Genomic DNA, 144,179 nt, shown 5'->3' with positions numbered 1-144,179 from the left:
AGTTGGTTCTTAATTTTGTAATTAGTGTGTGTGCTCTGTTGTTTGCTTGTGTGTGGATATGTTTTATGAAACTTTAGCACCAGTCACCTTGTGTGTGTAGCTTTTGATGAAGTGCCTTGATTGGCATGTGGTGATTGGAGAGGCCAACACCAATGCAATTAGTGTGTGCTTATCATTAGTGTGCTTTGGGATTCTAGTTTATGGTAAGTCGGACTTCGGTGGACTTAATGTGTGTAGGAGATGCTTGGTTGATGATGTGATTACTTGGTTGATGATGTGATTAGAGTAAGTGATTAATGACTAATCTCTATTGCATTGGATGAGCATACTCTTGAATCCTCTCATTCTATTCATCTGATGCTCGTGCTTCCATGCCCTAGCCGGGTTGCCGATCCTAGGATTGATAATTTTGTTGGTCTTGGGTTGATTAGGATATGCTACGATTGCCCCCAACATTTGGCACCATTGTCGAGGATCGATAACCTAAGCTATTGAGTATAGGATGTTTAGAATAGAGTAATTTCACTACTAATTCCATCGGTTTTTGAGTATGTGTAACTCAATTTTGGTTTGATTTGATGATGTTTGTGTAAGTTTTTTGAAGCTAATTCTGAGTTATGAATACCCTAAACCCCCAATTTTACCCCAATTTCACTAATTTCATACTAACCCTTGTTAATTTTGCTTCATTTCCATGCTAATTGTACTAATTTCATGCTAATTTTTACTCATTTTTTACTAACTTCGCTAACCTAACCACTAAGATTGAAGTGTAATGTATGTTCAATCCCCTTGTAGGAGGTGGAATCGTCACTCTAATCAAGTTAATTGTGCTAATTTATGCCTAATTTGATGATTTGAGTGTTTGATTTTTGGCCTACAATGGTCAACTTTGGAGCCAATTTGACGGTGCACACACTTGGGTGTGCAATAATGCGTCTTTGCGTGGAGCAAAGGAATAGCTTGGAGTGTGATTACGATGTAAGTGCACTCACTTGCTCATGTCATTCTTGATTGATTAATGTGATTCAATGTGTGCTAATTATTTGCTAAAATTAGGTGTGTAACTCAATTGACCTACACTTTGCACCTAATTTGATTCACTTGGAATGAAATTGATGGTCAAATTTTGACTAATGAACTTTATGTGTGTCAAGATAATGCTTAATTCTCATCAAGAATTCATGTGTGTGCATAAAAATCATTGTGTGTGTAATGCACCAAAGAGGAAAAAAAACTGCCAAAAAATTCAAGTGTGTGCACATAATCTTGAGTTTGTGCATGCATATAAATTGATGGAATTGATGGTATATGAGTATGCAATCATGTAATTGATGTGTATGTTATGCTAATTCAATCAATGAATAAGCTTAATTGCCAAAATTTTGGGCAAAATTGAAGTGTGTGTGCCCACCCAAAACCACTTGATTTTCAATGATTGATGGTCAATTGGGCCACCCAAATGGTTTTTGATTGTGAAATGTGCATGAAAAGTGTGTGCAATCATTAGGTGTAAGCTTAAATGCATTGGCAATTGAACCAATTTGTATTGCTTGATTGTGTCAAAATAGTGTTAATTTTTTAGAAATTGAGTATGCATGCATTCACTTATGCTTGATTGAGTTTGAAATTTGAGCATTACAATGTGAAATTGATGGACTAGTTGCATAAAATCTTGACTTAAATTTGGGGGTGTGTGCCTACTCAATGGCATGTACAATCCAATGGATGAATGAATAATTGGTATTTTTCACCAATTATGATGATTAATTTGGCCATATAGTTGATTGCACTAATATGTGTGCCTACTCAATGGCATTGGATACCAAATTAGGGATGAATAATTGGTAGTATTTATCAATTATAATGATTAAAAGACCTAAAAAGGTGATGTGTATGTAATTGATTGACTTGGGATGATTCAATTGGTACTCAATTCAAGATGATTTATGTGCATTACCTTTGTAATCATTGTGCCAATTTCATTGAAAAAAGTGAAAATTTCAATGATTTTGCATGTTTAAATGCCATAATTTATTGTGTGTCGCCTCACATACCAAAATGACAAGCCAATTTGGTTTGGATGATTAGGGATTTTGAGGAATGAGCAATTCAAAGTTGAAATGATTAATACATGGGGTGAAGTTACAATTGTGAGAAAATCGTGCATTAATCAAGCATATATGCATTTCCCGTTGAATACAAATTGATTCAAATTTGAATTCAAATCCAAAAATGCTTATGCATTCCAATATATTGTAATGTGTGTAAAAGGAGTTATTGTAATGTGGATGCGTGATATGCTAAGTATGTTTTGGAATTACTTTGTATGCACTTCTTGTAATAAGATCGAGTGACCAGAGGAATTCAAACAAGTTCAGTGACGAGGATTTTTGTGACTTATGGTTCCATACACAGAATGCGACTTTGGTAACCATGTGCATGAGACATCACGATTGAGGATTGCTAAAAGTTTATTTAAATCAAAGTTTATCAAGCCAATAAGTACGCACCCACATCGTGCCTTCACCTTCTAGAAGCATGCCATATCATGTTATCTCTCTATGGGACTGAGTCCTTATTGAAAGAAATGGGTTAAAAAAAAGAAAAAGGTTTTTGGCTGCTTCTGATGCACCTTTTTTGGCTACACACACACACACACACAATGCCCATTGCCCACTCGTTTTGCAAGAGCTAGCTCATACTGTCCATAGCCCACGCCAATTATGGAACATTAAAACACACACACACACACACACACACACAATTCCACCTCAGCCGTCGAATCTCGATGGTGCACAACCTGGCTCTGCTGACCCGATATCAGCGGCTCTCTTACTGCGTGCCAGTGCGTGGGCCACTACTAGCTTGAATCACACACACACACACACACACACACACACACACACACACAAACACAGCCACTTGCCTGCCCTCTCCACTGGTTCCAACCACAAACACACACACACACACACACTATCCTTGCTTTGCACGCCTGGATGCTCACCGCCACCACACACACACAAGTCTTTGCATTCACTACCTCAACCTCTACACCGCCTTCACCTCTTGCTTTTACTCTGTGTGTGTGTGTGTGTGTGTGTGTGTGTGTGTGTGTGTGTGTGTGTGTGTGTGTGTGTGAGAGAGAGAGAGAGAGAGAGAGAGAGAGAGAGAGAGAGTTACCTCTGCTCTCTCAATCTGGGCTTCATGATCATCGTCGTCTTCAGCAGCCAAGCAGAGCACCAAGCTCTCTCCTTCCCCTCACAAAGAGTTAACATTGTACAGCAGATTTGTCTGGCAAGTAGTCAGAATCTGGATTGTAGAATCCAACACTCACATGAAATTGTGTGAGCACATTGCAGTTTGCATATGTAGGCTCCTTCACGGGTGCACCTCAAAAGGAATCCTCTCTCTCTCACACACACTCTGTGGCTCCCTCTATCTTGTTGTCCCTGGTCCTACGTCGCAATGGCCTGGCTACAAACCTTTCCCACACACACCATATCTTCTCGATTCTGGGTATCCGAGGACTTGCAGGCCCTGAGCACCTACTTGTTCCATTGCACTGTTGTTTCTTTTGACGACCACATCAATGACCCTAGTTGTGACTGCCATGCTAGCTCCCGTGTCACCCTCTTAGCATTGCGAAGATGCCCAACTGCTCACCCACTTGCAAGCCCCGCTATTTGTGTCATCTTTGCACACACAGGCCATATGTCATCAGCAAGCCTAGACTTAGCATGCTAGCACCACCTGCCTTGTCTGCAATTCTCTCGAGTCCGCCTAAATTGAACATAGAACCTCTTGAGCTCATCCTGAACACACACAAAACTCATCCGGATTTTGCATGCCTCTCTCTCACTCTCTTTTGCCCCGTACGTTGACGGGCTAAACATGCCTTAAGAAAGTAAAAAATATTTTTAAAAATAAAAAAACTGACCTTTGAAATAAAATTAGAACAAGGGATTCCCACCCCAAAAGAAATGACAAGGATATATCATCAAAAATGAAACTCGGCTGAGAAGCAGGGCTCATAACAGTTAAGACATTGCAACAAGCCTGCAAAATGTTTGGATTTGAAATGATAGCCGACAGTGAAAGTTCTGCTTCGTGAAAAAGCTTATCAAATGCTTATTAGTTGAATAATCAAAACCAAGCATAAAAATGACACAAATTTTTACAGTGGATATTCTCTTCCTCCGACTTGCTTTGTATGAAAAATTTGGCTAATGAGAGCATGAGAAATCAAATTTGTGCATTTTCATTGTAATATTTTCTCTTGGAATGCAAGAATTCTGATAGTCATTATCATGCTAGGATGTATTTTTTCTTTTAGCATTGAAAATTGAGCCTAATTTTGAAGGTTAAGTGATAATGCATTGAAAATTGAGCCTGATTTTGAAGGTTAAGTGATAATGCATCTCCAAATTCGGATATCAAAAGCGATATGTCATGATTTGCAAGCATCTCAAATGCGTTATTGCTCTAGTTTTCCATAGATTCCATATGTGTATATGATGTGAGCATCGATTGTGTGCTTTGATTGTGTGATAATTTCTATGCACAAATGATCGTATTTTGCACTAATGGTTGACTTGTGCAAAACATGGTTTAGTGCTTGGCTTGATTGACATTATCATTGCACTAAATGATTTAAAAAAATGTGTGACATGCATGGGGTTTGAGAGCTACATTGGATAACAAAGTTGATGCTTGGTCGGGACTTTATGCTTGAAAATGACATTGCTTGTACATTTTAGTGTTTGAATTGAATGAAAAACCCCTACATAGAACTAAAATTGAGCTTGTTTGATGGCCAAGAGAGAGCATTAAACTTTTGGGATTATGTGATCATGTTTGCTTGTGTCAAATATGATTACATAACACTAACAATTGTGCTTTATTTTGAAGGGATGTGGGCGAAGTGTGCTTTCAATTGATCCAAGAAGGGATCATCATTGAAAAAAATTACAAAACTTGGCTATATAGAGCCACTCCAATTATTTGGATTAAAACTTGTATACATGCTAGCTCATAGCTTGGTCTAAATGCAAATGTTTTCAATTGAGCTAGTGTTTACCCAACTTTTTTTGAGAGCTTTAAAAAATGTAAAATTTGGCTATAGAGAGCCACTTCACTTCATCAAAGTTGCATTATTTCTAGCTCTTTGCTGTTTTAAATTCCATATTTCAAGTGAGCTAATAATTGTTACCATATACATGTGGTAGTGATGTGTGTGAACACACTAAGACCGCTGAGGCATTTTTTTCCTCTTTAGGAGGTTTTTTCCCCGTGCATTGTATATACGCCCATCACTCTAGGGCTATCTATCTTTCCATTGCACACCAAGTAAAATACTCTCTATTGTGTACCTTGAGCTTCCTTTGTCTTCTCCAAGCTATGTGTGTTTCTTTACAACCCTAATTCCAACAATTGGTATTAGAGCAGGTTACATCCTCCCGGGCTTAGTCGCCAGCTGCACCAGCACACGCCTTCTCACTTTCTCCAATAACAATGAGGTTTGGTGATCGTTCTTCGTAGGTCGATAAATATATCGAGATTCATACTCATTTCGGCCTCCGTTTCCACTACAGGCAGGTCGTCACAGGCGATTTCGTCATTTTGTACAAAATTTCTGTCAGTGCCGTTTTCTCCATAACAGGTGCCTTACAATCTTCTACGGTTTGTGCTATATAGCATGTGTTGCTCTTGCTCCGTTCCTCCTATTTTCAGGCAGTTTTCACATCAGGTGCAGCATTTACCATGGCTGACAACAACACAGATGTCTTCAAGATGTTTGCTGCTGAGGACAGGTTGGATGGGGACAATTACCCTATGATATAGGACCACCGGGGCATTTTTTCCCTCTTTATGAGGTTTTTCCCCCCGTACATTGTATATATGCCCATCACTCTAGGGCTATCTATCTTTCCATTGGACACCAAGTAACACACTCTCTATTGTGTGCCTTGAGCTTCCTTCGTCTTCTCCAAGCTTTGTGTGTTTCTCTGCAACCCTAATTCCAACAATAATTAATCAACTTTTGAATCATGCATGTGAGGTTTTAAACATTGTAGACTGTGCTTATGTATAAGCATTTTATCTCTCTCATTGTTGATATGTATGCATAAATATGCTACAAAGAGCATCATGTGCATAACCAAAGGCACTTTTTTCCCTTGGGTTTTCGGGCATGCAAGACCCTAGCTTTAGGTTTACATTAATGTTTTTTGTGTGTTTTTGGATTTCAAATAAATGGCTTTTGTAGCTTGTGTTTACACTTAGCTTCAAAAATCTTGGATTGTAAATAAAAGATTCAAGAAGCTTCTCAAAGTGGATGCTTGCTCAAGGATACTCAAAAGAGCATGAAAAGGTGAAATCCTTCCATGATTTTGCTCTCTTGATTCATCTCTCCATTCTCTATGCTTGGCTTAAGTAATTTTTGCTTCTAAGCTATGGTTCTTTCATGTTCAAAAGCTAGACATACTAAAGTTTCAACACTTGGCTTTGTGAAAATTAACTCATTAAAAATTTGATTTTATGTGTGCTAATCATAGGTAATTGGCCTTGACCTTAGGTTAATGTAGGTTCATTTCTCATTAGTCTTGGACTCTTAGTGATATTCTTAATACTCCATTCATTTTTAACATGACCTACGGTTGTGATTAGGCTTTAGTCCCTTAGTCCAATTGCCATAAACATCTCATGCTGGAAGAAACAAAAACGTGCTAAAAAATGACAATGAAGCAAAAAAGTGTCTAGAAAAAGTAGCAAAAAATGCTACTAGACACATGAAAAGAAAATTTATATGTTATGTTGTGTCTATGTGAGGCCTAGCGCCTTATTGGCACTTGGCAGGCAAGGGGAATCACCTTGGCTCGCTTGGTCAAGGCCCTATATCGATGCTCTAGGCCAATAGGGGTTAGCCGTCACCTTGGTAGGCTAGTAGGCTTTTGGAACACCTTCTTGAGGGTTCAAGGAGCCGAGAGTCATACCTAAACTTGCCTTGGGGTGGTAGCCTTGTGATGTATTTTACTTTTTTCAATGAATGACAAAAACAAAACTTTCATAAGCTTCAAAAAGCTGTGACAATGTACTAATAGATTATAAGCTTTTTTATAGCTCGTAGACATGATAGACTTGAATGATTTATTAAGAATTGGTCACATAGTTTTTAGGCTAGTAGGTTTATGAACTTGCATTAGCCTAGGGTCATAATTGATTGCTTATGTTTCATGCATAAAACTGAAATTTCAAGTGGTTTAATCTTCATGATATTTTGAGTGTTTTTTTGCTTAATGTTGTTTAAGTTTTTACTATGATTCACCAATCTTTTGGAAGCAAAAAATTCACTTTGCATGATTGTTCATTGTACTTCATGTTCTTATCCTTGTTGGCCTTTGATGCTCATTACTTGTTCTTATGTTTTGTAGCTCAATATTTCTTCCATGGACTTGCTTTCTACCATGTCCCAGTGTTTTGCTTCACTAGCACACAAGGACATGCACCAAATTAGGAAGGGGAGAATGTTAGCAGCGGCTAACACAGGCTACACCGATTATGCATCAAGCGGGAGATATGCTATGGATGTGCACAATACTTCCCACTCACTTTGTATAAGGTTTTGGGCTCATTGGGAGTTCCAATGTTGTATATGCTAGCTAGAGGGCTCAAACTTAAACCCATAGTAGAAGGGATTGTGGTGAAAGCCTTTATAAGGAAGACTTTATGCAAGGAGGCTTCATTCTTGAGTATCCACTTTTGAGAGCTCTCTCTCTCTTGAGTGTTCACTCTATGGATGGCCTAGCCTTGAGCTTAATGCCCGTGCTTAAGAGGCTAGTGCTAATCCATTGTAATTAGAGAACGTTCCTTAATCTAATCTCTACTTTCTCATTGGTCTCAATTCTTCTATTCCATTATGTCATGAAGTAGTTTCACCTTTCTCATTATTTTATATATGAGTGTGTGTGATGACTTCTTACTTATTAACCACTCTTATCCTTCTATGAGCATTCAATTTGTGATATTTAATATCAATAATTGTTCTTAGCGTAGGATACTCTCCTAGCCAGTGTAGCGTCTTAGGAAATGCTTCTTAGGAAATGATAGAAAATTTATTTGCAAGTTATTGTGCTTGGCTGCAAGAATTTCAATTTTAATATGCACTTTAAAATTTTCCTTCAATGTGAAGTGCCTCTTCACTCGAGGTGAAGTCACTCTTCACAATAGGAATAAGACACTTGATGGTGGGAAATCCTTGCTTGATTGTGCCCTTTTGAAAGCCTTGGGGCCTGCTCGCGGTAGGCACCCCTTAAATGGGTGGCTACTCGAGGCTTTTAATCATTGGAGTGTAGGCCCGTGGGAATATACCCTTGAAATATCGAGAGCTCTGCATGTGGGAATGCTCCCTAAGATTAAAAGCTTTGTCCCCTTTGGAGGTGCTTCCTTATGGGAGGGAGCCCTAGCTAGGTGTGCGGGTGGCCGGTTGGTGGTCAATCGAGTGGCTACAACAAGCAGTTAATCGACAAAAAATGCTAGATGGGTGCGACCGATCACGAAGAGCCGAGGCAAAAACGAGGGCCGTCCGTCCGGACTTGACAGGGGTCTTCAATATAGTTTATTGCTTGGCTGTGTTCCGACAGTTCATGGAGGATATGGGATCAGCCCCCTCTTTAAAACCACATTTGACTGGAAAATTTTGGTCTGTCCACTATGCTCCAAAGATTTGAGTCCCGAATATAGCCTACCCAATTTGGGATAAGCCAACAAGACTCCAAAGTTTTCTTGTAGAATATCTTGTCAGCCCTGCTTTGGTAGAGATAAGCACCCACACACCTATTTTAAGCAATAAATTTGGGAATGGGGATGAGGGAGCTTCAGAGCTGGGATTGAGGTGTTGGAGAGCTCTTCGGGCAGCTTGTAAGTGTGGCTTTAAGATTATGTAGCCAATGAAAAAAGAAAATTCACTCAATGAAATTAATTGAAGATGCAAAAAGAGAAAAAATCAACCATAATTAACTGCAAGGAGTTCTTAATCAAACTCGACCTAGCTATGGAGGATAGTAGCTCAGTGGAATCTCACCATGAACTTGCCCACACGTAGCTTAGTCGTGAATTGATTAGAAGGTAGAGAAATCTTATGGAAATGCTAATGATAATTAAAGATTGCTAATTATACCTATATGAAAATGCATAAATATGAACCTAGCTAGCATACCCGTGCTCTGATACTACCTGATGGGCATTTGATTGTGCTAGCTAGGGTGGATGAAAGAGAAACATCGTGCACACAAGTGAGTGTGTGTTGGCTCGATTATCACTCAAGAGAATTAGGTTCCAAGATTAATTAACTTGGACTCATAAACACAATCTTGAGTTTTTACTAAGCCATCACAAACTCACCATAAACAAGAGAGAGATGTAATGCAAAATAGACTTGTGTTTGTTCATTCATGAAATGAGCTTTAAGTAGCTCTACAACCTTGCACCACTACATGTGGGATAAATCCACTCTTCTCTCCTTGAATCGCATTCTAGGACAAAGCTCACACTTTACGGAGATGGGGGGACCAAGTTATGACATGCAATATCGACTACCCTACCCTTGAGTTTATGTTTGTAGAGTTGTGCAAGTAACCATTCTACAAACATCTGTCAACCGAAAATCTATGAATGTTGCTTGAGGTGCAAGTGGTATGCTTTGGTGAAGCATGTAGAAAAATGGGACATCATGATACTCATGACTACTTCTTTAGAGCACAAGCACATAATAAAGACCCTAGGAGAAAGCCTAAACTACACCATGCCCAAGGATGGGGTGACCCATTAGTAGGAGGAAGGACTTCTTCTTTTGCTTCGCTTTGCTTTTGTCACTGATGAGTATGTTGTGTGCCACCCTCTACATGTCATGATAAAGGGTTTGCCCCATGTCAAGTGTCAAAGCTTTTCTCTCTAAGTGTTGGGTAGTATACTCATTGGCTAGCTAGACCTTGGGATTTGTGGAACCGCTCAAAATAAGCCAAATGGATTTGTTGCTTATGGAGCTATATTGGCAAAGCAATTTTATAAAACCTTAATGTTTCCATGTTGGCTTCTTGGTGGCATGTTTAAAGATTATTCCTTGATAATCCTACTCGTATGTGAGGTGAGTAAAAATTGGTTGCCTAGTCCTAGATGTAGAGTATGGCTTATCAGGTATGTGGAGAGGTGGATAACTTTATCAGGTCTTGGAGATTTGTGATCACTATCCACTCTTGGTCATTGAAGTTGCTAAAGGTTACTAATGAACTTTGGTAATCAGGACCCCAAGGGTCAAGCTTGAAGTAATCTTGAAGCCCAAATAACTGCCAGATGCGGCATTTTCTTATGCTTCATCATTTCCAAGTCAAAGTGTTGGGCACTTGAGTGATGAATTTTTTTTTCTTGGGGTGTCCTAAAGCATCATCTTACGATGATGGCAAAATGGCAATCCAATTCGTCTTCATCTATCTAGCACTTGGGAGTGCAAACCATATTGTAGGCTATGTAGGGGTCCACATTAGATGGTTTGTCCCCTTAAGAAGCTGGAGATTCTCCCTTGGATTTTTTGTAGGGAGGCACATTGGTAGGTTGCCTTCTTAATCCTCCACGGATACTCCACCACTTGTTCCTCTTTGTGAGCTTACCATCTTGAGCCTATGTCAATGTTAAGGGGTTGCCACGAGTCCATAGGCTTAGTGCTAGTATGTTGGAAAAAAATTTCCAGAGTTTTGGTAGAATAACCAACTCTAGGAAACTTTATGGAGAGTATGATCGCTCTCTCCAAGCAACTGTGACACAAAACTAAAGCCTAAAGCAACCACGCACCCAAAAACCATCTTAGCTGAGGGTGATACATTTTAGCAATCATCTCGTATTCATACCCATAGGGGAACAAGTTTTTTTACCTCACCTTGATCCTCTTAAATGAGAATACCGTCGGGATCCTCCATGTAGAAATGGTGGGCTCAAGAGTGAGCATCAAGCGATGGAATGCAACCTCTAGCTTCTCCACTTTGTTTACTAAGAAATTTTTGACCTAGTTTGACCCCATTAATGAGTCTCTTAAACCCTAATCTAGCTTATACCCAGATCAGCTATTAAAAAAAAAATTGCCCTTGGATCATTCTTTTGCACGCATGTCATTTTTCCCCCTCTAGACAGTACTGCACTTTTGCACCCTACCAAAGGGTAAAATGCTCCTGCTGAGTCTATTGGTGTGGTTAGAAATTCCAAAGTTGGCCTCTAGCACTCCCTACATGCTCATATCATTTTTTGCCACTTGGCTAAAGTTTGCCCCCAAAAATTACCTTTCTTTTAGACACCCTGGATGCAATTTCTGACTTCAATTGGACTCTAAAAGTATCCTCTATTGCTCAAATTATTATTTTTTTAATCTTTTGGCCATTTTTGGATTTAAACTATTTTTCCAAGTGTCTAGGGGCATGTTGGTGTGTCTAGTTTGGGTTTTGCCTCCTTCTTTTGGCCAAAAATTCCTCAGTTCATTTTGTGTATCTTGAACCTATTGCTGACTTTGAAGCTTCCTTTGTAAGCTATTGGCCTTAAGTTTCTTGTTGGTTTTCTTAGAATTTGATTTGGAATTTTCTAGCCCAATTTGTCTCTTCTTTTTCCCTTGCTCTTATTGTTGCATATCACCTTTACGATCACAATATTCTTTTGTCCTTGCGTGCATTCTAGATTTTATGGAACTAGAGTCATACATAGAAGTAGTAGCTATTAAAATACATGCGCGATTTATGGGACAACTTACCTTATTGTGAACTCTTATGCTATCCCAATATAATGGAGGTGACTTTGACTTTTGGTTAGTTGGAATGATTACGGAAGTAAGAATTGTAAAGCTTAGGCATGTTTCAAGCTAGTAAAGTGGGCTCCCATGGAAGAAATTGCCTTATACTTGTGAGTGGAATTTTATGGTGGCCCTCGTGACTTTGGAACCCATTGACATTTGCTAGATTGTATGGTGTTTTACGTAGAGATCATTTACAAGAGGTGGGACCAATCTAACCCCCCATTGTCTACTTGATGTGATTGACTTGTTGGCGATGCGGTTTGGCTTGGCAAGCTTGTTTTGTGGCCTCCTCTTATGCTTTTGGTTTCATCAGTGTCTCCCATTCTATCGTGTTTTTCTTAAATGAAATTGCCTTAAAATATCATCAGTGACCAATTCAAGATATTTGTTGGTTCTAGAGCCATAATGGATGCTTTCATGGGAGTACCATTGAGGGTTGAAAGCAGACCACCGCCCCTCCATTTGTGATATCACTTAGACTAAATGGTCCTAGACCCCTTGCAATTAGTTTCCTCTTGTTTTTCTTGAGGGTGTATAGAGGTACAAGGTCTCCCTTTTAAAACTCATGTGATCATAGGGTTTGATCATACTAGACTTTGCACCTATGCTTTTCTACCTACATGGAATGAACTTCTTCCATTTGAGTTTCATTGAGTTTTTCAATCTCTACAAGTCTATTGCAGAACAAATGTTTGGTCCATTCCAAGGCAACTCCTATTCTCAAGGTGGGAAGCGAAATTTTGTTGAAAACATATTAAGTTCTTAAACCATGTCAAAAGGGGTTGTACAAATCGATGTTTTGAAGGTTGTACCATAAGCCCACAATAATCTTAATAGCTCCTTGCCCACATTTTTCTATCACCCTCATCCGTTTTTGTAACTGATGTGCATAAATGCTTGCTAGTGCTTTTGGCTTGTCTATTACATTGGGGAATATAGGGAGCTAAGTGGTTATGAGTGACCAAAAGTACTTTTCATACCTTTATTATCTCATTCAAGAAATGCAAGCCTTGGTCTCTATAGTTCCTATCGGAAGGCCAAATCTTACAACGATGTTTTGATGGAGGAATTTTGCATGTGATTATTAGTTTTGGTACTAGGCATGGCTTACACCATAACTTGGATTGAAGGATAATCTTCAATGCTACTTTGACCAAAAAAAAAAAAAACCATTTTCCTATTTTTCCAGGGGCTTATTGCAAATCTTCCAAGTATTCTCTCTAAGGGACATGTAATTGCGAGTGGGTATCTAGGTCTAAATGATATAGTTGGTCTCCTATTGCATAGTACCTTTTTGACTTTATGATCATTTTTAGCCTTAATCTGGTTCATGTTGATGTTTTGTCCATTGTGTATTTATAGACATGCATACTATTGACCATTGGGTCAACACGACATAACTCAACAAAGCCTTCTTCTTTGAAAGTTATGGAATGCTGAGGATTATGGTTATAGACATCATTTGTAATAAGTAGGTAGTCCAATTGTTGCAGAAGCCGGGGTGCAATGGCACTTCCAGATTGTAAATACCAAGTCATTTGACCCCTCAAACTCTATTTTTGGTTAACCTAAGGTAGCCTTATTATATAAGGTACTTAGGTCACTTTTGTAAATACACTTAATCATAATCAAAGTTTAGCACTATCGTCTACTGTGTGTGAGAGAGAAAGAGAGTAAGCGTGAGCTTCATCCTCACACTATGCCCGGCTCACTCATTGCATTGGAGATCCGATTGCACCATTGTTGTAGGCTCGGTAAGAGTTGCGCAACAATGCCAAGCATTCCTTGCGGAACGGAGCAAACACGCTCGTGCATCTACAAGCTATTTGTGGCTGTAAGTATATGAAATGATGTATGTTTTCTGCTTGCAAGTAGTCATTAGAATCGTGGCGACATAAGTACGCATAAGTACTCATAGATTTCAGATTAAAGCACTTCAAAATTTTGGATCTGTCTTCATACGCAATTTTTTGTAGACGGGTCTAGAGTGAGGATTTTGTGTGTAGAGGCTTAGGGACATGTGTATCCTAGTGAGGGGACGATGTTCCTTAAGTTTTGTATGACTCTGGCATGGTTTAGTGAGTTTCCTTTTCCGTTTGTGTGTATGTGGGTTGGATGGTGTAGTTGAGAGCAGTGAGACCCTTGATTGTGGTTTAGTTAGCCTTCCAAAGTGTTGTATGTGTGTTAACCCTCACGGCTCACGGACACCCCATCACCTACGACGGACGTGTATTATGTATTTGGTAGATTCAGGTACCGGGCTTGTCGGATCAATAGGAAAAGGGTAAGAGTGATCGCCGATGAGAGGCGCACTCTAACTGGGACATTCAAGGGATTAGTTGGCTATGCATGGGCGCCCAAGTGTGAATGGGGTGAGCTCATATAAAAGCCAACTAAACCTAAAATTCATTCATTCTCTCATTTGTGCAATAGAAGAGTGCTCTTGCTCCATCTCCATCTCCATCTCCATCTCCATCTCCATCTTCTTCTTCTTCACCTCCTTGTGTGTGTGTGTGTGTGTGTGTGTGTGTGTGTGTGTGTGTGTGTGTGAGAGAGAGAGAGAGTGCGATCGAGCATTGCGGCGGCACGACGGCGGTGAAGCGGTTGAGCACGACGTAGCGGCGTCTCCTTCTTCTTCGCGGCGAGGAATCCTCCACGGCAGGAGCATAGAGCGGTGAGTGACACACCATTGCCCTCTTTTGAGCTTACTAGTTAAGCTAGTTGTGTGCTTGGAGCCGTCTGTGGCTCGCACACAGTGTTAGGCAAGGCCCTTGCTTCGACAGTGCGGCAAGGAGTGCACATTTTTGGCACCGCTGCCAGAGAATCGCCCCGCACTAAGCCCAAGAGGCACTTTGTGCTTCTCCTAGGAGTTGTTTGTAGTAGGAAAGAAGAGGAAGAGGAAGTGGAATGAGTTATTTTTCTGCAAGTTGTTAATTTATGTATTGTTTGCAAGTTCTGTGATTTCTGCATAATGTTGTGTTTTCTATTTGCACACAGTCTTTGCACAGTTAGTAGTCGTTAGCTTGTTCGCAGTGAATGAATAAGTAGGTAGACAGTCAGCAATTTCTGTTTGCGCACAGTTTGTACAGAGTTTTCTGTCAAGGTTTGCCTGCACACAGTCTTTGCACAGTAAGGTAGTGAGAGAGGGAAGTAGGTGGACAGTTAGTAGAGTGGTTAACAGATTAGTTAGTGGTTAGCGGCACTGTTAGTAAGCAGATAAGGTAGTGAGCTGTCTATGAGCTATTGATAGAGAGGTTAGGTAGGTGTTGACAGTGTGTGTGGCCAAGAAAGGGTCACCTAATCCGCGCGCGATCGTCGCCTCAAAAAAAAAAAAAACCGAAAATATTTAAGCGTGAGTGACTGGGAAGCTACACTAAAATTTTGATCGGGATCGGGATCGGGATCATTTCTCCAAGCCCAAGCCTCAATCCTCAGTCTTATGATATATACTAGACTCACTCTTATATATATACCCTACCCCCTCAAGAGGGAATGAGAGCATGTGGGGCAAGTCCTCCACTCTCCTCCCTTCTCTTCCCACTTGCACCCTTAGACTTTCTAATTTGGGCTTAGTTCCCTACTAGAAATTGACGGTTTTAGGGATTCCGAGGGCATAAAGTGACCAAACGGAGGGCTGTAAAGCACAACGTCCCTCTAACCGAGACGCTCGTTTTGAGCTATCATACATTCTATTCTATAGCTGGGTCAGAAAAAAAGGACCAAAAAATCAAAAAATAAATAAATAAGAAAAGACTTGGGTTGCAAAACACCCAAAATTACTAGGTGAGCAACCTTCACGGGCACTCACTGACACTTCTAGGGGATCCAAGTCATATGAACCTACGCTCTGGACGAGTGTTAGAGCACGAGCATATTGGTAGTGCCTCCATTTACGCGGGCACCCATTATTCCTCCACCCTAGGTTCTGGACCTTAGGCCGGGACTCAAGGTAGCGCGACCCAAGATCCTCATATCGCGTCTAGTGATTCTTCCTCTGACTACGAAGTCATGGAGGGGTATCCTACACTAAACCCTGATAGTTCAAGTCAAGACATGCATGCCATGGGCCCACGGCCCGGGTCCAGCGTGTTTAGCCGCTTAAAAGAGACCCTTAGTAGAGCTACTCGCTCCGAACATGCGGTTAATGAAATAAATGAAGGGAGTGGGGAGGTAAATTCGTCATTCATGCCTAAAATAGACCCTATGCTTCTTGAGAGTGTGCATGTGAATGTTCCATCCACTGCACCTCCTGATCCTTTAGGACTATCTCCCTCTGAGGTTTTACTACCCGATGGTAGGAGTCTTGCCAAAGTATAAGAGATCGAACGCTATATAGAAGCAACAAGGGAGAGGGAAATTGAGAACCTACGAAGGCTAGAACAAAGTCGAGCCCTGAAAGCAAAGGCTCCTATGACAACAATCATGCCAGCCGAGCAACCGAGTGCTCCCAAGGTGGCACTCACGGAGGGGCAAGCAATGGGGAGCAATAATGCTTCCACTTCGAGGGAAACCTCCAGCACGCCAGGCCTAGATGGGATATTCCTAAACGAAAATTGGGAGTATGACCTACAAGCAGAAGCTTTAACTGATTGGTACACAGGACACACCTATCATGTGGGTTGGTTAGATGTTCTACAATCCACATCGGGTGCTACTAGCATAAATGAGCAACAACAAAAAGTCTGTGATGTCCTCCATATGATTGTCGAGTTAGAAAGACAGAACACAGGGATCAACGTGCCTTCAACACGCCTAATGAGATTCTTGGATACGGGAAAGGCCAACCAACCAACCCTATCACAAATGGAGACTCCCTCAGTGAGCCCCATTGATCCTCCATATGTTGTTTTGCCTGGAGCCTCAGTACAATCTGAGCCCACAAGTGGCAGATTTACCTTCCCAGATCTAGCTCATCTTTCTCTTAATGACACTACGGCTACCATGCATATCCCAGTGGTGAGCATGACAAGAATTACACCATGGAGTTCATTTGTTAATACTGCGCCGATGCCTAGTAGCACAATGCCCCCAACTATACCTACATGTATGTATCAATCATGTGCACCTGTCGTACCTCAGCCCTCAGATTTGATAGAGACCACGGAGACCAAAACTGTTACTACAAAGGAAAAAGCGAGTGAGGAGGATCACGAGAGGGAATTACAACGAACACCAAAAGAGTATTCAAAGTTAAACCACCCAGTTGCGAACCCCCAAGATAAGCCACGAGAGACAAAAAATGACGATTGCAAGAGAAAGATTGGAACCTATCCAAACCGAACAGTGAAAATTGAACGAGTCCAACAACTGAGGGGTTTGGTGGAAGAAACTCAATGAACATTAGAACCTGAACCCAAACATATCCAGATGTCGGACACATTGTTTCCCACACAAGTTCAACCTCACAAGAACTACACGCCGTTAGCTATACCCAGTATCATTCGGGAAGAGAGTGAGGGTAGGACATCTGAAAGTGGACACACACCTTTCCTACTAGAGAGAATGTTTGGTGAGGGAATGCCCGACCCCCTTGAGGAAGTGGAGATTCCATCTTCACCATTCTCTTGTCAGGGTCCTACGTCCCACAAGATGCCATTAAATGTTGCCAAATTGATGGATTTCATGTCTTCACAAGTTAGAACCACCATCATGTCCAAACTATATAAAGACCCTGAGCTAGTCTCAGCTCTTCGAGCCTTCCTCAATGGAGAATTACAGGCCGGATTACCACAGTTTGCACATATGAACAAACCTGACTCGGTAATGAATGATGAGGAACATTTAGCACCACCATCTGACCTAGCGGGACATGAATTTGTAATTGAAGTACCCGTTAACAAGTTGGGGCAATACTTTGAAGGTGATGAATCTAATGCTACTCTACCAATCACTACTAAAGGATTAACTGTAAAGGGGGTCCTTGACGGTGGTGCGGGAGTCAGCATGGTGACAAAGAGTTGTTGGGAGTCTATGGGGAGACCTCACCTTGAAGCCACAAGCGTAGTGGTAAAACTGGCTAATGGATCTATTGTTACGCCTATTGGAATGCTAAAGGATCTCAGGATCAAGGTCTTGGGACACAAGGTAAGGCAGACTTTCATTGTTATGGATTTTTCCAAGCATCCTATGTCATTTGAGATGATCTTAGGGCGTCCATTCATGAGGGAAGCAAAAATGGTGCATGACTGGTCCAAAAACCACGTCTACTTACAGTTCCAAGACTCTGTCATTCGAGTTGATCTTTTAAGTGGTCGAACACATCCTCTAGGAAATAAATTCATCATTGATAATCGATCAAACACAACAATTCACTCAGCTCCATTACAGTATTGTTACACATGTAACGAAGACACGGATATTGGGGAGAACTCTCCTTATATGGATATCCTACCTGGAATGGTTGAGTCAGACAATGTCACTTGGGTACACCTAGTGTCAACTATAGATACATGGGGAGCTAGAGGAACAACCTAGGTAACACCAGATGGGGAAGAGATACCACACATTGCACCAGTAAACATGTTAGGTGTAGCGCATGTAACATCCGATGATAAGAAAGAGGCACACCTATCTGAGAGTGAAACCGATGATTCCTCAAAGGCTTCAGGCCAATACACATCAGAAACGGAATCTCGGGGAGAAATGGATTCGGAACCTGAGGAAACATCGAGTGAGCCAAGTATAGAAACTGAACACTCAAGGCCTAGTACGACCATCTATTGTAATTTATATGAGAGTGAAGAAGATACAAGCGAAGACCTATCAGGCGAGTCGAGTTCAAACATTTACCAAAATCAAAACCTTAACAAGAAACAAAGGTCATATAAGAGACGACGATATCGAGCAAATGTGAGAGCTAGGATAAACAAGGAAAGATCTACTGCAGAATGGCTTAGCTATCTAGGGGCATGTGATGCTCATCAAAAGCTAGTAGACAATTGGGGTGAACATCTCCAGAGTGTCATATGGTGCAGCCCGCGACCCATTGACCTCGCTCAATTGGAGGTTACAGAGCCGAAATTGAGTCGAACTATAAGAAGACGTCAGAACCGAGAGTTAGCTCAACAACAAAAGGAGGCAAAACTAAAAGAAAGGTCTCTGTCAGGACAAGAGCCTGCTGACTTACATACGACTCCTGAACATTTTAAATCTTATACCACGGGGGAGCGAAAGGTTGTGTATGCCAAAGCCCAACGAATACCTACCAATGGAAGCAGTGGAGTCTATGATGGTCCAGCGATAGTTAAAGAGATAGAATTAGCAGAACCAGGTGAGGAGTCTAAACCAGTCTTTATTGCTCAAGACCTTACCGAAATTGAAGAGGCTGTACTTAAGGAGCTCCTCAAGGAATACAAGGATATCTTTGCTTGGACATATCATGACATGAAGGGCGTTCCACCTTCTGTGGTGCAACATACAATTCCCATAATCAACACTGCTAAACCCATCCAGCAATGACCCTATCCAATGAATCCTAAGTACGCCAAAATTGTACAAGAGAAGATTGAAAAACTTATCCAATGTGGATTCATATACCCTATTGAGCACTCAGAATGGGTTTCTCCAATAGTCATTGTGCCAAAAAAGAATGGGAAACTAAGAGTGTGCGTGGACCTCAAGAAAGTTAATGCAGCCACTAGGAGAGATCATTATCCCTTGCCATATTCAGAACATGTGCTTGAAAGAGTTCGGGCAAGGAAGCTTATAGCTTTTTAGATGGGTACTCTGGTTACAATCAAATCACAATTGCATTAGAGGACCAAGCTAAAACTGCTTTTATCACAGAGTTTGGAGTGTTTGCATTTCGTGTTATGGCTTTTGTCTTAACAAATGCCCCTGCTACATTCCAGCGATTAATAAACACTGCATTTAAAGAATTTCGAAGGGAGTTTTGTGAAGCTTTCCTAGACGACCTTTGTGTTTATTCTTCTTGGGAGAAGCATTTGTTATATCTACGAAAAATATTTGAAAGGTGCAGATTTTATCGCATCTCATTGAACCCTTTCAAATGCCAATTTTAGGTTAAGCATGGAGTCATTCTAGGGCATATAGTGTCCAAGAACGGGATATCCACAGATGAGAGTAAGATTAAAGCCATTGCCCATTCGCCACCACCTACGAACTATAAAGGAGTTCAGAGATTTATGGGCCATGTTGGTCATTATCGAAGGTTTATTTTAAACTTTGCCGAGATAGCGCGTCCATTGTACAAGCTTCTTATCGAGTTTCACAGGACGGACGAATGTCATCAATCTTATGAGTTATTAAAGAAGGCCCTAACAAGTGCTCCAATCCTGCGAACACCCGATTGGAATGTACCTTTTCATGTGCATATTGATGCATCAAATTTTGCTATTGGGTGTGTTCTAACTCAACCAGGAGAACATAAATTGGACTATCCTATTAGCTTTGCAAGTCGCCAATTAAATGATACCGAGATGAACTACACTACTACAGAGCGCGAAGGTCTAGCTATGATTTACGCAGTAAAGAAATTTCGCTATTACCTTCTTGCTACCAAGTTTGTGTTTTATGTGGATCATCAAGCATTGCTATATTTGGTAAACAAGCCGTGTTCCACAGGTCGAATTACACGATGGTTGTTAATTCTTCTTGAGTTTGACTTCACCGTTGTTGTGAGGCCTTAGAGAAAACATGTCATGGCGGATCATTTATCTCGTATCCCTAATGGCGAAGCTCCTACGGGGGTTGATGATGAATTGCCTGATACTCCTTTGTTCATTGTTGAGACAATGCCTGAATGGAGTGAAAAGATTGTTAACTTCTTAGTTAATGGTTTTCCACCCAAAGAGCTGCGAAAGATATAGCTCGAAAATTAATCAAGGAATGCGAACCCTATTGCTTACTGGCTGGAACTCTCTATAAGAGAGGAAAAGATGATGTTCTTAGACGCTGTGCCCGCAAGGATGAGTATTTATATATTCTACACGAGGCACACATGGGCGTAGCTGGTGGTCACTTTTCAGGAAAGTTGACTGCCCGAAAGATCTTACAGTCAGGCTATTGGTGGCCCACTTTGTTTAAAGATGCATCACTTTTTGCAAAGGGATGTGATGAATGCCAACGCTTCAAGAAGCCACAAAGAAGTGATAGGATGCCTCTACATCCCATCAAGGTAACCCAACCATTTGAAAAGTGGGGCTTAGACTTTGTAGGACCGATTAGTCCGGCTGCACGTAACACGCAATCACGATATATCATTGTGGCTACCGACTATGTAACCAAATGGGCTGAAGCAAAAGCAACACGAAAGGCGGATGCAAAAACAACAGCTAAGTTCCTCTTTGAGAACATTATCACACGTTTTGGATGCCCCTTTGAACTTGTGAGTGACAATGGAACTCATTTTATAAATGAAGTAATAAAAGAACTCACATCAAACTTCATGATATCTCACCACAAGTCTACACCCTATTATCCCCAAGCAAATGGCCAAGCTGAGAGTACCAACAAAACTCTCATCTCCATTTTGACAAAGACAGTTGAGGCTCATCGCACTGATTGGGACCTAAAGCTTACATCAGCTTTATGGGCTTATCGTATTGCATATAAAGTTGCTATTAATTGCACACCGTTTAAAATGGTGTATGGCCAAGAAGCAGTTATGCCATGGGAGTTTGTCATTCCTAGTCTTCGAGTAGCTTCTCAAGAAGGTTGGGATGGTAACCCCTTAGTGGAGCGATTATATATCCTGGAAAGGCTAGATGAAGAAAGGCAATTAGCTGTGCGAAATGCTCTAGTGGAGAAGGATAGGAGAAAGAAGTGGTTTGATAGCCATTTAAAGGATAAAGACATCAAGGTTGGTGATAAAGTTCTTATGTACGGGGTACGTAATGAAAAGAAAAAATTGAAATACGCTGGTAAGGGACCATATCGAGTGTGTGAAATTACCCCGCAAGGTACCATTCGTGTGGAGACTCTAGATGGAGTTGAAACCATTGGATTCCTTAATGGGAGTAAATTCAAAAGATATTATGATCCTCTAAGCCAGGAAGAGTTGCAAGCCATCCATCAAAAGAAGGCTGCCAAGGAACAAGCAGAGCTTAGAAAAATCCAAGCAAGAGTTGAGGCTCGAGAACGACAACAACGTCTTAGAGGCCAACGAGAGGCTAATCTGGGAATCACGCAAGCATTTTTCGAGGACACAGATGACGACTCATTAGAATCTGAGCCACCCCTACGATACCCAATTGAGCTAAATAGCCCCTATGGGAAAGTACTATACAATGCCTTATTAGATACGGGAGCTAAACACAATTTGTTTTCCTATGGAGTTTGGTGTCAATTAGGGAAACCAACCCTATCCCCGAGTACGATGCAAGTCAAGGACATTAATAAAAAGAAAACTGCTATTCTTGGAGTCCTTTAGACCCCTGTTGTCTATGACAATGGAAGCATAGTGCAGAGGTTTCTAGTCATGCCCGCGGGAGCTATGGAAGGCAACGTAAACCAGGGACGCACGTGGATGTTGGCAACCAAATGCACAATTGATTGGGATATTGGTAGTGTCACGACGCGACCACCGACTCTTACCCCTATCATTCAAGCAAAGTCACCTACGTTGCAAACTCTAGCAAAGTTGAAGGATAGCCAACATTCACAAGCCAAGGTGGTTAACTCGTCTTTGCCGGCTACCCATGAACCTAGCACTTCAACACTTGTAGTTGCAGCAAGTAGTAATATTGCAAGTACTCAACCTGCACGACCTAAGAGTACATATCAATGGGTCCCCAAGGCCTTACTTCCAACTACCTCAACCCTCCCATCCATTTCAAGAAAAAATTTCCCTGGAGAACCAAGAGCGCGCTCTAGGAGATTCAAGACCAAATCACGATGGATTCCAAAACGACTATTAGAAGCCCAAGGCTACTATGATGGAAATGAGCAAATTTGGGTACCTAAACGTAAAATGTGTCCTTCCCTATCGACAACAAACCCATATGAGTCAAACAGTGTAACGCTAAAGCCAATGGCAGACCGTGGGAAGGGAAAGATCACAGAATGCTACACACCTAATCCAGAGCTAGTTTGGGCTCCAAGGCAAAACCAATTTATTCCACCTAGCTCAGGAAGGGGGGAGTTCCATGAAGCTTCTAGCTCCTCATGTAATTCATCCATAGAGGTAAAAGCTTCTACACAGCCTCCATCTATAGTAGTGGACCTCCATGAAGCTACAAAAGAATCCACACCTCCGAGTGTTCAAGAATCACCTGATGAACCACTTCAAGTTCGATCCTGGGAGAGTACCTTACCACCCTTGCAACTTGACGAGGCACCTAGGGTAATAGAAAACTACTGGCAAAAATCCTCACCTATTACCAACTGGAACAATTGGTTTCAAAGGGTGACGAGCTCATTTCAAATGGTATGATCTACCCAAGGGAGGGGGGAGTGTTTGTTGACATCCATTATTCACTTGCTTCCCTCTCAACCTTTCTCCCTAACCTCTTAATCTCCAATCTTAGGAAATGTATATATAAAGCCTTATACTCACAAAAACAAGATAAAAAAGTAAAAGAGCAAGAGCCATAACACAAAATCATAAAAACAAATTATGCACAAGAACACGACCCTTGTAATATTTGCACTCTAACCATCATCTATTTGCGTGTACAGATATGGCTAGTACGCTAGAGTCATCCACTCCTGCCTTGGGTGAGAGGTACCCTCGTTACTTTTCACAAATATTTCACATGGTCTTTCCAGTGCTTGCATGTGAATGGGATTTGATAGGTACGCTAGCATGTGAGAGGAATTTTGAGGAGTTAGAATGGCTGATACGTCTCTTGACCACGTCTGATCCATACTTAGTAGAGAGCGTTTCTCCCATTGCACAAGCCTACCCTTTTGACCAAGATGACTATAGGCGTCTAGTGACCTTCTTAGTAAACATGGGCACCTATGATGAAGAAGAAAATTTACAGGACTACACGGATGGCACATATGGTCTCATGGATGATGACTTTGTTTATCTCGACGACGAGGATAGGGGTTTAGCCTTAGGGTTTCCCCCCAACCTCTACAATATCCTATTCCCTTGACTCTCTAGGGGGAGTGCAACTAATTAGGTTAGGGTTCCTTATGTTTTTTGTTGTGTTCAATAAGTGTTGGTACCTTTTCCCACTAATGTGCCTCCTGGAGGTATTCCTTTTGTTTCCTAGTGTGTACAGGAGCGTGTTGCTATTGATAGGATTTGGACCTTCATGGAACCTTTCTCTCGTTCACACTTCAGATCAAGCACCACCATCAACACAAACAGGTGTTTCTTGTCCATTAGCATTGTCCCTTATCTTTTTTGCATCTATGATTGTCTGCTTTGATTGTGATTGGTAGCATAATATCCAACACATTTTCTTAGTATCAAACATTTAATTCAATGTCTTTTTTGTCATAATCCCTTGTCTAAGTTTAAACATCAAGCAAGTCCGACTAAGCTAGTGACCAAGTTAGGTGTTAGAGATCTTCTCTTAATACCATGGGGAATGCCTTCCTAATAATTAATGGTTACTTAGGTTCTTAATCCGATTTAGGCAGCATTGTGTGAAATGTACTAGGGCTTTCTAGTGGGCTTGACCCTATTGACCTTTAGCTTAAGTATTATAAAGGGAGTTTACTAGTGTGATGAGCCTGGGGAGGTGTATCAGTGTTATATGACCCCCCAAAGTTACAAAATTAAAATGATGAAAATGAACAAACAAAAAATCAAAGTGCCACATTGTAAAATCTTAAGCTGGAAGAGAAATCTCAGCTTGATTGGGTACTTCACTCACATGTATCGCCTATGGTACTAGAGCCCTAGAGGTTCCCAGTATGGGCGCTTTTTCTTGAAAAGCAAAAAACCCAAGGCATACAAAATAAGCACACACATCAAAATTGAATCACTGTGAAAAGAATTTGGGGGGTCAAAGAAAAAGTAATCAGTCAGGCGATGATTTCATGAGAAATTCCTTTTATGATAGCTTAACTACAAGGTCTTCTAGATATAGCCTCTAGTTAGCGTCGAACATGAATACTTGGCTCTCGCGATTAAACAACTTAATTGACCACAGAAAATTAAGAAGCTTACCCATGGTATTAATATTCGATCTCTAGTGCCTTTCGACCGTCAAATTAGCGACCCCAGACTTGTTTAATTTTTTACCTTTACATTTGTTTATGCATTTGATTACATTGTAATTTAATGTTCATTGCTGACAAATTGTTTGAAATTCTTTTACCAATCAATTTGTCTACCTAAAACTGCATATGCTTTTTAATCACTTATGAGAATGCAATTACTGTGCCAATGTTGTTTGATTTTGCAGTGACTGAAGAAGGCTAAGGACATTCACCTCAAATGCTCTTCCACCTCGACGAACGAGCTTCAACTCAATAGCTTCCGAGGACGGAATCTACATCAGGAAGGGGGCATGTTAACCCTCACGGCTCACGGACACCCCATCACCTACGATGGACATGTATTATGTATTTGGTAGAGTCAGGTACCGAGCTTGTCGGACCAATAGGAAAAGGGTAAGAGTGATCGCCGATGAGAGGCGCACTCTAACTGGGACATTCAAGGGATTAGTTGGCTAAGCAATTGCGCCCAAGTGTGAATGGGGTGAGCTCATATAAAAGCCAACTAAACCTAAAATTCATTCATTCTCTCATTTGTGCAATAGAAGAGTGCTCTTGCTCCATCTCCATCTCCATCTCCATCTTCTTCTTCTTCACCTCCTTATGTGTGTGTGTATGTGAGAGAGAGAGTGCGATCGAGCATTGTGGCGGCACGACGGCGGTGAAGCGGTTGAGCGCGACGTAGCGGCGTCTCCTTCTTCTTCGCGGCGAGGAATCCTCCACGGCAAGAGAATAGAGCGGTGAGTGACACACCATTGCCCTCTTTTGAGCTTACTAGTTAAGCTAGTTGTGTGCTTGGAGCCGTTTGTGGCTCGCACACAGTGTTAGGCAAGGCCCTTGCTTCGACATTGCGGCAAGGAGCGCACAATGTGTGGGATGGTCTCAACCTGACAAGCTAAAGAGATTGCCTCCGTGTGCCTATCGTGTCATCTGTGTCCTTGATTGGCATTATGTTGATCTAGGTTGTGTTGCATGCACTTTATGGGTCTTGTGATTCGCTCCCGCAACATTGGCGTTGATGCCGAGGCTACAAGGACTTAGGTAGGTATTCCTACTAACACTTGTGTGATGGTTGCTTGCTTTAGTTTTGGCTAAAGAAAGAATTTTTCTCAAGTGGATCCGGAAGAGGTTATTCTGAGATCAAGTGGATAGCCATGAAGCGTGTGCCTTGCCGAGGGTCTGCGACTAGGTAGATTTAGTTAGGATTTGTATATTAGAGTAGTTGTTGGTGGTCAAGTGATTTGTGAGGTGATAAAAGCGTTTGCTAGTCCGTGTGTGGCATTGAAGCGTTTTTCTACTCATAAATGCAAAACCCCATATGATGTATAGGAGTAGCTTTAGGTAAGTAATCTGATTTTGATCTAGAGCTATTCATCATTGATTTATTTTCTCACGTGCTTGTTTGCATTCAGAATCTCTGAAAAGTCTGCTTTTGAGGAAAAAAGGCAATAAACAGCTTTATGTTGACATTTTTGCATGGCTGATTGGTGTTGAGTATATAAGATGGCACGTGCAAGAGTTCTGTGCGCAAAAACTGTAATTCTGTAAACTTGGACATCATACCATATAATGTCTCAAGGGGCATCTGGAGACCAAATTTGAAAAATCTAACTGCACCAGAGTGTTCAAAAGGGGGGTTTTACCCAAAGTACACATTGAGACTAGAGTTTTGACCAACTCTGAATACCCAAAAGGCAAAAGACGGAGTGTCAGAAACGAAACATAGAAAAACTTGTGATTTTGAGCACATTTTTGCATGAAAATTGGTAGAACTGCTTGAAAGCTAGTGCTAGAGACTTGAGGATGCTTGTGAATGAATTCTGTCCAAAAATTCGTTAGCAGACATCATACGCATATGATATATGAAGGGTGATTTTGGTAGCAAATTTGAACTTTTGACATTTTACCCATCTTCTGCATGTTGTGTTAAGCACACCCACCAAATTTAATGTCATTTGGACAAATAGATTGGGAGGTAAGGGGGAATTTTACTGTTTCAGGGGATTTCCTTGTCAAAAAGTGGTGATTTTGAGCAATTTTGACATCCAAAATTCGTTGTGATCACATATTCTTGTTGTATGTGTCAATGAGCACCTAGGAGGTAAGGGGGAATTTTACTATTTCAGGGGATTTCCTTGTCAAAAAGTGGTGATTTTGAGCAATTTTGACATCCAAAATTTGTTGTGATCACATATTCTTGTTGTATGCGTCAATGAGCACCTAGGATAGAAACAGAAGTCCATTCTGACCACTTGGACATTATACGTGTATGATGTCTTAGAGACCAGATTTGAGGTCAAAAGTTACAATTGAATGCACCCTTGTGATCTACAACATTTAGGAAGCATATGGGCCAAATTCCATCCAAGTTGAAGCATTTTTGGCCTTTCAAAGACCATAAGATGCATCTAGGCAAGCGAATGCTTGAATTGACCATAACTTGCACAAGAAGTGGTCAAATTCAATTCTGAAACTTGTTGTGAGTTGCCAGTGTAGTGAGGAACCTCTAGAGTGAATTTCACTTCATTCTGACTAGTTAGACGTCATATGTGTATGATGTCTAAAGGGCACTTTTAGAGACCAAAATTGAGATCTGAGCATACCAAGGTGTTAAGCACCACAAGACAAGCTCACAAATCAAATTTTGTCAAAATTTGAGCACATAGACATTATACGCATATAATGTCTCATGACAAGATCTAAAGTCAAATTTCAATTTTGACCACATAAGAGGCTTGGAAATGATGTTTTAAGCTTGTTTGCAAAATTTTATGTCATTCTGAGCCAAAAGACTTTATATGCGTATAATGTCTTAGTGGTTAGATCAGGAACAAAACAAACATTTGGGCATACCTCAGTGTCCTAGAGCATAAAAGAAGTCCCTAGCCAAAATTTCATTGCATTTGGAGCTCATTTGAGCTTGTAAATGCCAGAAGATAGATCTAGACAGATTCATGCTTGTATTGATCATAGCTTGCCCAAAAAATGACCAAATTGAATTCTAAAAGTTGTTGAGAGTTGCTTGAGTGATAAGGAATCATTGGGATAAAAGTCACCTCATTCTACCACAAAAGACATCATACGCGTATAATGTCTCAAGTGTCAAAATAAAGGTCAGAATCACAAATTGAGACTTGCATTGGGTAGAAGACATCAAGGGGAGTCTACAATTTATGTTTGGAGCAAATCTGAGTCAGGAGACACTATACACGTATAAAGTCTCTAGCCATAGGTTGAGTTAGAAGAAAACTGTTTTGGCCATAACTTGAGCTTTCGATATTGGAATGAATTTTTTTTATAATCAAAACTAAGCTCCATAGTAGCTCTATGACTTTCTGTGTAAACCTTCAACAGCAATCAAAGATCCCTATGAGGTCATTCATTGTTGGTCAGTGCTCAAAAAAACGTCGTTTAAGGCCTCAAAATTCATCCAGAAGTTAGGGATGTCTAAAATCGACAATTTGAGAGAATTGTGAGAAAACGATCGTGGTTTTGGACATAGTTTTGACTTTTCCCTAACCAGAGCACTTGAACGCTTTGGAATAAGCCTTCTTACATCAAGCTAGAGCAGTTAAGCCGAGTGATCATGTTCTCTTTAGAGTCAAACTCAGCTTATACAAGCTTCAAAATCCTAGCAATAGCAGAGCATACACCACAATGGATCTTCCAAACTTGCAATTGATAAAGACCAAGCTTGTTGAAAGAGTTTGGATAACAGGTCATGAGAGTGAAGGATTGTATAGATACATTGATGGCAGTGAGGTCAACCTATATAGGTGCTCAGAGCCATACCCAGAAGAGCTGACAGATTACAAACTCCTATATTTCAATACATACAGAGTCAATTGTCACTGGTTATCTATAGTTGCTGACAAGTATGGTTGAGAATATAGAGCTGTAGAAAGCACAAATCCATGGACTGCATTAGACATAGGTGTATATTTGGTCAATGAAGGACCACAGATACCTCCACCAAACACGAGGATTCCTACGAGAATTCCAAGAAGGGAGCCACCTGGATTCCCTTCTAAAAGCGATAATAAGGGATGAAGTGATCACAGAGATGGCATACATGCATTCTCCAGGAACAATCTCCGAGAGAACGACTAATCCTTTGAAGAAGAACCAAGGCATAGTAGAATGTTTGAAGCGAGAGAAGGATTGGGAGAGTCTATGGTTAGGACTTGTAGAAAATCGACGAGTTAGACCGTCCCAAGTCCAAAAATGGGTAAATAGGAAATACTCCGGAGATAAAGATTCGAGAGATCATGTAGCGGCTTTCAAAAGAGTTATTAGAGCAGAGGGAGTTTTAGATTTTGCAACACAATTTGCGGGATTTGGATCGACTCTTGAAGATGACGCGGCTACATGGTTCGACTCAGTGGAAAGATTTGATTTTGAGACTCTCGACAAGCTGTTTGAGGAATTCATCGAAGAATTCTCATAGAAAGGCATAGCTCACAATAGTGTCTCACAAATCCACAAATTCAAACAGAAACATGGTGAATCAGTACGCAAAGCGGCATTACGACTTAAGAGATAGATCAAGTTCTATTTGAGAGCTGAACTACCTACTCAAGCACGGTCTATGATGATCTTTATCTAGGGAATGAGACATGCGGGTCTTCAAAAGGATTTGCATATGATAAGGAGCTTGACACTAAATGAGTTGATCAAAGAAGCTCTTTATCTGGTGGTAACTGTAAGGAATATAAAGAAAACGAATGTAAGAGTCAAGAGGATGACACATCCTCTCAACTCAGTGATTCACAGATGAGTGAGTCCATTGAAAAACTAGCAGCACTTATCGATCAAGAAAATTTTATCGACAAAATGGTCAAGAGGTTAGCTCCTCTTGTAAATTTTGATCTGAGGGAGCTTAAGTGGTGCAAAATTGAGAGAAAATGGACAAACCATACGAGAGAAGAGTGTTACTATGGCATGGAATATGCTATGGAGAGGTATGTACAACCTATTTCAGTAGTACCTACTTCACCTAATACGCTATGGAGAATGTGTCAGGTCCAGTAGGAGTTTCAAGGCCACAACATGTCTTAGAAAAACAACTTACACTTCCAAGTGCTAGAATGCATGTAGAAATGAGATGCATGTCGATGATGAAAGCATATGATAAACAAGCGCTAGTACCAACTACAATGTATTATAGCAACCAAAATGGGTATTTCCCTTTGAAGCGACAAAAGATGAGAGAAACACATGGAGTGATGAGACCAATACAACCTCCGCCTGCTCCGTGTCGACCTAAAGAAATAAGGTACGAGATGGATGAAAGGACATTGCAGTTCATTGTGAATAGAGTCTACCTAGGTCAGAGCCTCAACTAGATTGTCACAAAAGCCGTGGCAACCACTTGGTGAAACAATGTCATCAGACGAAGATCACGCAAGTAAATGCCTATTGTCTTGACTGTACTGTCATTCACTTCATCCCCAATTGTCCAAAAAATCCAAACTGTATCATAATGATCACAACAAATATCTCAGGAATTGTTCAGCTACCCAGTAGCTTAGAAAATAAAAACGTCATACCAGTTCAAGTAGTTATGAGTGCGCAAGCTTAAAAGGAAGCAGAGGAGAATCTAGAGACAAAGAAAATGGAAACTGATGCGAGTCCAGAGACGGGTGAGCCAAAGACCAATGTACTTAGTCAAAAAACCAAGAGCAAACGGAATAGTTGGAAAGCTAGAAAGGCTAGGATGAAAGCATGGAGGGAACGAGAGCATAAATTCTTGGCTGAGGAGCTTACCCAAGCTAAAGAGAAGATAAGACAACATGGGAAAATGGTTGCACCTTCTCTTACGCAGATGTCTCAACCTCTAAAAGAACCATCAACGAAAAGTGAGCCAAAAAGTGCTAGTTTAGGAGGATCGGTATTGGTAGAAAAGGTTAATAATCCATTAGATGCCCTCCTAAAAGCCTATGAAACACGGCTCAAAAACAACCAAACCCAAGAACAAAGGTGGATGACATTTCCATATGTGAAACTAGAAAATAATAGGTTTGAAATGTGCAAGAAAATGATTCAAACAGCCCAAGCTTTACTAGAACCACAAGTTGAAAAACCGGAGGGTGTGATCCCTGTCCCACCTACACCAGTAATCCCACCAAACAAGGAACAAAAGAGCTAGATTCCAGTCATGAGCACAGACCAAAGCTCAAGGACCCCGCATTAGAGCCAAAGATAGTGTTGAATACCACGGATCACCCTTCCGAGAGATTTCACATAGCTATACCTGACAGGTATAAAAAGAAATAGATGGTCTCGACGAAATGTGGAAACAAGTCAAAGAGGCAAATGAAGAAGGTGAGATGAGTAAACCAGACGGGTGATGGAAGAGGAGTGTCTCTTCCACTAATAGCGGAGTTTGAGGTTGGATATCAAATGAATCTAGAAGTAGAATCATACTGAGGAGACAAAGGATCTGTACAGTCTATGGACAGTCAATCACTTTTGCTAAGAACATTACCATCCTATATGGGAGAGTACAAGGCCAAGTCAGATGTTATTGCAGTCCCATCACAAAGACTATCTTCCAACAAGGTCATTGATGCAAAAGGGTTGATAGATATTTTGTCGACACCAGTCACTTGTACAATAACGGTAGCCGAGTTGCTCAAAATACGACCAAACATGTGGGCTACTGTGGGAAAATGCCTAGAGAAATTTGGTGTAAAAAAACCAATGACTCAAATCGAGGAAGGGATCAAAGAGCTTGAAATGCCTCAGCTAAACACTAGGCTTTTGCCTCTGGGAGAAGATGGGAACACCACTCTTCCCGTGGAATTCCAAGGTGTAAAAACCATGGCAATCCTTGAGAGTGGAGATGGTGTTGCCATCAAAAGAGGTATGGAGTAAATGGAGAAGACTAGTAATGAGGACTACTGGGATGAAACTGCATCTTGCAAACAAACACATGGAAAGGCCCATACGACCGCTAGAAAAATCAATTGTTACTTCTTGTGGAATTGAATATGAGCAAACCTTTGCTATTGTTGAGTTTGGCAAGAAGAACAACTATGACATCATCCTAGGAAGACCATTCATACGACAACTAAAAATGGTCCAAGACTAGGGTTATAACTATATCTACCTGAGACATATGAAAACCATGACCATGATAAATTTGAAGGACCATAGTTACAGAGATGTGACGAGAACACCTATGGAGGAGTTTGATTCCGCTATTGTAGCAGGATCAAAACTTCCAGCATGGTTGGGTAAGCCTAAAGTATTGTGGATGTGTGGAGCTTCACAATGCGGAAGTTTAAAGCGAGAGGAAGGCATCCTAGAAAGTGAAATTGAAGATACATATTACATCCCAGAACCCTTTCCTGAGGAAGCTTTAGAGCGACTTGAATGGGAACACATCTGGGCTACTTTGGATATGTGGGCTATTCAAGACGATCCAACAACGAAGTTTTGGGATGAAAATGGCTATGATGTCGTTCCTTACTTTGTGATCCAGGAAAATGAAGACAAAGAAGAAGATGAGTTCTATAACTCTGTGGAACACTTGAAGCTTCAAGAAGATACCGACAACGGATATCCAGACGACCTAATAGGTGACAAGAATGAAACTTTAACTAATGCACGATTTCATGATTGTCCAGATCAAAGACCCAAGAAACAATGTCACCGCTACAAAAATAAAGTGCATCAAAAGTGGATTCCAAAATCCTCGGTGGAAATGCAACTGCAACAAGCATCCTCATACGTGGCTCATATACATGAAGAAAAAACTCAACCAAGAAGAACACAGCCATGTCAACGAGCTAACAATGCGCTAATCAAGTGGATACCAAAGTTATTCCAGAAACAACAATTCAAGAGCAAACAGAGAGCAACTTTCCATAACAAGCTAAACCACAAACGGAAAGTGCTAGAATGCAACCTTGCAGAGGATAGCAACGACAATGATGATTCTTATGACATTCCCTACAAGAAACTCAGGTCATCGTTGAACAATGAAGGCCAAAAGCAAAGAACAACGAGTCAAAGCCAAAAATCTTGACAAATCTGGATACCAAAGAGCCAGATTGGCCAAAAGCAAGTATGGATCAAGAAGATGAAGATACCTTTTGAAAAATCACAAGATCCAAGACCAAAAGAAAAACAGTCAAAGTATGCAAGAACGGCTAAACAAATCCTAAAGTCGCAAGCTTTTGTAAATCGGATTTGGTTTCCAAAGAAGTTGACTCAAGCACAAAGAGGTCAGGAGTTCATTTGGATTCCAAAATGATTAAATTGTCAACTCCCAAAGTCTGAATCTCATCCTCAACCAAGCGTACAAGGGTTGCAACAAAAACCGTTGAAGACTCACACAAAGACAAGGTGGATCCCAAAAAAGTCTCTTCAAACACAAACAAAGCAGGGACAAGTATGGGTTCCCAAACGAGCAGCATCAACAAAACAACTAGTAATCACAAAGAAGTGGGTCCCAAAGGAAACCAATAAAACTATTGTTACTGTACTGCCGCTTGAATTCTTTCAATTCCTCGTTACAGTACAGCTAGAAGAGAACCCACTATTGCAGAACAATGCCAAATACACAAACTAACCACAAGGCTAAAATGGATTCCAAAGAAGCATCAAACATATAAGTAAGCCTTCAAAAAAAAAACTCTACAACCTTCAACCAGGCAAACGACACATGAGCTTCAAAGAACATCGTATTGCTTAGAATAGGAAGCCTCGCCAGCAAATGCCAATAAGCAAATTGCTTATACCCACATCTTGCACAACATGAATTTTTCCATGCATTGATTGTGTATGCATAATAAAGCTACATTACAAGGCCTGCATAGGCACATTTTTTTATTTCCCAAGCACAACACATACCCTTGGTGATACCCTGTCATGAAGGAGGACTCCAAATAAGAGGAGGGGAGGCGTTTGTGGATTGTATTGAATTTGTGCGTTTGATTGTGATAATTTTTTGACAAAATTTAGAGTATATGCCCTCATAGTAACATTACAAGAGGAGTACGGGGATAAAAGCCATATATGAGCCCCTAGGGACATGTGTACAATGTACATAGCATTTAGAATTCTATTCAATGATTTTGCTTTTTGTTGAGTTTAATATTGGTTTTATTTAGTCATTGTTGAGATTTTCTTGAGAAAACATAAAAAAACCCATAATCCATAATCCAGATGAAGAATAGACTGAAGAGATGTCAAGCAATACAAAGAGAAGAAGGTCCAAGAAAATGATGACACTTCATGGAGCATGTCTCAAAAGTCATATGCACAATGGGTAATGTCAGAGGGAAGAAAAGAACGCTGATCATGCTTCAACTATAATAGAATGGTCATAAAACTCTGGGCCAGACAACAAGGACAAAGAAAGTTGGTGATGCGACTAAACAAAAGCACCCATCAAGAGTAAAGTTTCCTACCAAACACTACATGCGACTATAAGGCCGTATACAAGAAGTAGATCTTTATACTATAAATCTTCTATCTTGAGTGTGACTTAATGAATCCTAACAAACAAAAGGGACTAATAGTACTGATAAGAACATAAGGTGCCAGAGATGCCCATCAGTCATTTCCAAGACTGAAATCCAAAAAGTGACCTTAGAAAGCAAAAAACAAGTCCAAATCAAGCCAAACTTTGTCTGGAGGCTATGAATAGAGGCTACAAGCTACGATTAAAAAAATAAATTTTAAAAAATCTAACCCCTAGCCAAAGCTACAATTTTTTAAAATTTGAAGCCATGATAGCCATCTACATACCCTGTACATTATGTATATGATTTTTGGGGACAAATGAACAATGATAGCTCATAAATGGGCATCTATCATGAATGATGTCAGATGAAGCCCTTTTGATGCAAGTTACTAACTTGGGGAATTAACTGGGGTTTGTCGGGCTTTAATCAAGTCATGTATCAAGTAGAAGTAGTATAATGATTTACACAGTGCACAAAAGATAACAGTGGAAAATGCAACTTTGATCACCTCGATGCAAGAACAAAGGAGTCACCAACGAAGAAGAGAACACACAAGTGGTAGACAAACCAACCTTCACAGGGTTACATAACTTGTCCTTGATGAGGTGGATCAAATGCTAGACATGGATTTTGAACCTCAAGTAAAAGAAAAATTATCTCCCAGATTCAACCTGGAAGACAAAATTGCATTGGCTCAAAGAAGTTGAAGGTTTAGCCATACAATTTCTACAGAATCCTTACAAAGTTGTCACAAGACTCGAAAGCCAATCTTTCAATTCTACAAATTATAGAAGTTGTTTATGAGAATGAGAAATATTCAAAATTAGCAGATTTACTAGACCGTTTCATGGATGTGAAGGACATGACGTTCGTCATCAATTATGATTTTTCTAGAGTTGGATCCACTCTTCCACTCGCAGCAACGTTGCCAAAAGGTATTATATAGGTAATTGTAAGTATAATCAATAGATTCAAAGTGAATTGGCAAAAAAGCTTTACCCAGCTTCCACCAAGCCACGAGGTAATCTTAAGTTAAACCGAACTTAAGTCAATGGTTATTACCAGAAAAAACTTACCAGTGTGTTATTATGAGGGCCTTACATTCCGGCTAGGGTAGTCGAAACCTCCAAAAAATTAGGCCAGGCTTAGGTGTGAGCCAGGCTAGCACATTCTTGTGCTTATCATAAGAAGACAAGGACGAAGTTTCCACTCAGACATACATTTTTATGTGTGTGTGTGTGTGTGTGTGTGTGTGTGTGTGTGTGTGTGAGAGAGAGAGAGAGAGAGAGAGAGAGAGAGAGAGTTTTCAAGCATAAATATGAAACCAAGATGTAACATTCAAATAGAAGTGCATGCATTTGCATGGGACCTTAAATTTATGTGATGAGCGGCCTCCTTGGTTACCCTTTTTATTTTACGATACATTTTGGCCCTAGCCATTCCATCTTTGTTCAACATCTTTTGTTGAGTTTGGATGTGATAGTCAATGCTCCATGTACACTCTTGTTTGAGAGTGACGTTGTTAGCACTGAGCACTCTATACCCGCTTTATGATTGCTTGAATTTGGATGGACTGGTTGGAGACTTGTACATTAGAGAAACAATGTTGTGGCAAGTGAACAACGAAATGTAGCCGTAGCAAGCAAGCAAATACATGTGGTAGGAGGCTGTTTTATGCTTTGAAGTAGCTCCATTTTTTCTTTCAATTTTGTATAGTCTATGCAAGATTCTACACAACCAAAATAGTGGGCTCCTCTGGCACGTCCTCCTTTGACATTGACATGAGGATGGAAAATTCATTTTCTTGCTGCTACTACTTTCTACGGATAACATTTGAATAAGAGGGGTCGATGGAATTCTAGCTTCATGGGCCACATGCTTAGGACATTAATTTTTCCCAATCCCTAGGTATAAAAGTTATTTTATCCATTTTGTAAAGGGTCTATTTTTAAGAGAAGCAGCGTGCTATAACAAAAATCTCATGATTTCTCATGTCTAAAGCATGTGTTTTGAATTTTGTTGCATATTGGTAGTCTCCTCTCCTTTCTCTTTAGTTTGATTGCTTACATTGCACGATCCATGGCAATCTATGATAGCTCCCTTGCAAGCTTTATCCTCTATTTAAGTGATAAAGGTGAATTATTTTGCATTAATTCTGATGGGAGAAGGCTTAGAGAGGTAGTGGTAAGCTATTAGAGGCCATTCATACTAGTTTTTAGCACCTTGGAAATGAAAAGTTACGATGTTTTGCACGCTCGGAATGATGTTCTAATAGCTCAAGTAGATGCTTTGTGGCTAGTATACCCTCTTTCTCTTTTGTTTCATTGCATTCCATTCTTCTTTTCACATTGACATGCCCTATTTTTCCAGTAGGCTACATAGTGGTCCTAATTTGCTAATTAATCTATTAGCTCACTAATTAGTGCAAATAGGTCATTGCGTCGTGCTTAACATAGTCTTCATGCCCCAACCGGGTCAACTTTTTGTGTAACGACACTTGTATGTTAGTGCTGAGATAGCTATGTTGCATCACTTGTTGTGGTGATGTACTAATAGTCTTCATGGGTCATTGTGGTTACTATAGGAGAGTTATTTATATGTATTCTCAAATAGCCCAACCACTATATCAGCTATTGGTGTCATATGAGTGGGATCTTGAGTGCAGTGTTTTGTTCAATAAACTCAATAAGGCGCTAGTTAGTGCACCCATTTTGTAGGCATTGGAATGGCACAAGATCTTTCATGTCCATATTGATGCAAGTGCCTATGTAATAGGATGTATTTTAGCTAAGACAAGGTAGGGAAATATGAATTTCCCACTTGCCTATGCGATTTAGCAATTGAACCAAGCTGAGAAAAATTAAACAACCACCAAGAGAAAAGGCGTGCCAATTATATATTGGGTCAAGAAATGTAGAAATAACTTTTTGCCAGTAAGTTTTTCTTTTTTGTGAAGCATCAAGCTCTTCTCCATGTGGTTAACAAACCATGCAAACACTGGCAGATCAGAAGAAAATGCAAGCTGATTAGTGATGCAATGAAGAGTTTGCGCATGGATGGGGTGCAAACGCTGGTAGATCAGGAGAAAATGCGAGCTGGTCAGTGATGCAATGAAGAGCTTGTGCATGGATGGGAAGATGATTCATTGGATTACCTAAACAACCCTATTTAAAGGTGATGTTTTACCCTCACTTAGTAGGCCTATGTATTTTCACTTTGGAGTTTGTGTTGTGTTGCATGTGTACTATTAGTGGCTATACTCTGTGTGGGATACACTATGGCCAAGGGGAAGGATAAGCAAAAAACATTGGAGGTTCATTCTATCGCTTCGTCTCAAGTGGAGTTCTTTTGCCTGGTGTAGAAATATTGAAGTTGATACTTTTTACATGATAAGTGATGACATGGTTGTTTTCTATGCATGTAAGTGGCTGTGAGATTGTGGCATGAATATGCCTGAAATGTTTGGTGCCTACTCTTTTTCAAAAATGGTTGTTCATGATAGGGAGTTCTCAGTTGCTCGTAAACACCTGGGGGGGTGGAGCCTCAGTTGGCCGAATGTATCTTGTCGGGATTTTGTTGGTTGCCAGGGGATATTTGATATCATTCATCTTTCAGGTCGGTTATGCGAAGGAATTCCTTTTCTTCATGTACATAGCTAATCTATTTGACTGGCCCTATTTTCTTGATTATTTTCCTTACTGGTGGTTGCCTTGGTCTGGTATGCTGTTGTAGGCCTGTATTTGGCTCCCACTTTGGCTGGTATGTGCTAACCTATTTCCTGATAACTATAACTCCCGTTTGCTCTGGCTGGGAATGAACTTAGATTTGTGGAAGGTCTCACTTGACTTAACTAAAGTTGAACTTTTCGTCAATGTGTTGCTGAAGGTTTGTTGATCTTGTATACCCTGATTACCATGGGTTGAGATGCCTGCTAGTTTTTGCATACATGGTTCATCTGTAACTACATTTGTCTGACACTGAGTGGTTGTAGGCTACGACAAACAATGCTTTGGTATATTGTTTGATATCAATTTTACGAAAGCCTAATGTAATTCGGCTAACTGGTGGTATTTTGGATCAGTGGAGAGGTATGGCTGATGTGATATGGTCTATTTGGTTACCTACACTTAGCAGGATTTAGTAGGATAATTTAATTTCCTAGTATAACTTCCTTTTGGAAAAAAAATTACAGAGTTTCAGCCAATTGTGCTAGCTTTGGTGAGGATTTGGCTGATCCAGTTGAGCTGGCGTTGGTGAGTACTTGGCTGATGATGCTTTCTGGATACTGTACCTTATAGGACTAGTTTATGCATGATACTTTTTAGAAATGCAGTATATTTTCAACTAGAGTAATGTGGCTAATGCCTGTGCAGTCTCCTCCTAGAGTAATACTCCCAAATGCCGCCTTCTTACTACGTTATTTGCTTGTGATTGTTGCACAGTTAATGGGTCAGTATACATGGACTTGTTCTGGTGTATTTTAAAAGATACAGAGTGGTTGCTTAGTCTCCTTACTCTATTAATTACAAGTGGTGAGAGGGATCCGTATCAAAGAATGTACATTAGCAACTTGAGGGATCATATCAAAGAATGTACATTAGCAACTTGAGTGAGTGATATGTATGTAAAAGCACGTTATTTGATGGATCCGTATGTCAGGTCTGGTACACAACGTTCTCCACTGATTGTATCCTACTCTAGCATATATGATGAATGCACATATCATTTATTTGTTGGAATCATGAATTCCTTCAACTTTTGTTGGAATGCGGCATAATCTTGCTGGAGTTGTTCACAAGAAATTAATAAATGCACAACCATTTAGAATTTTTCGAGAACAGGTTGTGTCGATGCGGTTTACAATACTACTATTGCTCTATACTAAATTTCTATTATTACCAGGAAGTACCAAGGTATAAGCTGACTGCACGGATGAGTAATGTTGTTGATCCTATCAAGAGGGCGGCAAAGCTTAAAGCAGCAAGGACTGACTATGTGGCTAAGAATATGGCAATTAATTAGTAGGAAAAGAACCTATCTAAAAAGAGCCTGCAAGAATAAGGAGATTAATTATAAAGACCTTTAGCAAAGGAATACGTATCGCGATGATCCTAGGCCATTTTCATGTAACTAATCAACAATAAGCTATTGAGTTTTTGTTAATACTGGTTAAAATGTCTACCAATTTCTTATGTAATTTGTCTTTTAATGATAGTTTACTTTCACCAAAAAGTTGTATCTTTGTGACATGGATAACAACTAGGATGCCCATGCATCTCCTGCATACAAAGCCAATGCTAACTGAATGTTGTGTTGTTTCTATGGGAGTAAGTGAGGGCTAATTTCTTTGGTTCAGCTTTTTGGTTACTATACTTATTGGCAGCAAGTTCAAGGTTTGGGAAGGAATTTCTACCTTTTAGGATGGTGACTTGTACCAACATGATATTATTCATTTGTACAAAATTTGCTATCTGTGTATTTTGTACAAAAAACCTTGTTTTTATCTGGGTTCCTTGGTCTTTGAACATGTAAATGTTTGTTCGTGGGTAATATATGTAGATAACAAAAACACACTCAATTGCACCTAGAACCAGTCTTACAACTGGCCAGGACCAGGATCCTAGAATTGCGCTAGGTCAGGTTTGCTTTGTTGGAGCAGTTAGAGTAAATATGAGCTAAACGGGGCTAGCTCCACACGATCCTTATGATAGTTTTTTGACCGGTTGAAGGATGAGGCGACTACCGAAGTACTGCACTGTTACACTGCTACCTTTCTTGGTTTTTTCAGTATGCTTTCCTCGCCTAGGGAAAATCTTAGATTCGGCCTCTCATAAATTATCCTGTCTAGAATTTTAATTTTTGAGACGTATCTGACTATACCTCTTTCAGGTTGTTTCCTTGTATTAGGGTCTGGATTTACCAATGGAGCCGCTTTCAAGGGCATTCGTTTTGGTGCTAAGATGCATACAAGATGTTGAGGCATCATCTCTTATTGTGGCCTCCTCTAATAACCCTAATACCTCCATGATTCACACAGTTTCCTTTTACAAATGCGCCAAAACTTTAGCTATTTTGGTTAAGAATAGCAAGGAAGGTATCTCGATTGTTACCGACATTATCGCTAATATCTTGACTATCTCAAAAGCTCATAACGAAAACTTGGCTAAGTTCTCTTTGGATAGTGGTAAACTTGCTAATCTCCTCAAGAAGCAACGTGGTCTCAACCCGAGCTTTGTCACGGCCCTGATTGTTCCAATTCTCCCTCCTACCAACATTCTATTTTGTAGAGATGTTGTTACCTGCTGAAGCCGTTAAAGAGTTTCAAAAAGATTTATGTTCCCTTAGTGAGACTTCGCTCTTGGAATTGGTACCTAAGGTGTCTATAATATTTTCCTTTCTACCTATATGACAGGTGGAGGTTGAATCTTTAAGGGTGGAACATAAGCTTTGGTTACTGCCTAATAAAGGTTTTCTGGCACCCATCTCAATAGAGACATGGGTATTTTTGGCAAATCTATCAGTGGCTACAATGGAGGATTCTTGGCTAAAAATACTTAAAGGAGTGCAATGTTTGGACAAGGGTGAGCTGATTAAAGCCCCGTTCAACATGAAATTTCTAGATTCTATGAAATGTGGTTCTATTGCAGGTCTTTATGTGAGAACCAAAGGTCTCATGGAATTCAGTAAAAACAATGCTGATTACTATGCTGAATCGGTTTGGAATATTTACAAACCATTCCTCAAGTGTGCTTGTAGATTTCTTGACCCTAAAGCTTCTTGCAAGTCAAGCATTATCAAGCTCCTCCTTGCTAGGTTGTTCAAACCTTTAGATTGCTTCATGTAAACATCCTCTTCTAGATCCCCGTGAAGAAAATCTATCTTCACATCCATTTGGACAAGTTCCATATCCTCAATGGCTACTAGGTCAAGCATTGTGCACATTGTAGTCATCTTGACCAAGGGCGATAAGATTTCATCAAAATCACCTCCCTTTTGCTACTTGAATCCCTTAGAAACCAAGCTAGCTTTGTACTTAAGCTTGGGATCATCATAAGTAAACTTCTTCTTGTAAACCCATTTGCAAGGTAAACCCATTTGCAAGGTAAGGCTTGCTTGCCTTCTGGAAATTCAGCCAAATCCCATGTCTCATTGTTGACAATTAAGTAGTACTTAGATTGCATGGCTTGCTCCCACTTGACCTTGTCATCCATTTGCATGGTTTCTTCGTAACAAGATGGTTCATTGCAGTCATCAGCATGACATAATCCAACCCTAGCTAAAACCGCTTAGGTGGATGTGAGGATCTAGTAGATTGTCTCAAAGCTTGACTATTGCTCTCTATCTTGCCATGTGGAGCGCTGCTAGTGGAAGGTACATCATTATTCATCATTATTCTTCTAAGTTTTCATGAATTCTGAGGGAATTTCCTCAAATGTAGCTTTTCTATACTCAACCTCTTTGACAGATTTCTTGTGCATCTTTGATTCATCGAAGATAACATGTGAACCGCAAATTACTTTGCAAGATTTTGGGTGTTAGAGATGATATCCCATCTCTCGATATGAACCATAGCCTAGGAAAATGTGCTCGTGTGACTTTGTGTCTAGCTTTTTTCGAAGCTCTTTGGGCACATGTGCATATCCCTCACATCCAAAGACACACAAATGATCCCAATGTAGTTCTTTTTAAGACCACAATTCCTCTAAAATCTGGTAATTCAATGGTCTACTAGGTGAGTGATTGATGATATGTACTACTACCAATACTACCTCTTTCCAAAAACGTTGTCAAATTTTTCGTAGAAAGCATGTCTATGACTCACTCTCAAATTGTACGATTCATCCTTTCTGCAACTCCATTCTAATTAAGGTGTAGTAAGCTACCTCTTAATACCTCTCTTTCTACCAAAATTCTCAAACCCTTGTTGACGTATTCTCCACCATTATCAATCCTCAAGCTTTTAATCTTCTTGCCAAAGTGATTTTGTAACGCTTCTAATAATTTCTAGAAAGTAGACGATTTGATCCTTATGCCACAAAGGATAAACCCACACCTCTCTTAAGAAATATTCTTTGAAAGTCACAAAATAGCTAGCTCTCTTTAGAGACTTGATTGGCATAGGACCACAAACGTCGCTATGGACAAGCTCTAGTGGCTGCAAATGCTTCCTATTCAATGGCAATGAGGTGGTCCTAGTTTGTTTACCATAGATGCAACGCTCACACATAGAAAATTTGAAATAATTTAACATAGTCAAGTAACCAAATCGAGCTAGTGTTTTCATCCCCTTTTGGCTCATATGGCCTAGTCGGCTATGCCTCAGTAGACGATAACTCAACTATGGATGTACAATCCTCTTTTACACACAAAACAAACATAGAGTAAAGCGTTCCATGATTTAGACCCTTGAGAATCACAAGCTTTTCCTTCCTAATTGACCATAGACCATTCCCAAAGGTGGTCATGTAACCCAAGTCGTCAAGATTATTAGTAGTCTCTTTGCTAAATTAGGAACGTGTCTTACATTCTTGACTATGAATTCTATGCCATTATGCATGACTAGCTTGATGTCTCCAACATCATGTATCTCGAGCTCATAGGCATCACTGAGCTTCACTTTGCCAAGGGCTTGGAGTCTCTCTCTTCTACTAGTAAAATACTAAAAAATACAAAGTATCCCATTTCTTCAATCACAAGATTGCAACCTTATCTACCATGTCGATGACAAGGATTATGTATCATCTTCCATTCATTTAGGAGTGTTCACAATTTTCGGACTCATGCTTTTTGCTATGTTTCCAGACTTGAATATATCAAAAAAATGTACAAAGGTTCCAACCTTGAGTTCCTTTGTAAGATCTGTGTATACCTTTTGAAGGTTTGAGATGTTGTTACGGAACCCTCAAGGAAGCTTTCCAAGTGAAAGGGAACATTGAAGGCTTCCCAACATTGGAAAACTTTGATAGCCGTTTCACTTGGCAAACTAGGGCCATCCTTTGTAAGATTTGTGTATACCTTTTGAAGGTATAAAATGTCATTACTGAACCCTTCAAGGAAGCTCCCCAAGTGAAAGGGAACCCCCCCCCCCCCCCCCCCCCCCCCCCCCCCCCCCCCGCCCCCAAAGGCACATGTAGTGCTTGAGGGCAATTGTATTATTTTTGAGTTAATATAATTTCTCTCAACTCAAAATTGTGAGCATGGCCAAAACAAAGAAGGAAAAAAATTTGATAAATGATTCACCTAGTAAACTATCCATTAATCTATCATTACCTACCCTTTCAACCTCCTCAATGTCCACCTCTTCTAGAATATCCTCCTTAGTTATCCCCTTATGTTAAGTACATACTATAAAAGGATATGTTTTTTCATTGATCATCCAACATGGTTCACTTTTTAGACTATTTTTGTATACACACAAGGCCATCTGTTAACACATAAATAGAGAGAGGAGAAATGGTTCGACCATGCTATTTGGTTTGCTCTCAACAATTTGGAATCTATATTCCCAAAGAAGCCTACCTCCTTTCTTACTCTATCTGCTCTTACTTAGGTGGACAAGCCAAGGAGTCGGTGTTGGCACAAATTGCCTTCATACAATTCCGTACCTTTATAGTAGACATGCTCAAAGAGCTCGGGGCTAATGAACCTGGAATGCTCCTTACCACTTATGGTTCTTACGAATAGATTAAAAAGATTCTGGGTCTTCTAAAGCCTAACTTTGAAGATGATGCTCCCCTTCACAAAAAAGACCCGACACACTTTTAAATCCTAATCCTAACTCCTCGTTGGCTTCCAGTTTTGGAAGAGGCAAATTTAGAAGCTTTACAAGAGGAAGGGGTCGTGGGTTACCTATTAAACATCTTTTGAAAATGTGACTTTGCAGGTAGTTGTCAATGAGATCGGGAAGCGTTTTTTACCAAGCAAGACAGGGGATTGTAGTGGAATTTTCATTCAAAGTCATTTCTTTAATAGAAATTTGGATTTTTTTTCACCTAGATTGATTTTTGTTGAATGCTTTGATTTAGTGTATGGAAATCACTCTGCGATTCAGAATGTTGTGTTTGGATGGAAATATTCTGATCCTATTAAAGGTTTCATGTACTCGAATGAATTTTGAGACATGAACCTAATTTGGGGTGAAAATGTGAATTTTATCTCATACTGCAAGGAATTTGGAAAACTGGGATCACATGTTTGTACGACAAACCTAAATATCATAAAGGAATCTTCTCTTTGAGGTTTGCTTGGATGTGTCTGAATCACATACCTATGGAGCCTTTAAATCCTCGAATGGCACTGTCTGCACTACTAGATTGTCTGACTGACTTGGCCTTAAAGCTCCAATTGGAGCAACCGATCGTGCCGAATCTTGCTGAAAAGCTTAAGACAATCTTTTTTTTCAAAAGGTTAGTCTTTTGCCAATTGAATGGTTCAACTTGGAAACAACTTGGGTCACTCCAAAAATTATGCAAGACTGCCATGATCTGACTCGTGATTGGTTTATAGTCGGCCTCGATAAGGCTGCCAACACTGTCTCTGTTATCTGAAAGAAGCTTGCATATGAAGCTTCCCAGGTAAGACTGAATGGTAATGAATTTGAAAAAGCGAGTGAATCACTAGCGGATGCTGCTTTGGCTTTATTAAAGGATCTGAACAATATGGGATACGAAGAAACGTCAAGTAAGCTTTCCATTTTGTTCCCTACTTTTAAAAAACACAAATAAAAGTTTCGTTGGATTTCAGAGGCATTGAACAAAATTTTTACTTGTGTTACAAAAGATGTTATTTCTTGCCTTAATCTAGTCATGACAGAGGTTTGCAATCTTTGTGCTAAACGAAGAGCAGACCTTAAAAGATTCAGTGATATTGATTGTTGTACATTTTGGATAGCTAAGAATTCATCGGAGGTTTTTATCAACCTACCTACGATAATCTATTGCATCTTCATTGCTAATATTACACAATGTTATGAAAACATTCCTCTCTTAGGTAATGACGACCTTCTGGGAGTGCTCCATGAGCTTATCAAACTGGCTTTTGTGAACAAAAGGACACAAGTTAGGACCACACTTTTGTAATAAAAATTGAAACATTGTTACAACAACTATCACACACGTCCGCTCTTTCTCAGAAAAGTAAGTACCGTGCAAGCAAGCAAAATTGGAGGCCACATTTTTGTAGATCGTTGCAGTGGCACTGCCGGAGGCCAACAAATGAAGCTCTTGGCCCTTCATGGTAAATTAATCGTCGCCGGCATCGTTCAAAATACGTTTCGAATGATTTTTTATTTCCAACGAGAACATTGTTCCCACGACGCTTATCTGAGCAGGGGTGATGGCTTCTTCAGATCCGCGGCTACCCTCAGCAGCCAGGCCATATGTACCCCCTCTTCTCAACCCTCAGGACCTTCCACCTGACTACTCCTCATTCCTGGCCATCCTGTTCGGTATTGCTGGCGTCATGCTACGGGTATTATTTTTTTGTTTTTTCTGAGAGAGAGAGAGAGAGAGAGAGAGAGAGAGAGAGAGAGATGGATGCTATATTACCGTCATCTAAGGCCAAAATGACCTCTGAGACCAATGAGTTACATCATGGTGACTCTGAGACAAGGTCTGATAAAAAGAAAGACACTAACTAAACAGAAACACTACTAGAGCTGTAGAGGGTGGGTATCAAGAGCCTGAGGGGTACAAATGCAAAAGGTGGGTAGATCTCATGATCGTTTGATATTCCAGGGCTTTACAGTTCATCGATAGGCTTAGTTTGCTTTTAGTATTAATGTGCAACTGTATTTTCACTTGCCCATTTTTATATGGTTCTGCTCAAAACAGCATGGCCTTTCTTTGCTATAATGTACTTTTTTGTTGCAATTTCTCCTGTGGACCTATCATGTGCAGACACTCACATCCAAGTTCCATGTCTCCCTTTGGTTGTGTAACATGTTGTGGCTTGCTGATCAGTGACTAGTTTCACAAGTGTTTATGAAATATCAACATTATAACCTCCACCAGTTCTTGATTGGCCCATTGAGGTAGAAAACTACTTGAGAAAATGAACTTGCTACTCTAAACACAAGGAAAGCATCAACACCATAATCTCCATCATTTTTGCATTGGCCCATTATGCCAGAAAATTACTTCAAGAAACGAAACAACTTTACCACTTGAGCAACCGCGGATTGAGACCATTGCGTGTGGAAGAGAGATGGCCCTATTCTAGTTGTGCTCCAACCTTTTCTCACAGCTTGAGGCATTTATTTATTTCTTTGGAACAATTTTTCGCCCACACTATGAGTGGGAAAGGCTTCTTGTTCTATGTTGTGTGTGTCCCCAAATTGGCCTCAATGCCACTATTTTATAGGCACTTAAAGAATCTTGACAAACAAGGCTCTAAAAGCATCCTCACGGAAAACAATTTTGTGCTCAAAGTCTTGTAGTGCTACAAAAATGTAGCACTAGGAAAGGAAAGTGAAAGGGAAGCTGGTCTGCTGAAACTTGCTGAAACTTGGTGATTATCGGGCACTTGATGCCAAGTGGATGGAGGAGGAGGACTTAACAGATTCTTCTAAAATACTAGAGCTTTACCTTGATTTAGCACTGACTATCCCGGAAATTACGGATGAATCAACATGTCACAAGACGGGCACCATGTGCCAATAGAAAAGAACAGATTGAACAGACTTTTAGCACTTCAATAACAACTGAACTGAGAGAGAGAGAGAGAGAGAGAGAGAGAGAGAGAGAGAGAGAGAGAGAGAGAGAGAGAGAGAGAGAGAGAGATGACACGCGACACGGAGCGGCGAAATTCCACCCCAGAGAGAACCTTGGTGCCCCTTTCGATATTTCTTTATATTGCATCAACACATTATAAGCCGATACTCCAGACTCTGCGCCTTCTCCAGGAAGCATGCTAGAGAATGAGCCCATGGCCTCATATTTAAAGGCCCTAGACCCCAAAAGCAGTTTACATGAAAAGCCTTCAAACTCAAAAGCTTCTGGTCCAAAAGCAATGCCAAAAAGCTGTCAGCGTAAATCACGGAATTCCATACAACTGCCACGTCAGCACTGTCAGCAAAATTGGAGTTTTTTCATACAACTGCCACGTCATCAGTTTCTGTGCAAGTGAGGGTCCAGCTTTATTTTTAATTCCTTAATGTCTCTTGAGTCCCATCGAACGGGGTCCCCTAAGTTGGTAGGACTTCTTCTTCTGTTGTTGCTTGTTCTTCTTAGGGTTTAGGCCCCTCGGTCGTGATCTGAAGGTTGACTCTGCTCTTCACTAACTTGACACATCAGCAGTTTGTGACACAACATGTTGAATCTAGATGTGATTCCTAAATGGTTGCAATGATCATGATTCTCATCTAAGATCTCGACGGGGATAATGATGTGAATGTGATGTGAATGTTTAGTCTGTCTTCTTGTAAGTGTTGGATGTGTGTAGTCTAGTACGTCGGTGCTTAAGTCAATGTCTACTTAACTAGTTTTTGTCCTATGTTCGATTTGTAGGCGTAATCGAGAGCGATGACAATTCTTACAAGAGGGGGGTATGCCACAAGTTTGTGACGTGGCATTTTTCAACTTAAAAGATTGGCGGAGTGGACACAGAGGGGTTAGGGTTAAAAAACCTAACCCCATCAACTCGCAGATAATAGGTGCGGGGGGGCCTAACTTTAAAAATAAACCAAAACTCTAACTTGCGTGGATCGAAAGCTTGCATTGGATTTTCGTAAATTGTGCTGTGACTTACGGGCAGCCACGTAGTAGTTCGTACAGCCCAACTTGGGGAGCTTTTGGCGCAAGGCTTTATTAGTGTACGTAGGCCTCACTCTTTGGCAGACCTGCTTGGGAGCAATTGTAGAAAGAGAGGGGACCCTCGGGACATTGTACCTTTGTGAAGCAATAATAAAGAAATACTAGAAGGGCAGCCAGTCTTTGGGGCCAATACATTTGAAAGCGGAATTTCGCCGCTTCTGTCGACTCTCCCCCCCCCCCCTTATTCAAGTTCAATTAAATTGTTTGCAGGTTTCTCACGTGTGTTGTTGTAGTTCTTTGGCTTGGAGTGTCCAAGTCTATTACACTATCGATTATTTTGAAGGAAATTGCAACCATAACATCACATGACGGTAAACAATCTATGTACATCTCATATATAGATCAGAAATCGCACTAATCCAAATACCTCTTTCTTGCCTGGTTGTGCTACTACCTAGTTCTTTGTTGCTTGCTTAGACAAAGTTCTTTGACAGAGAGAGAGAGAGAGAGAGAGAGAGAGAGAGAGAGAGAGAGAGAGAGAGAGAGAGAGAGAGAGGTCATATTTGGGAGAGAAGAAGATGACACCATAATGGGGTCTCACGCAACCCTCTCAAGGGCCTCCCACTTTGTCACGAGAGTGGTATTTGCTTATGAATTGCTCAAACGATGTGTACAAGATACGTGCCAAGGTTCTCATGCATCGATGACGGTACCTTTCTTGTAGATCCAATGGATTGGCTACTTAGCTGCGGTTGTCCACTCTCTTTTTGACTCCAATCTACTCCTTGATGCCACACCAAGTCACTCCTACGGTTGTAGGCACCTCTTGGGCTGATGCTAGATTAATTCTTCTGGCTATGTTTTAACTTTTCCTTGGCTGAAAACAGATATCTATGAGACTGATCTGATTTGGTGGCTTCTTCTGCAACAATCTGTCATCCCAAAGTGGGCTGAATTTCTGCTGATCTGAGGGCTGATTGGCTGCTGGAAAATTGCAAGGGTTACTGGCTGATCTGGGACTTCTACCACGACAAACTTGCTGCTGTGGGGTCACCCAAGAATGAGGATGCATTGTTGATTGCAGATCTGGGTCGGTGTGGCTGAAATGTGCAAAAACGGTGGGCTGAAAGAGGCTGCAAAAATACTGTTTTTGAGGGGGATTTGACACCTCTTTTGCTGCTAGAGGTTCGGTTGCAACAGATGTGTCCGGATTGCCTCCAAGATACCAAATACGCTGGCCTTCTTTTTTGCTAAAAATCCTCTCCAAAAATGCTGAAGAAAGTAGAGAGATGGCATCAAAGTTTTCTTGCTATTCTTCTTCTGCCACTTCTCACTTCACTTATGTTTACCTCTCAAGGGTCCTGATGTAGTTTCTTAAGTGGAGGCAAGGCAATCATCTTAATTTTTTTGTCAAAGTCATAAAATAATTAAGTGATTTATAAGTGACTTTTGGACTTCTCTAGTGCTAAATGGCCTGTATGGTGGATCCAATGGGAAAAGTATCTCACACACTCTCACACAGTAGGCTTACAATCCGAGACGATATGAAGCCACGAATGCACGTCTAGTAGCTTAGAATCCACTACCGATTTCCTAACTGCTACTCATACAACTATTTGTGCAAAGAGGGTTATTGCTATAGGCTTGGACACTCTAATAAGCGAGAAATCAATAGCAAGACGCAAACAAAAATTGCAAGACCACTGAACTTAGAGAGAGATTATTGCTCTTCACAAAGTACAACTCCGGAGGGTCCAACTCTCTCCGAGACTCTACGTCCAGATCCTCTCTGAGAGTGGCCTTCTGGTCAGTTATAAACTTGCCAAGGGCCCAAAAGCAGAGCCCCACAAGCATCTATCAAAAAGCTCTAACTCCCAAAAGCATCTGCTCTCAAAAGCTCGTGCGAAAAGCTGCCAAAACAAACCAGCGTAAATCGCGGAAATCCGTACAGCTTGTCACGTCATCAATCAACACAATTTATGGAAATCAGCCCCAGATGTCAAGCTTTTGATATTTTAGGTTCCAGGCCCCTTGGCTGGTGCTCCATAAGTTGGTTTTAATTTCTAACCCCTTAGGCCCCTCGGCCCATTTTTTGGGTTTAGTTTCTTTTGTCCTCTTAGGCAGTTCATTCTCTTTTCAGTTGGACACACCACATCATTACTTTGTGACATTTCCCCCTCTTGAAAGAATTGTAATCGCCCTCGATTACACCTGCAAAACAACCAAAGGACAAAAACTATCTTCGGTAGACACTGACTCTATGTACCCATGCACTGGACTCCACAAATTGAGCACTTCTAGAAAGACATCAATCATTGATCAATCACATTTCTTTCGAGGGTCTCAGATACAAATTATGATCATTGTAACCATTTAGCAATCACATCTAGATCGTGCTGTTCTTTACACGGATGTCTTGATCTACTAAATCTTGTTACTATCAAATTCATATCCTTTCTTTTCACATTTCAAGCAAACCATGCCAATGACCATCCCTACAAGACAGCACATCCACATAGCATGCAATTCACAAAATCACACACTTGGTTCACACTGAACATTGTGTTTCAATCATTCAATCTAGCCATACATCCCTTCGAGAACTCTTAATGCACCTAGATCACTGTGCATCCATTCATCCTTCTGGAACTCTTGATGCACTCACAACAGTATCGAGCCATCTCATCTAGATCGAAATCTCGATGCACTAGAATCTCATTCAGTTCTTATTCACTTAGCCATCACATCTAGATCTCACTGATCTCTAACAGATGTCTAGATGCACTAAGTTGAAATTAATCATCAGACAAAATACAGACAATATACTAAAGACATTTCATCTTTCTCTACATGTCTCTAACAATTCACACATGAAAGAGCACGTCTTTAGTTCAATCAAGGAAATTTTTAATTCTATGTACATATGCTCATAAAGTCATTCCGCAAAATATTGTTGGCCTGTCAGTATCCCTAAAATCTTAGTGACTTTATTCTATCTAGGCAATCTATGACAAAGGAGTGGAGTGGCTCCCCTCTTGCGCAGTCTGCACCGCATAAGATTCAACCTATTGGCTCTATTCAATCTAGGCAATCTATGACAAAGGAGTGGAGTGGCTCCCCTCTTGTGTAGTCCGCACCGCACAAGATTCAACCTGCTGACTCATTGATAATTTTTGGCATTGACATTGCTAACAATACAAAAGCTTCAAGGTACAACACAAAACTGAAGAGAATTTGTGACGTTCTCCTCCCCCATCCACTTTGCATCGAGAGCCGAAAAGCGTTCTTGACCAAAAAGTGCCCTTGACCAAATTATTTGGTGGACCTAGCTTACCTTTGTGTTCTTCTCTTGTGCCATGTGACTTGTTGGTAACCCATCTGGCCTCCCTTGTCTATTGGCACCTTGATTTGAATGGTCGGAATTCTCGGATGAGCCGTCAACTGACTCCCTTGCTTCGTCGAAACCCTCGGATGCACTTTCAACTGATTCCCTTACTTCTTTGGAATTCTGTGATGAACTTTCATCCGGTTCTTTTGGTTCTCTCTCTGCCCTTGAAGACTCTTGCCTAGTTGAGGTGGACACTGGCTTGTCCGTAGGATAGGTCAATGAGCCGGCATGCATACCAAAACCTTGCTTGGCATGTCCCATAAGTCTCTGAATGGAGTCAGACTTCTGTTGCAGACAATACTATTGAATCTCTTTTGGCAATCTACGACAAAACTGCTCAATCTGGTCCTTCAAAGTGACCCTCCAAAACGAGGACATTGGCAAATAGGTATCCCAAAACCTCTTGCTATAGTCATTCAACGTGTCTTTCTTAGTCATTCTCAAATGATGCCAAGCCATGATGACATCTTCTTCATATTCTTGCGTTATCCAGGCAAAAGTGAAATCCCTCTTGAAGTTTACCCACTTCTTAGGTACTTCTCTGAGCAACAATAGAGTAGACCATCATGTCTATGCATTTCCTTTCAAGTAAGATGCCTGTCACGAGGACGTGCACCATGTGCAAACAGAAAAGAACAAATTTAACAACTTTAAGCACTTCAAATAGCAATTCAACTGAAAGAGATAGACGACAGAGGAGACGGGGAATAGCGGAGCTCCACCCCGAGAGAGCAGTGGCCCAAACCTTGACGCCCCTTTCGGTATCTCTTTATATTGCTTGAACTCAGTACAATGTTGGTTCTCGCGCTCTGCACGTTAGTAGAGGATGGGGTCTCCTCCTTTGAGCTGCTAGATGGCTCTCTGTGCCTTCTAGACTTTTTCAAAAATCTGCTTTTCTAGCTTTTCTTCCGCTTCTTCCAGTTTTTCTCATCCTCTCTGGAACTAGAGGACGACGAACTGTCGGAACTCTTCGAAGATGAAGGAAAATTTGGGTCATCCTTGAAACAAACATGCTTCTTGGATTTGCTTACCCCTTGTACCTTAGAGCGCTCCAAGAACCGACCCCCTGAGAAGGGGACGTCAAACTGCTGTATGAATTCAAGGGCTCGATGGGTGTCCTGGTAGCTTAAAAATGTGTCGAACTTGATTGCTTGACCTCCATTCTTGAACTCCTTGGTCTTCTTGTCCATTTTTTCACTGTGTGAGCTGTCGGCAGGGGATGATGCCACAAACGAGAGTGCACACAAATAATCAACAAGCTGAAAATAAATAAACTCTCAACCAAAGAGACGAGGGAGAAGAGTGACACAGTATTGGGTACCAGAAGACGGGCTGGTCCCCCCCCTTAAAGAGAATCTTTATAAGGGAGAATCTTTTTACAAACACAAGAACTGGAGAAACCTTTGTGCTCTACTTGATGGTCAATTCCTTCTCGCTCGGGAAATTCCGAGAGGCGAGCTTGCAGTTTTGTCTGCATTCTAAGTGTGAAAGTCCGCAAACCGTTCCGGATTCGGTTTTGGAATCTCCGAGCATAGGCCGAGGCCATGTTGCTCCTTTTTCTGATGGAGCACCTGCAAAAAGCACAAACACAAAAGCGGCAACTCGTAGAGTGTATTCAAAGTTGTACCTATCATTCCAAGTGCCGAAAAGTGATCTTCCTTCGTGGAGCGATCACAAACACTCGAAGTCCTTGGTGACTGAGACCCCTCCAAGTTGTAGCGCTGGCTCCACATGCCCCAAAAGAGAAGGCGCTGGCTGCTTTTATAGCCTTCGGAGCGTTGGCCGGAATAGGGGGAATTGCCTTGGGGTGCAAGCCGGTCCAAAATAAGGGGTAGAGAGAGAAAGTTGGCTATCGGTAGGTTCTAGAGAGAGAAAGGAGAGAGATTGCTGCACATAGGGCTGAATTTGGAGGAAAAAGGGGGTGTCTCTTTTTTAGTATGCTTTTTTTTATAAGTGAGCTGCAAGTTATAAAGTGGGCAGCTTGGTCACTTGCTAAAAATGGTGTGAACCCGTTCAAACTTTAAAAAAACACATGAGCTGAAAACAATTGCTTACAGGAACACACTCTAGGCGTCCCCATGCACAGATGCAATGTAGATATAGATTCCTCGCGGGAAAGCATCTACTTTCGCGTAAAGCACTTAAAAATATTCCACTTTTTAAGAACAGCTTCTTAGAACCATCTTGATTCTTGTGCCTGCGTCTTACGGGTTTTCCTTCATCCAATTCGGATTTCCTCCCAGACCACTGGAATATTTCCTATCCGATGCTTCCGTCACTCATTATGTGACGCATTGGGAATACCCATTTCCCGGTCTCTGCCACCGAACTAACAATACAACTTCTTCGCGATGCTTAATGTCACCCATCATGTGACACATCAGAGTTGTCCGTTCATGATGGCTTTTATCAATCCTAGTAGATCTACAGTTCCTAACTTTTACAGTTCAAGTGTACACATTCAAATATCCTTACTTCAGTAAATAGAAATTACTCTAAAAAAAAAGAAAACAGTTTGTTTAGCAACATCCCTCGGGCTTCTAAACAACTGTCTTCAATTGGAGTGCTTGTACATATCCTTCTAGAATCTCTGAATAAGATGCTAGTTCCTGCTCGGTCATCCTCGGTCATCCATTGAGCGTCTAAAGTAGAATAATTCTTGAACTTTAGCAAATACTTCGGTGTAATCTTTTCGGACTTTAGTGGCCGCTTCTGATGATGAATAATTTGCTCCGGTTGGAGTATTTCTTCCGTTTCGTCAACCTCAAGAGGTTCCTCACCAAAGGCTAACTTGGAGGCGGTCCCACATATGGCTAGAGTAAACTAACATGGAAAGCATTATACATTTTCCAGTCATGCAGTAGCTCTAATCGGAATGTCACATCGTTCACTTGGTCAATTATCTTAGACGGCCTATAATAACGATTGAAAAGTTTTACCACTTTCCCTTTATGAGTCGCTTGTTTCTTTAGTCTTGCCTTCTTCAACTTGAGTAAGACCAATTGACCGTTGTTAAGTCCAAGTTCCTTTTGTGCTTGTCCGGAGCTTTCTTATGTTTTCCCTGAGAGCGTGATACTGCTCTCTTAACTTGCCCAGCAGTGTGCATATCTCGGACAAACTCATCTGCTGCAAATATCTTATCCTTAGTTAAAAGGATCGGTGGAAGCAGATGCTTAACCATAAAGAATCTCAAAGGGTGCCTTCCTCGTAGACGAATGTACGGTATTGTTACACTCGTACTCGACAAGGGGCAAATACTTTTCCCAGTGAGAGTGTCTGCTCGACATTTAGGATTTCAACATATTCAATACTGTAGAATTGGCAATCTCATTGTGTCCAACAGTTTGGGGATAGGACGCAGAAGAAAAATTCAACTTCGTACCAAGGTTATCAAACAAAGCACGCCAAAAATTTCGTGTCATGGGAGGATCTCGATCACTCACAATAGACTTGGGCATCCCATGATGCTTGAAAATCTGTGCTAGAAAAACCCTAGCCATATGGTCTACTTTGATTGTTTTCTTGATTGGAATAAAGTGAGCTTGCTTGCTAAATTTGTCCACAATGGTCGAGATCGCACCATTTCTAGTGTGAGTCTTTGGGAGATCCATAGTAAATTCATAGCAATTGTTACAAACTTGGGCACCCGAAGTCGGAAATCTAGCACGACACACGAGAGAATCACTTTAAATACTTCACAACTTTATCACACTTTAAAATTAGAGTCGACACGGTCCGTCGTATTTCCGTGCCCAGAGGTATTGGCCTCAAAATCTGGCGTCCTTTTCGGTATTTATTTTTATATTAACGCTTTAGCAAAGTTACAACTCCCGCGGGACCTCTGTTCTGAGACTCTGTGTCCAGATGCTCTACAAAGTGAGGCCCCAAGGGTTCTATTTATTCTTGCAAGGGATGCCCCAAAAGCATTCAATTCAAAAGCAATAAACCCAAAAAGCATCTGGTCCCAAAAACCATCTCTAAAAGGAGCCAGCGCAAATGGCAAAAGTCTGTACAGCCTGCCACGTGGCATGTCAACGCAAAACTCGGAGGTTCATACAGCTCTCACGTTAGCATGCCAAGACCATTCACGGAATTCCGTATTGTTGTCCACGTCATCTTACAAAAATCCGCACTATTGTCCAGGTCAGTGGACAAGACTGTGAAACTGGCCCATAGGGTGGTAGACGATAGTTTTCACTCGATTCTTTAACACTTGACTATACGACACAAAGCAATGACTTAAAAGGAACCTGTTACTGAGACTGGAATTACACTTCAAAACAAAAGCACGGCCCGCAATCTAGAATGCTCCCAAGCAGACAGTGACATCTGTAGCCCCCAAAGGTTGGCGCCCCGTTCGGTATTTCTTTATTCTTTAACAGAGGGAATAAAACCTGTGACTACCCCGCACAATATGGGCTGAATTCCATCTGTTCTGGCCCGATTTCGGCAGCTTAACTATACTAGGTCACTTCACAGTCAGTATCCCCACGCAATAGATGTCTTTCCCAACGCATACGGTCACTTTGCAAAACCTGGCGAAAATCTGCAGCACGCTGAATTCTCTGTTTTTTGCCCCGAAAATGCACGAGATCACCTCTACAGCGGTCCCTTCGCGTTCCCGAACCTCCTGGGGTTATTAGAGACCATTTAGGGCCGAAACCCTAAACCTGCAAAAATACACATCAGGCTGTAATTCCCTGTTTTGGGCTCCGTTTCATGTGCCGGTTGCATCCGTAGCAAGTCCTCCAGCTCCCGCACTTGTAGGGCTACTTGCCCTTTGAATCGGACGAGATTTCGCACGTGAAACCTCTCCGAATTCACCTGTACCTGCGGGGGATTAGCCACTAGCTAATCCAGTACCTGTGCAAGAGGCTCTTGCCTCGGCAATCACGCATGAACCCACAGAAGTGTACATTGGTCAAATGAGAAGCCCACTTGAGGGGCATAACATAACTGCTCGTAGGGGAGAGAGAGAGCATTGCGTAGCGTGCAAGGCATCACTCCTGGCACCGGAGAGGGAAAGGAAGCACTCCATAGCTCTTGCACTTGTTGCAATCCGCTTGCAGCTGAAAATGGCTCCCCCTTTCTCTTGTAGACTCACTCAGAGTGGCAGAAGTGCTCACAGAGTGACACGTCGCCCAGTTTTCGACTTTGGCCAACTTGGCTAAAAATATCTCAACTGGTGCGTTAGTTGACTTGGCAGCAGAGCAATAAAATGTTCCCTTGTCATTCCAGAGCTAATGACGCGAACACATTTTCAGGTCCAAAATAGGAGTTCCCTAAATTTTAGGAGATTCTTCCACGACACTCACACTGTTCATGTGACCATCAATCACCACTGTAACCACATCGAAAAATGCAATGTAGGCCAGCTATCAGGTGATTTACATTCGTAGCCCCACCGTGGCTAACCTTAGTCCATTTGTCCAACTTTAGTGCTCACTGGTCGTTCGGCCTAGACTCTCACTATCCGCCTCACACCATGCAACTCGGGCATTGGCATTTCCAGAGGGGTGCTTTAAAACAAGTCAAATGAAATTCCCCCAAAAAGAAATGAACAAGTAAAGTTGCCATAGACTCGTGACATACCCCCCTCTTGAAATCGCGAACGTCCTCGTTTGCATGAATATCAATCCATTAGTGTGTACAACACTTCATGGACACCGTATCAGGGTTGTCAACCTTTTCATGGGTACACACATGGTCGACATGGTACGAGACATACATGCTCGTAGCTAACACTCTTGTGTAATCAACACTTGTTAACTCATGTATGGTCTACCTGTGAGACTGTTCCGTTGACATAGTGGATAGCTTTCACACTGTGCCACTGGCTTTAATAGAGTCCATAACTTTTAGTACACTTTGAATCCTTTCAAGCATAATAAACCAACAGTTTAAAAATGCATCAACATGTACTCATTAGAAGGAATTGCTGTACTCTTGACAACCGACAAGACATACTTACTTTTATAGCACCGAACAGACTTTTGAACAAAACTTTTATTCCCCAAGGGCAATTGCCAAGCAGGGTACACTTCTATTGCACTAAATCCATAGATACATGAGAAGTGCTAGCTCCTGGATCACCCCCCTCTAGCGCAGGTCTCTTTCCTTTTGACGTTTGCTCTTCGTAAGTTGGATAATACGTAGGTGGTAAACCAAAGGCTTCAAGGTAGAGCTGCAATACATTTGGTGGCTCTAAGAGTTCACTCTCTTCCATCCACTTTGCATCCATAGGTGGATAGTTCTTGAACTTCACCAAATATCGCCTTATAACCTTGCCTTTGACTTTTCTTTCCTTGTGTGCCATGATCTGTTCTGGGACCAAAATTTCATCAAGCTCTTCAACTTCTGGCTGCTCTTCAACTGGCATATCCTCTGGCACATCACCAATAAATGGTCTAAGAAGATTCACGTGAAAAGCATGTGAATCTTCCAGTTCTCAGGCAATTTCAGTCTATAACTGACATCACTGATGTTCTTTGTTACTTCAAAAGGCCCATAGTAATGCATACTAAGCTTTGCTTTCTTTACCTTTTCGCTTCTTTAAGCGTGCCTTTTCAAATCGCAACAGTACCCAATCACCAAGTGAAAATAGCAATTCACGACGGTGGAGATCAGCAGCTTTCTTTTGCTTTGCCTGTGTCCTTCAAGGGCATGCTTTATCTTTTGGTACATTTCATCCATGTTCTGTATATATTGATCTGCTTGAAAGATCTTTTCCTTGGTATGCAAAATGGGAGGAACTTTCACATGACCTTTGACAATTTCAAAAGGTGCTTTGCCTGTTGAAGAATGCACCGTATTATTACTCAACCAAGGGCAAATACTGCTCCCATTTCGCCTTGTGCTCTGACACATAGCACTCAAGCAGATCCAAGACAATAGAATTTGCCTCTTCTGACTGCCCATCTGTCTGTGGATGAAACGACGATGAGAACTTAAGCGTAGTGCCCATATTCTCAAATATGCCTCTCCAAAATAAACTTGTCATCCGTGGATCACCGTCATTGACAATCGATTCTGGCATACCATGGTATTTAAAGATATTGTACATAAAGAGACGTGCCATTTGATCTGGTTTTATCTTCTTCCTAATAGGAATGAAATGAGCTTGTTTGCTGAATGTGCAAATAATGGTCTAGATTCCATCATTTCCTGTCCGTGTTCTGGGAAGATCAAAGATAAAGTCCATAGCTATGCTTTCCCATGGTTTATCTGGAATCGGCAATGGCTGTAACAGCCCTGGTGCCTTTTGCCTGTCAAACTTGACCTTTTGGTAAATCACGTATGCTCGCACAAAGGCATCCACATCTCTCCTCAAGGTAGGCCAATAAAAGAATGTCTCAACCGCTTTCACTGTAGCATCTATACCACGATGCCTTGCATATGGTGGGACATGACTTTCTACCATGACCTTATGTCGCAATGGCCTAGTGACACAGAGTCTGCCTGTAACAGACGTGGACACTCCAAGTCAAGAATCAACCGCGACAGCACCAAATAACCACTTCAAAACAATTCACAGATCACAATAGATTTGCACTGGCCCGAACGGAGTTCCGTGCCTAGAGATATTGGCCCCAAAGACTGGCGCCCCTTTCGGTATTTCTTTTTATATTAATCAGTCAAAGTACAAGAGAGTGGCTAGGGTTTCACTCTCTGACTCTGCGTCCAGATGCTCTGAGAAGTGAGGCCCTCACCACTAATTTAAAGGTACAAGGGATGCCCAAAAGCAGAGTCCCAAAAGCTTTTAAAATAAAAAGCATCAGTTCTCTTTCTCTCTTAGAGAGTCTTTTTCTCTTTTTTTATAAAAAAAAAGAAAAATTCGCGTCGCTCATCATTTTTCAAAATTAATTAAAAAAAAAAGCCTCCGTGATTTTTGGAAATTAGGGTTTCTGGCAAAAATTAGGGTTTGCAGGAATTTTAGGGTTTCTGGCAGAAATTAGGGTTTTTGCTATCCGCCACATCATCACTTTGTGACATACCCCCCTCTTGAAAGCATTGTAATCGACCGCGATTACGCCTGCAAAACCGACAAAAGCCATAAACCGTCTTAGCAGACACTGACTGTTAGTACCTACGTACTAGGAACACACATCTAGCACATGTACAAAATCGACAGTCACATCACACGACATCACAGGACATTACCAGACATCACAGGACATCACATGACATTCAACATTCATTCGGATCTTAGACCATGATTTATCGGCAATGTAGCTAGCAATCACATCTAGGTCCAATCGGGACCTCATCGATGTCCGATTGACTAACCCCTATTGCAACCATGTCTATTCGAGATCAATCAGACCAAAATGCTGCAGTCATTTCGGCTATCGGTTACTGCACTCACAAGAAGTCAAGAACAAATCAGTATCATTATCAGGAATTCCATTTCATAAAGTCATCCAACAGAATACTGTCAGCTCTCAGTATCCCTGAAGCTCAAAGAGACATCAGTGACTTTAGTATCAAAATCGAGGCATCTGTTGACAAAGGAGCGGAGTAACTCCCCTCTTGTGCATCCCACTGCACCAGATCTTCGGCCAAGCTAAATTCTGGGTTTCGTTTGGAGGAGACTATGCTAAATCAAAACATCGAGGTAAAGTTTCACAATCCGAGGAGTATCTGCTAGGTCCTCCTCCTCCATCCACTTCGCATCAAATGCAGGAAAGTTCTTGAACTTAACCAAGAACCGCCTTTGGACTTTACCTTTCTTTGTATCATTATGTGCCAAAATCTGTTCAGGAACAAGGATCTCCTCGTTTTCTTCCACTTCTGGTTGCTCATCAGGCTCCCCATCATCAGGCACATCACCCTTAACAGGGTTCAAGAGACTCACATGCAATGCATTATGAATCCTCCAAGTATCTTGCAGTTTCAATCGGAAGGAGACATCATTTATCTTGTCAGTGATCTGGAAAGGTCCATAGTAACGCATACTAAGCTTTGGAAAAAGCCTCTCCTTTCCCTGTTTCTTTCGTAGGCGTGCCTTCTCAAAAGTAAGAGCACCCAATCATCCTCCTTAAATTTCAAGTCGCGACGATGGCGATCCACTGCCTTTTTTTTGTCGTTCTTGAGACTCCTGCAAAGTCTCGCGAACCTTGGCAAAAGCCGTATCCAAATCTCGCGAATATTCATCCGCTTCAAATATCTAATCTTTCGTGCTCAGGAAGGATGGAACCTTCGCAGCACTTTCAACAATCACACATGGCGTCTTCCTCGTCGAAGAGTGTATCATGTTATTGTAGGTAAATTCCACCAAAGGTAAGTTCTTTTCCCATTGAGTCTTCTGATCCGAGATACAAGCCTTCAATAAAACTAAAATCACTGAATTGGCAATCTCAAATTGCCCGTCAGTCTGCAAGTGGAACGATGACGAGAATTGCAACTGCGTGCCAATGTTCTCCCAAATTGCCTTCCAAAACAAACTCATAAATCTGGGGTCTCTGTCGGAGACAATCGTCTCAGACGTGCCATGTAATCGGAAAATCATCGTGATCATTTTGTGTTCTTGGGAGATCAAAAATGAAATCCATTGCAATACTTTCCCAGGGGTGGGTGGGTACAGGTAAAGGCTGTAACAATCCTTGTGCCTTATGCCTGTCAAACTTGACCTTCTGGCATATCAAGGAACTGCGCACAAACTCTTTCACATCCTTTTTGAGTCTCGGCCCAAAGAAGTATCTCTCTACCCCTTCATGGTGGTAGCAATGCCGCGGTGATCCGTAAAAGGTGGACAATGGCATTCAGTCATAACCTTTTCCCTCAACGGCTGTGTAACGTACAACATAGTCTTTTTCATCAAGTAGCCTTCCCGAAGGGAGTATCCAGCTACTGTCTCCCCATCCTGTATCCGTGTGAAAATATCTGCAAAATCTGTATCTGTGGCTGATCGACCATATCCTCGAAGCTCCTATGATGTATCGTGGAAACAGCCAGACAAACGGTTTCCGAGACACAGCATCTGCCACCACATTCTTCTGTCCTTGCACATGGACAATCTGGAAGTGGAACTGTGACAAGATGTTCGCCCATCGCATCTGCTTTTCCGAAAGCTGCTTCTGTGACAAGAAGTAGCGCAAACTCTGATGGTCTGTAAAGACAGTAAAATCCGCTCCGAGTAGGTAATGCCGCCACTGAGTAAGAGCATGGATAACCGCCAAAAGCTCTTTCTCATAGATCTGTTTTGTCATCTCCGGCCTAGAGAACAAACGGCTCTCGTAAGCTATGACATGGCCTTCTTGCATCAAGACCGCACCCAGACTACGACCACAAGCATCACAATATACTTCAAATGACTTCTGCAAGTCCGACAAAGTCAAAATAGGTCCCGTAGTCAATTTCTCTTTCAATGTCCGAAAGGCAGTCACCTCTGTGGGTCCCCACGAAAAAGGTACTCCTTTCTGTGTCAAGGTATACAAAGGGGAAGCACCTCTGCAAACTTTCGTATGAACCGCCTGTAGTACGAACACAGTCCCAAGAAGCTTCTAACTTCATGGACATTCCTCAAGTCGGGCCAATCACGGATAGTCTCTATCTTGGCCGGGTCCATTTGCACTCCTGCTGCTGACACAATGTGACCCAAAAAATGTATCTCTGGTAGGAAAAATTCACTTTTCTTTGCATTAATCACTAACGTGTGATCTCGTAAAGCTTGAAAGATTTGAAGCAGATGATCTCTGTGTTCTGCCTCATTCTTGGAGAAAACAATGATGTCGTCAAAGAAAGTGCCAACAAATAGCCTGTACTCTCGAAAAATCGTGTCCATCATCCGGTTAAATGTCGCAAGAGCATTGGTTAAGCCAAAAGGCATCACCAAAAACTCAAATAACCCAAAAGTCGTCCGAAAAGCTGTCTTGTAGACATCTCCTGGCGCTATCCTGATCTGATGATATCCACTCTTCAAGTCAATCCTGCTAAAGCACGAGGATCCCTGTAACCTGTTGAGTATATCATCGATCCTAGGAATCGGAAATCTGTTCTTGATGGTGATTTCGTTGAGAGTGCTATAATTGATGCACATTCTCCAAGATCCGTCTTTCTTCAAAACCAACAACACTGGAGAGCAATACGGTGAAGTACTAGGCTGGACAAGACCCTTTTCCAAGAGGTCTTTCACTGGGTTCATAATCTTTTCATTCTGTACTCGGCTCACACGGTAAGGTGGTTGATTCAGTGGCGTGCTTCCAGGTATCAGATCAATGGTTTGATCTTCAAGCCCTCTCAAAAGCAATCGGCATGAGTGTGGAGAAAAATCTTGGCATTCTTTTGATCAGGTCAAAACATATTCAACCTTTATCCAGCGTTCAGTTCTCTCCCAAAAGAATGAGTAAGAAACTGAAGTTCATCAAGTACAATCTCCAAGCCCTTCATGTATCAAAGTTTCTTTCTCGGCCCGATAGTCAACCACGGCATAGTTTTTGTGGTACCAAGGGATCCTGAGTAGAACGTCACTCGCGTGCCCTGAACACCCCTGTCATTGCAAACGAAGTTTGCCAATGCTCGGTGTAATGGCAACATCCCATCCGGGTGCCAGTCGAACTACCTCCGCCTGTGGCGTCAGTCTGTCGGGCGTAATGCCAAATCGAGCCGCCAATTCCAAGTGAAAAGAAGTTGGCCTTGGCTCCTTCAAAAGAGCTTCCTGATCCGTCACTTTGCCCCAAAAGCGGCAAAGTTTGTACTTTCATTCATTAGATTCGGTGCAGGTCCTATGCCATGTGGTACCGATTCTGCTTTTCTATCTGCCTTTTCTGCCACATTCCTCAGCTGCTCTCGAACTCTCAGGCCTGTTGTCGTCTTTATCATTCTGTTCTTTCTGTGCCTTTTTAGGGCACTTCGCGGAGATATGTCCATGTTCCCCGCATCCAAAGCACTTCCCCTCTCTGATGAAGCGAGCTCTCTCCTCAGAAGTAAGCTTGGGTCGTGCATCCTTTTTCTCTGGGTTGCTCTTTTTCTTTCTACTTTCATTCCCAGAAGTCTGTTCGGCTCGTTGTGTCATGGCCTCATCTGTGGGGTAGGTCAAACTGCCAGATTGAATGGCAAAGCCCTGCTTCGCATGACTCATCAACTCCTGAATAGAAGCTGACTTCTGTTCCAAGCAGTGATCTCGGATCTCTGTAGGTAGACCCAAGGTAAACCGCTCAATTTGTTCTCTGAACGAGATCTTCTTGAATGAAGAGGCGGGTAGAAAAGAGCTCCAGAATCTTTCACAATAAGCATTGATTGTATCTTTCTTGGTCATCCGAAGATGGTTCGAAGCAGCTCGTACATCTCGTTCATATTCTTGCGTCAACCAAGAAGAAATAAAAAGCTTCTTAAATTTCAGCCATTTAACTGGCGCACTCTTGTTAAAAGACGCGTGGACCACCGAGTACGAGCATTCCCCTTGAGGTAAGAGGTAGCTCTACGAATCTTGGAGTGCTCTGAATAGCGTCCTCCTGCGAAAGCGATGTCAAACTACTGTATAAAAGACAAAGCCTTCGAAGCATCTGAGTATCCTGAAAAAGTATCAAACTTGATCGAGTGGCCACCTTCCTTAAACTCTCGGACTTTCTTGCTTTTATCTTCGAGAAAGTCATACTGGTTAGCTTTGTTAAAAATAAATAAATTCTTCTTGTTCGCATAAAAGTTTCCGTCATCGGAATCTGAGCTGTCTGTAGACGAGTCCTCAGTAGAACTGTCACTCACTGGGCGAGACTTAGACTTCCTTGCCTTTTTCTTGCCCTTTCCAAAGCGTTCCTTCTTGCTTCGCTTTTTACCTTTTCTGTCTTCTTGGCTCGAATTTGAAGAGCTAGAAGAATTGTCGGAAGAAGAAGAAGAAGAAGAATTGGGTACTCCTTCAAATTGAACGCGCTTCTTCTGTTTCTTTGCCTTGTCAAATGTCGACCATCGACCCAAATATCCCGGGAAGTCAGTGCCTTTGTTCTGCCTTTTGCCGTGCTTTTTGCCTTTCTTTTGCACGTCGAAAAGATGAGCAATCCGTGCATCAACCACGTTCTCCAGTTCCTTCTCCGTATATTTCTTGGAGGCAAAAGGTTTCTTGAGAGCGGGTTTCGGGAGTGGTGTTGTGGTTCTTTGCCACTCCATCTGTACCTCTTCCAAAGAGGTTTGGTTCATATATTTTGCCATCTTCAGGTCCTTGGCAAAATTGAGCATTATCTTTGTTGCATCGCCGATCAACTGGCGACGCTCCATCTCTCGCCGCTCCGCCTGAGTAGGCCAAGTCGGGCCATACTCTCTGCCGGAATCTTCGTTGTGATCCCAACCCGCATCTCCAGATGCAGAGGGAGTCGACTGATCATTGCCTGAAGCCATAGGTTCCGCGGGAAAAAAATTCGAGGATCGGATTTCCCGTAGAAGAGAAATCGGCCGGGTTCTGATACCACTGTAACAGACTTGGACACTCCAAGTCAAGAATCAACCGCGACAACACCAAATAACCACTTCAAAACAATTCATAGATCACAATAGATTTGCACTGGCCCGACGGAGTTCTGTGCCTAGAGATATTGGCCCCAAAGATTGGCGCCCCTTTTGGTATTTCTTTTTATATTAATCAGTCAAAGTACAAGAGAGTGGCTAGGGTTTCACTCTCAGACTCTGCGTCCAGATGCTCTGAGAAGTGAGGCCCTCACCACTAATTTAAAGGTACAAGTGATGCCCAAAAGCAGAGCCCCAAAAGCTTTTAAAATAAAAAGAATCATTTCTCTCTCTCTCTTAGAGAGTCTTTTTCTCTTTTTTTATAAAAAAAAAAAGGAAAATTCGTGTCGCTCATCATTTTTCAAAAAAATAAATAAAAAAATAAATAAAAAAGCCTCCGCGATTTTCGGAAATTAGGGTTTTTTTGCAAAAATTAGGGTTTGCAGGAAATTTAGGGTTTCTGGCAGAAATTAGGGTTTCTGCTATCCGCCACGTCATCACTTTGTGACACTGCCATGCATCATTATAAAACCATCTTTGAGGAGGTAGTGCTCACGACGTTGTCCTTCTTGAAACTCTTCGAAGATCGTTGCAAAATCTTTGTCATTCTCATACTGCTCCTTCATGTCATCAAGCTCATGATGATAAGGAATTGACACAGCTGAAATTTGTGGCTTTCTTGATAACGCATCAGCCACAACATTCTTCTTGCCTTCCACATGCACAATCTGGAAGTGAAACATGGAAAGACTGTTTGCCCATCGCATAAGCTTTTCCGATATCTTTGACTGTGTCAGAAAGTATCGCAAGGTCTGATGATCCGTTTAGACAACAAAATCAGCACCTAGCAGATAGTGTTTCCAACTTAAAAGCGCATGAATCACAACCAATTTTTCATAGACCTGCATGGTCATCTCTGGCCCTTGCAAGATTCTGCTCTCATAGGCTACTACCCTGCCATCTTGCATTAGCACTGCACCGATGCTATTGCCACAAGCGTCTACAAATGACTTCCTGAGATCTGGCAAAACAATGATTGGATCTGAAGTCATCTTTTCCTTTAAGAGATTAAAAGCTGAAATCTCTTTTTGGGTCCATCTGAAAGTGACGTCTTTCTTTTGCAAGGCATGTAAAGGTGAATCAATCTTTGCAAAGTTGCGAATGAATCTTTTGTAGTAAGAACATAGCCCTAAGAAGCTACAGACATCGTGCTTTTGATTGTGTGTGTGTGTGTGTTTGGTTGTTGTAGTGAGAAAGTTATAAATCTAACTTTGTAGATTGCATGTTTTTAATAAATAATGTTTTTCTCTTAAATCTCTTAAAAAATAAAAATAACATCTTAATTTGGGTCCTTTGGATCAAGGGTTTCTTGTGCGGTTTCATGAAATATCTCTTGTAAGAGGAGAGGTTGAGTAGTGATTCTAGCAAGGGATCACGGGCACTCGATTGCACGCTATTGTTGATGATCTTTTGAGTGTAGCAAGCAGCCTTATTTAAGGACCTCACTGCTTGGCAGCAGCCCTGCTATACAAATGAGGGGTGTGGCTAGCACGAATCTAGCCTTAGGATCTTTAGCCTTCAGGCGGGCGTTGATCTGAAACACTGACCTTACTACAAAAATGAAAAACACTTTTAATTCTTCTTCTTCAGCTTCAACCAACAATGTTAATGACTCTCAGGTACGTCTTTTCGACCCTTCTTTCTTTTCAGTAGCTAGAAGTAGTCATAATCTGTATCAAGAAAGATTTAAGTTTTTAGCTAAGTCTAATTTGAAGAATTTGCATGTTTTTGGTGATGGTCGTATTCGTTGGGCTTCTTTTAAGAATGTCTTAGTTAGTACTCATTACACAAGTTCTTCCATAAAAGCCCTCAATCGTTTGAGGCGTTTAAAGAAAAAACATCTTGCGGTAGATAGTCCTCTAAGTCCGGTTCATACCTCTCAAGTTATTTATGTTATTTATAATATTCACGATAGTTCTATGATGTATGTTGGCCAAACCTTTCGAACAACTTTTGTTCGTTTTCAGGAACATGTAAGAGAAGCGAGAAAAATTCAAAGTAAGAGCACCGTACGTGAAAGTGTGAAACCCTTGTATGCGGCAATAGCAAAACATGGGTTTGAGTCTTCAAAAATTTGCCTAACAGTACTTTTGTAAGTCTTTTGGTTTCAAGTGTCAGCCTAAATTACCTTTTTTATATACCGTTTGGAAGTTCCACAAGAACCCTATAAAGCCTAGATTTATAGCTGCTTCTTGTAACACCTCTTTGACCGAGGTTTCCAAATGGCTTAGTTATTATTTCAAAGCCATTTTACCTAGCGTAAATGAATTGTGGAATAATATGCTAAAGGAAGCAGACGTACCTATCGATTCAAGTTGGATTTTAAATGATTCAGTAGGCGTGATTCCTGTTTTAAAGTTTTTGAACTCTTCAAGAAGCCTTAAGGAGAAATCTTCTCCTTTATGTCTCCAAACTTTTGACTTTACAACGCTATACACGAAGCTAAATTTGGAGGACCTTAAATTTAGAGTCAAGTCTCTTATTTCAAAAGTTTTTGCGTACAAGCTTGAGAAGGATAGGTACAAGGCATTGCTAGTAGAAAAGTCAGCCTTGAACTTTGACTTCTTATGGCTGAAAAATAAGAGTGTAGATGTAGACAAAGGAAGAAAGAGATTCACCAGGATTGTAGATGACATTGACATCATATCTTGGTTAGATTTTCTTTTGGACAATTTATATATAATCATCGGTGACTCTCTTTTCAAGCAAACAATTGGTATCCCTATGGGCACCAATTGTGCTGTTTTTCTTGCTAATTTCTATCTTTTTACTTATGAGTTTGATTTTATGGAGCTTCTTGTCCTTGCTAACACTTGCCCAATATTTTTGCACAAGTTATGCAATGTAAGACGCTTTGTAGATGATCTTTTTGTCCTTGACGTTCCTTCTTTTCAAGATTTTATGTACTTGAATTCGAGTTCTGTAGGCGGAGGAATTTATCCCAAGGAGTTTTGTGAACTTAACTGTACCACAAATAGTGATTGTTGTGCCTTTTTAGACCTTAAGATTTTTCAGACTCCCTTGGGATTAGAAGTAGATATCTATGATAAGCGCCTTGAACGAGAATATGCCAATCTAAAAATCATCCGTATGCCTCACATTTCTTCGAACATTTCTCTTTTAGCTAAGTACGGTGTCATTTGCTCTCAACTATTTAGATTTTCTCGTCTTTGTTCTAGTAAATCTACTTTTGTTGTTCAATCTTGCCATCTTATTTCTTTACTAGTTGAAAAAGGATACTCATTCAAAAGAATCATGAAAAAAGTTCGTTCATTTTTGCATCGTAGTAAGTTTATTTTTAGTGTTTCTTCCTTTGGAATGTTCAAGATAATCAGTAGTAAATTCAATAGTAGTGGGGAGTAAAAAGCCCACTTATTGTTTGACTTAATAACACCTTATGTTGTTGTTTTGATCTTTAGCGCTTCTAGTATTTTCACTATAGCTTGACAATTGCTAGCCTTTATCATGGGTGAGTATGCCCATCACCTCCGGAGGGTGATAGAAACTCAGCTCGTTGGTTTTGTAGAGTACGTTCAAAGCATGAATGGCCTCTATATAAACCTGCACCTACTCTTGGGCACTGACGACGTGAGTAGGGATGTCATAGCTGTTGTCCAAGCTATGCATGCTAAAGGTGATAATCTTATTCTTCCTGTTTGGACAAGCAGTGAAGTTGAGATCACATATTGTCAAGTTTGGTTCTTTGCTCTTTGTAGGTTTGTAGTAGTATTCATTTATTTAGCTTACCTGAGGACTTAAGAATGTGTTCCGTTATAAGTTGTTGTGTGAAGTTTGATTTCTAGGATTAAGTTTTTAAGATGTCTTATCCCTTTTTTTTTTTTTTGCTTAAAGTTGAGTACTTGTTTTAAGCCAAGTAAGTTGCGTCAACTTATTTTACACATGCCTTTTCTAAAAACATTTTTAAGTTAATAATGTTTTGTTTTATCTAGTTTTGTTTCGTAGCAAACAAAGTGATTTAGTTTGTTTGTTTGTTTGTTTTTGTTTTTCTTTTCTTTTCGTGTGTCCCTTGCTTTTATAGTTTTATGAGTGCTTTATTCCCTCTTATAATTCATGAGTTCAGACTATTCTGAACTTATGAAGGTATATATATCGTGCACAGTCCTTAAAGCTGGCCATGTCTTGATTGCTTCCACCTTCGCAGGATCCATTCGGACACCATCCTTTAACACAATGTGTCCGAGGAAGTGGATCTCTTCCAAGAAGAACTCGCTTTTCTTGCCATTGATGAACAATCTGTTCCAGCGCAACTCTTCGAAGACAATGGTCAAGTGATGTCTATGCTCCTCTTCATTCTTCGACTAGACTATCATGTCATCAAAAAATGTGCCAACAAAGTTCTAATATGGACGGAAGATCCTATCTATCAACCTATTGAACGTAGCAAGAGCATTCGTAAGACCAAATGGGATCACTTAAAACTCATAGAGACCAAATGTCGTTCTAAACGCAGTCTTGTGCACATCCTCAGGCCTAATTCGAATCTGATGGTACCCACTTTTAAGGTCGCTCCCGCTGAAAATCGCTGCACCCTCTAGGCAGTCAAGAATATCATCAATCCTTGGAATAGGAAACCTATTCTTGATGGTATTCTTATTCAACGTACGGTAGTCAATACACATGCGCCACGAGCCATCCTTTTTCTGTACTAAGAGCACTGGAGAGCAATAGGGTGACGAGCTAGGCTGAATCAGCCCTTTCTCTAAGAGCTCCTCCACTTGGCTCATAATCTCTTTCCGCTGCGCCTCACTAACCTTATACGGTGGCCTATTTGGTGGGCTACAACCTAGCACCAAATCAATCGCATGATCCTCGGGCATCTCCGTCAGTAGTTGAGACGGTAATGAATCAGAAAAACAGCCATTAAACTTTTGCAATCTTTATCTAACACAGATAAATTTGACTGACAACTATCTGAAACATCACGTGCAAAAACCAAGTACGCAGAAAGATGATTCTTTATTACAGAAGTGATAGCAGAAGCAGATACAATAGGGACTGACTCCTTTTTTAGCTTTACATCCAAGATGTGAGTTTTGCCCAGATGCTGTACATTGATCTTTTTGTTGTAGGCATCCAAGACTCCATGCAGTCGGAACATCCACGGGATCCCCAACAAGACATCACATCCTTTCAGCGGCATGATGTAGAACTCTTTTGTGTCCACATACGACTGAATATGTAGACGTAGCTTTCCAATGATGGGAGTAACGCACTCTGAGTGGCCAGGACATGCCAATCCTGCCTCTGCGGTATACCCCATCTCTTTAGATCTGATGCCTAGCTTCATAGCTAATTCTGGCGTGATAAAGTTCGCTTTGGCACCTGGATCAAAGAAGATAAGTGCCATCTGGTCTCTAACTTTACCCCACGCTCTGCATAACTCACTGGCATCTGTACTAGGCCTGTCGCCCAACATGTCTGGCACTAAACCTGTCGAGGGCATAGGCTTCTTTCCTTTCCTGTCCTCTTTGTCATCTGAGTCAGCTGGCCTTTTCTTTTGTGGACAGTTGGTTGCGAAATGACCAGTCTGCTCGCATATAAAGCACTTGTTTTCAGCCATCAAGACCTTCTTTTCCTCGGGCGTCCTGCGCATAAAAGGCTTCCTTTTTTGCTTCCTTGCCTGCGCTCTAGAAGTCTTGGCTGAACCTTTGCCTTTATTGACCCTAGCTGGCCCCCGGGACGCTTTAGGAGCCGCTCTCGTAAAGGGTTGCTTTGCTGAATTTTTCTTTTGCTGCCCTCCTTTCTCGTTGCTCGGAAACCCACTGTCTTCTCCTTTCAACAAGGCAAGACCAGTGTTAGCAGCTTCCATAAGCTGAGTGAGGGTAGCCACTCTGTTCTTGGTACAGTAATCACGAAGCCCTTTAGGCAACCCACAACAGTACTTCTCTATCTGCTCTGTCAATGGCACAAATCTGTAGGAGGTCACTGAGAGTAACGCTTTACAGAACCTCCTATTGTACTCCAACAAACTTTTTCATGTAGCCGAAGTAAGCTGGTGCCAATTTGTCATGACTCATAACGTCGGCTTCAAATTCATATGACAGCCAAGCAGATGCAAACATTTGCTTGAAGTAAACCCAAGTGGCGGGTGCCTGTCCTTGCACTAACAATGTCGTCTACCATGTGAGCACATTGTCCTTTAAGAAAGTGGCAACTTTTCTGACTTTAGAGGCTTCTGTAAAATTCCCTCCTGCATAAGCTGTATCAAACTGCTGGAGGAAAGTAAGAGCCTTTGCTTTATTCTCGAAGCCACTAAAGGTGTTGAACTTCACAGTTGCACCTCCTTCTTTGTATGGTTTTGGCTTCTCTATTGGTCCCAAATTGTCATAGCGAAGCGTCTGCAGCATGGGCAATGGAACCATGAAACCAGCCCGTAGGGCGGTAAACGATAGCTTTCACCCGATTCTTTAACACTTGACTATACGACACAAAGCAATGACTTAAAAGGAACCTGTAACTGAGACTGGAATTACACTTCAAAACAAAAGCATGGCGAGGAAACTAGAATGCTCCCAAGCAGACAGCGACACCTGTAGGCCCCAAAGGTTGGCGCCCCTCTCGGTATTTCTTTATTCTTTAACAGAGGGAATAAAACCTGTGATTTCCTACAAGCTGCCCCGCACAATCTGGGCTGAATTCCATCTGTTTTGGCCCGATTTCGGCAGCATAACTGTACTAGGTCATTTCACAGTCAGTATCCCCACGCAATAGATGACTTTCCCAACACATACGGTCACTTTGCAAAACCTGGCGAGAATCTGCGGCACGCTGAATTCTCTGTTTTCTGCCCCAAAAATGCGCTAAATCACCTCTACAGCGGTCTCTTCGTGTCCCCGAACCTCCTGGGGGTATTAGAGACCGTTTAGGGCCGAAACCCTAAACCTACAAAAATACATAGCAGGCTGTAATTCCCTGTTTCGGGCTCCGTTTCGCGTGCCGATCACATCCGTAGCAAGTCCTCAAGCTCCTGCACCTGTAGGGCTACTTGCCCTTTGAATCGGACGAGATTTCGCTCGTGAAACCTCTCCGAATTCACCTGTACCTGCGGCGGATTAGCCACTAGCTAATCCAGTACCTGTGCAAGAGGCTCTTGCCTCGGCAATCGCGCATGAACCCACACAAGTGTACATTGGTCAAATGAGAAGCCCACTTGAGGGGCATAACATAACTGCTTGTTGGGGAGAGAGAGAGAGAGAGCAGTGCGTAGCGTGCAGGGCATCACTCTTGGCACCGCATTATACATTTTCAGCTGCAGGCGGATTGCAACAGGTGTAAGAGCTATGGAGTGCTTCCTTTCCCTCTTATAGACTCACCCAGAGTGGCAGAAGTGCTCACAGAGTGACACCTCGCCCAGTTTCTGACTTTGGTCAACTTGGCTAAAAATATCTCAACTGGTGCGTCAGTTGACTTGGCATCAGAGCAATAAAATCTTCCTCTTGTCATTCCAAAGCTAATGACACGAACACATTTTCAGGTCCAAAATAGCAGTTCCTTGAATTTTAGGAGATGCTTCCACTGCACTCACATTGGTCATCTGACCATCAATCACCACTGTAACCACATCGAAAAATGCAATGTAGGCAAGCTATCGGGTGATTTACATTCGTAGCCCCACTGTGGCTAACTTTAGTCCATTTGTCCAACTTTAGTGCTCACTGGCCGTCCGGTCTAGACTCTCACTGTCCGCCTCACACCATGCAATTCGGGCATTGGCATTTCCAGAGGGGCGCTTTAAAACAAGTCAAATAAAATTCCCCCAAAAAGAAATCAACAAGTAAAGTTGCCACAGACTCGTGACAGGTTGCCACGTCATCAGTTTGTGACATACCCCCCTCTTGAAAGAATTGTGATTATGCTTGCAAAATCAGACATAAGCCATAAACCAATTCAATAGACACTGACTCTAAGTACCGACACACTAAACGACACAAATCAAGCACTTGTACAAAGACAACAATCACATCACATTCAGATCATATCACATAGGATCTAGGACCATGATTCCTAGCAACGTATTTAGCAATCGCATCTAGATCCACACCGGACCTCAATGATGTGGGATTAACTAATCCTTATTGCCATCATGTCCATAGATTTCTCAAGACCGAAATGCTGCATTCATTTCGTTAATCATTCCATCTTTCAATCTTGCACTCAAACACAATCACATGTGTGAGTAATCATTTTTGGGAACTCAAGTTCATCAATCAGACACTGAGTTCATACTAAACAGAGTGTTTCAATCAGTCATTATGAGTCATAACATCATTCAACTTTCATGATCGTGATCGAGTTCATTTTGGAGTTATCATTGCTCCCAATTCGTTATCATTTCATTCTCGATCTCACATGTTATCTGTATACAAATAGCAACATCTTTTAGAAAACAATAATAATTTCATAAATCAAAGTCAGCTTTGAAACGTCCTATTTCAAAACAAAATGCTGTCAGCACATCATTATCTTTTTTCAAATTTCTATCAAGTATCTATTCTGGAGCGAGTATCTCGTCGCCTAGTTCTATTCAGTATGTCAGTCGTTCTCATTCTTGTGCATTTTTGAGCACCGCGCAGATATGTGTTGTCACAAGGTGGGCACCACGTGCCAATAGAAAAGAACGGACTGAACAGACTTTTAGCACTTCAATAACAACTGAACTGAGAGAGAGAGGGAGAGACGACACGCGACACGGAGTGGCGGAATTCCACCCCAGAGAGTATTGGCCCCAAACCTTGGCACCCCTTTCGGTATTTCTTTATATTGCATCATCAAAGTACAAACCGGTACTCCAAACTCTGCACCTTCTCCAGGAAGCATGCTAGAGAATGAGCCCTAGCCTCATATTTAAAGGCCCTTGGCCTGAAAAGCAGTTTATATGAAAAGCTTTCAAACTCAAAAGCTTCTCGTCCAAAAAAACATAAAAACTTTTCAAAAACTTCTGGTCCAAAAAGCAATGCCAAAAGCTGCCAGCGCAATTTACGGAAATCCGTACAGCCTGCCACGTCATCATGTCAGCGCAATTTTCGGAATTTGTCTGTTGCCTTAGGGTTAGGGTTAGGGTTTTTGGCAGAAATTAGGGTTGCAGGTTTTAGGGTTAGGGTTTTCAGAATTAGGGTTTGCAGCAATTAGGGTTTGCAGGTTTTAGGGTTAGGGTTTCCAGAATTAGGGTTTCAGCAGTTAGGGTTTCTTGCAGAAATTAGGGTTTAGGCCCCTCGGCCGACATCTGCAAGTTGGCTCCCTTCTTCAGGGCTTTGACACGTCAACAATTTGTTACATGTGTCCTTGTTCCCCACATTCAATTTTTCAAAACACTTTCCCGTTTTGAGATATTCGTCTTTCTCTTCCTCTATCAGTCGGGGTCGTGTAACTTTTTGTCTTTTGCTTCTGTCTTCATTTGTTGAAGGTTGATCTGCTAGATAAGTCAAATTACCCGAATGCATAACAAAGCCTTGCTTAGCATGTCCCATCAAGTGTTGTATGGATTTAGATTTCTGTAACAAGCAATAATCTCGTATCTCTTTAGGTAGTCCATAGCAGAATCGCTCGATTTGGTGCTTAAAAGTGATCTATTTAACTGATGAAGCAGGTAGAAAAACATCCCAAAATCTCTCTGATTAAATATCCAGAGTATCTGCTTTCTCCATCCGAAGATGATTCCAGGCGGTAATCACGTCACGTTCATACTCTTGAGTGAGCCACGAGGAAATAAAAAGTCTCTTGAACTTTAGCCACTTTGTCGGTGCTTCCTTTCTTAACAGAAGAGTGACCACCATGTGCGTGCATTTCCTTTCAAATAGGATGCTTCCCTTCTAATCTTGGAGTGCTCTGTGTAGTGCCCTCCAGAAAAAGCTATGTCAAACTGTTGAATAAAAGTGAGTGCAATGTGTGCATCTCGAAAACCTGAAAAGCTTTCAAATTTTATTGCTTGTCCACCCTCCTTGAATTCTTTGGTCTTCTTGCTCTTATCTTCGAGAAAGTCATATTGATTGGCTCTATAAAAGTGCTTTCTTTTAGAATAGAACATCTGGTCGTTTGAGTCTGAATTGTGAGAAGAGGATGAATCCTCGTCAAAATTGTCAGAAAATTGTCGGCATCTGCGGTAGGGTCTGCTTTTCTTGGCCTTCTTCTTGTTCTTTCCATGTCTCGGGTTCTTTCGCCGTTTCTTGCCCTTTTTTGTCCTCATCACTCGAATCAAAAGAGGATGAGCTATCCGAACTGTCAAAAGAAGATGAAGATGAGCTGGACAATCCCTCGAAGCGTACATGCTTCTTTTGTTTCCGTGCATTTGCAAAAGAAGATTGTCGACCCAAACAATTGGGATAATCTGTTCCCTTGCTGCGTTGCTTTGGAGGCTTCGTGGCCTTCAATATTTGGTTGACTCGTCGCTCGATCACATCATCAAGTTCATCTTCAGTGTACATCCATGAAAGAGGTGGTTTCTTTAATACCGACTTTAATGGTGACTCAATGGCCATACGCCCATTGGGAATGCACCTCGTCAATCGGATCCCGGGTCAAAAATTTCGCGTACTGGGAATCCTTCGAGTACTGTAGCATCTGCTTGGCATAGGCATCAACCTGTTGTTGACACTGTATCTCCATTTGTTCACACTCCATAGGCCGCGGAGGCCCGTATTCTTGTTCCGATTGTCCATTTGAGTTTTCCGTACTTTCACCCGATCCAGAGTTGTCGGGTGGGTTTGTTTGATTCTTGCGAGATTCGTCGTTTGAACTTTGAATGCATGTGTGTCGTGGTAAAAGAATTGGAGATCCCGGTAGAAAGAGAAATCGGCTGAGCTTTGATACCACTGTTACAAACTTGGGCACCCCAAGTCGGAAATCTGTCACAACACACTAGAGAATCACTTAAAATATTGAGTCTGCCCTTGATCTCTGGAGTCATGGCAGAAACTCAGTACGGGAGCATATGTTAGTACCTAGTTCTACACCCACTATTGGGCATTGACAACGTTAGTGGGGATGTCGTGGTATTTAGTCAACACTATGCATAATGAAGTTGATGGTTATATTGTCTTGTGGGTGACTACCATGGGTCTATATCTTGCACTTTCCTTGTAAGGATGAATCTAGGCTTATCATGGATTCATCTAGATATATATAAATACTTCACAACTTTATCACACTTAAAAATTAGAGTCGACACGGCCCGACATAGTTCTGTGCCCAAAGGTATTGGCCCTAAAATCTGGCGCCCCTTTCGGTATTTATTTTTATATTAACGATTAAGCAAAGTTACATCTCCCGCGGGACCTTTGCTCTCAGACTCTGCGTCCAGATGCTCTGCAGAGTGAGGCCCAAGGGTTCTACTTATTCTTACAAGGTGTGCCCCAAAAGCAGAGCCCCAAATGCATTCAACTCAAAAGCAATAAACCCAAAAAGCATCTGGTCGCAAAAACTGTCCCTAAAAGCAGCCAACGCAAATGGCGGAAATCTGTACAGCTTGCCATGTGGCATGTCAACGCAAAACGCGGAGGTCTGTATAGTTGCCACGACAGCATGCCAGCGCGATTTATGGAATTCCGTACTGTTGACCAGGTCAGCGGGCAGGGCTGCCACATCATCAGTTTGTGACAACAATACTCTCCCAAGATTGATCGGACATTAGCCAAGGTTGGAGTACTTCACTTTTTGGCACACCAAACATTCCCTTGACATACTGATCGATGTCTACTCTAAGGCTTGGCCATAAGAAATATCTTTCCAATGCTGAAGTCGTAGGGAGATTACCCTGGTGACCGGCATAAGGCGAAGCATGTGGTTCATCCATGATTTTCTTCCTCAATGGCACCGCCACACAAATTGTGTGGTGGTGGTAGAGGTAACCATCCCAATTGGAATAGGGATACTCATTCTCTCCGTTCTGTAACTTGCTTCAAATGGAGGAGAAGTCTGGCCATTCACGTACAAATCTGAAAGTGATTCCAGTTCCTGGTGATACGCATAAGTTATTGCATTTACCTTGGCCTTCGAGACAGTGTGTTTGCAGCCACATTCTTACTCCTAGTCGTATGAAGGATTTCACAACTCAGTGACGTGGCTGCCCCATACTCGCACACACCCGCTGGGTGCTCCCGGAAAGGCTCTGTACGGCGGAAATGCTGACGTGGCTTGTTGTACGGACGCCCGCGTTTGGCGAGGCTCTTAACACGTGGCAGCAGCATACGGACAGCAGCGACAGCTTTTGGGGACAATCTTTTTGGCTAGGCAAGAGTTACGCAAAAGAGAGAAAGCTTTTAATTTTTAAAAGCCTTGCTTTAATTTACTAAGCCTTGTGAGAGGCTAGCTTTTAAAAATTTACAGCTTTTGATTTTGAAGCTTTTGGGCTCTGCTCTTAGCATCCCTTGTATTAGTGGTTTGGGCTCTCACTTCTGAGAGCATCTGGACGCACTTCTGAGAGTGAGTCCCAACTACTCTCTTGTACTTTGAGTTGCAGATTAATACAAAAAGAAATATCGAAAGGGGCGCCAGTCTTTGGGGCCAATATCTCTAGGCATGGAATTCTACCGGCAGGCCAGAGTCGAATCAATTGTGAACCGTGAACTGTCTTGAAGTGTATTCTTGCAGTGTTGCGATAGAATCTCGACTTGGAGTGTCCAAGTCTGTTACAGTGGTATCAGAGCACGACCGATTTCTCTTGTACGGGAAATCCGATCCTTTTTACGCGGCACTTATGGCTTCAGACAGAGATCAGTCGAGTTCCTCTCCATCCGGAGATGCGGGAAGAGATCACAACGAAGATTCACACGAGCAGTATGGCCCGCCTTGGCCTACTTAGGCGGAGATCGAAGAGATGGAGTGTCGACGATTGATCGGCGATTCAACAAAGATGATGCTAAATTTTGCGAAGGATCAGAAATTTGCAAAATTTATGAGCCAGACCTCCTTCAACGAGGTGCGTGAACAGTGGCGACAAACCACAGAACCACCCCTCAAACCGGCACTGAAGAAACCTCCTACTCCAAGGATGTACACAGAGCAAGAATTAGAAGAGGTGGTTGATGCACAAATTGCTTTTTTGACGCGCAAAGCAAAGCAGAAAAGCACGACAAAAAGTAGAAGGAAGGAACTGACTTTCCAGGTTATTTTGATTGTCAGTTTACATTTTTATTGGCAAGAAAGCAGAAGAAGCGTGTTCGATTTGAAGGAGTACCCATTTCTTCTTCTTCTTCGAGTTCTTCTAGCTCTTCTGAGTCGAGCAAAGAAGACAGAAAAGGCAAAAAGTGAAGCAAAAAGCAAAGCTTCAGAAAGGGCAAGAAGAAGGCAAAGAAGCCTAAATCTCGCCCCGTGGTTGACAGTTCTACAGAGGACTCGTCTTCAGATGGTTTGGACTTTGACAACAACAGCTTTTATTCAAAGAAGAAGAATTTTTATAAAGCCATGCTAGTTATAAAGTATGACACGTTTTCTGGTTATAGAGATGCTTCGAAGGCTTTGTCTTTCATAGAGCAGTTTGACATAGGTTTCTTTGGAGGGCGTTACTCAGAGCACTCCTGATTCGGAGAGCTGCATCTTGCTTCAAGGGAAATGCTCGAACTTGGTGGTCCACGCTTCTATTAAACAAGATGACGCCTTCTTGGCTGACTCGAGAGTTCGAACGCGACATACGAACTGCTTGGAACTATCTTTGGATGACCAAGAAGGATACATTGGACGCTTATTGCGAGAGATTCCGGAGCTCTTTTCTACCCGCCTCTTCATTTAAGAAGATCTCGTTCAAAGAACAGATTGAGCGGTTTACCTTGGGTCTTCCTACAGAGATCCGAGATCACTACTTAGAGAAAAAGTCAGATTCCATTCAGGAACTGATGAGTCATGCAAAACGGGGTTTTGCCATTCACTCAGGCAGTTTGACCTACCCCACAATTGAAATCATGACGCGAAGGACCAAATAGACTTTGAAAAATGAAAGTAGAAAGAGGAAGAGTAACCCAGAAAAGAAAGAAAAGGATGCACGACCCAAACTCACTCCTCAAGAGAGAGCTCTTTACATCAAGAGGGGAAGTGCTTTGGATGTGGAGAACCTGGGCACATCTCCGCGAAGTGCCCTAAAAAGGCACCGAAAGAACGGAATAACAAGGATGAAGACAGGTCTGAAGGTTCGAGAGCAGCTGAGGAACGTGGACGAAAAGGCAAGATGAAAACAGGACCGGTTCCAGATTGCGTGGGTACCCAAGCACGATGGACGAGAGTACAAAACTTTGCCGAGCTTGGGGCAAAGTAAAAGACTAAGAAGTCCTTACCTTCTTTGATGGAGAAGCCAAGGCCAACTTCATTTCACCTGAATTGGTGTCGCGGCTCGAGATCACACCCGATTGGATGGGACCACCAGCAGAGGCAGTTCTAGCGGCACCGGGCACGGACGTAGCCATTACACCTGTCATTGGCAAACTTCGGTTGCATTGTTTGGGGTATTTGGGGCATGAGGACTTCTACATAATGCGTTTGGAAGGTTGTGATGTCCTCTTGGGAATTCCCTGGTATCACAAGAACAACGTCGTGGTCGACTATCGGGCAAGAAAAGCGACTTTGACTACAGAGAAGGGCATAACCATTGTACTTGATGTAAAACTTAAGGGCGAGTCTGTCCCTATTGTATCGGCTTCGGCCATTTCAAAATTAATGAAATCTAGTCTGTTTGTTTACTCGATCTTCTTGAGAGAGATGAATGATGAGAAATATGTCTGAACTTGATAAAGAACGCCAAGATTTTCTCCACACTCATGTCGATTGCTTCTCAGAGGGCCTGCCAAGAGAGTTACCACCCGCTCCTCCTTAGGATCATACCATTGATCTGATACCTGGAAGCACACCACCGAACCGGCCACCTTACCGTGTGAGTCGACCCCAGAACGAAGAAATTATGAACCAAGTGAAAGACCTCTTGGAAAAGGGTCTTGTCCAGCCTAGTACTTCACCATACTGCTCTCCAGTGTTGTTGGTTTTGAAGAAAGACGGATCTTGGAGAATGTGCATTGATTATAGAGCTCTCAAACCATCAAGAACAGATTTTCAATTCCTAGCATCGATGATATAGTTGACCGACTTCAGGGATCCTCGTGCTTAGCAGGATCGACTTGAAAAGTGGATATCATTAGATCCGAATCACGTTGGAAGATGTCTACAAGACAGCCTTTCGGACGACTTTTGGGTTATTTGAGTTTTTGGTGATGCCTTTTGGCCTACCCAATGCTCCTGCAACATTTGACCGGATGAGGGACAAGATTTTTTTGAGAGTATAGACTATTTGTTGACACTTTCTTTGACGACATCATTGTTTTCTCCAAGGATGAGACGGAACATAGAGAACATCTACTTCAAGTCTTTCAGGCATTACGAGATCACAAGTTGGTGATTAATGCGAAGAAAAGTGAATTTTTCCTACCAAAGATACACTTTTTGGGACATATTGTCTCAGCAGCAGGAGTGCAGATGGACCCGGCCAAGATCGAGACTATCCGCGATTGGTTTGATTTGAAGAATGTCCATGAAGTTAGAAGCTTCTTGGGATTGTGTTCGTACTACAGGCGGTTCATTAGAAAGTTTGGAGAGGTTGCTTCCCCTTTGCATATCTTGACACAGAAAGGAGTCCCTTTCTCGTGGGGACCCCACAGAGGTGACTGCCTTTCAGACATTGAAAGAGAAATTGACTACAAGACCAGTTTTGACTTTGTCGGACTTGCAGAAGTCATTTGAAGTATATTGTGATGCTTGTGGTCGTAGTCTCGGTATGGTCTTAATGCAAGAAGGCCATGTCATTGCCTACGAGAGCCGATTGTCCTCAAGGCCGGAATTGACAACACAGATTTATGAGAAAGTTGGCGGTTATCCATGCTCTTACTAAATGGCGACATTACCTACTTGGAGCGGATTTTACTGTCTTTACAGACCATCAAAGTTTACGCTACTTCTTGTCACAGAAGCAGCTATTGGAAAAGTAGATGCAGTGGGTGAACATCTTGTCACCATTTCACTTCCAGATTGTCTATGTGCAGGGACAAAAGAATTTGGTGGCAGGTGCTTTGTCTCGGAAGCCGTCAGTTCTGGCTATTTCCGCGAGACATCATAGGAGCTTCGAGGATATGGTCGATCAGTATGCCACGGATATAGATTTTGTAGACATTTTCACACGGATACGGGATGGGGAGACAGTAGCGGGATATTCCATTCGGGATGGCTACTTGATGAAGAAAACCATGTTGTGTGTTACACAACCGTTGAGGAAAAGGTTATGACCGAATGCCACAGTCCACCTTTTACGGGTCACCGCGGCATTGCTACCACCATGAAAGGGGTAGAGAGATACTTCTTTTGGCCGAGACTCAAGAATGATGTGGACGAGTTTGTGCGTAGTTGCCTCGAAATGGATGGAGGAGGACCTAGCAGATACTCCTCAGATTGTGAAACTTTACCTTGAAGCTTTTGGTTTAGCATAGGTTATTCCAAATGGAACCCCGAATTCGGCTTGGCCGGATATTTGGTGCAGTGGGTATGCACAAGAGGGGAGTTACTCCGCTCCTTTGTCAACAGATACCTCGATTTTTGATACTAGAGTCACTGATGTCTCTTTGAGCTTCAGGGATACTGAGAGCTGACAGTATTCTGTTGTATGACTTTATGAAATGGAATTCCCGATAATATGATACTGATTTGTTCTTGACTTGTTTAAGTGCACGAACTGATAGACGAAATGACTGCAGCATTTTGGTCTGAATGATCTCGATAGACATGGGTGCAATAGGGATTAGTCTATCGAGCATCTCTGAGGTCCTGAGTGGATCTAGATGCGATTGCTAATTGCATTGCCGATAAATCATGGTTTGAGATCCGAATGAATGTTCAATGTGATTTGTCATGTGATGTCCTGTGATGTTGTGTGATGTGACTGTCGATTTGGTACATGTGCTAGATGTGTGTTCCTAGTGCGTCGGTACTAACAGTCAGTGTTTGCTAAGACAAATTATGGCTTCTTTCTGTTTTACAGGCGTAATCGAGGGCGATTACAATGCTTTCAAGAGGGGTGTATGTCACAACTGAGTGACGTGGCTGCCCCATACTTGCACACACTTGTTGGTTGCTCCCGGAAAGGCCCTGTACGGCGGAAATGCTGACGTGGCTTGTTGTACGGACACCCGCGTTTGGAGGGCTGTTGACACATGGCAGCAGCGTATGGACAACAGCGACATCTTTTGGAGACAGTTTTTTTTGGCTACGCAAGAGTTACGCAAGAGAGAGAGAAAGCTTTTAATTTTTTAAAGCCTTGCTTTAATTTACTAAGCCTTGTGAGAGGCTAGCTTTTAAAAATTTACAGCTTTTGATTTTGAAGCTTTTGGGCTTTGCTTTTAGCATCCCTTGTAAACGTGTATATTAGTGGTTTGGGCTCTCACTTCTGAGAGCATCTGGACGCAAAGTCTGCGAGTGAGTCCCGACTATTCGCTTGTACTTTGAGTTGCAAGTTAATACAACAAGAAATACCGAAAGGGGCGCCAGTCTTTGGGGCCAATATCTCTAGGCACGGAACTCCGCCGGGCCAGTGTCGAATCAATTGTGAACTGTGAACAATTTTGAAGTGTATTCCTGCGGTGTCGCGGTAGAATCTCGACTTGGAGTGTCCAAGTCTGTTGCAAAGGATCTTGAAGTGAAACATGGACAAAAAATTGGCCCATCTCATTTGCTTTTCAGATAATTTCCGTCTAGAGTTTGGCTATGAGTCACATGAGATTGCTTGTTTGCTTGTGGTGTGGGTGTGTGAATGGTTGCCTACTGCGTGTACTGCTTGTTTTTTTTGTCTGTTTACTCATTTTTTAATAGTTACGCTAAGGTTTTTCGGGGTATCGTGGGTGGTGGAGTTTTTGGGTGGTTGGAGTTTTGCCTATTCTTCATGTTCTCTATCCGGTTTTTGCTTTTGCGGGTTGATGACGGTGATACTTGGGTTGGCTTCGAGGCCTTCTCGCTCTCTTTTGGACGAGGGAGGCTGTCTATGATATCATACAAGAGCAGATGATGGTCAAAGCGAGCTGCTACATGGATATCAGACAATTTCAGATTTGTTTGAGAGTCAGTCTAGCGACGCCTTGGGGAGCTGGTTTGGTGCGAGAGACGTGCATCTTGGTACCTTCCCTTGGCTTATGTGGTGGACAACAAATGGGTCCCGTCTGCCTTTCTTACAGTATAGTTGTGCCCGTCACAAACTACTGACGTGTCAACCACTAAAGACGAAGGGGGTTAGGACATCAGAATCCAAACCTTAGCCAAACTTACAAATTTTTTCCAAGGGGCTAATTGAAAATAGAGGGGGCTAGGATTAAAAATTCTAACCCTACTAACTTATAGATCATTGGCCAAGGGCCGGAACCCTAAAAAGACCAACAAAAGCCAAATTGTGAAGAGGATGATGATGTTGCAACAATGTACAAATTTGTCTACGTTTTTGGAAAACTCATGTTGACGTGGAAGCGCTATACAGACAGCCCTTTGGGCGCCAAATTTTGGACTTGAAGCTTTTAGAAGTGTCGCTTTTCATGTAACTGCTTTTGGGAGAGGCTAAGGGACTTCAAATATGTGTACAAGGCACTCTCTCTGGCATCCTACGTTGCGGAGGAATAGAGTAAAGCCCCATAGCTGTAACCTTATGAAAGTAATTTAAAGAAATACCAAAAGGTGCGCCAGGCCCCAGGGTTTGGGGCTAGAGCAGTGTGGGAGTGGAACTCCGCCAGTCCGCGTCTCGCGTGAATTCTCTCTCTTTTTCAGCTAGTTGTTTTGAAGTGCTAAAATTTTGTTCTGGGTTTGTCTTTTCAATTGGCACGTGGTGTCCTCCGTTGTAGTGATATTAAAGCTTCAGGCTTAAGCCTTTTTCGAAAGCATACCGGTCCATTCAAGGGCTGACAAAGTAAGATGGCGCTTTCAGATTGTGCAAATTTTTTTTTCCACCTTTTCAGGAGAGAAACAAGGTGGATAAATACGATAAAAACAATAAAAAACGTTGTACAATATGGGAAATCACAATGAGTACAAAAAATATAAGTATTGGTTACAAATAGACATATATGTCTAATTATGCATGGTTGCATACGTGTAAATATGCATGCATACACATTGGCATACATGCACATATATGCATACATATGTTTACAACCTAATATACATGCATGCCTACACACATGCGTGTGTATTGATGAGTGCATATAAGTAAGAACCAATACATTAAGTACTAATACCAGTACGTGTATTTATTGTATGGTATGGGAAGAATGATAAATACGAGTTTGAAATGCAACCTTGAGAAATATAGAAGGAAAGCTTTACAGTTCATGCATCAGTTTGAAATTATCTATGCCCTAGGGAACTACATTGAAGAATCAAAGATCTGTCGAGCCGTCGGTTTCCTCAAAGATAATGCTATGGAGTGGTGGAATTCTATAGCTACCAAGCCTGACGCTCCAAGGACTTGCAAGCTTTCAAGAATATTTTTTCCCGGAGCTACATGGCATCTCTCTTTGAAGTACAACTTTTGGTAGAATGGGGTAACTTGAAAATGCTTGCCATGGAAGACTACAACTTAAGGTTCCTCAACGTCTACGGAGGTGTCAAGGTTGGATCAAAACGTACGTGCAGATCGGTTCCGTACCGTACGGACGTTCTGTACGGATCCGTACCGTGCGGAACGATCCGTACACCTTTTTTTCTTTTGTTTTGTTTTTTTTTTTTTTGGGGGGGGGGGGGGGGGGAGTGGGAAGCCCGTACGGTGCTGATTTAAAAAAAAAATCTAAGTCTCTTGCAGTAGTTACACAGTAGGTGGTTGTCTTATAAAACGTGTCTTTGAATGTCTCTATAAGTTGTTGGCTTCTCTCTTGTTTTTTTATTGGAAATGTCCTAGAAAATTTAGTACTTTGCGGTTTTTTTTACAAGAGTACGTATTTTTACGTACATAAAAATTTTCCTTTACGGAACAACGTACAATACGTACATATACGCCACGTACAATACGTTTGGTACCACCTTGGGAGGTGTGCCTTGAAACACTTTCAACCAAGAAACATGGAAAACGTTGTGCATTGACCATGAGTTAGGCAATTGCAATTTCATTGAAACCTCATATCAGTTCAACAAGCTGCTTTCCGTATAAAATTTGTCGTGTCTCCTCTCTCAGGATGTGATATGCTTTTGGGCATTAGATGGTTTCATGAGCATAACCCTCTCATTGATTGGGAGGACACCACTCTCACATTAAATGCCAAGAGTGACTCTCCCATGATCATTCGTGCTGAGGAGGGTCTGCATTCTTTGCCTCTCATTTCTCATGTGCAGGTAAAATGTGAATTACAAAGAGGAGCATTCCACTTACCTAGAGCATTCAAGCTCTAGACAGTTATTCAGCTTTGTTTACCAAGTTTAAGCATCTCTTTTTGCAGGATGATCTTCCACCTCGTCTCTCACCTGAGCGGCTGGAGAACCATCGCATCGAGCGTACGGAGGGGGCACAACCAGTCAGTAAGGCCCCCTACCGTTTGAACAAGACATAGGAAGAAGAGTTAGAGCGGCAACTCACGGAGTTGTCCACATGCACATAGGGTTAGATGTTCACGTGACAGATGTCAAAAGTGCGTTTCTGAATGGAGATTTGGATAAAGAAGTTTATGTGGAGCAATGTCTTGGGTTTCGTGTACCAAGCAAGGAGGATTGGGTCTATCAGTTGTGGAAAGCATTGTTGGATTGAAGCAAGTTGGACGACAGTGGTACCTCACACTCGACCAGTTTCTCGTGAAGCTGGGGTTATGGCGTACCTCATCAGATTTCAACTAATATGTTGTCTCTGATGGCTCTTTGGTTGCGATAGTGATTGTCTATGTGGACGATCTCATTTTCACAGGCTCTTGGACCAGCAGGATCAAGTTGATCATGAAAGCTATGGAGACGTGTTTTGAGATTACCGATCTTGGGCTTCTTCACTATTTTCTTGGATTCCAAAATTTTCAGACACCAAACGACATCTTCTTTTTTCAGCGGAAGTATGCGAATGCTATCCTAGAGAGATTAAAGATGACAAGCTACAAACCGATTGGCACTCCTCTTGAGCCCGGAGAGAACGTATCGCTTTACGATCCTTCCCCACGGATTGACTTGGAGCAGTACAGGAATGTTGTTGGCTGCCTCATTCCCGACCAAACATTCGTTACACAGTTTTTGTCCACAGTTCCTTTAACACCCGACCTCGTCAACGACATTGGCAGTGTGCCCACCGTACTTTGCGGTACATCAACGGCACCTTGGACCATGGTGTGCTCTATGGTCGCTCCAAGGGTTGCACATTACTTGGTTGGTGCGATTCAGATTGGGCAGGAAATCTAGATACTCGGCGCTCTACTACAGGACACTTGGCTCGGGGCCCATTTCATGGAGCAGTAAGCGGCAACCCATGTTAGGTGCAGCGGAATGAATGTTGTATTTTCTCAAGATTAGTGATCTTTATTGCTCAAGGGTCCTTTTAGTTCTTTAGGGAAAGAGAGAGCTTTCCGTCTTGTAGAGTGCTGTGGTCACGAACAAAGTGAGTGGATTGTGCATGCAAGTGAATGAGACTGAGAGAAGGAGAGAGAAGAGATACGACACCCGAGAGGTTGTAAAACCCTCCTCTGAAGGCCTCACTCTCGTCGTCGAGAGTGGTCTATTCTTTGATTGCACAAAGGTGTACAATGCGTATGCAATGGACTATGCAACTTGGTCTATGCCGATGACGACGATAATGACGACGACGACGATGGCTGAAATCTGAGATCTTCTAATCGCTGAATTTCGGGACTGTTTCGGTGGCTGAAAATGACTGTTTTGGTAGCGTTTTCTTGGCTGAAAAATGAGGTTTCTTAGGGCTGAAAACTGATGGCCTTTACGGGCTGAATCTGCTACACTTTAGGTGAATAATGCTGGTCTTAATTTGCTGCTGAAATCCAAAAACGCCAGGGGCTGAAGTTGGTCCTTCTGTCGTCCGGGTTCTGCAAATGCAAAAACGCTAGGCTGATCTACTGTGTCGTGATGACGTCGGGGCCGATCTCTTGTGAACAAATCGCCAAGGCTGATTTGATGCAAAAACGCTAGGTCTTCTGTGGAGAAAACGCCAGAGTAGTCGCGGGGGTTGGTCTTGCTGAGAAGTTGCTTGTTGAGCAAGGTGCTCCTACTTCCTCTTTTGCCAGAAAGTGCTACCTTGGGTTTTCTTATATATTAACTTAGCAAAATTGCCCTACCTACTTTTGTTGGAAAGTCACTTAAAAATAATAAGTGAAAATAACCAATAAATAGGAAAATAGGCTAAATGCACTGGAAAAATCCCCTAACTGATGCTAATGGATTCTGATGGGAATTCCGATGATCATGTTGTGTGCAACCGGAGGATATGCATCCATGCTAAGTAATTGGGCATGCACGGTCTACGAATAGACTCACAAAAGTGCCAGATCACTGCTAATCTAGACTTGATTGAACTGACTGAACCTTGCTGTGGTGTAGCTTGTCCACGGACACATAGGGTTGGGATGTGTCACTTGACATCCCCTCCTTTTCAAAGTGAGGTACTGGTACCGAACTGTATGGCGCGAGGGAGATCGCCAACAGCATTCGGAATCCTGGAAGGGACTCTTCACCGGCCCACTCTGATGTGTGGGTCGTGCGGTACTTGAACTTCATAAAGGTCTGCAACGCTTGCTTCTTTGGGCCGCGCCGAAAGCGACACAAAGTCTTCTGTGGCTCTTTCCTTGCTTCAACTTCGTCTAGAGTCCTGCTTCTTTCGTCTTCAAGAATCTCCATGGCTGAAAATTCCTGAAACCATCTCCAACACAAAACCATGAACATACCCATTCCATGTAAAGTGAAGGAAAAAAATCTTGTCTTCGCTACAGACTGTGTATGCAATGTAGATGAACATAGAGACGGAGTGACAACCCTTTCATCAAACACATGCAAACAATGAGATCGAATCGTTTTTGTTTGATCAAAATCAATGAATTGTGGCATATCACAATGGAAATGCCCATGCTTGGTGCTCATACTATCATGTGCTCTTTCGGAAACTGTGTCATGCCAAGGAAGAGACATGGAATGTGACTTCCTGACATACAAACTTTTCAACTTTTCATGAACAATCTGCATACATTCGTGCTCATCCATGAGAGAAACGTGCTCAACATACAATATGTCATGCCTAGGAAAAGGGATCACATAACGATGCTGACTAAAATACAGGAAACCTTCACGAATGAAACACTCGAACAATGCGTGCGTATCAATCATGCGAACACATAATACTTCCTGTGATGGTTCTTTGGACCAAGGCTCGAGAGCCAAGATCGCTTCTGCGGGATCTATCGAATCTTCTTATGGGGGATCTGTGGACCTCGACTCAAAAGCCAAGATCGATTCTTGGTGATTGATCAAATCTACAACGAGGTTAGATTGGCTAGAAAAAGCATCCACTAACACATCATCCTTGTGAACAATCACATCATCTTCATGCAACTCATCATGCTTGTGAGAAATCACTTCTTGATCATGCAAATCATCATGCTCGTGAGAAATCACATCTTGATCATGCAAATCATCATGCTTGTCTTTGGCATCCAAATCATCATGCTTATCTTTGTCATCCAAATCATTATGCAAATCATTGGCATCCAAATCATCATGCTTATCATTGTCATTCAAATTATCATGCTTAGCAATATCATTCAAATCATCTTCAAGCTTCAAACAATCATGCAAATCTTGTGTGTCATGCTTTGGAGAAGAAGAGACTGAGAGAGTCTCCTTTCCCCAAATCTCTTGCATTTGTGCCTGAACTTGAGAATAGAGTCGCCAAAACTCTTTGCTTTGTCGGTCGCTCTGTTCTTGTATTGCTTTTCTTTCTGCTTCTCTTTCTGCTTTGTCTTCTGCGTGTTTGCGATCCATTTCTGCTTTTCTTCTGCGTGTCTGCGTTCCATTTCTGCTTTTCTTTCTTTGCGTTCACGATCAAATTCTGTCATTCTTTCTGCATTTCTTGCTTCACGTTCTAACTTCCTTTCCATAAACATCTGGTTCAAAGCCTCCATAGGAGTTAGTGCAATCCTTGACGTAGATGGGGAAGGGGGAGGGTCGGAAAAACCTCCTGGTGGGGAAAATTCTTCTTCGCCTCTCTCATGCTCATCACCTCCAAGCGAAGTATCCCTTCCGCTTCAAGTGATGACCATTCTGAAGTCGTGGGTTCTTGTGGGTTCTTAAGTTCACGAGGAACTTGGGTTCTTGCGGGTCTTGAGGTTCTTGAGGTCCTTGATTCGTGAGAATATAGGGTTCTTGAGGTTCTTGAGTCTTGAGGTTCTTGGGTTCTTGGGGTTCTTGAGTTGGGTTCTTGGGGTTCTTGAGGTTTTCTTTCGCTTGCAAATCACGTTGGAGAAGGATCTTCTCTTCACCCGAGTTCTACTCCTTTCTGCGGGCGCACCCCTTGGCGGCCTTGCGCTCACACCAAGGTTGCTTTTTCCCACCTCACGTCGATTGGCCGGCCGCTAACTGCATGGTCCGCTCTCAATGAGTGAAAAGAGACACAAGGGGAGGCTGGACAAGCCCTTCTTTTTTGGGATTCCTGTCACTCTTCAACAAAACACGATTAGGAATCACCATGCCCAAGTAAACTTGGGTTTGTGCGATCACAACAAGCAAAAAAATTCTTGTGGTTCTTGTGGTTCTTCCCTTGAGTAATGCAGAACACTTCCAAAGCTCTGATACCAATGTTAGGTGCAGCGGAATGAATGTTGTATTTTCTTAAGATTAGTGATCTTTATTGCTCAAGGTTCCTTTTAGTTCTTTAGGGAAAGAGAGAGCTTTCCGTCTTGTAGAGTGCTGTGGTCACGAACAAAGTGAGTGGATTGTGCGTGCAAGTGAATGAGACTGAGAGAAGGAGAGAGAAGAGATACGACACCCGAGAGGTTGTAAAACCCTCCTCCGAAGGCCCCACTCTCGTCGTCGAGAGTGGTCTATTCTTTGATTGCACAAAGGTGTACAACGCGTATGCAATGGACTATGCAACTTGGTCTATGCCGATGACGACGACGGTGACGATGACGACGACAATGGCTGAAATCTGAGATCTTCCAATCGCTGAATTTCGGGACTGTTTCGGTGGCTGAAAATGACTGTTTTGGCTGCGTTTTCTTGGCTGAAAAATGAGGTTTCTTAAAGCTGAAAACCGATGGTCTTTACGGGCTGAATCTGCTACACTTTAGGTGAATAATGCCGGTCTTAATTTGCTGTTGAAATCCAAAAACGCCAGGGGCTGAAATTGGTCCTTCTGTCGCCGGGGTTCTGCAAATGCAAAAACGCTAGGCCGATCTAATGTGTCGTGATGACGCCGGGGCTGATCTATTGTGCACAAATCGCCAAGGCTGATCTGATGCAAAAACGCTAGGTCTTCTGTGGAGAAAATGCCAGAGTAGTCGCGGGGGTTGGTCTTGCTAAGAAGTTGCCTGTTGAGCAAGGTGCTCCTGCTGCCTCTTTTGCCAGAAAGTGCTACCTTTGGTTTGCTTATATATTAACTTAGCAAAATTGCCCTACCTACTTTTGTTGGAAAGTCACTTGAAAATAATAAGTGAAAATAACCAATAAATAGGAAAATAGGCTAAATGCTCTGGAAAAATCCCCTAACTGATGCTAATGGATTCTGATGGGAATTTTGATGATCATGCTGTGTGCAACCGGAGCATACGCATCTATGCTAAATGACTGGGCATGCACGGTCTACGAATAGACTCACAAAAGTGCTAGATCACTGCTAATCTAGACTTGACTAAACTGATTGAACCCTGCTGTGGTGTAGCTTGTCCACGGACACATAGGGTTGGGATGTGTCACGTGACAACCCACCGTTGCGCTATCTTCCACAAAGGTGGAGTACAGAACAGCTTGCTATGCTGTTTGTGAGGCCATATGGCTACGGAGATTTCTGGGAGAGTTGTCTTTTGTGCGACAATCAGAGTTGCATTGCTATTGCCAAGAACCCGCTCGGACAAAGCACATTGAGGTGGAGTACCACTATGTTCGGGAGCGGGTTTTGGCTGGAGATCTTCATTTGAAGTATGTTCTTACAGCGGACAATGCAACAGACATCTTCACGAAGACTGTACCTCAATGGACTTTGGCTTCTCACCTTCGACTCCTTTGTGTTGTCTCAACATCCAGTGCTGAGAGGGGGTGTTAAGAGTGACACCACCGTTGCTTCGCTATTTTGTATGGCTAGTGATTGTCCCGGGTTTGCCACCATCGCACATCATGTAGATTGCATGTGCAGACACTTTTAGCACGTGTCCGGCCGGTCATTTTTTAAGCCTACTGGCTTGGTGCACACACTTTTAGCCATTTTTGGGCTTTTATGTTTTTTGCACGAGTTACACATTTTTTGTCCTACCTCAACCTAAGATTCTATAAATAGAATGCTTAGGATCTTGTAGTCATTCAGATTGTGTATTGAGAGCATCATTTGCAAAGCGCTTTTGGTTGGTTTTGGTCGATGCCGTCGGCCCTGGAGCAAGGGAGGGACATATTGAAGTTGCAAGATCTGGTAATCGGGTACCTTCTCGCACTCCAAAAATGGTCATACAAACCAAGCCGCAAAAGCTCCAAGCCAATTCATTTCCACCGCAAAGGGAACTCCACACGCAATGGGCTCCGCACAATTTGCTATCCCACTCTGAAATCCGAAACTGTCGTCGATAGCCGTTTCGCACGTTTGCCCTTTGGTAGGCCTCGAACAAATCCAAAGCTCTAGAATAAACTGTGCATAGCAAGGGCTAAGAGTTCCATCCAAACCAATGTCAATCCGCTCCTCTGCAGATCCAAAGCCTCGCAACAAAATCTGCCCTCTTCGGAGTCTAAAGCTCCATGGGGGGCACCGCTCCCAAACCGGATGATGGGTACTAAACCACGTGGTATGAAACCGCTCCTCATCGCTTCACAAAGCCTCTATGTAATCTGCCTCTGTCTCCCCCAAACCGCTTCACAATCCGCTTTTGGGTGAGTCGCCTCCAATGCCCAAGGGTGCCCACCTTACTCAGCTGAGCGTTTGAAAACGCTGCACCAACATAGGGGGGCGGGGTCGTCAACAGGGGGTGACTTGGTCGTTGTCACCAAGGTGGCCTTGCGGCGTGCATTTCAAAACGCAGAAGGGAGGGGGTAGGGCATCGATGCCAAGCTGCTCCAAGGCAGCAACGTTTCAAGACGCTACCTACAAGAGGTTCACCGATGCTATAGCAGGGTTGGGTGCCGTCGCCTGGAGCGTCTCAAAACGCAAACTCAAGGGGGCGAGTCTGCTTCCGATAGGGGACGCCGGGGACAGTGTTTTAAAATGCTGCCGCGGGAGTTTGGGGGGGGGGGACTTCATCGCTGTGGAGCCACCAAGGGAGCCTCTCAAAACGCTGCCGATGGGGAGGGTCTGCCAAGAAAACACCATCGTTTTTGCAATGCTTCTTGCTGAAAGGTCCAAGTGCTACCGCCACTCCTTGTCACAAGACGGGCACCACGTGCCAATAGAAAAGAACAGACTGAACAGACTTTTAGCACTTCATTAACAACTGAATTGAGAGAGAGAGAGAGAGAGAGAGAGAGAGAGAGAGAGAGAGAGAGAGAGACGACACGCGACACGGAGTGGCGGAATTCCACCCAGAGAATATTGGCCCCAAACCTTGGCGCCCCTTTCGGTATTTCTTTATATTGCATCAACACACTACAAGCCGGTACTCCAGACTCTGCACCTTCTCCAAGAAGCATGCCAGAGAATGAGCCCTAACCTCATATTTAAAAGCCCTTGGCCTGAAAAGCACTTACAGTGAAAAGCCTTCAAAACTCAAAAGCTTTTGGTTCAAAAAGCAAAGCAAAAAGCTGCCAGCGTAATTTACAGAAATCCGTAAAGCTTGCCCCGTCATTAGCCAGCGCAAAACGCGGAAATCCGTACAGCTACCACGTCATCATGCCAGTGCAATTTTTTAAAATCTGCCACGTCATGAGTAGCTACGCAATTTTTCAGAAATCTATTGTTGCTTCTGCTTCTTCTAGGGTTTAGGCCCCTGGCCGGTAGCTCCATTCATCAGTAGGTCGAGACGTCAGCAATTTGTTACATCTCCCCTTCTTGAAAGAGAGTAATCGTCCGCGATTACAGCATATCTGTAAAACAACTCAAGTTAGCTCCCAAAAAAAAAATTCGAGGGACATTCCGAGGGACATTCAGTTTACTCTTTTTGTTAAGGAGTTAGCTTCTCCTTTCGGCTCTTTTGATCAAGGTGTTAGCTTCTCCTCTCGTCCAGATCGAAACTCTTGATATTCCGGCGTAGTAAAATTAGCCATCACACCCAGACCATACTGATCTGCCACGGGTGTCTTGATGCACTAAAATTACATACCCAAGCAATCTCATCCGATTAGATTATTCAGTAGTTGGCACATCACATTGCAACACAAATGATCACATATGCATGTTACAAGACTTAGAAACATAAAAGTCGCCGATGAACACTCCCCCCGCAAATAACCATCCAGGTCCGGGCCATGAGCTGTTCAACGACTCCCTCATCACTCCTCCCGCAAATAACCTAAAAAGGCCCTGGCCATGAGATATAGAGGCCTTTTACAACCAAACGCCCCAAGACCGCAGCCTGCGTCGTTTGGAGGTGCTGAGAGTAACCACTACTCAAACTTCTTAATACTCCCCCCGTAAATAACCATGCAGGTCCGGGCCATGAGTAACAACAACAATACTCCCCCATAATAACCATGCAGGTCCGGGCCATGAGTAACAACAACAATACTCCCTCGTAAATAACCACAAGGGTCCGGACCATGAGTAAAAACAACACTTTTCAATCATTCAATACTTCCCCCCGCAAATAACCACAAGGGTCCGGGCCATGAGTATGAACAAGCATTCTCAAACATAATTTCTCACTACTCCACCCGAGAGTAAAATCACTAATCATTGAAATTAGTATTAAAACCAGAGTCAAACAATTCAAATCGGCACCAAGACAGGTTCAAAACATATACCATCCATTTCAAACAAATTCCAAATATGATCACCAAACAAGTTCTCAAACAGATTTCAAACTTAAAAAGCAATCTCGACATCAGTCGAGCTCGAGAAGTCGACTGACTTTCCATCCTGAAACATTGAATAAATTCCAAAAGTCAATGGTTTGCTCTGTCCGCTCTTTTGAGGGACCGGTATGCTTTCAAAAAAACACACGCCTGATGCTCTGATACCACAGTCACAAGACGAGCACCATGTGCCAATAGAAAAGAATAGACTGAACAGACTTTTAGCACTTTATTAACAATTGAACTGAGAGAGAGAGAGAGAGAGAGACGACACGCGACACGGAGTAGCGGAATTCTACCCGAGAGAGTATTGGCCCCAAACCTTGGCACCCCTTTCGGCATTTCTTTATATTGCATCAACACAGTACAAGCCAGTACCCCAGACTCTGCACCTTCTCCAAGAAGCATGCCAGAGAATGAGCCCTAACCTCATATTTAAAGGCCCTTGGTTTGAAAAGCACTTACAGTGAAAAGCCTTCAAAACTCAAAAGCTTCTGGTCCAAAAAGCAAAGCCAAAAGCTGCCAGCATAATTTACAAAAATCCGTACAGCTTGCCACATCATCAGCTAGCGCAAAACGCAGAAATCCGTATAGCCTGCCACGTCATCATGCCAACACAATTTTCGAAAATCTGCCACATCATCAGTAGCTACGCAATTTTCAAAAATCTGTTGCTGCGTCTGCTTCTTCTAGGGTTTAGGCCCCTCGGCTGGTAGTTCCGCTCTTCAGTAGGTCGACACGTCAGCAGTTTGTTACACTCCTCTCCTCCTTACTTTGCTCCTCCTCCAAGGGCTTCAAGCATAGAGCTTCACCAAGCGCTCTGATACCATGTCAAAGTCGACGATGCGGCAGCGTAGAGACCAAGGGGAGCGAGCACGAGAGAGGGAGCGAGCACGAGAGAGAGAGAGAGAGAGAGAGAGAGAGAGAGAGAGAGAGAGAGAGAGAGAGAGAGAGAGAGAGAGTCTCCTAAACCAATCAACATTGGCAATGAATAACTGAATGTGCATACAATGGAGGCAAGGGGTTGCTTGTATAGCAACCTCAGTAAATTGCCCTACCCAAGACTTTGACAAATAAGTGAAATAAATACCTAAAAGCCAAACTAAATAATGGGATCACATTGGGCAGTTCACTTGAGATGCCAAAACTTTAACAAGGATTTGGTACAATCCGTAGCGTAGATGGATGGGGGAGGATCGGGGAACAATCCTCCTGGTGTAGAAACTTCTTCTCGAACTCCACTCTCATAACCTTCACGCAAAGTATCCATTCCTCTTCGGGTGATGACTATACACTGAGATCTTGGGTACATGGGTTCTTGAGGTTCTTGGGTTCCTTGAGTGATACAACACACTGCCAAAAAGCTCTGATACCAATGTCAGGTGCAACGGAAGTGAATGTTGATAGTGCTCAGGATGAGTGCTCTGAACTCTGCTCAAGGGTTCCTTTTATTTACGGAAGGGAGAGCCTGCTCTTCGTAGAGAGAGAGAGAGAGAGAGAGAGAGAGAGAGAGAGAGAGAGAGAGAGAGAGAGAGAGAGAGAGAGAGAGAGAGAGAGAGAGAGTGCAATGATCACAAACAAAGTGAATGCTACTCTGAATGAAAGTCCCGAGAATGAGAGAGAGAGAGAGAGAGAATAATACGACACCAGATGGTTCTCAAACCCCCTCCAAGGGCCCCCCTCTCTATGGCGAGAGAGGTCTATGCTATGGATTGCACAAATCTGGTACAATGGTCTAGATGTTGATAGTGCTCAGGATGAGTGCTCTGAACTCTGCTCAAGGGTTCCTTTTATTTACGGAAGGGAGAGCCTTCTGTTCTTCATAGAGAGAGAGAGAGAGAGAGAGAATAATACGACACCAGATGGTTCTCAAATCCCCCTCCAAGGGCCCCCCTCTCTATGGCGAGAGAGGTCTATGCTATAGATTGCACAAATCTGGTACAATGGTCTAGATGCTGTGGTACTTGATGATAACTATGACGATGACGATGGAGACTATGACGATGGCGATGATGGTGTCGTCGTCAAGTCCGGGATTTGCAGCGATGGCGACGAAGGTATCGTCGTCAAGATAGGGATTGCGATGACGATGACGATGACGATGACGATGTGGACGACGACGATGGTGTTGATGACGACGGCGTCAAGGCTAAAAATTGAAAACACTAGATGCTTTGCTGGGGATCTGGTGCTGTGGCGGTACTGCGGCCTGAAACTACAACTGCTTTGCCGGACTAGGGTTGAAATGCAAAAATGCTTGCTGATCTGATTGAAATCTGAAAACGCCAGGCTGATCAGCTGAATTCAGAAAACACTAGGCTGATCTGGTACTAGATGGGGAATCTGGCGAGAATCTGCAACCGAGTGGGAGCGGGTTCTCGCGAGGCTAAGTGCTGAAAACTGAAAATGCTGGCAAACTGGCTGAATCTGCAAACGCTAGGCTGATCTGTTGAGAAAACGTTGGGCAAGCTGTCTGGTTGCACTCTGCACTGAGCCTGTCTTTTGTTTTCTGCTTCTAGTGAGTGCCCATTGGGTTTCTTTTATAATTCCTTAGCAATTTGCCCTGCCTACTTTCCAACAAAAGTCACTTATTAATAAATAAGTGAAAAATGTGTACTTTGGCAAAAAGGGTTCAATGCTCTTAAAAATGTCATGCTTGGTACTGTATCATGATACTAATGATCTTGGGTTGTGTAATCAGAGGGAGCTACTCTAAGTGCTTGGACATGCACGGCCTGCGCATAGGCTCACAAGGGTGCCAAAACCCTTCCTAGGCTAACCTAAACCTTAGAAGTAGGAACAACTTGTCCACATACACATAGGGTTAGATGTGCACGTGACAGCAGGAGTTCTTACAGGCTCCTAGAGAGGAACTTCAGGCTCCGAGAGAGGGCATGATTGATCCATTGCAAGAAAAGGAGATTTCCCATGCACAGAGGTCTCGTGATGCTCGAGGGAAAGCCCATGTGATTGAGCAACTAGTGGTGTCCATTGATCCCAAGCAATTTGCTTCAAGTGAACATGAACCATTTGTGAATGGTCAAGGGAGTAATGAACAGGCTATGCTTTAGACCCTTCCGTTACCTACTTCATATCCTAGTTATTTTGGAGGTGGTTCATTGTTTCAAGCTATGGCTGGACCTTCCATAGGTTATATGTCAGGGAATGTGTTTGCGACAGTGCAACGAGGCATGGTTAACCTCATGTATGGGAACATGGGTGTCCAATCAAGTTTTCACGGTGCTTATGGTCAATTTGAAATGCTTGGAACACAGTTTGGTATGGCTGGTTTTTCGCAGCCATATGCCCAAAATGCAGATATGATAGGTAAAACAGGTGATGCGAGTGTTGGAATGGTCAATTCTGGAGTACCACTTTTACGGTCACCTGTTTATGACTCCTTTGAGTCTGCCAAAGGATTACAAGGAAGGTGGGCAGGCAGTGAAGTTTGAAACTTTCAGGGGAACTTAGGATCATCTGAAGGCTTTGACCTTCGTATGGCAGGTTGATGCAGCTTATGTTGGAGGAAACTTTACAGAAGAATACAGGCCCTTTTCTTCTCCCCCCCCACCCCCACACACACACACACACACACACACACACACACACACACACACAGGATTGAAGGCCAGGGTAAAAAACCTCTCCTAAAGAGAGTAAAAAGTGTCGTAGCAAGCCAAATGGAGAGAGGATGGCAGTAGCCTCTGAAATATAGGCACTTCGACCAAAAGCCCATTCAACAACTGTAAATCAAGAACCAGAGCCACCAAAAGCCACCAGCGGTGAAGATGATAGTGAGCCATGTGCCTAGTTGTATCTCATTTTACAGTTTTCCGTTTGATGCCTATGGGCCTGTTATGTAAACAATCATGTACTTGATCTCAAAATAGGCACCATTTGGTAATAGAATCAGCCTCTTTTTCTTGCGCGCGCGCACACAGAGAGAGAGAGAGAGAGAGAGGTGTTCAATCTTTTCCTTGTCTTTTTCACAGTACAAATTTGCCTCTTGGCTGGCTTTGATTTGCTGTGCCCAGTCCTTAGCCAACATGAGAGATTTTGAAAACGATCTCAAGCAAATTGTTATGGCTATGACGTAAGTTTGTCTCGATAATTATCATGCTATGTCGGAAAATTCGTGCTTGGGAATATCGAGTTTGATTTTATTTTATCTCTCTTTCATTTTTACAGGTTTGCATTGATGGGTATAGTTACTAATTATCTAGGACCCTCTAGACAAGCACTTAGACCTAGCTAACTCTTGGATAGTGGTGACATGAAAGGAAAAGCTCTTAGAAGACCATATAAAGTTTTGGTGTATTCAAGATTATTATTTGACATTTGCACTTTGGCCCTCGATTTGTTGGCTTTCATGAGTAATGCAGGGATTCTGGCATTTCTTTCTTTGAGTGTATGGAAGCTGGTATGAAGGAGTGCAAGTGCCTGAAGTATGCCCTTGGGATCATGAAATGGCAAAGCATCAGTCTCGATCACATAACGAGCTATGATGGAAAGAAGTAATATGCAATTATCTTGTTAATGCATTCTCCCTGTTTAGAACTTTGGCTTTTTGTTGCTGATTCGTTTGGTTGCTGTGTATTGCTGATCGTGGCATGGTGCCCTTTTCAAATGGCCAGTAGAGCCCTTCATCATAACGGTATTGCTTGTTAACATTTGAACTGTGTTTTGAGTTTAATGAGGGTGACAAGCATTTGTGTTTTGTGCATGGGGCCAAACAGGGCAGGAGCCTTATCTTAACTTTGAAAAAATTAAGGATCAGAGGGACAAATGCCCAGCAACAAGAATGTGTATTGGTTCTTGCGCGAGGTGGAAATAATCTCAATATTACAGGACACTGCACAGGGTGCTGCTTATATATTACACATTTCATTGGCTGACCCTAGACATAGTTAAGTTTTTAGGGCTTATCTTTGCATGGGCTGACGAGGTTCTAAAAAGTTAGTCTATGGAATGCTGCAACCTAAATTATTTATTCAAAGAACCTTTGCAGATTACGCAAGTGACTTGTTTTTCAAAAAACATGCATATACAAAAACATTAATCGACCTTCAGAGTTATTACATGCACCCAGTAGTCACACATGCAGACCTATTGTGAGCATATCTTGTACCCATTGGTTTCTAGGACACTTTGTGGCTTATTGAAAGCAAGATACCTGGCAAACTTGTCGATGAGATGATACTTGAACACGACTTGTGTCAAATTTGGGTCAAGAGGTTCTCCTCTTGTCAGTCTCTCCTATTGCAAAAATGTTTTAGGTCACTTCATTACCCTTCAAATTTATGTGTTCAGGTATCCTAGAGCTTATTGGCCTTGCTTGTAAAGTTTGAAATGTTCTATCTTCCCCTTCTCAACTGCAAATATTGTAGGAGAGGCTTTGGGATGCACTCACTTGAAAGGATCCTTGCATTGTGTTTGTTTGACGCATACAATGTTAGTGTGTCCGTCATGATTGGAGCATTTGAGAGAGAGGTTCACATGCACAAGCACGCCACTTGGCATGTGACGAGGTGGACATTGCTCGTGTATTGGCAAAAGGGCCATCCACCATTGCTGGATGCTCCAAAGTCCACGCTTTCCAAGGTCCCTTCTTACTTGATCCTAATGCAACATAGGCTTTGATGGTGCATAAAAGAGTAACTGTAGTAGGAAGATACCCTTGCACTTGCTCAAAACAACCTAGCTTGTTTGCCCTCCCTGTCTTGCATGTGGCATTTATGCAAAGGATAGTGTGAGACTTTCTTCCTCTTCTTAATGTGTGATTGTAGCACAAGCTTTCATAATGCGTAGGTTGTCAAACACCTCATTTGGAAGGATGCTCTTGATTCAATCGAAACATCTCATTACCTATTGCCTTCACTTGTTTTGATTGAATTTTGCATTCAAGGCGTGCAAAGGGGGAACTATGTCGGATCTAGCAATGAGCACCAACAAACTTGGCTTATGTCTCCACTAGATAATCTCATTGACGATATGCCAAAATATTGCATGATTTTTTTGACATTATGCCGTAATTTTTATCCTAGCAGACAATATAGAACTTTTATTAAAGGGTTGAGATGAAGTCAAAACCGGCAAGAAACATCAACTCACAAATTGTTTCCTTTAAAAAGAGGAGTCGAAATCTAGTGAAGCGTGAGAGAAAGGTAGTTGGATGATTTTCATGACACAAGGAACAATGCGTTAATGCACTTATAGGACACGTTTAATGTGGCTAGCGATTTCAACATGTCCAGAAAGGTAGAAAGGAATGTTGGGAATGGGCTTCAGCCTCTAATCTTGGCCTTCTTTGTGAAACTTCCCTCTTGTCTACTAGGTATCCTAGGTGGCCTAAGGCATGTGTAGCATGGCCAAAAGTAGCCCAAGTCATAGTATACCCCATGAGGTGTCTTCCTAGACATACTAAGAGCATTTTGGAGAAGTTGTGAGCCTAGAAAACCCCCTTGAAAAGTGAGGATATGAGTTTGCAAGTGGTCTTGGCTGATTTGGAAGCTTTGTATGAGGTCACAGATGATGTCAGTTGAGATGCTATGCCTAGCTCTATATAAAGAGCCTTCTTGTGGTTATTTTCAAGCAATAAACTAAGCATTTTGTGTTAATTAGCATGCCATTACCATGAATGGTTGTCTCTCTCATCCTCCCTTAATCCCATCAAGTGGTATCATAGCCTATGGTTACTCCTAGGCCATTAGCTAGTCCCATGCCTATTTAGTGCCCCATTAGCTAGATTGAGCATGTTCTTGGGTTAGAGTCGCTTGAGCCACTACTCAATAGCTAATTGGATGCCTAATTAGCATCAAGGAAAATTAGAATGTTATTTAGATATTGCATTAGCATTTAGCCTTTCATTAAGTAGTAACTACTCACTAGCTTAACAATTTATCTTGGTTTTTTGTGTGGTAGTTATTGGAATGAAATCCTCATTGTGATTGAGTGATTGAATGCTCTCAAAGCATTTGTTGCAAGCTTTTAAATGAGCCCTTAATGTCTCTTTTTGGAGCCCATTAGCCCTTTCAAATCCTTGCTCAAAGTCGGGCTTGCAGATAGTGTGTATAACTCTACTACCGGAAGCTTATACTAATTAATTTTAGCAAGTTCAACTTGCAAGCCTCTTGGCTCTAGTGGTTAGCTCACCGAGCTTGAGGTGCTAACTCAAAGGTCGTGGGCTCGAGGCTTGTGGAGAATTTGGGAAGCTGGGTGGATGTGAGCCGCACACCAAATTGTGGTGAAAGGATGCTTTTCGGGTCCGCAAGGTTGCGTTCACACACAAGGTTTTTGAAGGGGTCGCTGGACTTGAATGTGCCATTAAACTTGATTCTTAGAGTTCATTCGGGTCCATAACCGGCATTTCCCATAGTGTTGCTGCTTTCTCGAGCCGCCTATCTTGAGCCCTATTCTCACAGCCCAGCTTGCTTTGATTTCCCACGGCACCGTAAAGCTTCAAGCCATTGGCCCGAAGGGGTGCATTCCCACTGCTTGCATATCTTGCAAAACTTTCCCATTTTTGGCCAAAGGCCTGCAAGGTGTAGTTCCTGCAAGACAGAGGAGAAAGAAGACATCATACAGGAAAGCCAAAGGCTCAAGGCAAAGCGAGCATTCAAGGGGAGTTTAGACAAGTTCAAAACCATTATTGTGAAGAGGGGCTTGACTACTAGTGAAGAGGTGCTTCACATAAGAAAGTTCCCTCGAGATTGCAAAACAGTTTTTAAGTCTTCAAAAATTCCCAAAGCATTGAAGAAATCTTCACATCGAGCATACCATGAAGATGATAGAGACGGAGCACTATGAGATGAAGAAGCATAAGAAAGTTGAGGATGATAAGGACCAAGAGAAAGAAGAGATCAACACCCATGGAGATGACATAATGAAGTTCAACTGCGAAAATAAAGATGACGACAAAGGCACCTGTTCAAGGGGAAAACATGAAAATGGAGACAAAGAATCAGACGAAGATGAAGGAGATGAAGACACAACTATGATGGATGTTGTTTTAGGGGAGGTTTCTTAGAGCCTTTGTGGCACATGATAGAGCCTGAGCATAGAGCCTGTGTGGTATATGAATGAATGAGTGGCTGTGCGTGGCACACATATGAATGAATGTGGCTGTCATAGACCTAAGCCCAAGGGGAGGGTTGTTGGGAAAGGGCTTCGGCCTATGATCCTCGCCTTCTTTGTGAACCTTCCCTTGGAAGAATTATGAAACTTTCCTCTTATCTACTAGACATCCTAAGTGGCCTACAGCATGTGTAGCATGGCCAAAAGTAGCCCAAGTCATAGTATATCCCATGAGGTGTCTTCCTAGACATAGTAAGAGCATTTTGAAGGAGTTGTAAGCCTAGAAACCCCCCCTAAAAGTGAGGATACGAGTTTGCAAGTGGTCTTGGCTGATTTGGAAGTTTTGTATGAGGTCACAAATGATGTCAGATGAGATGCTATACCTAGCTCTATATAAGAGCCTTCTTGTAGTTATTTTCAAACAATAAACTAAGCATTTTGTGTGTACACTCTATTCCAATTCTATTGTGTAACTCTTGTGTGAATTAGTGTTAATTAGCATGCCATTACCATGAATGGTTCTCTCTCTCATCCTCCCCTAATCCATGAAGGAAGCCTGAATTATGGCATAGTGCACACTATGCATAAGGAATTTCCTTCCTACCCTTGTCCATTTCTAATTGTCCTAAGTAATTCAAGGGCGAACTTAGCACATTTGAAGTTGCAGAAGAAGCCTTTGCAATTTAATTATGATTTGATCTCATCAACAATGTGTGGTCTGAGATATTGAGAAGGCGGCCCTAGATTGTGGGGTTCCCCTTCCTCAATAGGGAAGCATCGGTGATGTTATGTAGACCTCTACCAACACCATGGCTCTCTCTGCACTATGTTGACCAAGCTAGAAGGCAAAAGTGTAGTAATTGAGCCTGTGCAAGCTCTATAGAGATTGCATCCTTGAGGATTAACCGTGGCAAGATTTTGTGTCACAAACGTCTTCCAAGCCCTTGTGGAGGTTGTAGTGTACGTCCCTGGTGAAGGTGTTCTACAAAGAGGCTCACAACCATGGAGATCATGATTAATGTCATAAGAGGAGTCACGTCAAGAGTGGACATCATTGATTGAGAGGCTTGTATTGTAATGTGGCTTGCCACAAATTATGAACTTGGAGGAAACAAGAGCTCTTCAAGGGTGTATAGCATACCCATGGAGAGTACATTACAGCGTTGACTTACAATTGAATTGCAAATTTTGTGTTGAACTTAGTGTAATCAACAGTCTTTCTTTACCTTGAATGTAGTATTGTAGATGAATGATTGAGGGCATCTAGTGGAGAGATCGTCTTTAAATGCCTTGGGAAAAAGCTTGCAAGTTAAGTTGCTTATCTTGAGTGCTATTAAAGAAACACGTTCCTTTACAAGAAGTCTTGTGGCCAACATACATACGAAAATAAATTTTTGGTGGACATTTTTGTGCGAGGAGTGTTCGGCAGTACACTTTCATTCGAGAAGTCTTGTGAAAACGTGTTTTAGACTGTGATATGTGTTGTCAAGCGATACAAAATGACAAACATTTCCCATCTCTATTCTCCAGATCATCCATTATATTGAACCTTTTCTATGCCAACAAATATGCTTTCCAATTAGTTACTATAGTTGGAAAATCCATGCTCTAGTGTAAACTTTATAGAGGAAAAAATTACTAGCCAAATCAGTTGCCAAGATAAATGGCAAGCTAGTTTTTGAGTGGCAAATAGATAGTTAGGTACGGAGCCAAAAAATCAATCAAAACCAACTTCCACATCTTGAAATTTGATCTTCATACCTAGGGTTTCCTAAGGACCATCGGGGCGCTCACATGCACCTCCCGCTTACATGTGAGGTGGCTTGCTGATCATGAGCAATTAACTTTGGTGGAGTGTATATCAGGCTCAGCGACCTATTCATCAATTTTGAAGAAAAACTGTCAAAATTTTGAAAAATCATCGTCAGTGAAGGATCTACATGAGCATCGCAGCTTAATAAATATTGATTCTTGCTTTCAATTGAAAACTTTTGAAAACTGAAACAGGATAGAAGCCACACATTTTTTGGATGAGTTTAAACTCATGCGCAATTTCCTTACTCAAATTCCAACCTTCTCATTGAATTCTATATTTTGGCCCGGAAAGACCATTACACTAGAAGCACTCAGTTGTCTTAGAGCCCCTTCTGAGGACGTAATTTATCAAGTACAAATGTTCCGAAACTGGGTGAAGTTAGTGAAGTGCAAAACTCCCTTGATCAATTACACCCTCCAAAACTTACATTTGATCTTTCCAATTATCCAAGAAAGCTTTCAACCCCTTGTGAAAACCCCTCTTTTTTGGAAAGGGTCATAAAACATTCTTTTCAGCCACCAAATGGTTCAACATGTCCCTCTTAGTGGAGCAGTCCTGCAAGAAAGTGAAGAATTAGTATTCTGGAAAAAAGTGAGACCTATGAATTGCAAATGTGTCTTCACACAAAATGAAAATGTGTCACAACACAATCCATGGATGACACACCACAAAAGAAGTCTATTCAAGAGACAGATGAATCGTGCTCTGCAAAATGATTCAAAGCGAAATCTTTCCTTCAACTTGCAATTGGCATCCTTAGCCACAGAACACGCATTTGCAGATAAAATAAAGCTCTCTATGATTTTCCGCTGTTTTTAACCAACTTTTGTAAGACTTACACATGGCCTCCAATATTTAATGAAGTCATCGTAATGCTCTCGTATTTCAAATAAAACACATTGAAATAAGGTGGGAGTAAAGGCTCATCCCCCGAGGGAGTTCTTGATCTCCTGATGAGAGAAGAGTGCTTAATCAAGCAAACAAAAGAGAGATTGCATAAGTTGAGAAAGCAACTCTTAAAGGAGATTCTATGTGCTGCAAGAGTAGTTCCTTCTAATCAGTGTCCATCTGATCAGGTTTTGATTCACACACACCGACTTTCCCCAAACTTGGCAATAATTTTAACGACTACACAGCCATGATAGTCGGCACATGCCAACAACTAGAAAGACTAATGTTGATGCTCCCACACAGTGACAAAGAATATTCCCAGGAGCCTACCAAATCAGGTGCATGATGGAGGGCACATGCCAACAACTAGAAAGACTAATGTTGATGCTCCCACACAGTGACAAAGAATATTCCCAAGAGCCTACCAAATCAGGTGCATGATAGTCGGCACATGCCAACAACTAGAAAGACTAATGTTGATGCTCCCACACAGTGACAAAGAATATTCCCAAGAGCCTACCAAATAAGGTGCATGATGGAGGGCACACAGTGTGCATGCGGGGGTGTGCACACACTCATGCGTGTGTGTGTGTGTGTGTGTGTGTGTGTGTGTGTGTGTGTGTGTGAGAGAGAGAGAGAGAGAGAGAGAGAGAGAGAGAGAGAGAGAGCAACAGGGCCTGATCAGATTTTCTCTCTGCTTGCTTCACACTGAGGCCTCGTACGCCCTCCCACAGATGCTGCGTGCAGGTTGCAGCCATTGTTTTTGCACCAGCTCAGGTTGCACACATACAGCTTCTTCTTTCCCCATCCTCGCCCTCCTTGATTTGCTTTTGGCTCTATGACGCCACGCACTAGTTGGCAGCTCTTGGCGAGATTGTGAACGGTTCTCTTTGGGCAGCTCTTGCCACTGATTGACCACTCGCTTCTTTCATCCTAGGCTATGGAAATCAGCAAGCGATTCCAAAAAACCTATCTTTCAAGAGGTGCTGGGAGTCCCTCTCCTTTGTAAATGGGCAGGCCACTTTTTACTCTCTAATAGAGGTTTGTTAGGTTTTGAGGGCTTTATCCTCTGCCTTTTAGAGTGCATCTTCTCTAGTCTACTAGGATGACAATGTGGCCTATATCATGTGATTGCATATGCTAACTTTCCATTGAATCTCTCTTTCTCTTTGATTATACACACATACACCATGAATGCTACTCTCACTAATCCACCCTTTCAGGCATCTCTCTTGGTTCATCCAATCGGTCCCAATCTCTCCCAGGGACAATCTGGTGTCGTGGCCACTGTGGTCGCCACCACGTGTGCCATGCCGATCTCCTCTGTCAAATCTTTATCACTGTAATCTCTGTCCAGCTTGCCTTGGTCTTTGTCTTCCTGTTAGTTCTTGCTTTTGTTTTTGGCTTCAAACTCCCGAGCCAAACAAAGCGTCGTGTCACATTTATAACAATTGTTGTCGGACCTCGTGGGTATTGAGGCTGTCACAAGAGGGCCACCACGTGCCAACAGAAAAGAGCAGACTGAACAAACTTTTAGCACTTCAATAACAACTGAACTAAGAGAGAGAGACGACACGCGACACTAAGGAGGAATTCCACCCCAGAGAGTATTGGCCCCAAACCTTGGCGCCCCTTTCGGTATTTCTTTATGTTGCATCAACACAGTACAAACCGGTACTCCAGACTCTGCACCTTCTCCAAGAAGCATGCCAGAGAATGAGCCCATGGCCTCATATTTAAAGGCCCTAGGCCCCAAAAGCAGTTTACATGAAAAGCCTTCAAACTCAAAAGCATCCGGTCCAAAAGCAATGCCCAAAATCTACCAACGTGTTTTGCGGAAATCCCTACAACTGCCACGTCAGCACTGTCAACGTGTTTTGCGGAAATCCCTACAACTGCCACGTCAGCACTGTCAACGCGTTTTGTGGAAATCTGCCTCGTCAGTAGTGTCAGCAGAAATCTGCCTCGTCAGCAGTGTCAGCGGAATTTTAGGTTGTCCGTGCATCTGCCACGTCATTAGTCCACGCGTGTGTCTGTGGGTCCTGCTTTATTTTGAATGTCTTATGTCACTTGGGCCCCATCGGACGGGGTTCCATAAGTTGGTAAGACTTCTTCTTCTGTTGCTTGTTCTTCTTAGGGTTTAGGCCCCTCTGCCGTGATCTGAAGGTTGACTCTGCTCTTCAGTGTCTGGACATGTCATCAGTTTGTGACATCCCCCTTCTTGAAAGAGAGTAATCATCCGCGATTACGGCATATTTGCAAAACAACTCAAGTTAGCTCAAAATTTTCGAGGGTCATTTCAAGGGACAATCAATTTGCTATTCTTTTTGTTAAAGCGTTGGCTTCTCCTTTCGGCTCTTTTGATCAAGGAGGTGGCTTCTCCTTTTGTCCAGTTCGGAACTCTTGATATGCTGGCGTAGTAAAATTAGCCATCACACCCAGACCGCACTGATCTTCCACGGGTATCTTGATGCACTAAAATTACATACCCAGGCAATCTCATCCGGTTAGAATATTCAGTAGTTGGCACGTCACAATGCAACACAAATGCTTACATATGCATGTTACAAGACACAACAAACGGCACCGTTGAGCACTCACATAATACAGAACGCTCCCCGTACATCCGCTTGCATCGTTCCAAGGTTTTCAAACATACAACGAAACACTCCCCAGGCATCGGCCTACGTCGTTCTGAGGTTCAAACAATACCAAAACAGTACTTCTCACTTCTCCACCCGGGAGTAAAATCACCAATCATTGAAACCGATATTAAAACCAATATTCAAATCGGCACCAAGACAAGTTTAAAACACATAGCATCCATTTCAAACAAACTTCAACAATACTTTCTCAAACAATGTTCAAAAGTATCTAACTAGAAAACAACTAGAGAGGTCATTCACGGCTTTGTTCGGACAACCGAACTTTGAGGACAACTGGCTTGCCCTTCTGCATCACGGTGATGGTTCGGTTCCGAACCTAGAGAGTTGCATCATTCTTGTCATGCCAAGGCATGCCCAAGAGAACGTCGCAATTGCCCAACTTCATAATGTGGAAATCCGCTTTTCCATGATAATCTTGTATAATCACTAGAAGAGCACCAATGAGCGGTACCACTTTTTGAGTTTTCCCCGTGGCTAGCTCAACTTCAATTTCTCCACCCTTTACATCATAATCAAAGTGAATCCGTTTCAAGAATTCTTGATAGATGAAGTTCTCCATAGCTTCGGGGTCAAAGAAAATAAGGGCTTTCAAGCCGTTGACTTTTCCATAAGCTGCATATCAAGATGCACATGGTAAAGAATATCAGCAAAATCATGACCTTGTACAAACCCCTATGGATGGTCCTCGACTGAAGCCAAAGACTATCTAAAGATGATGTAAAGCCTCAGGCTGTCACAACAAGTGACAGAAAAGTCAAAGTCAATGGGAGCTAAATTCCAAAAAGCTACACAAAGGTCACCACTAAAATCTCCTCCAAAGAGAAAAATTACGCCAAAAACTATAGTGAATCTATTAAGACAAAGGTTGCTCAGATGCAAGTGGACAATGCTCAACAATTGCAAGCAAAAAGTACAGTATCACAGCCAATGGAGCCAGCATCGATTGAAGCACGTGGTCAAAGCAAAGAAAATGCAGATAAAGCTCAACCAAAGGACACAGCCACAACAGAATCAGTCAATACAGAAAGAAATCCTGAGACGATCAAGTGAAACATTGTTGGTGAAAACGAAGAAAAGGTGTCAAGTGAAGTAAAGCTAGATTTCCAGTTAGACAAGAACCTCACGTCTTTTCGTACTTGGAAAAGATGTGCCCAACCAGCATAATTCATTAAAACTCTCGAGGTGTATACCATAAATATCGGGTACTAGTCCAATAGCAGGTCTAGCCCTCTTGGCCGAAGGTTCTGTCTGACATGGAGCAGAAGGTTGCACTGAGGACGTCGAGGCTCGCTCAGGACATGTATTGAACGTATGCCCTCTTTGAAAACATTTGAAGCACCGGCCTTTTTGTAACAAGGCGTCTCGTTGACGGTGTGTCAGATGAGGCCGTTGAGGTTGGTTTTCACAGGATTCCCGAGAATTTATTCGTTGTTGCTCAGAGTTCTAGTTAGTGGGCGGAGGTCCTTATGTGGTAAACTCCAACTTTCCCTTCATGAGCTTGTAGCCGACCGTGGCATGGTCCATAAGCTCTTGCATGGTAGAGACGTGCTTGGAGAGACAATATTCCTGCATAGCCTCTAGCGAACTCGTCCATTTGCTTTTGGCTTCACAATCTCCAGCCAAACAAATCCACGATTTCCTTGGAAACTTTTGTCGAGCATAGGCCGCTAACTGGATGGTGGTCAATCTGCTATCCATAGCCTTTTGTTGGTATTGTTCATCACCGTTGCTGGCGCTCGAGCAAGGGGTGGAAGGCATATTGAAGTTGCAAGCTCTGGAATTTGAAAGTCCTTCTCGCACTCCAAAGGGTGGCCGCACAATCCCCAAGCCACTTCACAAATTCTGCACAAAGAGCTCCATACGAAATGGGCTCTAGGCTTTAATTCCTGTGAATTTGCTCCTCAAAAAGAACTTTCACGCCCCTCTCTGGAGATCCAATCTTTGCCTTTTCCAAGTTGCCACAAAGCACTTCAAAGGTGGCTACAAGGTTTGCGCCAAGCCGCTCTAGACACACTGCACAAAGGGCTCCACAATTCCACCTTTCAAGCCGGTACAACAAGTCGCTTTCCCAAAGACGATCCAAGTTTTCATACCCTTGGTAAGCCGCTACTACACCTTTTGCTATCCATAGCCTTTTGTTGGTATTGTTCATCACCGTTGCTGGCGCTCGAGCAGGGGGGGGGGGGGGGGGGGGGGGGAGGGGGGGGCATATTGAAGTTGCAAGCTCTGGAATTTGAAAGTCCTTCTCGCACTTCAAAGGGTGGCCGCACAATCCCCAAGCCACTTCGCAAACTCTGCACAAAGAGCTCCATACGAAATGGGCTCCAAGCTTTAATTCCTGTGAATCTGCTCTTCAAAAAGAACTTTCACGATCCAATCATCGCCTTTTCCAAGCCTCCACAAAGCACTTCAAAGGTGGCTGCAAGGTTTGCACCAAGCCGTTGTCACAAAAATACGAAAGCGTAAACTGACTTTTTAATTGCACTTCAAATACTCGAGAATTTGAGAGAGAGAGAAAGAGAGAGAGAGAGAGAGAGCTTGACACTTCATTGGGGACCAGATGTCACAAACGGGAGCGCATAACAATATAAAATACATTCGGATAAATAGGATTTATCACTTATTACTGAAGCCAGAGGATAAGAAGAGAAATAAATAGAGAGAGAGAGATAGAGAGTGAGAAGATCGACACAATACTGGGGACCAGAAGATAGGCTGGTCCCTCCCCGTAATAGTATCTTTATTATTGAGGAGAAGTCTATACAAGCACTTGAACCGAACGTATTACCACGTTCGTTCTAGAATAAGACTTGATGGTTCCCGGAAGCCTCGTCTTCCGATTCCTAGGGCAAAACCCTATTCCAAGGAACTTCCGTTCCTTATTCCAATTCCTCGAGAATCAAGGTTCTCGCCTCTGGATCTCACCTTCCAGACTCAGGCATGGCATCCCTGCAACTCTCTTTCCAGAGTCCTCTTCCCGCAGAAGAACTCTGCTTTCCCGGACACGAAGTCCTTACTTGGGAATCCCAACTTCCATATCACAACTTGAGAGACTACCTCTCTCCGATCCATGGATCTACTTCCCAAACTCGGGTACGAAACCCTTGGGCTGATCTGGCTCTAGTTCCTCAGAGCGCTTTTCTCCTGCAGAGGCTCATGCCTTCCTCTGCTCCTACTCCCTCACGAAGAGGAAGTACACCTGCAATCAAATACTCAAAGATCAGAACATGAAAATCGTTACCTTCAAAGTCTCGACGCTCGAAACGCAACTCGATTCTCGAAAAGCAATTCCTCGGAACAGATCTCTCCATAGAAAATCCTCTCTTCCAATCCTACACACAAAAGAGGTGTGTTCTCGGGTTCCTTCTCGTACATCAACCCCGTCTACGACGTTTATGGGCTGAAAACAGATAAAAACAGTAACTTGTCGCGATGGAAACACGCTTCGTAGGTACTTCTTCGCGAGGGAACTCGCGCACTGGGTCTTGGCAACATCTGGTACACTTGGGGCAGCCATGGGCATCACCGGCAACGTCTTCTTTACGGCTGAAATCTGCAGTAGAATCTCCTCCTTGCAAAGATTGGTCCTCCTCTCTGAGTGAGGGCATGTGATGCTTTTATAGCTCCTAGCCACGGGCACGAATAGCTGCTCGCGTAGAGATCGCGGCCGTTTTTTTTCCATTTTTTTTTCCCGTTCTGCCAGAAAAAGAGAGAGAGAAAACGCTGGCTGATCTGTTGCCTTATTTATCAGATGGTTGCCCACTTATTAAGTGGGCGGCCGGCGTATTTTAAAAATAGTCTGAACCTGCCCAAAAACTCAATAAAACCTTATAAGTTAAAAACAATGCTCTCACAGCACTTCCCAGGCGTCCCTGGATGCAATCACATGCACAATTGCAATGCAGACATAGACTTCCTCGCGGGAAAGCATCTGCTTTCCCGAAAAGCAATCCCGCTTTCTCAAAAAGCATCTGTTTTTCCTCAAAGTTTCCTCTGAACCCATCTTCATTCAAGTGCTTGCTTTTCCTTGTGCACAATTCTAACACAGTTCGGAATTTCCTCCCGACTATGGATATTCCCTTTCCAATGCACCCGTCACCCACCTTGTGACGCATCAGAAATACCCATCACCTAGTCCTTTCCTACCGAACTTACGGTACAATCTCCTTCACGATGCTCTATGTCACCCATCCTATGACACATCAGAGATGTCCGTTCCCGGATGGTCGGATACTTCTTTCCGATGCTCCCTGTCACCCATCCGATGTGAGGCATCAGAAGTACTCGTTCCTGGTGGCCTTACAGATATTCCCTTTCATAGTGCTCCCATCATTACTCTGAATGACGCACTAGGAATATTCTGTACTCGGATGTCTCCAGTGAGAAAAACCCTCTCACTTAAAATTCCAATAATTCATTTAGAATTATTTTTCCTTGGTGTTCCAAGCGAGAAAACCCTCTCACTTATAAATCCAATAATTCATTTAGAATTATTTTTCTGTCAGATAAAGCCAATTTGGCAACATCCATCTCACTTATAAACAATTGTCCTCAACTGTAGAGGTCCAACTGAACTGCCGGGGAGAAACCGGAAAGATTCCAAATCTTGCTTAATGGTGAGTTGAGCTAGTCCTTCTCAAAAGAGAACTTAAAAATTAAATTAAACAAAAATTCAAAAATTTAATAATTCAATACTTAGCTTACCGATTCATGTCCTTCCTCTAGTACCTCGAGGACATCCTTCACCAATTATCAAACTTACGAGCCATGGAAGAACTCGTCATTCGCGTCTTTCCAACAGATCGAACATTTCCTCATTCAAGAGTCTGTTAACTCAAATCCACCTTCTCAATCCGAGAAGAATAATCCTCCTAGAAATCAATCTAGGTCTTTGTCCTTGCACAAAACCTTGCGCTATTAGTCCTGAGGATATTAAACCTCTTGTGTCCTCCCACATAGGGAATGCCCAAGTCATAGAGCATTAAGCTCGATGTCTTCCTTTCACAATTTACGATCTCCTTAAAGAAGGTTCTTGTTCCGGGCCGTCGCTCAACGTAGGCGGACGGTTCCAATCCGAAGATTCCTTGTGCACGGTGGCACTTCCTTCCAATTTTATTCTCCTGCGAGTTATTACCACTAGCAATGTTTTCCCAACGCCCATTAGCGTCTCTTTCTTGCAAAATCATAAAAAATGATTCACCTTGCGAGCATCAATGACAACTTACAAAATCTCAGGCAGATAGGATTCTAGCCATAGCATTTTCTGAACGTACGTTCAAACCCGGTTCACAATAGAGCGAACCTTCTTTGATTCTCAGGGATGTTCTTCCCATATGTAATTCTTACCATTTTGAAACGGTTGGCGAGCTATATTCGTATGAACATAATAGTTCGAATTTATTCCAGCAGCGTGTAAATGCTACTTGACCTTCTCATGGAGAAACATATACCGCAACCAAAAGTTGATACTGTAATGGTAAAGGCACATAGCGTACTCAATGATCAACGACCATCGGAAAACCTCTTCTCCGTAGAGAAACTCAAATTCCTTCTACCGAACACATCTCAAATAGAGATTCTCGTGTCAGAATATCCTTGCGCGCAAAAAGGCGCTCAAGAGAGTATAACAAACTCTCGTCCAGTTCCTTGGCATAGGTCTGCATCTTCGTGTGTTATCCATGTACTCAAAAGTGTACATAATTCTTACGTTGTGTTAGAGTTTCGGTGAACCTGGGAAATTACCTTCCCTTCGTAAAATCCTTAGAGCGAAGACGCTCAACTTGACGATCACTTGGCTCGATCTTAGAGCAAAACCTGCTCATCAAATAATCTAGGATTTTAATCCTTGGATTCCTCTAGCACAGGCCGTAGTCGTCACTTGTTCCTTCCCTCCTAAAGAGAGTGTTCATTCACTTGTGCAAAAAGCACTACCATATCTTCCCTTACCGTGTAGGGGGTGTGGCTTAAAGAGTACTCAAGCTTCATGAAAGCTTTTCTTTGCTTGAAAGCTCAGAATGGTTCCTTCATAATTTCCTACCCACAGTAGCAGGTAATCTGTTCGAGAATTACCGGATACCAGATCAATAGTTGACCTTCCGGCTAGTTAAGCAAACCAATTCATCTCAGAACACAAAACAATGGTTCAGTTTGATCCTGCTCTCATAAACACTCGAGAGTGGTAGTCCACGTTAGACATAACCATATCTTGTGCAAAAGAGCAAACAAGCAAAATGCACTTTATGATTTCCTCAAAGATGTAACTTTGATTGAAAACTGCCCTCTCACTTAAAGTTCGAGGGTCTTCTATTCAAGAACTCAGAAGTTAGATTGAATTCCCTTACTCCAAACAATCTGTGTTCAATGATTCCCGTCCCACTACGGGGATTGGATTCTATGTACACTAAGGTGTACACTTTCACCTTTTATTGCTGACTCCACTATCTGCTGCAAAGTATCTTGCAGATGGGTTTACAAAATTCGAGCAAAAGTCCTTCGTTAAATTTGTTCATCTTTCCTTCCTCAAAGAGGATCAAGAATGGACCTACCTTGGCAAGAGTGAACCACTACTTGCTTTGACTCGCTCGTGTTCCTATTGGGAAAACCAATCCCAATCTTCTTGAATGCCTTTCTCAAAGCGTAGAGGAAAAAAATTTGTCGGAAAATTCAGCCTTGAATTGAATCGAAGTCTTGTTATAAGTTCCTTGCAGAGCTTTGGTATACCACCAAGTACTTGCAATCCCCTTGAGGTGTTTAATCACATGCCTCATCTTCGACGCTTCTCAGAAATTGCCGTATGCAAAGGCAACTTCAAACTGTCGACTGTAAGCGATAGCTTTCGGGGCATCTTCCCTTCCGTCAAAAGTATCAAACTTGACTGGAAGTGTTCCTAGGTCTAGAGACCTTCTTCATATCCTTCCCGGAATGACGGGATTTCATGGCTATAGTTCTGGATTGACGTTCATGGATATTTTCTGGATTCTCAAGAATCTCGAGCATTCCGCTCCTTGGATTCTCTAGGTTCTTGAGCATCATGCTCTTATCGCCTTCTCAGAGAATCCCAAGCCTTGTGTCGACTTCTTGCAGAGAGAAAAAAAATTTCCAACTCTGTGAGCTTTTCCTTGCAGGACTTAAGGTTCCGTCTGCTTACTTCTCTCTTGGCTTCTCTTGGCTTCTCATGGCTTCTTCCCGTATCTTCCCAGAGTCGTCCTCCTTTACAGAGAAAGACAGGAGACCATGCTCTGATACCACTATCACACACGGGAGCGTATAACAATATAAAATACATTCGGATAAATAGGATTTATCACTTATTACTGAAGCCAGAGGATATAGAGAGAAATAAATAGAGAGAGAGATAGAGAGTGAGAAGATCGACACAGTATTGGGGACCAGAAGATAGGCTGGTCTCCCCCCGTAATAGTATCTTTATTACTGACGAGAAGTCTATACAAGCACTTGAACCGAACGTATTACCACGTTCGTTCTTGATGGTTTCCGGAAGCCTCAGCTTCCGATTCCTAGGGCAAAACCCTATTCCAAGGAACTTCCGTTCCTTATTCAAATTCCTCGAGAATCAAGGTTCTCGCCTCTGGATCTCACCTTCCAGACTCAGGCATGGCATCCCTACAACTCTCTTTCCAGAGTCCTCTTCCCGCAGAAGAACTCTGCTTTCCCGGACACGAAGTCCTTACTTGGGAATCCCAACTTCCATATCACAACTTGAGAGACTACCTCTCTCCGATCCATGGATCTACTTCCCAAACTCGGGTACGAAACCCTTGGGCTGATCTGGCTCTAGTTCCTCAGAGCGCTTTTCTCCTGCAGAGGCTCATGCCTTCCTCTGCTCCTACTCCCTCACGAAGAGGAAGTACACCTGCAATCAAATACTCAAAGATCAGAACATGAAAATCGTTACCTTCAAAGTCTCGACGCTCGAAACGCAACTCGATTCTCGAAAAGCAATTCCTCAGAACAGATCTCTCCATAGAAAATCCTCTCTTCCAATCCTACACACAAAAGAGGTGTGTTCTCGGGTTCCTTCTCGTACATCAGCCCCGTCTACGACGTTAATGGGCTGAAAACAGAGAAAAACAGTAACTTGTCGCGATGGAAACACGCTTCGTAGGCACTTCTTCGCGAGGGAACTCGCGCACTAGGTCTTGGCAACATCTGGTACACTTGGGGCAGCCATGGGCATCACCGGCAACGTCTTCTTTACGGCTGAAATCTGCAGTAGAATCTCCTCCTTGCAAAGATTGGTCCTCCTCTCTGAGTGAGGGCATGTGATGCTTTTATAGCTCCTAGCCACGGGCACGAATAGCTGCTCGCGTAGAGATCGCGGCCGTTTTTTTTCCATTTTTTTTTCCCGTTCTGCCAGAAAAAGAGAGAGAGAAAACGCTGGCTGATCTGTTGCCTTATTTATCAGATGGTTGCCCACTTATTAAGTGGGCGGCCGGCGTATTTTAAAAATAGTCTGAACCTGCCCAAAAACTCAATAAAACCTTATAAGTTAAAAACAATGCTCTCACAGCACTTCCCAGGCGTCCCTGGATGCAATCACATGCACAATTGCAATGCAGACATAGACTTCCTCGCGGGAAAGCATCTGCTTTCCCGAAAAGCAATCCCGCTTTCTCAGAAAGCATCTGTTTTTCCTCAAAGTTTCCTCTGAACCCATCTTCATTCAAGTGCTTGCTTTTCCTTGTGCACAATTCTAACCAGTTCGGAATTTCCTCCCGACTATGGATATTCCCTTTCCGATGCACCCGTCACCCACCTTGTGACGCATCAGGAATACCAATCACCTAGTCCTTTCCTACCGAACTTACGGTACAATCTCCTTCACGATGCTCTATGTCACCCATCCTATGACACATCAGAGATGTCCGTTCCCGGATGGTCGAATACTTCTTTCCGATGCTCCCTGTCACCCATCCGATGTGACGCATCAGAAGTACCCGTTCCTGGTGGCCTTACAGATATTCCCTTTCATAGTGCTCCCATCATTACTCTGAATGATGCACTAGGAATATTCTGTACTCGGATGTCTCCAGTGAGAAAAACCCTCTCACTTAAAATTCCAATAATTCATTTAGAATTATTTTTCCTTGGTGTTCCAAGCGAGAAAACCCTCTCACTTATAAATCCAATAATTCATTTAGAATTATTTTTCTGTCAGATAAAGCCAATTTGGCAACACCAGAAGATGGGTTGCCCCCCCCCCGGCCCAATAAAGAGATTATCTTTATTACTAAGGGAGAATTGTTACAAGCATAGGAACGAGGCAAAAGCCTTTCTTTGTTCCTTTTCTGCTTCTGACTGAGAGAGTGAGAAAACTACTCTCTGACTACTGAGAGGATTTTCCCTTTGCTGTAAGTTTTTGGGAAGCTCTCTTAAGCGAGAGTCTATCTTCCACAAAACTCAACTGTGTCCCTTTATGCATAATCAGTCCTGCAATAAAAACAAGGGAGAAACACGCAAAATACACACACACATGCTTGCTATAATTTTCTGTACGTTTCAATGCCGAAATAGAGACCTTTTTCACGATAGGATCGCACCAAACTTTGTGTACGCATAGTGTAGGTAGAAAAGAACTAGATTCGATGAGTACTATGCTGAAATTCACCCTAATACAGGTGTTTAGGGGCTGAAAACTAAGAATTTACAACAGCTAGACGTGAGAGAAGGAGAGTTTCCTTCTACTTTTCGCAATGAATCTTTCCCCAAAGCAGCCTATGATAAAGAGAAACCTTGTTCTAAGTGATGGGAGCTCCAGGACTCCATATACACCACAAGGGCTGATTCTCAAGCTTCAATGGAGAGCTATGGTGCGTAGAGCACGCTCACTTTAGGGGAGTAGGTGCACTGCCAACCTGAGAAGGGGGGAGGGGGTGCTCTTATAAAGCCAGCAAGAAGAGGGGGCGCTAGAGGATGAGGGAGGGTGAGAGTGAGTGAGAGTCAGTTTGCATTGGTAAGTGTGCCAAGTGGCACACTTACTTAATAACTTTAAAACCATTTAACTTTCACATTTAAAGTTCCTAGACTAATAATGAAATGTGTAAATTAACTCACAACGACACTAATGAAAACGTTAGCTGCTGCCCATCACAATGCCGTACAGGCACTACTCTGCCATTACCTCTTCGCACTTGTCCGACCATTTGGTCCTGCATAAACAATTAAAATTAATTAACTCACTTGTCCTAAGGCCTTAAAAATAATCCAAAGCTTGAGATTAATGTTATAAGGACCCCATCTCATTCCTGTGCTCGCACTGACGCGCGTTATTTTCTGAGCCTAAAATCTGAGGCTACTGTCTACCCCTTATTGAAGACCCGATTTCCCAATCGCTAGGGCTTCAGGGTATTTTCTGCTAGAATCTCCGTAAGGTGCTTTGGCCCAACTTTGGGCGAACCTGAGGCCCTAGAACTGCTAGTAAAAAAGCAGTCCCTTTCTCGTGGGGACCCACAGAGGTGACTGCCTTTCAGACTTTGAAAGAGAAATTGACTACATGATCAGTTTTGACTTTGCCACACTTGCAGAAGTCATTTGAAGTATATTGTGATGCTTGTGGTCGTAGTCTGGGTGCGGTCTTAATGCAAGAAGGCCATGTCATTGCCTACGACAGCACAGATATATGAGAAAGAGCTTTTGCCGATATCCATGCTCTTACTCAATGGCGACATTACCTACTCGGAGCCGATTTTACGGTCTTCACAGATCACCAGAGTTTACGCTACTTCTTGTCATAGAAGCAGCAATCGGAAAAGCAGATGCAGTGGGCGAACATCTTGTCACAATTTCACTTCCAGATTGTCCATGTGCAGGGACAGAAAAATTTGGTGGCTTTGTCTCGGAAGCCGTTGGTTCTGGCTATTTCAGCAATACATCATAGGAGCTTCGAGGATATGGTCGATCAATATGCCACAGATACAGATTTTGTGGATATTTTCACTCGGATACGGAATGGGGAGGTCGTAGCGGGATATTCCATTCGGGATGGCTACTTGATGAAGAAAACGATGTTGTGCGTTACACAGTCGTTAAGGGAAAAGGTTCTAACCGAATGCCACTGTCCACCCTTTACGGGTCACTGCGGCATTGCTACCACCTTGAAAGGTGTGGAGAGATACTTCTTTTGGCCGAGACTCAAGAAGGATGTGGACGATTTTACGCAGTTGCTTGGTATGCCAGAAGCTCAAGTTTGACAGGCATAAAGCACAGGGATTGTTACAACCTTTACCCAAACCCACCCGCCCCTAGCAAAGTATTGCAAAGGATTTTATTTTTTATCTCCTGAGAACACAGAGTGGCTACGATGGTATCTGGACTGTTATTGACACATTTAGCAAGCAAGCTCATTTCATTCCAGTGAAGAAAATAGTCAAGCCGGATCACTTAGCGAGACTGTTTGTGGCCCAGATCTTCAGATTACATGGCATGCCTGAGAAAATAGTCTTTGAAAGAGATCCCAGATTTACGAGTTTATTTTGGAAGGCTATTTGGGAGAACATTGGCACACGGTTGCAGCTCTCGTCATCTTTCCACCCGCAGACAGATGGGCAATCGGTAATTGCAAATTCAGTCGTACTGGATTTATTGAAGTCTTACATCTCATATCAGAAGACTCAATGGGAAAAGTATTTTGCCCTTGGTGGAATTTGCCTACAATAACACGATACACTCTTCGACGGGGAAGGCGCCATTTGAAATTATTGAAGGTGCTACGAAGGTTCCACCCTTCCTATACGCGAAAGATAAAATTTTTGAAGCCGACCAGTACACACGAGACTTAGACATGGCCTTTGCCAAGGTCTGAGGCTTTGCAAAAATCTCAAGAAAGACACAAAAAAGCCGCAGATCGACATCGTCGCGATTTGAAATTAAAGGAGAACGACTGGGTGCTCTTACGTTTTGAGAGGCACGCCTGAGAAAGAAAAAGGGAAAGGAGCGGCTTTTTTCAAAGCTTAGCATAAGATACCTTTCCAGATTTCCGAAAAGATACATGATGTCTCCTTTAGACTGAAGCTTCCCGATACTTGGAGGATTCACAATACTTTTCATGTGAGTCTCCTGAAGCCTTATAAAGGCGATGTGCCCAATGATGGGGAGCCTGATGAGCAACCCGAAGTGGAGGAAAACAAGGAGATATTCATTCAAGAACAGATTTTGACACATAAAGATAGAGAGGTAAAAGATAAAATGATAAGGCAGTTCTTCGTTAAATTCAAGAACTATCCCGCATTGGATGCGAAGTGGATGGAGGAGGAGGACCTGGCAGATACTCCTCAAATTGTGAACCTTTACCTTGAAGCATTTGGTTTAGCATAGTCTATTCCAAATAGAACCCCGAACTCAGCTTGGGCGGAATTTGGTGCAGCGGGTATGCAGATGAGGGGAGTCGCTCCACTCCTTTGTCAACAGATTGCCCCGATTTTTGATACTCAAGTCACTGATGTCTCTTTTAAGTTTCAGGGATACTGTGAGCTGACAGTATTCTGATGTATGACTTTTGAACTGGAATTCCTGATAATATGATATTGATTTGTCTTTGACTTGTCTAAGTGCAGGAACTGATAGACGAAATGATTGCAGCATTTCGGTATAAAAGATCTCAATAGACGTGATTGCAATAAGGATTATTAGTTAATCGGGCATCTATGAGGTCCCGAGTGGATCTAGATGCGATTGCTAAATACGTAGCCGATTAATCATGATCTGAGATCCGAATGAATTTTGAATGTGATTTGTCAAGTGATGTCCTATGTTGTCCGGTGATGTGGCTGTCGATTGGTACATGTGCTAGATGTGTGTTCCTAGTGCGTCGATACTAACAGTCAGTGTCACCAGCGTGTGACTACTATCTATCCTTTTTGTTGATTTCTTTCTTATTATCTATTTACTTTCACTTTTTGGAAACACCCCTCGGGAAATCTAACTGCCCTGCATTGCATAGCTAGTGTGGAACTGTCCAGAGGGAGTCCAGGCCTGAGGGCAAGAGAGCACTAAGGTTGGACAAGGACTATGGTTAGCCAAGTGGGGTCATTGACTAGCCAAAGTGGAATCCTTTGCTACAGAGGCTACATTTCAGTTCTGGATGTGGCCGCAGTGTACAAAGAGGGTCGGATGACCTAGAAAGATACAATGGCAGCATCTCCTACAATTTAGGGAACTGCTATTTTGGGACCTGAAAATGTCTTCGCGTCATTACGTGCAGTTTGACATGGGGATCATTTTGTTACTCTGTGGCCAAGTCAACAGAGGCTGCAGGTGAGATATTTTTAGACCCGAGGGTCTAAAGCGGGAAAATGCACAAATGAGTGACACTTGGCACTTTGAGGCCAGTTTACTACTTATAGAGAAGGCAAAAACGTGATTTATAGTTGGGAGGCTCATTTTGCAAGTCTCTGTCACAGGTTAAGAGCTATGGAGTGCTTGCTTTCCCTCTTATGCACAGTGCGGTGCCAGGAGTGATGCCCTGCACGCTACGCACTGCCCTCTCTCTCCCCTTTGGCAGTATGTTATGCCCCTCTAGTGGGCTTTTCATTTGACCAATGTACAGTTGTGTGGGTTCATGCGCGATTGCCGAGGCAAGAGCCTCTTGCACAGGTACTGGATTAGCTAGCGGCTAATCCCCCCGCAGGTACAGGTGAATTCGGAGAGGTTTCACGCCAGAAATCTCGTCCGATTCAAAGGGCAAGTAGCCCTACAGGTGCGGGAGCTCGAGGACTTGCTAGGGATGCGACCGGCACGCGAAACGGAGCCCGAAACAGTGAATTACAGCCTGCTGTGTATTTTTGCAGGTTTAGGGTTTTGGCCCTAAACGGACCCTAATACCCCCAGGAGGTTCGGGGACGCAAGGGGACCGCTGTACAGGCGATCTGGCGCATTTTCAGGGCTGAAAACAGAGAATTCAGCGTGCTGCAGATTCTCGCCAGGTTTTGCAAAGTGCCCGTAGGCGTCGGGAAAGTCAGTCAATGCGTGGGAATACTGACCGTGAAGGGTTCTAGTACAGTTATGCTGCCGAAATCAGGCTGGAACAGTGGAAATTCAGCCGAGTTTGTGCGGGGCAGCTTGTAGGGAACCACAGCGTTTATTCCCTCTTTTGAACAATAAAGAAATACCGAAAGGGGCGCCTAAGTTAGGGGCCAATCTGGTGTCCGTCTACTCATACAGGTGCAATCTAGCAGCCTGTATCCCTCTCCCCTTTGTTGTGTCTTGAAAGTACAGGTAAAATAGACGACTAATAATGGGTGAAAGCTAAATCAAGGTTTAAAGTAAAGTCTACCGCCCTTTTTGGATTGAACAGGCCGGTTTCATGGTTCCATCGACGGGATTAAATCACTTTTTTCCATAGAAGTGAGCCTTGGTCAGTTTTGGACTTGAAGACACAGGGGATCATAGACCAGACACAGGGAATTGCAATTATGGCTGACAGACCAGATGATGTGACTGAAGAGGTTTCCTCTTCACAGGGTCAACAGACACATGAAGTGGGTGAGTCCTCAAGACCACCACAGACTGATGATGATATATTCAGGACCCAGTTGGCTACTGCTGTGGCTATGTTCACACAAGTAATGCAGAACCCAAGGTTTTTAGCCTTTCTGCAACCTCCTGTTCCGTCTCAGCAAGTTGGGTCACTGGATCATATTCAAAAGCCTGTTAAGGCTCGAACACAGGTGATTCATACCGCACAGTCAATGGAAACACCTGTACACTTGACGGAGAACATGCAGTCTCCACAACGTATGCCTAAGGTGCAAGAACAGGTGGCTGAGATGCCAGTTTTTCAAGCTGTACCAATTCAGCCCGCCACCTTTCAGCAGCCTATAGCTGGTTCTAATGGGCAGGGAAGCAACCTACAGGCTATGCAACAGGTCTTCCCACCACCTTCAGTACACCCTGGCTATTTTGGAGGTGGATCCGTATTCCAAAGCATGGCTGGTCATGCACCTGGAAATCAGTTTTATACGCCAGGAACAGTGTTTGCGGGTGCTCAAACGATGATGCCTAACCCCATGTACAGTGTCATGGGTATGCAACCAGGGTTTCAAAGCACTCAGGGACAATTTGGGATGCCACAAGCAAATTTTGGTATGGCTGGAATTACAAATCAGCAGCCAAATATGGCATTTCCAGGTCAAGTTAATAGCGGCCAAGGAACACAGATGAACCTTAATAGTGTTCCCATGTTTCAGTCACTTCCATATGACAATTTAACGCCGCTGGAGAGGCCAACTCCGTACAAAGAAGGTGGCAAAGGTGTGTCATTCACGACCTTTACAGGGTTTGATGACAGGAAGAAGGCTCTTTCATTCCTCCAGCAGTTTGACAAGGCCTATGCAGGGGGAAACTTTACAGAGGCTTCAAAGGTCCGCAAGGCAGCCACTTTCTTGACAGGGAATGCGGGACAATGGTGGACAACTTTATTGCTTCAAGGGCAAGCTCCGTCCACATGGATTTACTTCAAGCAGATTTTTGCAGCAGCATGGTTATCTGATGACTTTGAAGCAGATGTCATGACAGAATGGCACCAGCTAAATGCTGCCACTTGCAGAAATCTGGATGATTACAATCGGAAGTTTTGGAAAGCTCTACTTCCAGTAACTTCCTATAGGTTTGTGCCATTGACAGAACAGATTGAAAAATACTGTTGTGGCCTACCCAAAGGATTGAGAAAATACTGCACAAAGACCAAAGTCACTACTTTGACGCAGCTCATCGAGGTAGCAAACACTGGCAATGGTTTGCTCAAGGGAGAAGATTGTGAATTTAACACTGGCGTCAAGGCAGGATCAGGCAAGAAAAATTCAGCCAAGAAGCACGTTCCCAATGAGGCTCCTAAAGGGACTCAGGAGTCGGCCAACACAAGGAAAGACAAAGCTACGGCTGAATCAGAAAAAGGACCAGCAAAGAAATGGAAAAGACGTTTTCCTCGCAAGTCAGAAGAGCAAAAGAAGGTCCTGAGGACAGAGAACAAATGCTTTATATGTGAGCAGCCTGGCCACATTGCTTACAACTGTCCTACAAAGAAAAGGCCAGCTGATTCTGAAGACAAGGAAGACAAGAAAGGAAAGAAGCCCATGGCTGGTCTACGAGAAAGAATTACTGGCTGTGATTCATGCGCTCTTAAGTTGGAAACACTACCTGCTAGGTGCAGATTTCGTTGTCCAAACGGACCATCAGACCTTGCGATACTTCTTGACACAGACAAAGTTATCTGAGAAGCATATGCGATGGGCAAATATCTTGTCCATGTTCCATTTTCAGATTGTGCATGTAGAAGGCAAGAAGAACATTGTGGCTGATGCCTTGTCAAGGAAGCCACAAATTTCAGCTGTGTCGATTCCTTATCATCATGAACTTGATGATATGAGAGAACAGTATGCAAATGATGAAGATTTTGCAAGGGTCTTCGAGCAACTAATGGATGGACAACGTCATGAACACTATCATCTCAAAGATGGGTTCATGATGATGCATGGCAGATTGTGTGTCACAAAGCCATTGCGACACAAAGTTATGGAAGAGAGTCATGTCCCACCGTATGCAGGGCATCGTGGTATTGATGCTACAGTTAAAGCGGTACAGACATTCTTCTATTGGCCTACATTGAGAAGGGATGTGGATGCCTTTGTGCGAGAATGCCTAATATGCCAAAAGGTCAAGTTTGACAGGCAAAAGGCACCAGGGTTATTGCAACCACTACCTATTCCAGATAAACCATGGGAAAGTATTGCTATGGATTTTATCTTTGATCTTCCGAGAACGCAGACAGGAAATGATGGTATTTGGACCATTATTTGCAGATTCAGCAAACAGGCTCATTTTATTCCTGTCAGGAAGAAGATAAAGCCAGATCAGATGGCACGCTTGTTTATGAGCAATATTTTCAAGTATCATGGCATGCCACAGTCGATTGTTAGCGACCGTGATCCACGCATGACTAGTTTGTTCTGGAAAGGCTTGTTTGAGAATATGGGTACCACGCTCAAATTCTCTTCGTCATTTCATCCTCAAACAGATGGACAGTCAGAAGAGGCAAATTCTACTGTCCTAGATCTGCTGAAGTGCTATGTGTCAGAACATAAAGGAAAGTGGGAGCAGTATTTGCCATTGGTGGAGTATGCATACAATAATACAGTGCATTCATCAACTGGCAAGGCACCTTTTGAGATAGTTGAAGGTGGCAAGAAAGTTCCTCCCATACTGCATACAAAGGACAAGATATTTGAAGCAGATAAGTATGTTCAGGACATGGATGAAATGTACAAGAAGGTCAAAGTGGCCTTAGAAAGGACTCAGGCAAAGCAAAAGAAAGCAGCTGATCGTCACCGTCGTGAAGTGGTATATTCACTTGGTGATTGGGTGCTTTTACGTTTTGAAAAGGCAAGGTTAAAGAAGATGAAGGGCAAGGAAAGACTGTTTCCAAAGCTCAGCATGCGTTACTATGGGCCTTTTCAAGTGTGCGACATAATCAGTGATGTTGCATATAGGCTGAAATTGCCTGACAGTTGGAAGATTCACAATGCGTTTCATGTGAGTCTTCTCAGACCCTATGTGGGTGATGTGCCAGAAGCTATTCCAGCTGAAGATCAGCCGGAAGTCGAGGAACTTGACGAGATCTTGGTCCCTGAACAGATTTTGGCACACAAAGAAAGGAAAGTGAAAGGCAAGGTTGCTAGGCGTTACTTGGTAAAGTTCAGAAACTATCCACCAATGGATGCTAAGTGGATGGAAGAAGGTGAACTTGCAGAGTCACCAACTGTGTTATCACTTTACCTGGAAGCCTTCGATTTGCAACCTACCTTGACCCCTTGAGTTTCAAAGCTACATGGATTGTCAGTGTGACAATGGCTTCTGAAACAAATGATGTACATGGTATTTAAAGTGAGCTCAAATGAAATACCTGTTACATGAATGTTAGAGCTGTACAGATTGTCAGTTTGGCAATTGCTCTTATGGAATGTCCAAAAGTTTGGTTAGTGCTATAGAAGTGAGTATTTCTTGTCAGTTTGTCAAGGATACAGTGATTGCTTCTATTGAAGAGTACATGTGTAACTGCATTCTTAAACTGTCGGTTTGGATATGCTCGAAAGTGTTACGGGATCCAACGTGTACTATAAGACAGTGGCAAAATGTGCAGCTACCATTTTGTCATTGGAAAGTTCGTGACTCAAAGCAATGGCAGGGTGCGAAGCTACCACTATGTCATTGGGACAGGGTTCACACGCAGGCAATACATGAGTCGACGAGGTGTTGAATACACCAGGGTTGACAATGAGCATGTATGTGTCGTATATGTGTCGACAGGTGTTGAATACATCAGTGTTGACAGTAAGCATGGACGACATAGATGCAAACGAGGACGTTTGAGATTTCAAGAGGGGGGTATGTCACCAGCGTGTGACTACTATCTATCCTTTTTGTTGATTTCTTTCTTATTATCTATTTACTTTCACTTTTTGGAAACACCCCTCGGGAAATCTAACTGCCCTGCATTGCATAGCTAGTGTGGAACTGTCCAGAGGGAGTCCAGGCCTGAGGGCAAGAGAGCACTAAGGTTGGACAAGGACTATGGTTAGCCAAGTGGGGTCATTGACTAGCCAAAGTGGAATCCTTTGCTACAGAGGCTACATTTCAGTTCTGGATGTGGCCGCAGTGTACAAAGAGGGTCGGATGACCTAGAAAGATACAATGGCAGCATCTCCTACAATTTAGGGAACTGCTATTTTGGGACCTGAAAATGTCTTCGCGTCATTACGTGCAGTTTGACATGGGGATCATTTTGTTACTCTGTGGCCAAGTCAACAGAGGCTGCAGGTGAGATATTTTTAGACCCGAGGGTCTAAAGCGGGAAAATGCACAAATGAGTGACACTTGGCACTTTGAGGCCAGTTTACTACTTATAGAGAAGGCAAAAACGTGATTTATAGTTGGGAGGCTCATTTTGCAAGTCTCTGTCACAGGTTAAGAGCTATGGAGTGCTTGCTTTCCCTCTTATGCACAGTGCGGTGCCAGGAGTGATGCCCTGCACGCTACGCACTGCCCTCTCTCTCCCCTTTGGCAGTATGTTATGCCCCTCTAGTGGGCTTTTCATTTGACCAATGTACAGTTGTGTGGGTTCATGCGCGATTGCCGAGGCAAGAGCCTCTTGCACAGGTACTGGATTAGCTAGCGGCTAATCCCCCCGCAGGTACAGGTGAATTCGGAGAGGTTTCACGCCAGAAATCTCGTCCGATTCAAAGGGCAAGTAGCCCTACAGGTGCGGGAGCTCGAGGACTTGCTAGGGATGCGACCGGCACGCGAAACGGAGCCCGAAACAGTGAATTACAGCCTGCTGTGTATTTTTGCAGGTTTAGAGTTTTGGCCCTAAACGGACCCTAATACCCCCAGGAGGTTCGGGGACGCAAGGGGACCGCTGTACAGGCGATCTGGCGCATTTTCAGGGCTGAAAACAGAGAATTCAGCGTGCTGCAGATTCTCGCCAGGTTTTGCAAAGTGCCCGTAGGCGTCGGGAAAGTCAGTCAATGCGTGGGAATACTGACCGTGAAGGGTTCTAGTACAGTTATGCTGCCGAAATCAGGCTGGAACAGTGGAAATTCAGCCGAGTTTGTGCGGGGCAGCTTGTAGGGAACCACAGCGTTTATTCCCTCTTTTGAACAATAAAGAAATACCGAAAGGGGCGCCTAAGTTAGGGGCCAATCTGGTGTCCGTCTACTCATACAGGTGCAATCTAGCAGCCTGTATCCCTCTCCCCTTTGTTGTGTCTTGAAAGTACAGGTAAAATAGACGACTAATAATGGGTGAAAGCTAAATCAAGGTTTAAAGTAAAGTCTACCGCCCTTTTTGGATTGAACAGGCCGGTTTCAGTCAGTGTCAATTACAATGCTTTCAAGAGGGGGGGTATGTCACCAACTGGTGACATGGCTATCCCATTGTACACACACACACTCCCGGCTAGCAGCAGGTGTCACAAGACGGGCACCACGTGCCAATAGAAAAGAATAGACTGAACAGACTTTTAGCACTTCAATAACAATTGAACTGAAAGAGAGAGAGAGAGAGAGACGACACGCGACACGGAGTGGCGGAATTCCGCCCCAGAGAGTATTGGCCCCAAACCTTGGAGCCCCTTTCAGTATTTCTTTATATTGCATCAACACAGTACAAGCCGGTACTCCAGAATCTGCCTCTTCTCCGGGAAGCATGCCAAACAATGAGCCCTTAGCACATATTTAAAGGCCCTTGGCCTATGAAAAGCAGTTTACATGAAAAGCCTTCAAACTCAAAAAATTCTGTTCCAAATGCAATGCCAAAAAGCTGCCAACGTAAATCACGAAATTCCGTACAACTGCCACGTCAGCAGTCAACGCAAAACGCGAAAATCCGTACAGCCTGCCATGTCAGCACTATCAGTGTTATTTTCGAAAATCTACCACGTCATCAGTTTGCGCCAAGTCTTTTATGTGTGTGTGTGTGTGAGGGTCCAACTTTATTTCATTCCTTTGTCACTTGGGGCCCCATCGGACGGGTCCCCATAAGTTGGTAGGACACAGGAAGGAAATTTTGCAAATGAATGCCCACAGAAGAAGTCACGGGATAAGGATGACAAGTCGGACCATAAAGGGAAGAAGCCAAAGCCAAGTGCAAGACTTGTTCCAGATTTGGTTGGAGACCAGTCAAACACAGATGCCACGGAGCTCTGCAGAGCTTGGGACAAAGTTAGAGACCAGACAGTGCTGGTTTTCTTTGATCCAGGAGCCCGTGCAAATTTCATATCACCAGAATTGGCATCAAAGTTGGGCATTCGTGCAGAGGAGATGGGTATGACAGGGGAAGCAAGTTTGGCATGCCCAGGTCATTCAGAGCCCGTTACTCCCATTTTGGGGAAGCTTCGTCTGCACATTCAGAGTTATGTGGATGCGGAAGAGTTTCATATTATGCCACTTGAGGGCTGTGATGTGTTAATGGGTATCCCATGGTGTTACAGGTTGCATGCTATGGTGGATACTTACAACAAAAAGATTACCCTTGTACATAGAGGAAAGACTCATGTCCTTGATGTAAAGCTTAAAGGCGAGTCTGTTCCAGTTGTTTCTGCTTCTGCTATTTCATCTGTAATAAAGAATCATCTTTCTGCGTACTTGATCTTTGCAAAAGAAGTACCTCAAGTTGTATCTAATTTGTCTACCTTAGATAAAGACAGGTCAACTTTTTTGAGTGGTTTCAGTGATTGTTTTTCGGACTCTTTGCCAAGGGAGTTACCTCCTCAGAGACCTGAGGATCATACCATAAGGCTTGTGCCAGGTTCTAGTCCACCGAATAGACCACCATACAGGGTTAGTGCAGCCCAGCAGAAAGAGATTATGAGTCAGGTCAACGAGCTTTTAGAGAAGGGGCTGATTCAGCCCAGTTCATCCCCTTTTTGTTCGCCTGTACTCTTAGTGCAGAAGAAGGATGGTTCATGGCGTATGTGCATTGACTATCACGCCTTGAATAAGAATACCATCAAGAACAGGTTCCCCATACCGAGGATAGATGACATTCTTGATCGGCTTGAGGGAGAGTCATTGTTTACAAGAATAGACCTAAAGAGTAGGTATCATCAGATACGCATTAGGCCAGAAGATGTCCATAAGACTACGTTCAGGACAACATTTGGTCTCTATGAGTTTCTTGTCATGCCATTTGGTCTCACAAATGCTCCTGCCACGTTTAATAGAATGATGGACAGAATTTTTAGACCACATAGAAACTTCGTGGGTACCTTCTTTGATGACATGATTGTCTATTCAAAGTCCGAAGAGGAGTATAGGGATCACTTGACTGCAGTTTTCAATGAGTTACGTAAGAACAGGCTACTCATTAATGCGAAGAAGAGTGAATTCTTTTTGCAAGAGATTCACTTCTTTGGACACATTGGTGGGGTGTGTCACCAAGAGGTGCATTTTTCCTGTTGCCTTCCGTAAATAAGTACTAGATATTTTTATTTATTTTTATTTTTACTTGTTTTCCCCGGAACCCTTGAAAAGGTGCAAGTGGACATTGCATGGCCAGTGTGAAACGGCTGCGGCCGAATAGGTTTCTCACATCGGGAGTCTGGGTCGGTCAATTTGGGACTGGTCGGGCCAGTTAGCACTGAATTCTGATGAGTATGGAAGCCTGTGTGCGCTAAATGAAGTCTGGGCCACTCGAAAAGTCACTTATAACTTTATAAGTCAGTGGGAACTAGGGAATTAACTCAAAAGGGGCAAACTGGACACATGGCGGCTCCTGGTGCAGTTTTCCACTTCCATCAGCAAGAGGGGGCGCCCAATTTGAAAGAGGAGGCTGATTTGACTCAAAAAGGAGCTACAGTGTGTGTGTGAGTAGTGGGTGCAGGTCTACAGCTTTACTGGAAAGCTTGCCTTCTCCTCTGCCTCATGTAGCGCGATGATTTGCTCTCGTGCATCTCTCTCTCCCCTTTGGAACATATTGTAATGCCCCACTAGATGGGCTACTCCGATGAACATGTACAGTTCTGGGGGTTTATGCGCGTTTGCCAAGGCAAGAGCCTTCTGAACAGGAACCGGATTAGCTAATTGCTAATCCCCCACAGGTACGCACAGTTCCATCGCGAAAGATTGCGAGTTCGGAGAGTTTTCTAGCGTGAAAACTCGTCCAATTCACAGGGGAACTGTCCCATTGCGTGCGGGAGCCCTTGGGACACGCGTAGGCATGTTCGCTCCGCTAAAAACGATCCGAAACAGCGAATTACAGCCTGCTGTGTTTTTCTGCAGGTTTAGGGTTTCGCACCTAAACTGCAAGGGAACACCGGGGGAGCCTCGTGAGAGCCTTGGGATGCGTGTACAAGCTTTTGGGCACCCGGCAGTGAAAAACAGGGAATTACAGCCCGCTGAAATTCTGTGACAGCTCACCAGAAAGCTTCCAGATAGCGAGGGAATCCGTCCTAGACAGGTGCTTTTGACCTACAGGGGTTTTTGCGCCGTTATGCTGCCAAAATCAAGTCGAAAACCTGCGTTTTCAGCCCTCGCCAGGTTTGGACAGCTTTGTGAAAGCTTGTGCGAAGTGGTCGGATCGTCTACCTTAATTTGAATAAAGAAATACCAAAAGGGGGGCCAGTCTTTGGGGCCTACAGGGTGTCGGTCTCGTGTGCGCAGTGACATTCTAGTCGCTGGACGCAACTGTGTTCTCTTCCCTTCTCAGTGCTCTGTGTAAAGTTAACAGGTAATTGAAATAGTACCGCCCTCTACGTTGTACAGGCCGATTATACATAAAACAATAAAAGCAAGGGACACAAGAAAAGAAAAGAAAACAAAAGCAAACAAACAAACAAACTGAATCACTTAGTTTGCTTCGAAACAAAACTAAATAAAACAAAACATTAAGAAGTCGTTCAAAGAACAGATTGAGCGGTTAGAACAAAAATCCGAGATCACTGCTTAGAACAAAAGTCAAACTCCATTCTAGAACTGATGAGTCATGCGAAACGAGGCTTTGCCATTCACTTAGGCAGTTTGACCTACCCTACATATGAAATCATGACGCATAGGACCGGACAAACTTCGAAAAATCAAAGTAGAAAGAGGAAGAGCAACCCAAAAAACAAAGAAAAGGATGCACCACCCAAACTCACTCCTCAAGAGAGAGCTCTTTACATTAAAGAGGATTGGATGCGGGGAAACTGGGCATATCTCCGCGAAGTGCCCTAAAAAGGCACCAAAAGAACACAACGACAAGGATGAAGACAAGCCAGAGAGTTCGAGAGCAGCTGAGGAACGTGGACGAACAGGCAAGATGAAAATAGGACCGGTTCCAGATTGCGTGGGTACTGACACAAGCACGTGGGACGAGTACAGAACTTTGCAAAGCATGGGGCAAAGTGAAAGACCAAGAAGCCCTGATCTTCTTTGATGGAGGAGCCAAGGCCAACTTCATTTCACTTGAATTGGCGGCGCGGCTCGAGATCACACCCGATCGGATGGGACCACTAGCAAAGGCAGTTCTAGCTGCACCCGATAGGGACGTAGCCATTACACCCGTCATTGGATAACTTCGGTTACATTGTCAGGGGTATTTGGGGCATGAGGACTTCTACATAATGCCTTTGGAAGGTTGTGATGTCCTCTTGGGAATTCCCTGGTACCACGAACAACACCGTGGTCGACTATCGGGCGAGAAAAGCGACTGATTACAGAAAGGGCAGAACCATTGTACTAGATGTAAAACTTATGGGCGAGTATATCCCTATTGTATCGGCTTCGACCATTTCAAAATTAATGAAATCCAGTCTGTTCGTTTACTCGATCTTCTTGAGAGAGATGAATGATAAGAATAGGACACATATGTCTGAACTTGATAAAGAATGTCACGAGGACATGTCAATTGCTAACTTGAGTTGTTGGTTTCTTTTCGATGATTTTTGTTTTCTTTTGAAATTGCAAATGACCGGACATTGCGTGGCCAATGTGAAATGGCCGACGGCCAAGAGTTTCACCCGCAGTCGGGAAGGGCAGGTCACCACGAGTTGGTCGGGCTAATCGGCACTAGAATCCGAGCAATAAAAGGGTGTCTAGGCTCAGTTCAAAGTCATTTAGGCCCCTTGCGACACTTATATAAGTTGGTGAGTACTAGGGAAATAACTCAAAAGAGGCGGCTCCAGGCTGATCTGCTAGATCTGCATGAAGAGGGGGCGCCCAATTTGAGAGAGGGGGCTGATTTCAGCCCATTAAGTGCTACAGTGTGTGTGAGTAGTGGGTGCAGGTGATCACAGCTTTAATGGAAAGCTTGCCTTCTCCCTTGCTCTATGTACCGCGATGATTTGCTCTCGCGCATCTCTCTCCCCCTTTGCACATATGGTAATGCCCCACTAGTTGGGCTTCTGAGATGACCATGTACAGCTATGGGGGTTTTATGCGCGTTTGCCAAGGCAAGAGCCTTTTGTACAGGAACCGGATTAGCTAATTGCTAATCCCCTTCAGGTACGCACAGTTCCATCGCGAAGAAATGTGAAAACGGAGAGTTTTCTTGCGTGAAAACTCGTCCAATTTGAAAGGGAATTGTCCCATTGCGTGCAGGAGCACCCAAAACGCGTGGGTATGCTCCGCTCGAAATGGACCAAAACAGAGAATAACAGCCTGCTGTGTTCTTCTGCAAGTTTAGGGTTTCGCACCTAAACTGCAGGGAATCGCAAGGGGAGCCTCGGAAAGGCCTTGGGATGCGTGTACAGGGTAGTAGGCACCTAAAAGTGACAAAACAAAAAATTACAGCATGCCTGCAGCTCACTGGAAAGCTTCTATACCGCAAGGGAAAGTGTCCTTGACGTGTACTTTTGACCTACAGGGATATTTGCGCCGTTATGCTGGCGAAATTGGATCAAAAACCTGCAATTACAGCCATGGACAGGTTTGGATAGCTTGGTGAGGGCTAGGTGCAAGGGTTCGGATCGTTTATTTGTCAGGGAAATCTCGGGAAAGCATTGGGTGCTTGTACACGCCATTTGGGAGAGATTTCCCGCGAGGAATCTCATGACCCTACAGGTGCGAGAGCTTGAGGGCTACCCAAAAAGTGATCGGCGCAAAGATCGGAGCGCAAAAACAGAGAATTCAGCGAGCTGCAATTTCTCGCCAGGTTTTGCAAAGAGCTCTAAAGTGCGTGGAAAGTCAATGTTTGCTTAGGATTTTGTCCATGGAGACTTCTACTATGGTTATGTCACCGCATCGGGTTGGAGTAAAGGAATTTTAGCCCGATAAAAGTGGGACATCTTGTGGAAGTTTACAGGTTTTTCTCAAGTATAATAAGAATAAAGAAATACTGGAAGGGGCGCCAATTTTGGGGCCTACAAATTGTCGGCGTCTGCTCGGGGCATTCTAGCTTCCGAGCCGTGTGTGTGCTTAAGTGTTAATTCCCGTCGCAGGTTTCCTTTGCACGTTCTCTCTGTGTGTGTCTAAAGTAAAGAATTTCGGGTGAAAGCCAAAACCTACCACCCCACAAGCCAGTTTCAAGGTTCCAATGCCGGGATATCAATCACTTTTTGCTCAAGAAGCGAGCCTCGGTTGTTTTGGGTAAAGACTCAGAGTACACGAACTTGGAATTACACTATGGCTGACAGGACAGATGACACCAGGGAAGAGGGTTCCTCTTCACAGGACAGACAAGAAATTCCGCATGATCGCCTTGCCAAAAAGTGCAAGTTAGGGCTGAATTTTTGCTACGTGTTAGGGTTTGCAAGTATGAACCAAGATGAGATAGGGAGAGGTCTCACAGTGGTAGATTGGCCACTAGATCTCCAGCAGGAGTGATGTGGGTCTGCTAGGTGACACGCTGACTGCCGATTCTTTGAGGCGATTGCTTGGATTCTATGACGCATCGGTAAATCATCTTGAAATTTGAGCTTACTTGGTCGTAGGTGGTACGTCACAGGTTGTGGAATTATGCTCGTTTGCAGAGGCAAGAGCCTTTTGCACACGTAAAAGTTAAGGGACAGGTTGCAAAGATGCTACTTGGTGAAGTTCAAGAACTATCCACCTATGGATGCAAAGTGGATGGAAGAGCATGAACTGTCAGAGTCACCAAATGTATTGCAGCTTTACCTTGAGGCCTTTGGGTTACAACCTACGTATGCCTCAACCCAACGTCTGCAAAGGAGGGGTAATGATAGAGCTAGCACATCAAATGTACTCATGGATTCAATGGAATAGCAGTGTACAGTTTGACAAAAGTATGAAGGTCTCATTAAGTCATTTGTACACATGTTTTGACAGTCTTTCTTGCGGATACATGCGATGATAAAAGGGTGCTTACCACACAAGATCATCTATGGCATGTATATATGGCACGCATTCGAGAACGTTTGCGATATTAAGAGGGCGGTATGTCACGAGGATGTGGCAATTGCTAACTTGAGTTGTTGGTTTCTTTCCGATGATTTTTGTTTAATTTTTGGAACCCTCTTTTTGAAGTTGCAAATGACCGGACATTGCGTGGCCAGTGTGAAACGGCCGCCGGCCGAGAGTTTCACCGGCAATCGGAAAGGGCAGGTCACCACGAGTTGGTCGGGCTAATCGGCACTAGAATCCGAGCAATAAAAGGGTGTCTAGGCTCAGTTCAAAGTCATTTAGGCCCTCGTGACACTTATAAGTTGGTGGGTACTAGGGAATTAACTCAAAAGAGGCAAATTGGACACATGGCGGCTCCATGCTGATCTGCTAGATCTACATGAAGAGGGCGCCCAATTTGTGACCCTCGTGACACTTATAAGTTGGTGGGTACTAGGGAATTAACTCAAAAGAGGCAAATTGGACACATGGCGGCTCGAGGCTGATCTGCTAGATTTGCATGAAGAGGGGGCGCCCAATTTGCGAGAGGGGGCTGATTTCAGCCCATCAAGTGCTACAGTGTGTGTGAGTAGTGGGAGCAGGTGATCACAGCTTTAATAAAAAGCTTGCCTTCTCCCTTGCTCTATGTAGCGCGATGATTTGCTCTCACGCATCTCTCTCCCCTTTGCACATATGGTAATGCCCGACTAGTTGGACTTCTCAAATGACCATTGTTTTGTATGCTCGATGACTTTTGCGTTGCATGCGATCCTTGCCTTGCGGAAATTGTAGCGCTTCACGTCTTGTTCTTCGTAAGAACACCTTTGTTGATTCTTCACAAAAACTCCTCGTTTTTATGAAGCCTTTTGTTCACTTGTGAAGCTTCTTCCTTAAAGAAAAATGAATTTTGAAAGAAAACTTGCCTTTCTCTAAGAAGTGAAAAGGGAGGGTGAAACCGCTTCCTTGAAGTTTGTAGCTTTCCTTTCCTTCTAGCTTTCTTTGTCAACTTGAGTATGCTATCTTTCCTTGTTGTATACAACAAGGCTCAATAGCTTGGATGGTAGGGTGTTGGCCTCTTACCCTCATGGGGTGGGTTCAACCCTCTTTCATGGAAGGGTTTAGAGTGCCTTCTTACGTGCGCAGCCAACGGAGCCTCGATGCCGTAGAGTTGCCGATGGAGTTTGCCTTGGTCGCCCGCCTTCGTCATGCAATGGAAGGTGTACGTGGGGCGGCTGCGGCTCGCTGTCTATCCTCTGCCTGTCTTCCTTTTGTTGCGTCGTGGAGGGCGTCGTGTTCCCCTCTGTTGCCTGCAGAACGTGAGAGAGGAGATGCGCGTCGCATGCACATGCAACCTGCCTTCCCCCTTTTCCGAAATAGCTTGGATACCAGTGAAAGGACGAGAATAATGCCGTGTACTAGTCTCCACCCAACCATGCTATCTTATAGCCTCCCCCTAGCATACACACTGTCCGACCGTGCCCGTGGTCTTGCCCGTAGGATCCATGTCCTTACATTATTCCTATGCACATATTGCCTGGGCTTGGTAATATGCTAGACTATCGAAACACTCCCCTATGCTCATGTGCAATCAGAGGGTATGCAACTACGCTAAAGTGCCTAGACATGAGCGTCCTGCGTACAAAGATGCCACAACACTTCCCAGATTGTCATAAACCCTAGAAATAAAAGTTAGCTTGCCCGCGTACACATAGGGTTAACTTTGCACAGGACAGCTACTGATGCACGCCGATGGTCCCACAATACCTCGAAGCAGGGTAGAATGGCGCAGAAACAGGTTGGGGACGCCATAAATGCGGCCCTACCCCGACAGACATAGCTTGGTAAGATAAGCGAGAACAAATAATGTTCTTTTGTTTTTTTTGGGATTTTACAACATCATTGTTTCGACAACCAGCTGCTCAGGTTCAAACACTATTTCCAGTCTTTTCCAAAAACCATGAAATGGCTGTCAGGCTATAAATCAGAAAATAGCTTTCCGCCCTCTTGAGAAATTGTTTTCTACAACTTAGACATTTGGATTACACATACACATGTATGTATATAAGGATGTATGCATGTATGTATGCGGGCATGCATACATTCTGTGCATATGAAGAGCAACCTTTTACTTCCAAGGCAATGATAGAAGCAAAGGTCGAAGGTTGCATCACAAGTATACTACACATAATGCATACATATATGATGGTGCAAAAGAGCAACATAGGAGACATCATGTGTACCAGAATGAGTACAACAATTCAAGAAAACAATCCCAATGTGACCATAGCCATTCCATGTGGATGCTAAACAGAATCAAGAAATAATCTTTTGATAAGGACTCGCTTACTAAAAACTCAAGGGTTGAAGCAAATTCACATGGACATAACAAAACTCAAGCACAACAAACAGTATATAACATGATAAAAACAGCCAAATGGATTGCATAGCTCATATTTCATAATCATCTCATAATCTTTGTAAGAAAATAACACCAAATCACGAAACTTACACAGATTCATCACTTCAACTTTGACCAATCTCTCCAGTAGTTGTGGAGTATCCTGCAAGAAGCCTCTCGACATACTTTCCCACAATATCTACTTCAAGATTCACCTTGGAGCCCACAGCTTTCAATGGAATAACTATTTTTTGTTGTGTATAGGCCACCAGCATGAAACTGAAGGCGAGCTCATCATCAAAGACATCCACTATGGTAAGGCTTGTCCCGTCCACAGCAATGTAACCCTTTGGAACTATGTATCTCAACACGTCTACTGACGTTCTGACCTTTACCCACAAAGAGTCACCCTCTTTGTTCAGTGAAACAATGGTACCGGTGCCATCCACATGGCCCTGAACAAAGTGGCCACCCATTCGAGAGGTGGGCTGGAGAGATCGCTCAAGATTGACATAAAAACCAGGGGTAACCTCACCTAGAGAGGTCCTGCGTAAAGTTTCAGGGGCAAGGCCAACCGAAAAAGATGATTGATCGAAGCGGGTGACAGTGAGGCATGTGCCATTCACAGCGATGCTATCGCCAAGCTTGACACCATCAAGGGCAACAGACGCATTGATGGTCATCTCAAATCCATCATCAACAGGACCAACAGAGGCGACGGTGCCCATTTCTTCAACGATGCCTGTAAATAGAGCTCTTGTTGCGGCCTTGCCATGTATGTTGCGCCCCACGATGCAACTCTGCTGTCTGGAAACAGGGAAAGCAGTGCAGTGCAGACCAACCCAGCTCACGGTAGATCTGCGCAAGAAGCAGCAGAATCCCCGCCTGGCAGAGACACCCTTTGGTCGATCTGGCAAAGTTCTGCTCCAACAGCTCCCATGAACGCGAATAGCCGTATCACTCATAGCGGGATTCAACCACGTAACAGGACTTAGACCTAGGAAATAAAGTTCCCTGGCATTTTACCAAGAAGTTTAAAGATTTTTTTTCGACTCCCATAACAACTTTTCCCATAAATTCAAATGGATTGTTTCTAGACATGGAACTAGGGACAAAATTATCACATTTTTCTAGATTGTTTCTAGACATGGAACTAGGGACAAAAGTATCACATTTCTAGATTGTTTCTAGACATGGAACTAGGGACAAAATTATCACATTTTTCTCAATCTGCTGACCTTATTATCAATGTTTTATTTCTTTGCACTCTTGTCTTAGAAGCACCTTTTTCTCCTTGACCTCTACATGCCTGTGAGAGCAACTTGCTCCATTAATAGGCAAAAGAGGTTCACGTTTAGAAATGGTGTATTGTTACAAATCTTCATAGCAAGTGTGCATGATGTGACACCTATTTTTCCAATTTGCAACGGGTAGATTGAGTCACTAATGTGTTGTTACGCCTAATGACTCCCATGCACTCATCGATTTGAGTCATGATGCATTATTAGCTCTTGACGAATGTTATGCGGTGCAGAATTGGATTATGGACTCGTGTGCTAGCTTTCACGTGACTTCTCACACCGAGTGGTTTTCTATGTACATTGCCACTCATGGCACAGTGAAGCTAGGCAACTCTTATGAGCTTGATATATTGGGTGTAGGCATCATCAAGTTTTCTATGCGTAATGGCAGTGATTTTATGATACATAATGTCAGACATTGACCCAAATTGACAGAGAGTTTGGGACAAGTAGATGATTTGGGTTACACTACCATATTTGCTCATGGATCATGGATTATCAAAAAGGGGAATCTGGTCATGCTGCTTAAAGGCCAGAAGTCTGGCTCATTATACTCACTTTATGTCTCTTTCAATTCTATTTGTGTAGCCAAGCTGCCCGTCTACAGAGTTTTGGCATAGCTGGCTAGGTCATATGAGTCAAAAGGGAATGAAAGTCTTGCAGTGTTATGGCTATATCCCTGCGTTAGATTACTCTAACTTCTCTTCATGTGAGCATTGCATCTATGGCAAACAAACTAGGTTGACGTCAGCGCCTTTAGACAAGGAGTTAGGAAGTCCTCTAAATCTCATTCATAGTGACTTGCACGGACCTATGCCAATCAAGTCTCTAGGGGGAGCATTATATTTCCTGACATTCATAGATGAACCGACAATGGAGGCGATTACATCTCCTCCGAGTTCAAGGATTTCTGTAGTAAATGAGGCATTAGAAGATAATTTACCACACCTTACACACCCGCCCAAAACGGTGTGGCTGAGAGGATGAATGGAACCATTCAGGAATTCTTTGTTGTCTACGGCCCATTTATCTCAAGATTTTTGGGGCAAAGTTGTTGTGATGACTGCTTATTTGATCAATGGGTCACCTAGTACACCATTGAAGTACAAGGTTCCGCAGGAGATGTGGACGGGCAAACATCCCAACAAGTATGACAGATTACGTGTGTTTGGGTGTGAGGCATTCTCACATGTGTCAAAAGAGCTTAGACCCCAAATCACACAAGTGCATCTTCATTGGATATGGTGTGGACAGGGAGCTGGGATATCGTCTCTAGCACTCGGAATCTAAGAAGGTTATACGAAGCTCACATGTGATATTCAACGAGTCTAAGATGCATAGACAGCCAGTGAAAGAGAGAGAGAGAGAGAGAGAGAGAGAGAGAGTAACACAAGAAAGAGAAACCAACTTCACTAACTCAATAAACTATGTGAGAACGTACAAGGAATGGCTTTTTGGCTTGCATGTGACCTCATTGACTGGACATAAGTAGGAGGTAGTGACCTCATAGCTTAGGTCAAATGTAAGGAGTTAGTATAATAATAGTTCCCGCCTAACATCCCCCTTTGTAGTTCATAGGTCTTCCAAAGCTAACCTAGGAGATGATAGAATGCTCAAAAAGGATTTGGAAAAACAACAGAAAGGCAGATAGCACGGAATCCAAATGATTTAGAGGTGATCAGCATAACCTTAGTTGAATCAACCATGCATGGCTTAGAGGTTGAACAAAAGTCAGCTTGGTTTAGAGGCATGTGTACCGAGTTTAGAGGCTGAGCCACAAAACCTCCATACATAATGAGGCTAGAAATCCCCCCCCCCCCCCGGTGGGAACATGGGAGGTGAGTGCAAGAGAGGGAAGGAGAGAAGGGGGAAGAAGAAAGAAAACAATACACAGGAGGGTTTGGTGGAGCACATGAGAGGAAGAAGCCCTCTCATCTCCTTATTGTTATCATTATAACCAATAAGTGATAATGGGCGAGCGCCCGGCCAAATTGGCCACCGACCACTTGGCCTAAAAAACTAACAATCTCCCACTTGAAGGCCAACGTGGCCCAAGTGGCTAAAGAATGTAGGGGTTAGTATGCATAACTAAACAAACGTGAAGCATGACCATAGCTTCACCCTATGCCTATTATCTCTATGCAATGTGCGAACCGCTCTGAGGCTAAGCTCTTCGTTGGAGCATTCATTGGGTTTTCAATACGTGTGAACTGTGGCTAACTCAATACGTTTGCTAGCCAAAATATCCCATATCACATGATACCTAACCTCTATGCATTTTGACTTGGAGTGTAACACGGGGTTCTTTGCTAATGCAATCACACTATGATTGTCACAATGTAGCACTGGATTTTGGTGTATACCAAGGTCTCCCACTAGACGAGATAACCACACAAATTCCTTACTGAAACTGGAAACTGCAACATACTCTGCCTCAGTGGTGGAAGACAAAGTGCAATTCTGGAGACATGATCTCCAAGAGGTTGTCACTCCAACAAACAAGAAAATGTAGCCAAATGTGGATCGCCTAGTGTCCACACAATCAGTGTATCCAACTATGGATGCATCACTATTCCCAAAGCGTAAGCCCTTGATGTATATCAAGATGTGCTTACTAATTCCCAATGCTTTCTACCTGGATGTTCCATATACTTGGTGACCATTTCCATTGCATATGCAATGTCTGGTCATGTGATAACCATGGCAAACATGAGACTACCAACTGTCGAAGAATACAACACCTTTGCCATCTCTGCCTTTTAAGCATCCGATTTGGGACAATCATGCTTGCTAAGTTTTTTTGTATGCAGCCATTGGGGTACTCAATTCTTTCCCCCCTTGCATATTAAAACGTTGCAAGACCTTGTGAATATGCTCTTCCTAAGAGAGTTCAAGTATACCACATTTGCGATCTCTCTTTATACGCATACCAAGAAAGTGATGTGCATCACCCAAATATTTCAAAGCTAACTACTTGCTTAAGGCATCCTTGAGAAGTGCAATCTCATCTTTTGAGTAGCATTTATAATTAAGACATTAAGTTAGCATGCTAATTAAAAAATGACGTAAGCAAGCAGAGTACAAAATAACAAAAAATAGATAGATTGATAAGATGTATATTTTGTACAATGCGATGCGTGCTTTTTATATAGCATGTCAAAAAAATCAATATCTAATTCTCCTAAATGATTTTCTCATATTAAACTGATCATTTAATGTGGGGAAGTGCCAAGGGACAAAAAGCTAGAATATTGGTTAAGCTAGCAGACCGGCCACAGTAGGGATCCAAAGGAGGGAAAATAGGGATCCAAAGGGGGGGCCATCTGCAAAAGAGCCATGTGCAACAATGGGCTAAAAAGACCCTAAGGTTCAGCCCATTAAGACTTCCAAAATGCTAAGGTTCCAAAATTCAAAGGTTGTGTCCAAAGGTCAACCCTAGGGGAAATTGGATGCTTTGTGTGTAACTAAAAAGGCTTTGCATATCCCTACATGGGAGGGGGCGATCCCTTCTTCTAGGGGATGAGAGAGAAAGTCACACACACACACACACACACACACACACACACACAGGCTCCCTTTACACAAAGGGAATTAGGGACACATGTCAGCTCCCTAGCCCAGATGCCCACAAGGTGTGCCCAATTCCTATTGGATGGCCTTGGAGGTGGACCAATGAGAATTAGGCTAGAGTAAATCTAGTTTAATTAATTTAAAAACACTTAATAAAAGAACCAATGAGAATTAAGTCTCCTAGAAGACTATTGGACAGTCTCCCAAGGGGTCCAATGAGCATTCAGGAGCCCAATGGCTTGCCTGATTCCTATTGGCCAGGAGGCAAAGGGGTCCAATGAGAGTTTAGTTTAATTATTAAATTACCTAAAGCTCTCACAAAAGGGGAAAGGGGGACACATGTCAGAAGGCTATCACTTATGCTGCTTAATAGCCATTGGCTTTACTTGGGGAGGTCCAATGGGGAGCCTGCAAGAGCAAATAGCAAGAGGGCTCACCCAAGAGAGAGAAGGGGCTGATTTTTGCAAGGATTATCACACACACACACTCACACAATCTCATGTGTGAAGAAAGAGAAGACTATCTCTTCCCAAGCTTTAATGGAGAGCTCATCACCTACTCCAAACTTGTGAGATAGAAGCCTACATCGACACACTCTTGGCTTGTGGATGCAAATCCAACCAAGAGACAAGCTTCAATGCATGCTCATCTCCTCTACCAAGCTAATTACTAAGCTAAAGCTATGCTAATATGAGTGATTATGTGAGGAGATGTACATCTTTCTCGTAAGATACTCCTTCTTCCTCTCAATCTACTCTCATACCCTGCTAGCTCTCACCATCTTCGAAGGTGTGTGAGGTCTTGGGTCTGAGAACGGGGATAATTAAAGTTGTGTTTACTAAGTGTTTTGCTTAGTGCATGAAGCTTTCATCTTCATTGCACTAGCTAGTCTTGAAGGAACACAAAGAATTGTATTGTACAATGTCTCTCTTGATGGGAGAAACCATAATACAAAGCCTTTTGGAGGGGGGACCGGCTCCATGCAAATCCGGTCCTCAACTGTTGTCAATAGCTTAATTTCTCTCTCTTTTGAAAGTATTGTTGATGCTATCTAACTAGGTGTTATGCTTTTTGTTGCTCTCTCCACCCAAGCACTCTCGTAATTCTCATTAGGAATCTATTCTAATGAAATGCCCACTATGTTCATGCTAATTTCCGCTACACATAAGTTTTTAGACCATTAAATGTTACATTGGTATCAGAGCACAAGGTTTCTCTTTTCTTGCTCAAGAAGGGAGGTCCTCAACCTAGCTATAAATGGTTGGTATTATTAATTGCCCGCGAGTAAGTAGAATAGGGATTTTTCAGCCTTGCAGTGCGCCTGCCTTTGTGCAGTTAACGGGGCATCACCGTCGAGAGCTATGGTCTTAATAGTGGAGTCCTACGGGGCTTGCCTACGGCTTAACCACTATTGAGCTATTAGAAGCTTGACAGGAGCCGGTGCTATTTTGGTGTCGAAAGACCCTCTCTTCTATTCCTTGCAATTAATGGTATTCGAGCCGCGGGTACAGTAGCTTGAGTGCTTTTTCTAAAGGGGTAAAGAGGAGTAGCAACTAGGGCTTGAAGTGCCAAAGTACACCTAAAAAGTTTACACCTAAAAGTTGTTGGAATGGCTGACAATAGTAAAGAGAGTGAAATTAATGTTGATAACTTTGATTTTGCTCATGAGCAAGCTACTAATGATGCTTCAATGCTTGTTAACTATCTTGTTTCTAGGCTTCAACAAGCCATGGGCAATCCATCTCTCCAAAGTGAAGTGCAACGGCAGCTCCGTGCTCATGGGATTCTCCAAGATCATCACCATGATGAGAGAACACCTAGGAAGCCTCCTTGTGAGACTCCCAAAAGAGGTCTCTCTCCGATTCGGGAAGAAGAAGAGAATACATACGAAGGGCTCAAGAATTTACTTGTTGATGATGCATCTCCTTCCCAAAGGAGAACTCAAGAGCCTCCACCGAAGGAACGAGAAATAAGTGAGTCTCCCGCCACCTCGGCGGAGATGGCTCCACGAAGACGGCGGGCTAAACGCTCTCCATCACCACCAAAGCGGAGAAGACCATCACACTCTTCTCCACGCCATAATTCAAAGAGGGATGATAAAAAGCAAGAGAAGAAAAAGCCGAGAAAGAGGACACCCTCTTATCCATCTTCTTCATCCTCTTCCTCTTATGAAAGTGATGGTGAAGACAACGAAGATCAAGACAAAAAAAAGGCGAGAAAGAGGTCACCCTCTTCTCCACCTTCTTCAAATTCTTCACCTTTTGAAGAAAGTGATGGTGCAACCTTTGAACCATCAAAAAGAAGAGGCCATAGGAAATCCTATGCCGCATGGAAGAGGTCATCCAAGCTGAAGAAATTCAAAGAGGGAGGGAAGAGCATCTCTTTCCTTACCTATGATGGTACCTTTGGTGCTACGGACAAAGTCTTGGC

At 42.9% G+C, this 144,179-nt stretch overlaps 3 protein-coding genes across 3 annotated transcripts; 2 read left to right on the top strand and 1 right to left on the bottom strand.

Annotated features, from left to right (window-relative positions):
• Positions 1-45,551: 45,551 nt before the first annotated feature.
• Positions 45,552-98,610, top strand: LOC147445127 (asterix-like protein). Its single transcript, XM_086527598.1, has 4 exons — positions 45,552-45,678; positions 45,773-45,912; positions 98,202-98,302; positions 98,398-98,610. The coding sequence occupies exons 1-4, from the start codon at positions 45,657-45,659 to the stop codon at positions 98,462-98,464; spliced, it is 330 nt and encodes a 109-aa protein (XP_086383724.1). The 5' UTR covers positions 45,552-45,656; the 3' UTR covers positions 98,465-98,610.
• Position 98,611: 1 nt separating this feature from the next.
• On the top strand, positions 98,612-99,416 carry LOC147445126 (uncharacterized). The gene is made up of 3 exons (XM_086527599.1): positions 98,612-98,723; positions 98,844-98,863; positions 98,946-99,416. Exons 1-3 carry the CDS (start codon positions 98,620-98,622, stop codon positions 99,041-99,043), a joined length of 222 nt encoding a protein of 73 aa, XP_086383725.1. The 5' UTR covers positions 98,612-98,619; the 3' UTR covers positions 99,044-99,416.
• A 4,918-nt stretch (positions 99,417-104,334) lies between these two features.
• Positions 104,335-137,876, bottom strand: LOC147445125 (lumazine-binding family protein). Its single transcript, XM_086527597.1, has 2 exons — positions 136,990-137,876; positions 104,335-104,653 (listed from the first exon to the last, which is right to left on the bottom strand). The coding sequence occupies exon 1, from the start codon at positions 137,841-137,843 to the stop codon at positions 137,004-137,006; it is 840 nt and encodes a 279-aa protein (XP_086383723.1). The 5' UTR covers positions 137,844-137,876; the 3' UTR covers positions 104,335-104,653; positions 136,990-137,003.
• Positions 137,877-144,179: the final 6,303 nt, after the last annotated feature.

This window comes from Adiantum capillus-veneris, chromosome 13, assembly GCF_014529385.1.
Source record: "Adiantum capillus-veneris isolate H3 chromosome 13, ASM1452938v2, whole genome shotgun sequence".
NCBI lineage: Eukaryota > Viridiplantae > Streptophyta > Polypodiopsida > Polypodiales > Pteridaceae > Adiantum > Adiantum capillus-veneris.
This window is presented reverse-complemented; position numbering and strand designations above follow the sequence as displayed.

Coding starts and splice junctions, on each gene's coding strand:
- LOC147445127 (XM_086527598.1), top strand. CDS start 45,657: ATGAAGCTCTTGGCCCTTCATG. Junction 45,679..45,772: donor GAAGCTCTTGGCCCTTCATG/GTAAATTAATCG, acceptor TTATCTGAGCAG/GGGTGATGGCTTCTTCAGAT. Junction 45,913..98,201: donor TTGCTGGCGTCATGCTACGG/GTATTATTTTTT, acceptor TCTTTTTCACAG/TACAAATTTGCCTCTTGGCT.
- LOC147445126 (XM_086527599.1), top strand. CDS start 98,620: ATGGAAGCTGGTATGAAGGAGTGCAAGTGCCTGAAGTATGCCCTTGGG. Junction 98,724..98,843: donor ACGAGCTATGATGGAAAGAA/GTAATATGCAAT, acceptor TCAAATGGCCAG/TAGAGCCCTTCATCATAACG. Junction 98,864..98,945: donor TAGAGCCCTTCATCATAACG/GTATTGCTTGTT, acceptor GGGGCCAAACAG/GGCAGGAGCCTTATCTTAAC.
- LOC147445125 (XM_086527597.1), bottom strand. CDS start 137,843: ATGAGTGATACGGCTATTCGCGTTCATGGGAGCTGTTGGAGCAGAACT.